Genomic DNA, 144,179 nt, shown 5'->3' with positions numbered 1-144,179 from the left:
ATGATATTGTATGGGTGTAGAGTTCTTTGAATTTATTCTTTTGGGGGTTTACTGAGCCTTTGGAATCTGTGAGTTTATGTCTTTTGCCAAATTTGGGGATTTTTTACCCATCTATATCTTCAAGTATCTTTCTGCATAACTCTTTTTCTCTTCTCCTTTTGGAACTCCAGTGACACAAATTTAGACCTTTTGGTATTTGCTCATTTTCAAAAAATCTTTTTCTTAAATCTCTATTGTTCAGATTGGATAAATTTTACTGGTCTATCTTCACGTTCATTTAGTGATCCCATCCCATAAATTTTTAATTTCAGTTATTGTATTTTTTCATTTCCAAATTTTCTTTTGCTTTTTTTTATATCTTCTATTTCTTCTCTGAAATTTTCTGTTTTTTTAGTTGTTTCAAGTGTTTTCACATTTACTTATTAGAGGATGTGTGTGTGTATATATATGTATACATTTTTTTTTTTTTTTTGAGGCAGGATCTCCCTCTGTCACCTGGGCTAGAGTACAGTGGCATCATCATAGCTCACTGCAACCTCAAACTCCTGGGCTCAAGCGATCCTCCTACCTCAGGCTCCTGAGTAGCTGGGACTACAGGCATATGCCACCAAACCTGGCTAATTTTTCTATTTTTAGTAGAAACACCATCTCACTCTTGCTCAGGCTGGTCTTGAATTCCTGGCCTCAAACAATCCTCCAGCCTTGGCCTCCCAAAGTTCTAGGATTATAGGCATGAGCCACCATGCTTGGCTGGAGAATGGTTTTAATAGCTGTAGACTCTGTCTAATTTCAATATCTGTGTTCATGGATGTTGATAGCTTTTTTCTTGAGAGAAAATATTTTTCTGGTTCTTTATATTTTGAATAATTATAGATTTGATGCTGGACATTTTGAATATTGTGTTGTGGGACTCTGGGTTTTGTTAAATCCTATGGGGAATTTTTGTTTGTTTTAGCAGGACATTGACAAGTTTTGGATTAGGTTGCAAGTTCCTACTCTGCTTTCTGTTGGCTGTGATTCCAGTTCAGTTTTCAAACCTTTGTAGTGCTACTTGGATCTGTCCTGTGTATGTGACACCCAGTGGCCAATTGGAGACTTGGGCAGTGATCCACTTTGTAGATCCTTGGTTCTTCTGATTGGAGAGACAGATTTCCCTCCCTTGGAGTTTTAAGCATTTGCCCAGCTATTGCTGCTTCTGTGCCACTGTGGGATTGCCTGGGGGCTGGGTCAAGAGAGGATTTCCCCTACTACCTCTGACCCATAGGAGACCCTTTTCCTGCTCCTCAGACAAGAGAGAGAGGGCTTCTCTGGGAACATTTCTGTCTGTATCTGGAACGTATTGCTTGGCTTCAGGTTGCCTTTGAGTCTAGGCTAGGAGAAACAAGACTAAAAAAGGGGAAACTCACCCCCATTTCAGTGGTTCTCAGAGATCTGTTTGCCTTCCCTAACCTACTTCTACCATTTTTTTTCAAAGTCCTCAGACAGTTGCTCTATACATTCACTCCAAGGTTTTTAATAGTTGCATTCAGTGGGAGAGACAGGGTGGGAGAGGCTTTCTCCATCTTAATTGAAACACAGAGAGTGCTCCTTTGCTCTTAAACACTTCAATGTTTACTTTCTAAGATGAAGGACTTTCTCTTACATGACGACATCACAGCAATCAAAATCAGGAAACTTAACATTTTTATAATAATATTATATAACCAATAGTCCATTTGATCAATTGTCCCCATAATTTCCTTTATAGGTATTCTTTTCCATGGTCATGATCTAACCAAGAATCATGAATTGCATTTAGTTGTCATGTCTCTTTAGTCTCCTTTAATTTGGTACAGTTCCTTAGCCTGTCTTTGTCTTTTATGACCTTGGCATTTTAAAGAGTACAGGCTAGTTATTTTCTAGAATATCCTTCAATTTGTGTTTGTCTAATGTTTCCTAATAATTAGATTCAGTTTATGTATTTTGGGCAGAAATGCCACACATGAGATGTGTTCTTCTTAGGGTAGTACAACAGGAGGTGCATGATGTCTGTTTGTCCCATTACAGGGGATTTTATCTTTGATCACTTGGTTAAAGTGTTGCTTAACAGTTTTCTCTACTATAGAGTTACTATTTTTGTGAGTTTCTTAAGGGCTGGAGTTTGAATATGATTGCAATGTTATGAAGAAAACTCTAGACTAGTGCTGTCCAATAGAACTCACTGTGATGATGGAATGAGGGATGTTCAATTCTGCACTGTCCAATATGGCAGCCATTGCCACATGTGCTATTGAACATGTGAAATAAGGCTAGTGTGGCTAAGGAAATTTAAGGAGTACAATTTGAATTTGAAAACATCCAGAGAGCACCCAATACTAGCATTTCCTAAAGAGTGTTTTCATACTCTGGTTTCCCGAAATGCTCTGAGAAAAAAAGGGATTCAGGATCAAATAAGTTAGGGATCATTCTATACAGCATACATTTAGAAACACAGTACTGTGTGCTGCCATCTTGGGATCTACACGTCTTTGTTTTTCATTTGGTCTAGTCCAGTGTAGGTGAAATTGTCAGCCAATTGCTCTGTGAGTCCCCAAACAGCCCCTTAGTTTATTTGTGTAAATGACTTACTGAAAAGCAGAGCCAAGACTGGCAACGGTGGGATTTACACCTAGGCTGGCCACCCGACTCCAAAAGCTGATATATTTCTGGAACATCAGAAATGATAATGGAGAAAATGTTATTGAAGTTTGGATGCCTCATGAGAGTTTTGTCTAAGATTGACAAAGGTAAGAGTTCTTCAAAAACATATTACTTTAGTATATGGATGCCTTTTTACCAATGCAAAACCAGAAAATGTTTAGCATTCACAGAATGTGGTCATCTCGGTCTTTCTAAAGGAATTAATATTAATGATCCTTTCAACTCACAGCATAGCTATATGAGGATGTGATTCTTTCTATTTAAATAGAAAATTTCCTGGAACACAGTAGTAGGTTAATACCTTACTCAAAGTCACTCGGATCAAATATTCTCATACAAATGTGCTGTCATAAGAGGATCTAAGTGCCTCTCAAAATCACACATAATCAGTTACTAAAGGGACTATAGGATGGTTAAAAAGTAGGAAGGAAGGAGGTTTGGAGGGGAGAGAAAGGAGAACAATTTACAAAGACAAAGAAATCTTCAAGCCAGAGATTAGAGCCAGCAATTGGCTCGTTTGAATTAGAGGGGCGTGAGCTATGTCAGTTGCCTTCCTTCTTTTACTGCAGCTGCAGTTCCTCTGGGAAGCTCTTTGCTGAGCCAGGGTTAGAGAAATTTTATTCCTGTAACTGTAGCTGTTGTTTTGACTGGCTTGCTCCAGCAGTGGAGAGCTGCAGTTTGAAGAATTCTCAAGCAAGGGAACTTTATCTGGTTGATGAGTTCAGAATTCAAATACAATTTTGAAAGCGATATCTGAGTCATTATTGTTGTCTGAAGGTATAACTCTTATAGGCAGATGGGTTTAAAAGCAGAAGAGTTTTGGAGAATGATTTCATCCTCCATAAAAGCAAATTTTACTTTCTTTTAAGGTACCAGTAGAAGTTATGACCCAGAAATGCCCCAATAAGACCTTACAGATGGCTATTTTCATGTGCTGTTTGGCATATGTTCAGGAAAACTACAGGGGAAAAATGGCTTTGAAATTCTTGTACTTTAAGACGTATGGGGCAATACCTTGTAAAGATTCATTCTATTGCCAAAAACAACATTCAGTTACCAACTGGAAGTGTAAAAGTTCATATTTTTGTGAAAATCTTACCAATGGGTTTAACAGGCTTGCTTAATTGTTTCAGTTTTTTCCATTCCTCAGTGCCTGCTTAGTCTGCCACTAGAGGGCATTGTTGGCAGTGACATCAAGAGAAAGCGAAATTAAGCATTTTGCCAAAAACTTTTTTGAGATCTTTTTCAGTTTTCATTTCAGCCAGCAAATAAAAATGTACATTTAAAAGCTACTTTATTTACTGTTTTATTCTTATATTTTATGCATCCCAAATACTTAGCTTCTAGACTTTTTTTAGTGTATTAATTTAATAAAAGATAAATCACTATAAAATTTGGGTTAAATCTAGAATGTGTCCATTTTTTTTCCTGCAATGTTATATAATTTTGCACATCCTCTTTCGGAATGTTATTGAGCACCTGGAGACTCATTATTTTTTATTTCCCAAATAGTGAAACAATCCTATTTTTCAAATCATATCTTTCCTGATATTTGTCAAAGGATCTCAAGATGGCAAGGGACCTTCAGTTTATCTAGTTCAACTATTTCTAGTAGGTCGAATCTCTTCTACCCACTGATGAAGAACTGTCTAAACTTAAAAATGGTAAGAGAAGCTCTTTCCATTTTGGAACAACTGCATTATTTCTTGGGAAGTTCTTCATGTGAAGGGAAAAGTTTGCCTCTTTGGAAATGTGTTGTATTAGACAAGATATTTTTGTTGCAAATAACAGAAACCAAATCAGGCTTGCTTATGAAAAAAAAATTGGGGGGAGGGAGGATTGTTAGGAAACAAAGATGTCTCATGGGCTGTGGCTAACTGGAATGCAGAGATCTGCTAGGATTTGGTCTCTGTCTCTTGCATTTGCTTCTCTCTATGTAAATACTTCATTCATTCCTCTCTGCACATCAGTATTTTCTGCTTCTTGCATCCCGATGGCACAATATGCCATTTGAATGACTCAAAATGACAAAGGCCTTTTGTTACCTAGCTAGAGTGGCTGTGCCAGCATTCCGTGAAGCTGTCAGCCTTTGGATGGTGCAGTCTGTGGTATGACTGTTGGCTCCCATGGTCAGGGGTCCACTCCTGTACTGCCTGCACAGTGAAGTAGGTCTCCTGGTTGGATGCTTTGCTGTATGGGTTTCCAGGCCTGTGGATGACATAAGTCCCTGACAGTGGTGCTGTCTAAGGATGTGCAGGCAGGAAACACAAACACAAACCTGGACTAGGTATCTGTCCCTGTGAGGACGAATGGTTGGCTGGCCTTTCCAGGGTGGAAAATTTCCAGGTTGTCAACTTGCTACTAAGTGGCTGGTTGATTTCCTGGAGGAACAATGCCATATTGGAAGTTAAATGGTGGTCTCTGCTGGATGTTCATAGGCAACAGTAGCTAGGTTGGTCTTGGTAAGTGGGTTCCATGCTGTTGGGCTCACACATAGCCTCCATTTCTGCCATCATGTCCACTCTGTTCATGTGTCCATCATGCTTTCTCTGGTGACTCATGACAGAGACTGGCTAATGTCAAGGGGCAGGGTCATTTTGTCTACTTGGTTGTTCAGTGCTTATTTTATGGTAGATGGTTTCTTATGGTTATCCACATGTAATACACAAGTCTTCATATATTCACTCATTTGTCTATCCACGTGTCTTTTCCTCAGACTCCTTGTTTCTGATCTTCCAGTCCTTTTCCTTTCAGCTCCCTGACAAGGCTATTGGCCACTTCCTAGGAATTTATATATATTCTCATCGTGGGTCGTTTCTCCTACCCAAAATGGATGACCAGTTGTACTGTTCCCAGCTCTACCACTGGAAAGGTTTCCTTTCCACTGTTTTTCCCTGAATGTGGTTGTAATGAAGCCACTGTCTATTTTTTTGACTTGCATCCATGTACTGAGCCAATCCATCCATAAACCAAGCTTAGACTTTTTCCTTTTCTTTCATCTGGTCATACAGGACCCCTCCTTGCCCATTCCCCTATATCCTACCCCAAAATGTCCACAGGTGCAAGGGTGGGGGGCACTGGTACCACCAGGCTTGGGGAAATTGGATCCTGGTTCCCTACTCATGAAGCTTACTCATGCCTTCTGTTCCCACTCAGGTTCAGTCCCAGATATCATCACTGTCTTACAATGGGCTACTACTGGGTCCATGTGGCTTTTTGGTTTAATGGATCCTACAGAACCCAGTGCATAATAGATATTTCAGATGGTCACTTAGTGCCCTTTGAGCAATTATTCCATCTCTTCTAGGATCCTAACACACCAAAAATAAGAGCTGTTTTTCAAAGGGAATATAATTCTCTGCTGCTGATGGTATGGCTTTGCTCTGGAATCTTAGGGGCCTGAGTTGTGATTCTTTCACTAGAGCTTGCCCAAAGCTCCTTACTGCATCTTTCCCCACCATATGCCACCTGAAACACCATGGGGGTCTGTTGGATCATATGGACCAAGTGACAGGGCTGACTGCACTGTGGTCTGGTCCTGCTTTGACACATTTTCCTACTCAGGGCCCCACTCAAAGCTGGAAGCTTTCCATGTTACCTGACAAATGGGCTGTAGAAATATTACCAGGAATGAGATATATTACCTCCAGAGCTCACAGAAGCTGACAAGGGGTTTCCCTTCCTTCTTTGTGGTAGGAGATGGAGATGCAAAATACAGCAATTTGTCTCCTACTTTGGAGGAGATAACCCTACACACTGCTGACCTACTGGACCCCCCTCGATTGTACTGAAGTAGCTAGTCATGAATCTGCATAGGTTCTATCTCCCACCTCTTGGAATGCATGTCTGTGATAATACGAAATATATATTTGGTTTTGTTCCTGGTTCCTGACACAGAGCTTCTAAAAGACTTGGAATTCCCTGAGTGATAGGGGTAATGGAAGCATCTTTTGTTATTCACAATAAATACCTTTCAACTATATCTGAGTTTACACAATAAGGTGACTCTTGGTGGGCTCCTAAACAGCTTCAGGATGGGGGCTGGTTGCCAGAGGAACCAACCATGTAATTAGAGGTTTCAGTTCCACCTCCAAACTCCAGGGAGGAGAGAGAAGGTAGAGATTGAGTCTAATCACCTGTGACCAATGATTTAATCAATCATGCCTATGTGATGGAGCCTCCCTAAAACCCCGAAATGATGGAGTTCGGAGAGCTTCTGGGCTGGTGAACACATCAAAGTGCTGGGAGGGTGGCACCCCCAGAAAGGGCGTGGAAGCTCTACAGCCCTCCTCCCAAACCTTTCCCTCTGCATCTCTTCCATCCGGCTGTTCCTTAATTGTATCCTTTATAGTAAAGCACTAAGAGTAAGTGAACTGTTTTCCTAAGTTCTGTGAGCTGTTGTAGCAAATTACCAAACCTGAAGTGGGGGCTATGGGAACCCCAATTTGTAGCCAAATCAGACAGAAGTGTGGGTAACCTGGGGACCCAATACTTGTGACTGGAGTCTGAACTAAGGGCAGCCTTGTGGGACTGAGTCCCTAAACCTGTGAAGCCTGATGCTAACTCCAAGTAGTTTGTGCCAGAATTGAATTGAATTTTTGCACACCCAGCTGGTGTTGGAGATTTGGAGAAAACACAAAACAGTAATTTATAGCATGCGGCGATTAATGCTTAGGAGGACATATTATTTTAAAAAAAGTGAAGAGCGATTACCATAGAGTCAGGATAGCAGTTACTGTTAGAGGAAGAGAGGGCATTGTGTCCGGGAAGGCGCACCTGACGAGTTGCTGGCATGCCGGCACCGTGTTGCTCCTGTATTCAGGTGGTCATTACATGGGTGTCCATTTTATAATAGTTCTTAAATTGCTATTTATGTTTCATGACTTTTTTCTCTATATGTTATATTTCTCAATTGTAAAGAAAAAGGAACAAAACAACACAAACAAAAAGCAACCAGGAAAACCATAGAGAGATTGGAAAAATCATCTAATTCTCTCTGAGAAGTCATGGAAGTAGTCTGTGTTCTCTGAGACAGGCCTCCAGGCTGAACACAGAGGCAGAAGTGAATTGAAAGTCGGGAGAGTAATCACTGAAAAGAAAGCATCTGCTGCAGCCTAAGAGAAGTGATTTGTTCGTTATTCGTTCATTCATCCAATAAACCTTCATTGAGTTTTTGCTGTGTGCAAGGCCCTGGTCTAGGCACAGGGAGGAAAGAGATGAGTGAACTATGATGTCTCCTCTGGGAGTGTTTCCCAGACAGTGGAAGGGGAGGATGGGGCTAGAGATGCTAACATTCATCTAAATAAATGTGTACAGTAAGATGTTGTGGATGCCATGACAAATGTTTTCATAGACTAGAGTGGGGCAAATGAGTAACGGTTCAGTGAACGATAACAAACACTCTAGTTTTGTTTTGTTTTTTAAATCAGAAAGCAATATTATACAGGAAATGAAGAGTTCAGAAAAGTCTTTGCAAGTTAAAAGGATCAAGATATCTTCATAGGGAAAGGGCTATCACTATCTAAAACCTGTTTCCTATTATTCCTTGAACGCTCAAACAGTGAAAGCAGTTAGGGTTTGAAATTCCAGAAAATAGAGAAACTTTGTTTACATGTACAGTTCAGTATAGTGTGGAAGGTTCTGTGTCAAAGAAGGCATAGTCTTCTGTTTACAGGTGATGGGCACACTTACAACTTTGACTCAACTGGTACAGAAGCAATTTATGTAACTAAAATGTTTGTACCCTGGTAATATTCTGAAATTAAAAAAAAAAAAACAAGTACCAAGAGGAACTAATATTTAATTACTTATGCTCCACAAGAAAAGTCTGGATTAAATTTGATAAACTGAGAATGATAGCTTATGAAAGTGACATTTAGTCTTACTGCAATGCTCTCACAATATAACTTAAATTTGAGAGCTGAATTTGAGAGCTGGGAAGCACTGGGTATGATATACTTCAACTTTCCAGGAAGATTAAGTGATTTCCCAACGTCCTACAGCTAGTGAGTGATAAGACAGTAGAGAATCTACATCTCTGAATTATGGATTTGTTGTTCTTCCCACTGAATCCTGAAGCCATTCTGCTTTTTTGTGCCCGTTAGCATTGGGCCAGCAGACACAGTAACCTCATTTACCTGGCAATCAGGAACGATACAGGATTCGCCTATTTAAAAGAGAGGGAAGCTTATTTAATTAGCAACTGGCTTTGCTTCATAGAAGAGATAGTCTGCACCCTCTAGTAAGAAGAAAGTTTCTGTTCTGGTGGGGGGTCTCTGGATTATTCCTTGCTGGATTCAGTTACACAGGACGAAAAGCCAGTGGAGCATCCAATTTATTTTTTAACCCTAGCTAAGAGAAAATGTTAACTGAAGAAAAAGAACTGCATGTCTGACCTTTACAAAATAAGGGTGTTGCAGATAATTCCACCCCTTTCTGTGCCAGCCCCAGGTTTCCTGACTGCTGGGCAGCAGGAACTTCCTGATTCTCTGGACCAAATCTACAGCTAAACACTGAAAGCTAGCGGTCCTCCACCCCCTGTGATTTTTGCTCCCAACACTTTTAATGGTTTTGAAAGCATCTAATTCTATGTACTAATTCTTTTCTGTTTGAAATATTATATGAAGAGCAGTTTCTACCTTTCTGATTGAGCTCTGATTGATTAAAAATGTTGTAAATAGAGTGTCTATGTCTTAAGTTGAAATGGTAGGACTAGTTTATATCTCTGAAGGTAAAGAAAATAGGAAGATACAAAGTAAGTTATAGGACAAAAAAAGGAATCACATTTTTACTTAAAAACGAAAAAAGTACAGCGAAGCTGTAACTGTCAACAGTTTGTTTTGTCTTTTTGTAACGTTAAAGATATATCTAAGTCTACTTTACCCTTTACCACTCCCTATACTGTCTCTCATTCCCGTCTCCCCTCCCCAGAGTAACCACTATATTGAGTTCATATTTTACATATGAATATATAGCAATATTTTATGTCTTAAAAATAGAATCACAAGCACATATTCTCCATCTTGCATTTTCCCTTCAATATCACATTTTTGATCCATGTTAATATATGTAGATCTAGTTTTACTTCAACAGCTTCATTGTGTCTCCTGACGATCATTCCACATTGTATTAATATGTTCCCCTATTGATGGGCAGTTAGATTGTTTCCAGTTTTTGTGCTATCATTAAAACAACAATATAATAAGCTCCTGTTGTTTTTAATGCTCCTCGAGGCTTGAATCTTAGGGAAACTAAGATAACACATACATTTTTAAAAATGTCTTCTTACTCTTGTTTTTCTCCTATAAGACATGTGTTTAACAATTACATGGTCATATACTCTAAAAACTGAGAAAAGTGTTTTATATGATCAAACAAAAGAGATGGTTTAGATGAATAGGCTTTTCTCAAAATGCTCCATTCCTTTTGTCTCTATGAAGTCATGGAGCCAGAAAGGAATCATCAGTGTTAATTACTTGTGGATCTTTGGCTTTTAAATTGCATAACTGAACATTTGCTTTTATGGTATCTTCTCAGGCCCACATCAAAAAGTAGCAGTGGGAAACTCTTTGCTTAATTTGGACTTTGTTCATCTATACTTTTTTGTTTATGCTCAATGTTAATTTCTCGTTCCCTGACAAATTCCCTGGCAGTACAGAAGTTGATGTTGGGGCATAGTATCTAACAAGTGTGACAGTTATCCTTTGTGACTGTTCGGGGTAGTCCTTAACAAGAGTATTTGGTGGCTCACTTGATGGCATGTTTCGTGGAGAAAGATAAGCTTTTGTAGAGATATAATTCCAATAGGGCTGAAAATGAGTCATAGTAGTTGATGAGTTTATGGTGGTGATGAGTCACAGGAACCAAAATATTTTGCACAGTGCTTGGCAGATGACCAAATGCTCTGGCTTGAACTACCGAGATATGACATTTTGGAAAATGGGAAGAAAATTGTCATATCTGACTATCTCCTCATGGAAGGTGTTTGTCAGCTGCCTAGAGGAATATTTTCATTTTTGCACATACTGCTCCCTAGATGCAGAACACCCACTCTAATGCCACCACCTCTGATTGGCAAATTCTTATTACTCAAGACCCATCTCAGACTTGAAGCATTTCCTGAGGCACAATTGCTCACTCCCATCACTGAGGCCCTTGGCTGCAGGTTTCTCCTGTTATTAAACCATCTATCATGTGGTGCTGCAATTTACCTGTTCCTGTATGTATGTTCTTCCCCATATCTGGGGCAGAGACCCTGTCTTTGTCATCCTTATTAGCACATGATGCATGGTAGGGCTCAATTCGTTTTTTTTTTTTTTTTTTTTTGAGACAGAGTCTCATTCTATTGCCCAGGCTAGAGTGCCATGGCGTCAGCCTAGCTCACTGCAACCTCAGACTCCTGGGCTCAAGTGATCCTCCTGCCTCAGCCTCTTGAGTACCTGGGACTATAGGCATGTGCCACCATGGCTACCTAATTTTTTCTATATATATTTTTAGCTGTCCAAATCATTTCTTTCTATTTTTAGTAGAGACAGGGTCTCGCTCTTGCTCAGGCTGGCCTTGAACTCCTGACCTCGAGCGATCCACCCGCCTCGGCCTCCCAGAGTGCTAGGATTACAGGTGTGAGCCACTGCTCCTGGCCTCATTCTGAGTTCTAATTCCAGTCTTTGGCAATGGCTGCCTGGAGCACTGTGCTCAGAAGGATTCTGAGACTGTATCTGAGAACTTAGAGGGGGAAAGGGTGATGATATATGAACAATGTTTTCCTTGTTTGAAAGAGAAAAGTGATTGCATATTTCCTATCTTTGCCTTATGGTTTTAGTTATCCTAGAACTATTTCAGTTAAAAAAAATCACTAAAAAATTCTATACGGAGAATAGGGTTTATTTATTTATTATTTTTGCAGGAAGGAGATGAGGGGGCAGAGGTTTAGACTATTCCAGCCTTTGAAATCACACTTTTGGTCTACGATTGTGGTCCTCAACTCTCAGGCCACAGACTGGTTCCGTGGCCTGTTAGGGACTGGGCTGCAGAGCTCCACCACTCTCCCCCTACCCTCTGCCCCAGGTGAAAAATTGTCTTCCATGAAACTTAGGAACCAGGGGGCTAGGTGAGTGGCAGGCAAGCGAGCAAAGCTTCATCTGTATTTACAGCCACTCTCCATCCCTCATATCACTGTTTAAGCTCTGCCTCCCCCTGACACCACTTCCCTCAACCCCCCACCCCCACTTTCACCCCTATCTATGGAAAAGTTGTCTTCCATGAAATCGGTCCCTGGTGCCAAAAAGGTTGGGGACCGCTGGTCTATGACCTTCCACCATGCTACCTCTGTCAGTGCAAATGATTCCATATGCATTCCAGAACCTCTATTTTCATAACTGTTAAATAAGAGAGCTTATTTCATTCTGTCCTGAATAGATATAAAGGCAAAGAACAATGCAAAACACAAAGGATTTAGAGACATGGACACATGTGCTTGCATTTTTGGCTCTATCAAATCAACTACATGTTCTTGAGGAGTAGTTACTTGACCTTTCTCATCAGTAAAATGAGAAAAATAATTCTTTTTTAACAGAAAGTCTGTTCGGTTTTACCAGAAAGTAATGTTCTCCATTATGTTCATAATAGCACCAGTTCTCAAGTTGTTCAAGGCAAAAACTTAGGGGTTATCATATAAATTTACTTTCATTTTAGATAACTTCAATTGCCATGTCTTTATGTTCACTAATCTTTTCTTTGGCAGTATCTAATCTGCTCTTAATTTCATGCATGCAAGGAAAGAGTTAATATAGCAGGCTTCATCTTACTACCTTTAGAAGGACCTATTTGTGGGAGCTAGCCCTTGACTGCTCTCTGGGAACTTGGATTTGGAATGTTCCCTATATTGATAAGGATGATTTGCCCACGTAAGACACTGAACCCTGATGTTCCAGCTTACCTAGATTATTTGTGCAAATGATGTAATTTATGGTGAATACCTGCTTTATTCTTCGGAGTCTGGAATTTTGGTAGTTGTGGTTTGTCACGCAGGCAGAGAGTACCAAAATGATCTGCCCTCAATGAAAATCCTGGACTTTGAGTCTTAAGCAGGCTCATCTGGGAAAAAACATTGCATTTTTTGAAGGAAGGAGTATGTTCTGTGTGGCCACCCCACCCGTCTCCAGCCCCAGAGGGAGAACTTTGGAAGCCTGTGCCTAAATTCTTCCAGACTTCACCTGATGTGTCTTTTCCCCTTGATGGGCCTGTTGTGTATCCTTCTGCTTTGATAAAACATACCTGTGACTACCCTGCCTCTGAGCCCTGTGGGCTTTTCTAGTGAGTTCTGAATTTGTGGGTGGTCATGAGATATCCAACACACCACCCATCATATTTTTAATATCCAGAGATTAATTTGGCTCTTTTTTTTATATCATCCATGTCTTCTCTTAACAAGCATAACCTTTTCTCTACTTTCTTGAGCATATGGAATATATTTATTATAATTGTTTTAACGTCCATGTCTACTAATTCTATTCTGTGTGTCATTTCTGGTACTGTTTCTCTGGAATAATTTATTTTACTCCTCATTAGAGGTTATATTTTCCTGCCTTTTGGCATACTTAGTAATTTTTGATTGGGTGCCAGACATGGTGAGTTTTACCTTGTTGCGTATTGGAGATTTTAATATTCCTTTAAATATTCTTGAGCCTTTTTTCTGGTTTGCAGTTAAGTTTCTTGGAAATAGTTTGATCCTTTTGAGGCTTGCTTTGAAACCCAGTTAGATGCAACCAGACCAGCCTTTGGGCGCAGTACGGAGTGGGTCCCGTTCTGTGTTCTCCACCTAACGCTCTGTGCATTACGAGGTTTTTCCACTCTGGCTGCTGGGAACACAAATTACTCCCAGCCCTGTGTGAGACCCAGGGATTATCCTGCCTGTTTCTCTCAGGTGGTCCTTTCTTTGGCTTTGGGCATTAAGACTCAAGAGGAACTCGGGGAATCTCCAGAAACTTCTTTCTGTGCCGCTCCTCCCTCTCCGTGCAGCTCTCTGCTCTCTGGTGCTCTGCCCTGCGACTGTCTAGCTGCGTTGACCCCCCCAAATTCTCAACTCCGTCTCCTCCAATCAGGAAGACTGCCAGGCTTTGTTCACGTTCTCCTTCTCTGTGTGCAGATCTGGAAATGAGGCAGTGAGTGGGGACGCCCACGGGGCTGACCTCATCTGCTCCCCTTCTCTAAGGGAGTCCTCCACTTCTGTGCTCCACTGCCTGTTGGCCAAGGTCTGAAAGCTACTGTCTTATGCATTTTGTTCATTTGTTTTTAGTTGTTTAAGGTGGGAGGGTAAACGCAGTCCTGCTGCTTCATCCTGGTCACAAGGGGATGTCCACACTTCCACACTATTCCCTGAATCATTAAGGGCCTTGACTTCTCATTGCTGGGATCAGTGCCTGGCACATAGCAGATAGTCTATTGTCAACAAACACTGTCTGTTGAATAACTGAATAAATTAATAGCCGGTTACTATAAAGTTAAAGGTACAATATTATTTTTCATTTGCCAGACTAGATACTTATTATTAAAGCTTAAAAAAATATTGTATTTAGTTCTGCGCAGGCCTGGATTAAAATTCCTGCCCTGTCACTTAGCAACTGTCTGACTCTACCACCTTTTTCCTTCTGAGGATAACCCGTACCTCGTAAGGCAGGCATGAGAATCAAATGAGAGATGGTGTATATAGAGCACACAGTAAATTCTCAGTGAAATGGGAGCTCTTGCTGCTGTTCTTGGTGGGTGAAATAGGGACCATTGGGTTGATATGGGATTTTTACAATTCATGTATTATACTTTCTTATATAATCCTAGCAATACATTTTCCCTCAAATAATTATCCAGGCTTATTATAAAGCAAATGAAAGTCCATGGAATATTCTGGAAGAAGAAAAAACCAGGCTAATATTTGAGTATTTGGAGACATGAAAGCAGAGCTTTGCTTGCGTGGAGGGATCTTGAAAACCACACTCTATTTCTGGCTTTGAAGAGGAACATCTGGGCTTGCATGATAGACTTGTCTCTCAAGTTTTTTTTACGTGTTCCTTCTCATCTAGGTGCATATGCCAAGAGTTGTTTTTCACACACTCCCCTTTGTACCCGCCTTTTGTGGTGTAAGGCCTAAAATTAATATTATGTGCTGTCTTGACATCTGGTAAAACTGGGATGGCCTGGAGTGGCCTAACTGCAAATTCCCCTCCCCACTCTGCTCTCGTGGAGAAAGTCCCCCCAGTCAAACAACCTTTCTCACTGAGGGGGCCAGGTGCAGTTCCTGCTTATCCCTGAGTAGCAGATTTCAGTTCCCTGCCAGCCCACGAAATTATTCAAACCAGCCCAGTGCATCCTCCTGTGGGAACAGGGGCACCCCCACCCTCTGATACCACAAAGCCTGCCCCCCCACAGTCTCGTTCACTCTCTCTCCCTCACCCTCAGTTGTGCAGGAGGCCATTCAAACCCATCTGTATCTCCCACTTGCACCGCCTCTCCTCACCTTTCAGCTCTAGTAGGGAAATGTCAAGGCATTCACTCCAATGAACGGAAAGTTTAGGTTAAAGGGTGTGAGGGGGAGGAAAGGGTAGCGAGAAAGAGGGCACTTAAAAGTGTGCTTACTAATGCTTTGAAAACTCTGAGAGTTTGAAGGCAGGTTCCCATAAGAAATTGGGAGGGGGAATAAGAAGTGAAGCCCAGATTCTCCTGCTCTGGCTCCCCACACACTGGGAGAGGATAACACAGAGTGTGGCAGACATGATGTTCATCCTCTTCCTTCTCTCCTTCTCTTCATCCTCACCCTTCATGGGGGAGTCTTTAAACCCCATTATTCAACCACATTATGCTGTGAGTGGTGGTCAGTATTAGGAGGACGAAAGTTTGCTTGTCTAATAACGTCTTTGGTCAAGGATCCTACTAAGGATGTTGGAATCTACTGTCACATCCCAAAGCAGAACCAGGAGCAATAGTCTGATTGGCTTGGAGAGGTGGTGGGTGGAAAGGATGGAGCCAGAGTCTTTGGGTGAAAAGAGAGCGAGAAAAGAAAGAAGTTATCAGGAAAGCATCTGTCCTGTTAGAACTGACATATTTAGGGACATAATTTCTACCAGACATTTAAATAATAATAATAATATAATTAAATTTTAAAAAAGAAATATATGATGTGGTTTCTGTCTATAGCTTATTCCCCCAGAAAATTCCTAGTTTTGGACACATTTAATTGAATAAGTTAATTTTAGTTAAAAGGAGAATTTTAGATGAATCTGGGAATTTTTCATAGGCAGCTGAATTTACAATCTTCCTGTTAGCTAGTAACAAGTATAGTTGTTTTAGCCGGTAAAGATCGCTTTTTATGTTGACTGAGTAGAATGGTCTTTCCTAAGAGAGCAAGACAGAGAATTCTACTAATAGTTCATTGAACAGTTTGGGAACAGCACAAATAATACACCTGCCTCTATGCTAAGCACTTGCTTACGTGTATGATACCATCTGATCCCCGTAACAGCCCCACAAGGCAGGTGCTATCACTGGTTGTGTGACTTCCAGCAAGCTACTTAACCTCTCTGAACCCCATCTAGAAAATGGGTAGAGTCACAATACCTAGCTCATCGAGGTTCTTGTGAAAATGAAGTGACAGAATGTAAAGCACTTAGCCTAATTCTTAGTATACATTAATTGCTAAAAATATTAGCCATTAAAAAGTTATGCTATTATTTTGTTCCTAACTATTTATGGGAAGTGTTTACAGATTGTGGATGTTAAAAATATTTGAAAATTTAAAAGCACTCTAAACATTAAACATGCCATCACTGGGCCATCAGTTGAGTGCAAGCTTGGATCAGTACCTGTCACAGCTAGAACACCTCTCAGACCACACAGGTGTGTTTGTGTCTTCTGACCCAAGGCACACTGTGGGCAGTGGCTAAGATGTGGAGTGTGGAGCCAGACTGCCTGTGTTCTAATCCCAGTCTTGCCAATTTAGTAATGTGTAACCTCAGGCATTCAGAGAACCTCCCTGTGCCTTAGTTTCCTCACCTGTAAAATGGGGAGGGCAAGAGCACCTACCTCAGAAGATGGTTACGAGGATGACAGGAGACAGGGCATGTAAAGTGTGCCTTGCATGTGGCGAGCACTTATAAATGGTAGTTATGACACCTCAATGAACAGCATTTGAGTGGATCCTAATACAAAATACAAATTAAGGTGTGAGACCGGGAGTTCTCACCCCTGTCACCTGGAAAACTCCGATAAGAATGAGTTTGGGTGCTTAAATAGCTATTATAAATGATATGTATTGAGTACTGTTTGCAAGGCTTTGTGCTAAGCACTTTACCTGTTTTAACTTATTTGATCTTAATAATAATGCTGTATGATAGGCACTATTGTTCTTCCCATTTTACAGGTAAGGAAACTGAGGTGCAGAGAGGTCAAGCACCCATTGCTCCAAGCAGTAGGCAGGACTCATTAGGGCCAGAGGAACATGGCTTGGGGGACGCAGCTCATTCAACCACAGGGTTCACGTGCTCAGCGCTGGGCTGCAGACCAGGGGCAGCAGCTTGGTCTGGAAGCCGGGAGGGGCACGCTGCGCCTTTGAAAATTCACTTACTTGTTATCAGAGGGGTCCAGATGTGTGGGCGTGGTGAGAGCCTGCAGGGGACATTCATTATCCTTTCACTGTGAAGCCACTGCCCCAAGAGGCCACCTTACCGACCCTATTAGCAAAGGAGATCCCAGAAGGTTTTCCCAAACCTTGAGTCCCTGGCATTAGGGTGAACTTGTAAAAGCAAGGAGAGAGGGTTGGAGAAAGCTTTCTCAGTACAACACTGAGATGGGTCAGAGATGGCTTGTGTATGTCCAAAAACATCCATGCTACCGCCTGTCTGAAAACCCCTCTATTTTCAGAATTCCTCGTTACAAAAAAGGATTCAGGGACCATGTTAAACTGTCTTCAGGTAACACTATTACCAGCAAATCCCGCGGAGTAGCTGCTTTATGTGTATTTGTTGAAAAGATCAAATTTAATGTCATCCAGCTGAGGGTGAGAAAGGGAAAAAGAACAGGAAGCCGAATGGGGTGTGTGGTGGTGGGGTGGGGAGAGGGGTGGCAATGGGACCGGTCGGGGGTCTGAGAGGGAAATTGGCTGTGCACCAAAGACAATCCTGCCTGCTTCCAATTTCTCTCCAGCAGGCCTTGGAGATGCCATGCAGGGGGACCTCATGTGACTCTTGGCATGCACGTTGTGTAACGCTGACCCTTGGGAGAGCGCATACCGGAGTGAACACGCTTTGCTTTCTGTTCGGCAGCTGCCGTATTGCAGTTGAAGTACCCATCAGTCAAGTCGACGTTAAGTGGCTTCTTATATAAATACTTGCAGAATTCTGACTCTGCAAGGGTCTCTGAAAAGCATTCTATTCCTTAGAAGTTCTTTGAAGTTTTCTTTTGGCTCCATCAACTGTGTACAGATATGTCCGGAGATGGAAATTGTTCCTGTGTGAATTAGCTTCACCAGCACAACGTTAGGATGAAAGATAATGCTCAGAATTCACTGTGGAGCGGCCCCGGGAGGATCATCACTAGGTAACATGCTTGGGAAATTTCTTTTGCTGTCTATGATTGTCCTCATTTAGAATAGAAACTTTAAGAAGTGTTTTTCTTGATTTTAAAATTTTCTTGACAAAATTAGAAGGATATGGATAAATGAATATGAAAATCACTTGTAATTACAATACTGGGATAATTTCCACTAACAATTTGTGTTCAGAATTTTTCCACATCTTTGTCTTTGTTTCTCGTGATCAACCAATTGATTATGGCCACAATAATATTTTGAGATATTAACCAATTTTTATTGCAAATTTATGGAAGTATATACAGACAGAAAAGTGCACCAATTACAAGTATACTAAATGTGTTTTTATAAGCTGAACACACCTGTGTGCCTAACACTCAGCTCAGAAAACAAAACATTATCAGCACCAGTGTGTATCTGTTCTGAATGTACTTGTACCTTGAGGCCCTTTCTTCACCTCAAACATCTAAGATTTTCCGTCTTCATGCCTTGGGAAAAGGAGGTCCCAGCAGATGTAGAGAAAAAGAGCTTCTCTTTTTGACAGAGATCCAAGAATAAGACAAGATATTTGGAAGAACATGAATCGGTTTGAGCCGATTTTTTCCAAATGTAAGCCTCAGTAAAGGATTCTCGGATAGGGGTAGAGGAGAGAGAAAGTCAGCACATGGCGCTCAGTCATTGGCGAGTCTCCCGGAAGGGGCGTTGGTCCTGGCCTACATCCAGAAACTCTGTAAGAGAAACTGTGGATTTGAATTGTGATCCACGTGGAAATACTTCCAGACTCAGTAGCTTCCCGCTTTCAATGTAGTGCAGGCCCGAGCCCTGGTTCAGCTCAGCCAGAGTAGCCTGCGTGTTCCGTTTCTCAGCGTAGCTGTCCATGTCCTCATGCGCACGGCTCAGACATGCGGGTGATTCTGCTGCAGGTGGTCCTGGGTCCTCACTCTCAGAAACATGGGTGTAGATTTTTGCCCGTGCCATGATCGTGGTTCTCAAACTTATCTGTGTCTCAGAATTTCCTGAAGATCTTATTAAATATCCAGATTCCCAGGACCCACTACTGGATTTAATCAGGCCTGGTAATTTGAATGTTGACCAACTCTCCAAGTGATTATCATGCATCCATTCTGGCATCTCTCAGAAGGTGACATATGGAAATTGCTCTTCCTGTGGCCTATCAACTACATCATTCTATGGGGACAAAGCTTCAGTGCAGTGCTGTCCAGGTGACCCAGCAGAGCCCAGTTAGAAGCTCCTGATGGCAGGGGAGAAGCTCAGACGGTCAGGCTCAGTGCCTGCCTCCCATTCAACCAGACCAGCCCCTTCTACCTAATTGTACTTGCATAAAGGATTTCAAGGTCAAAAAAGTGTGTGAACCACTCTCTATGGCACAATATCAACCACTCGCAACTACACCTTTTGCTCTGTCATCTATTTAATCAGCAGAGGAATTTATGTGAGTATAAGGGAAGCCCAGAGAAGAGCTTTGCATGCTAAAGTTCTCTCTTTGTCCCCCGAAGAAGGGAGTGGTGCAGCTGTGACACTGTGGGTCTGTTCTTTCTAGCACCGTGGCAGCATCTGCAGGCCTCCTGCAGCTCCCGAGAGATGCTGTCATGGATTAGATTATGTCCTTTTGATGAGAAGTTCCCCATAGCCTGGCTACGGGAGGCTTTTAGAGCTCTGTTCTCAATTATTCAAAGCATACCAAGGGTGCAGAGAATATTTACAATTTTTAAAAGCCTGTAAAAGCTACAGTTATAATAGACTAATTTTTTTTTTACCCCTCTAGAGGAGTTAATCTAAAATGAGAGCTCCAAGTGTAATAACCCATTAGGATAATGTATAAGCCATTGATCAGTCACATTTGGAATATGTGCTGCTAAAGCCAGCATCTGCCTCCACTAGTGTCTGGGCATGTCTTCTCGCTGCTGGCGAGGATGAAAGTCAAGGCTCCGTGTATGCTGATGGTAACAAATGGGAAAAAATGGAAAAAGAAGAAATAGGATGGAGCAAAACCCAGAATTTGAGACCTCCAAAACAATCCTCTAAATCTGATACTGAAGGAGAAGTTAGAGAGGGTACAAAAGAAACTTGCAGGGACTAGGTGATATTCACTCAAAATATGGAACTGTCGAAGAGAAACAAAGGATAGAGAAGAGGTTATCATTCTGTCACTCAAAGTCCTGCACTGGCTGCAGGGTAAGATTGTATCTTAGTCCGTTTCATGCTGCTATCACAGGATACCTGAGACTGGCTAATTTATGAAATTTATTGTCTCACAGTTCTGGAGGCTGGAGAGTCCAATATCAAGGCTCTGGCATCTGGCGAGGGCCCTCTTGCTGCATCATCACATGGTAGAAGGCAGGAGTACAAGAGGGTGAGAGTGCAAGAGAGTGAACCCATTCCCAAAAGCCTTTTTTATAATGGCACTAATCTGTTCATAAGAGCAGAGCCCTCATGACTAAACACTTCCCATTGGGCCCTACTTCCCACCTTTGTTGCATTGGAGATTAAGTTTCCAACACATGAATTCTAGGGGACACATTTAGACTGTAGCAGATGGGGAATGTTCTAACCACTCAACTGGATTCAGGAAGCAAGGATAGGAAAATCAGAATAGAGTGGTGTTTTCATTTTTTAAATTTGATTTTATCAAAGTAAACATCTTGTTGAAGTATATCTTACATACATACCAAGTACAAAATCATAAATGAACAGCTAGGTGAATTTTTACAAAGCAAGCACAAGATGAGGAAATAGAACATTAATGGTTCCTTAGAATCCCAGTCTTGCCTTCTCCTAATCACTGCTTCCCAGGAACGCAACTGCCGTTCTAACTACTAACACCAGAAATCAGTTCTGCCTACTTTTGAAATGTACATAATAAATGGACCCAAACAGTATGCACTTTCTTAAAAAACATCTGGCTTCTTTTGTGCTACACTGTCTTTGTCTTATCTATGTATTTGTATATAGCTGTTCATTTTTATTACTGTATAGTGTTCCATCATATGAACTTACCACCGACACTCTAGTCTGTTGTCAGACTATTTAGGTTATTTCTATTTCTTTGCTATTACAAATAGTGCTGCTATGAACTTGTTTGTGTGCTTTTAAAACAATTTTTATCTTTTATATTATTGTAAAAAGAATTCAACTGTTTTTATTGAAGAAGAAAGTGTTGAACGTATGGCAAAACATTTTCTTGGAACTGAAAGTGACACTTCAGCAGTATCATTTTCCTTTTCTATAACAATAAAATATTATTGGCATATGTATTATCAATAGTCCCCATCACGGTCTTCTTTTTTACATTTTGAATAGTTGGAGAAACCCACAAACACATGATTAGAGGACTGAGAAAGTATTAAACATCAAAAAATTATATTTATAGATGGGTCGCATTCAATTGAGATGACAAATTTATAATGTAGTTTTCTGCATTTCATTAAAGCCTATAATCTGAGTGATTTTTTCATGATAGGAAATCCTTAAAACAATTCATAATATATTATAACCCTATCTTTAAGATTCATTCAGAACTGTTGTTTCCCCATGAATGTGTTCTGATCATGGTCTTTATACTAACATGGTTTAGCATAACTTTACATTAAAATAGCATGAATGACTGTTAACTCACTGCTGCTTTCTACCCATATTCTAACTTGCAAGTTATCCCTTTGTATCAGTTAGGATCAAGTTCAGCTCCACATTATAAATGACAATATAAAACAAAACAAAATAAAAGTGGTTTAAACATGATAGAAGAATATGTCTCATAAGCAGTCTAGGGATCTAATATGATATCTTTAAGACAATATCAGAGATACAAGCTTTTATCTTTCTTATCTGTCATCCTAAACACATGGCTTCTATTGCTATAGTCACTCTATGATTCAATATGATTGCTAGTGATCCAACTGATGGTATGTTCATGTTACAAGCCAGAAGCAGGAGGAGAGGAAGAAAAACACGCGCCACCTTGGTCTAGAAAGATTTCCTGAAAGCCACATGAACTTCCATTTACACCTCACTGGCCAGAATTTCACTGAGAAACATGGCCACCCCATGCAAATTGGGGCTATATTAAGGAGGAGGGGGAAAAAGATGTTGGGGTAGAGGCAGTGTCCTAGTCTGTTTTGTTTTGCTATAAAGGAATAACTGAGACTGGATAATTTATAAAGAAAAGAGATTTACTTGGCTTGTGGTTCTGCAAGCTGTATGAGAAGCATGGCGCCAGCATCTGCTTCTGGTGAGGGCCTCAGGCTGCTTCCACTCATGGTGGAAGGTGAAGGGGAGCTGGCGTGTGCAGAGATCACATGGTGAGAGAGCAAGCAAGGTGGGGAGAGTTGCCAGGCTCTTTTTAACAACCAGCTCTCTCTGGAACTAACAGAAGCAGAACTCACTCACCCCCAGGGAGGGCATTAATCTATTCATGAGGGACCTTCCCCCCCATGACCCAAACGTCTCCCATCAGGCCCCACCTCCAACACTGGGGATCAAGTTTCAACATGAGGTTTGGAGGGGACAAATATCCAAACCATAGCAGGTAGGCATTAAAAGTGTTTGCCACACTTTTCAAGATCCTAGACAATTTTGCTGAGGGGTGGCAGGCCAATGCTACGTAGCAATGTCATAGATACCAGAGAAGGGCACCGAGGACTATAGAGATGAAATCATGTTTGAGAAATGCCAGGTGTTAGCCAGCCTGACTTGGCTGAAGGAACTCCGGATTACTCCCATGGGAGCACCGTACATAGCAGCATGCTTTTTCAAAATGCAAGATAAGTGAAGGGAAATAAATCGTTTACTTTTGTCAAGACCATGAAGACACAATGTGTTTTTGTTTGTAAGTTGGTTTTGTTTTTGCCAGTGAGAAAAAGACAGACAATAGAACCTCCTCTGGAGACTTTTCATTTATTAAAAAAAAATATGTATCTGGCTAAGTTGGTGTTAAATGTGGTCCTTCCTCAAGGGAGGAGAATGAATGAGATTACATTTTAATGGATTTTTAAAACTAGTAGGAGAACATAAATCTAAGTTTAAATAGCTTTTACTGGATTTTGAAAATATTTATCAAATGACTATTCTTTGACTATTGGCATTATAGAGTGTTCTCACATTTTAAAAACTTCTAAAAAATTTCAAAACATCTAAATTTATTTGAAATATAGTTCTCACTGTATGTACATCCAGAAAACAATTTCTGAATATTCTCTTTAAAATGGCTGGGGGACTCTATAACTATTTGTTCCTTAAATAATTTGGTGGATTTGTAATAATAATTATAGAAACAACAAAAATAATGAACAATGGTAAAGTTATTTTAGTTTGATATTCTCATTTAAATAATATGGGCATGTAGGACAACAACAATTGAACAATCAGGGAACAATATTACTCACTCCACCTTTGTGGTTAACCATGGATCTCATCGTGGAATCAAAGTCTTCACTGAATATTTCATGAAAACCACAGTTATGAGGAAAGAGATCTACCAGTCAATGTAAATGGTTAAATAATTGCACATGCTCTTCTTTTGTGATGTCTATACCCAAAATAACTTTGTTTACTAAAAAGAAAAATCTAAGGCAAACAATTTTATCCATTTAATACTAACCATCCACTTGTTTTTCGTGGGGGTTTGGAAGGCAAGAGTGGCAGAAATCTTTATGTTATCAAGCATCTACAATGTACCAGTTTTATACAGCAACACAAATGTTTGGATCCTTGTAGAGCAAGCCTTGGGGACTTGACTTCTCTTCTTGCTTTTCTAGTAATTGGTTGAGAGTGGACTAGATTAATAATAATTATAACAAAATGAGACTGATCTATTATTGAGCTCCATGTGTCAAACAGTATGCTGAATTCTTTACATTCTCGTGTCAATTAATTTAATCCATTCCATAGCTCTGTGAGGTAGGCGTGTTTACTGTCTCCATTTTACAGATAAGGAAATCAAAGAATAAAGAGGTTGAAAACCGACCCAAGTTTGCATGGATGCTTGGGTTGAACTGGTAGAATCGAGGTCTCTAGACTAAATGATTTCTAAGGTTTCCCCCAGTTTTGATTTCCTTGGATTCTATACTTTATTTATGTGGATATTAAAACCATGAATAATGGAATATAGTCCTCAATGTTCACGTTGTTGGACTGGTTCAGAGAAATGAAATTTTTTTAAAAAAATCTCCCAGGGTTTCCAGGGCTACCTTAATAAGCAGCTGCGAAGAACCTACTTCCATGGCCAGACACACCCGGGGCCATCATCATCACACCAAGTCCCTCTGTCACCCTCCCTGGACCTTGCAGAGCCAATGGATGGGCTTCAGGGGCTCCATCAACTTCTTGAAATCAGAGGAAAAATTTGAATGTAGCTGATATGAATATTTTTCCAAAGGGACACCCATAGCTTTCACATGAAGAAACATTACATTATTTTTTTTCTAGAAGCTTATCAGTGAAAAGAAAGTGAGATGGTAAAGATATCCTGAAGGAAAAGTGAGGCTAACAGAAAGTTTATTTCAACATATAAAGGAACTGGGAGCATCTTTGACCTCAGCAACAGGAGGCAACAGAGGGAAAAACTGAAGAAATAAGAGGAAAAGAATCAGTAGGGCATTGTTCTAGTGAAGATCGGGAGGGATAAAATTGGTGGTGGGAAGTAGCAAGGGGCAACTCTTCCCCCTGAGAGAAGAGGGGGGGATGGGGAAGACAGAGGATAACAAGTTGGAAGGAAGAAAAGTTGAGAGGTAAGTTACTGGTTAAAAGTTAGAGTTTAGGGATGAGATTAGAGTCAGGAGAAAAGCAGATGAGGTTCTGGAAAGCTGTCTTGAGGGATGTGACCAGTACGGAGGCCCAGCTGGGATGGAAGAACATAGATTTGTCATGAAACGAGTGAATATAGCCATGAGATTTTTCCTGATCATTCTGAGCAGCCTCAGATTAGAAAAAATAGCTCCTGTCTAGACTTATTCACACCTCCTCCTACATACATGGCTGCCATGCATGGTGGCATTGTTTGCGCAGTGCTCAACTTGAGGGTGGGCACTCCTATTGTAGACATAGTGCATTTGTATTTTACCATGATTTTCTGGCAGATGGCAGTAAAGCATCTTGTCCTTACAAAGTCAGTATGCTGCAACTTTCCAACAGATGAAAGGAAAGTATCTTGAAGAGGGGGAGCCTTTATCGAATTTGCAGAAAGGTGTTGTATGGTCTAGCAGCAGCCCTAGGTGCAGAGGGGTGGTAGGATGTGAAAAGGCTTTCCAATCTTATGCTGCTGTCAAAAAATTTAGTCCTCGGTCTGCTGAACGGACCTGTGCTTTTCTGCCTTAGCTGATGCAGAATTGTTCTACTTTGTGCTGCCCTTTCCAAACAGCGAGGATCCTTGAAAACCTAGCTTCATTCTCCCTTCATCCTCAAATAATTCCCTGAATTCAATGCCTGATTTTTTTTCTCTGCTGAAGTCTGTCAGCACCTTGTCTGCTTGTCACCAGGCATTAACCTGTGTTACTGTATTTTCAGATGCATGTGTCTGTGTAGTCTCTAAATGATTTGAAATGCACAGGTAACAGCAGAGTTAGGCAAGCCAACTGAGGAGCTATTGGGGGTCAACCATGAGCTAAAAAACCCCTATCTCACTTGCAGGTCTGTCTACCTTGCTACCCAGAGATCCAGTGCCTGTGATGTTCAAGAATCCTTAGGATCAAAGTAATTTATGCCACGAGGCTCCACAAGACCTGCTTGACAGCTCGCCTCTCTGATGAGATATTCCTCTCCTCTCTCCCCATACTCACTGGTTCCAGCCATTCCTCTTTCCTGCTCCTCCCACCACTGGGTCTCCGTGCTTGCCACTCCTACTGCTGAACTCTTCCCTGCGTGTCCCCTGTGCTAGTTCCCTCACCTTCTTCAGGATTGGCGGGCATGTCACCTTCTCAGTGACACCCTGTCCATCCTGTTTAAATCTCAGTAACCCTCCTCCAGCAGTCCCTTGTCATCCTTCCATTGTACTTTCCAGTATCCTTTGAACATGCTGTATTAGTGTGCTTATTTTATTTTAGTCAGTCTCCCAACACTAAAATACAAGCTTCATGAAGGCAGGATTTTTAACTGTTTCCTGCCCCTGGCCTGGGTTGAAGATCTCCCTAGCATTGAGAACGGTCCCTGTGACACGGCAGGTGCATCATTCTGTATTGCATTTACTGTTTGCAAATAGCTTCATATATTGCTCTTCTGTTATAGATCATGTGTTCAATGACCAAAGTATTTCTAGACCAAAATTTGATACATATGGTCTGACATTTTTAAGTCCCTTCCAGATTTCTGTGCAGCCTGGATGTAGAGGTTGGATACTAATGCTGCAATTACTTGGAGAACTTTCGATGATTCAAAGACAATAGAATAGGGATTTGAAATCAGGTTGGCTCTGAAAAATCTCAAACTTATCCCTACTAAATTGTGCCTGGATAGACAATAAGCTAAATCCCAATAGAAATTCTTTAAATCCCTAAAGGGGGTATCCCATGTGATAGCTGTGACAGTAGAGAGATTGCAGAGCAGTTGGATTTTTCAAGACTTCTTTCAAATCAAAATTTAACTGCCCAGTTTACTTAATAAGTTAGGTCAGTGGGTACATCCTTAGGCGACCAACATATAGTAACATCTTGTATGTTCATTCACATATATATGAAAGAAGACTGAAAATAAAATTTTCTGGGTTTCTATTTAAAGACCCTGAGCAAAGCAATAGTGTTTTATGAAACCCAAGTCTCTTCAGCAGTACTTTCCCTTGTGGTAATGGAAAATAGCTGATTGTACATGATTAGATAGAAATGAAATAATCTGGAAGATAGTTCAGAATAAATATGAGAATAAAATGGAGGCAAAAACCAAAGAAGTGATTCCTCATGCTCCATTTTAAACTTCAGGCTATAAAATTGTTGCCCTCAGCATGTACATATTTGACAGTTACGAGGTAAAGTGATTAATTGGATGAGTTTGATTAGAATCAATAACAGGTGACACGTTGAGACCAAATAATGTAACACTGCCTGTTGACTGCAGGACCACGTTAGCTTCCTCAGTCTCCATCAGCTTTACTTTTACATTTCCCAGTAATTATATTTTTTACACCTGGCAGAGATAATCTTAAAGTTCTAAGGTAGTCAGTCTACTTTCATGAGGAAAAAAAAAAAAAGCAAGCCTGGGATTGACCACAAATCTAACTGCCACAATACGGGAGTGTTAATACCTATCTGTTGACCCATGATGCTTTTTGACAATGATTTGGGAGTGTCTCTTTTCCTTTTGAACAAAATCAGTTAAAGTCTGGATGGATCCTTTGCTAATGTTCCCAAGTAATAAAATTCCAGCATGAGAGAGAAGCGGCTCTCACTAAAACCAAGAAAGGGGAAATAAAGTGGTACCTACCACATTGTGAATTTTTCCAGAGAAGCCTCTCTCGTGTCTCCAGAGTGAGCACAGGATGCTCCCAGACTCCTGTCGTCTTCCCAGTGCCTGGCTGGCTGCCTGGGTTTGTGTCCTGCCCCCTCACTCAATGAGTCACGGGTTGAGGAAACAGCTGTTCACAATTAAATTAATTATCATTTGTCAACAGAATTCTGAGGCCCAGAGATTCTGTGTTCACGGAAAAGAATGCTGCCTGGCCACAGTGCACTTCAGAATGTGTGTTCCCTACTTCACTCATCCAGTTTGGTAAAGTCTCTTCAGAACGTGTTCCCTACATCACCCATCTAGTTTGGTAAAGTATCTTTAAGTTAAGGTTTTCAAAGCAGTGACAAGATCTCTGTAAAACTACTGCCACACAATTCACTAATCCTTTCCTCCTAACTCTAGGGCAGTGGTTCCCAACTTTTTTGCACCAAGGACTGGTTTCATGGAAGACAATTTTTCCATGGATTGGGGGAGGGAGAGGCATGGTCTCAGGATAATTCAAGCACATTACATTTATTGTGCAGTCAAACCTCTCTGCTATTGATAATCTGTATTTGCAGCCGCTCCCCAGCGCTAGCATCACCGCCTCAGCTCCACCTCAGATCATTAGGCATTACATTCTCATGAGGAGTGTGCAACCTAGATCCCTCACATGTGCAGTTTACAGTAGCTTTCGTGCTCCTGTGAGAATCTGATACTGCAGCTGATCTGCCAGGAGGCAGAGCTGGGGAGCAGCTGTAAACACAGATGAAGCTTCACTACTCGCCTCCTGCTGTGAGTCTGGGGGTGGGGTGGGGTGGGGACTTGGGAACTCTAGGTCTAGGGTATTTATTTGCTCATCCTTTGTTTGAGACTTTGTTTTCCCCTTGGATTTTGACATACCACTTAAAACGGAAGGACAGGCAGCAGAGAATTAAATGGGTACAAGAAACATCTGTGTGGGCCTTTCAGAATGAATAGTTAATGACTAAAGCTCAATAAAGTTCCTTGGGCAGTAACCGCACAAAATTTATGAATGAGAATTCTAACCATTTCACTCCTGGGTTAAAACACTTCTTTGCTGATATAAATAATCTGCAGAGCTAAATATGACTTAGAGGACCGAGAGCTTTGACTTGCTGACTGATCCTTATGGTTGTGTCTACACAGGCAAAGTGCAGCCAAAAATCAATTAACCTCCAACTTGCCAGATAAATGAGAAACAAAGTGTGTTTAAGTTACCTGGATAGTTATTTTTGGGTTTCTCTTCTGGAAATTAAAAAAAAAATTGGGGGAGTTGAAAATGGAAGAGACATACTTAAAAAATATTCATACTTTGTCTAATTAGAGTTCTCAATTGAAGTTAAATTCTTTCTAAATTATTTTTTACTTTTAAAATAAAAATGTTCATGTAGACAAATAATTTGAATGAGTATGTTTCTTGAAGCATTGTTTACAATAAGAAACATTTGGGAAATAATTTAAATATCCCATAGATGAATGGGTAAATAACTTATGAGAAAAAAAAAAAGAGAGATTCTACCCAATGGCCATTTTACATAGTTATTCTATGACTATAATGAAATAACAAAAGAAAACCCAATGATATTGAAAAACAAAAAGGAGAATAAGGATTTAGGATATGAAGATGGTATGTACTGACTTCAAGTATGTTTGTGTGTATAGCTTCCAAAATCTTTATGATGTGGCTATAAATTTATTGGTTTAATTAAAATAATACATTAGAAAGATTTATTTTGATGCCAAAGAAAGACTGTGAAAACTTAAATGATAAAATCATAAAGGAAACTAGAAAGTTCAGTTTCTTTTTAATCTGGGTTTCAATAAAAACCGGTTTAGCAAATATCCTTTTGAGCTTCCTGCTCTCTCACCCCCCAATTTGTTCAGCATTTGAAGATGTTGGATAAGCCTATAATGTGTAACGTATTCTTCTGTAACACTACCCCTTACTTTTCTCTAATCCCTCCTTTTTAAAAAGTTAGAAAGAAATAAGCAAGCAAACAAACCTACAGCTGGCAAAGAAACACTGGATAATGACAGATATCCATAGTGGGCTTTTTGCTAGTTGCAAAAGAACTAGTAAAAACTCCACTTGGCAAGCTCAAAGAGGGTTTACTTAATAAAATTTTCCTAATGTTAAGTGATGTTTAAATAATACCTCCTTCGAGGACATCATTTCTGAAAGCCTTGGCAATTACAAATCTGAACAAAACATATATTCTTAAATTGCCAATGACCAAAAGTAACAAATCTATTATCTAGGTGGAATGGATCAATTAAAAAAAAATTAGATGTGAAGCACTTACATTTAAGGTATGAAAAAAGGAAACCTTATTTCATGGAAGTGTGGAAGGGAACTAGAAACATGAATATCACTTTTTAAATTTTTGCAAATAGTTTGAAAACTAAAGCCTTTCCTTTCTCTTTATTTTTGCACCACAAAACTATTTTGCTTTTCTTCTGGGGATGTAAGGTTAGCAACATCTCTTAATGCTGAGCCAACAGTCCTAGTTGAACAAAGACCTTAATCAACAAGCATTTGTGTAGGTTCTGTGAACGTAGTAATTCTAGATTAGTGCTTCTCTAAATTTGATGTGCACACTAACCACCCACAGAATTAAAATGTGGGCTCTAATTCAGTAGGTCTGGTGGGGGGTTTTCCAAGATGATAGATTTCTCTCGAGCTCCCAGCTAATGCAATGCAACTGCTACAGGGACTAATCTTTGACTAGCATTACTCCAGGGTACCAAATGCAAAGTGGCATGCCTTTATGAAAGTGAAATAGACTAGGCAATTGACCCAGGTGAACCTCGATGGAGCAGCCGCAGATGCACCCAAGCTGACTGCTAGTGTTGGGGGCCCAGTGATGCCTGAAGATAAAATGAGAACTCGTTAAATATCTAGTTCAGGGACTCATTACATGCTCAATCATTGTTTTTTTCCTCTTCTCTCTATAAAATAATTACCAGATGAAACTATTAGGGGACATGACCAAATAACGTTTGAGCATTTTACATTGGTAAAATCAAATGCTGTTTAGAGAATGGTGCAATGGGTATAATGCAATGTGCAGAAGACATTGCTTTATATCCGAAATCTTTGTTCCTTTTAGAAGAAGACTTACTTTAACCAAAAAAGCTAGAAAGATAAACTTTCCACAAGAGAAGTAACAGGAAAATCTCCAGTGGTGGGGCGGGGAGTGAGTGGAGGTGGGATGGGACTATGAAGCTAGGGAAATGAGACTAAGAAGGAAGGTTGATGGAACAACATGCCTCTAGGGGGAGAAAGTCTTTGAGAAGTTTCTAGAGATGGTGATGGCCAAACGACTCCAAACAGAGAGGTTGAAGGGTGGTGCCAGTTGATGGGGCCGTGCTGTGGGGAAAGAACAGCATGGACAGAAGGCAACACAAGAATGGGCCATGGGGAATCAGCAGGAGGTCATTAGTGACCAGGGAGACTTATCTCCCTGAACCATCAACAATCTCAGGAGCTATTGGAAGAGGATAACAAGTTTCCCATTGTAGGGGGTGCAGTGCTGGGTTTGGGGAGGTTACAAGCCAATTTTTTGTTAGAATTTTAAAAGAATGAGGTAACTCTACCAAGCTGGAGTCCTTGGGACCATTTAAGGAGTTGATAACGTATATAAAAATAAGGTGCTAATTGAGGTAGTAATTATGGAAATAGATACGGAAAGGAGAAATGTGACCAGAAATCAAGACTGAATATACTTTAGAGTTAACTTTGGGTTTCAAACCATAGGTAAGAGTTACCGTGGGATCTTGAACAGTAACGTGAGCTAAGTGGGGCAGATCTGCATTTTGGCAAAACTGATAGGACAAGTTTAGAAAAGCTTATCAGTCAATCTTATTAACACATTTCTCAAAAGTTTTAAGATTAGAATATCTCCCCATCCTCCATCAAGTTTCTACCTGAAAATTTTATAGCATAGGCTTAGTGTAATAATTCAAGCCAACTTTTCAATTTAGGTTCTTATCTCTAGTCTTTCCCCTTCACAGGATACCCTCTTTACTTCCTGAGACAGCTCCTTGCACATGGCAAATTTCCCTATAGCATATTTTCATAATGGGGATTGGACAATATGTCATTTATTAATTAGGGAACATGAGTTACATTGTGCAGATTGATGTTGACTTAACACCGAATTTCTAGGAGAAAAAAGAACCTGTCATACAAACCATGGCTGCCTTGAGTATTTTATGCTTGTTCATTCTAATAGATGATAAAGGTGAGAAGAATTTTAAGACGCTTATGCTGATAGCAACAACAGACATTTACCCTGAGGCCAAAGCTAGATGTAATCACTGTATTTGATCAATGATTTTTAGACTTTATAACTATACATGTGCAGAAATGCCCTAGTCCATATTTTTTTTTTACTAAAAAGTTTTTTTTAATTAAAGCAAGTCATAAAAAGCAAGATTAGAAAAGTTGAGGTTTCTTAGGAAAAAACCCACCATGTTATAGTGGGACAAATTCTATCTTCATCTGTCACTATCCTATGCACTGCCAGATTCCAAACGAGAATATGGAATGACTATTTCTCTTCTACAACTTATGGGAGCAAGTTCTGTAACTTACGGGAACACTTGGCCCCAGAACACAAAGCTCATGATTTGACTCAATCTACCTTTTTACTCTCATCTCCTTGTTGCTTCTCTTTTTCCATATTCTCAGTGTACCAATATAAATGACCATTTCTCAAAACCGTCCAGTGCATTCCATGTATTTGCTGTAGATCCTGATCAGCCTTCCTTTTCTCTATCTGCCTGAAGCATCTTACCTCTCTCTTAAAATCAGCTCCTTGGCACCTATCTGCAACTCTTATTCTCTGAAGAGCCCACAGGATTTTGTATTATATTTAGCTTTATTATAGTGCTTCTATGATTCTTTAAACATTTGGAATCAAGTATGTTTCCCATTGGTCTATGACTTCCATAAAGGCATGAGCCATGTATTATTTTCATTCCAGTGCTTAGTATATAATAGATGCTCAAAAAATATCTGGTGATTAAAATGCATAACGGGGAAAAATAAGCTTGCAAAATAAAAACTGAATGAACCACTATAAGCCCTTCACCATATATCTTCACTAATCCAGATGGATTTTGTGATTCAAGGAAGAGGAAAAGATGTTGAGGGGTCCTAGAAAGGTGGTGAAAGAAATTAAGAGTTAATTTGCAATCTCTAGAGCTAAATGTTGCTGCAGAGAAATATTTTAAACATGTTTTCCTTGTTTCAATTAAACTTACAATATAACCTAAATAAAGATAAAGAGGCCATAGTTTCCTTCCTGTTTTGTTGTGATTCTTGAAACATCAGGATTCAGTGGGTCCATCAACTGAACTTGGGGATATGTTTTATTTTTCAAGATTGAAAAGACATTCCCAGTTGAGTTTAAAAAGACTGGACCAAGGTGAAAAGCAGTGTGTATCTGCTTGCTGATTTACACATAGTGGTGGTTTTAAAATGGCACAACATTTTTTGACAAGCTTTCTATTGAGAGGTGAGGTCTGTGTTCTGTCTCCTTAAAACTAGGCTCTGTAACTTCTTGACTGATAGAACATGGCAGAGAGACATGGTCAGTTTCTGCACCCAGACCCTAAGAAGTGGCAGCTTCCACTTCCTGTTTCTTTGGACACTCGCTCTCAGAACCTTGGCACCATGTGCGAGGAAGCCCAGGCTGCCTTACGAGAGGGCAGTGTGGGCATGAACATGCGATCAGGAACGGGTCTGCCTGACACGTGAACAAGAATCATCTCGGAGGGGGATTCCTTCCCCACCCGACCGATCCCTGCACCCCTTGTGGTCCCTACAACTGCCTTCAGCATAGTGGGAAGTATAAGACATGAACTTCAAAAACATTTCCTGTGTGTAGTTATGCTCATGGTTACTATTTTCCTCCTATCTGAACTCAAATCACTCATTGACTAATATAAACATACAATGTGCTATGCAGATAGAAGGTAGACAAAAGGTTTATTACTGATCTTTGCAATCTGTTGATAGTAAGGCAAAATTTGGCCACCTGGTAATCATATTGACCTCTTCTTTAGAAAAGCCTTTTCCCCTCTTTTTCAGGACCACAATATAGACACATACATAACATAACCTACATAGAACAGTTAATACTGTTCTCAAACAATTCCAGAAGTCATACATTTTTTTCATGTTCTCATAAAATTTAAACAACAGGCTAGTAATCTCATGGCATTCAACATACAGAAACTATCTTTAACCTAAGAAAAGTAAAACATTAGGAAACACTTCAAAAATAAAACTAAATTTCTACTTGTATCTAGTTTATTTTTATAATATATTCCAAATAACAGGAATATGAATATATCTACATAGATATAGTTTAAGTCAGCACTTTCATAAATATAGATAATTGAGTGGAAACCATTTATATTGTCTAAGCACAAAGTCATGTTGGCTCACCCCAGCTTTATTAAGGTAGAACTGACAAAAATCATGTGTTCTTACAGCGTACAACATATTTTGAGATATGATTACAATGATGATGAGATCAAGCTAATTAACATATTCATTTTCTCACATACTTACCATTTTTTTGAAGTGAGAACATACAAGATCTACTCTTTTATCAATTTTCAAATATACAATGCATTATTAACTGTCACCATGCTGTAAAATAGATCTCTCGAACTTATTCATCCTGTTTAAGTGAAAACTTTGTATCCTTTTACCATCTCCTGTAAAGTTGTATTGTTGCTACAAATTTAAAACTTACTCAGATGGTTAAACTAATGTCTCCTCTACTTAGACCTGGGAGAAAAAGCCAAGAACAGCAGGAGTTTACCCCCTGCATGAACTCTAAGCCCTGATAGTGATCTGAAAATTTGGATTTCTCTTCAAAGCTCATAGGCAATTAATCAAAAACACTATCATCAGAACAGTGTTTATCCTTTCATAATTTCTTTTACGATTTCCTGCCGAAATCATAAAGTGTGTGTGTGTGCATGTGCGTGTGTGCATATGGGGAGGCCGTTAAAATGTTTACCTATCTCGGTAATATTTGGCAAAGTTTTGGATTACCTTTTCATTGTAATTCATCCCTAACGTGAACATTACTTAACAAGGTCCATTCAAATGTTACTGAAACAAGCCTCACAATTCCTGTAAGGTATTTAAAAATGGTGCTGGCAATAACTTCAGAGGGCAATAATGAAGTGGCAAATTTCTGGCACCATAAGATAAAGCCCACTGCTATCTAAGGCTGCTGAGACCTAAAAAGTCAATCTTCTAACTTGCATTCATAGAAACTTAGGAAAATAAAATGCTGCAAACACTCAATCTTTCTTGATCATCCCTGAATAGTCCTGCCTGAGCATCAGCATTTAGGCAGCTGATGATTCATACAAGCAGGGATGAGTCATCTTCCCCCACTGATGCCACAGTAGAGAGACTGACAGTCCTTGAGCAGGAAGATGAGACATTGTGCTGGAATGCTCCGTGGTGATGTGACTGACAAGGAATCTACGAATCCCAGAACTGAGCATTAATTTCTCTCTTTCTTATAAGGGCAAAAGGTTATACACTTTCTAAGAGGACGCTTCACAAAAGTAAGCAATACTTAAATGTACCATGTTTTTGACCATCCATGCAGGAAATAGTTGTGTGGAAGAGCTCAGAGAAGATATTTTATTGATGAAGCATCAATGAATCAGAGATATATGTATATGAAATTTTCCTGAAACTACACCATCTTCAAATATAAGGAAAACTCTTTGAGTTGAAATATGTTTTGGATCTAGGAAACGTCTGCTCATATGAGAGAAATAATTGAAAACACCTGAACCTTACATACCATTTGTTTCGTGTGTTTCTATTGCAAAACTTTGAGGGGAAGAGATTGGGAGGGAAGTCTGTTAGGGGTGAGATTGCTTGTTGGCCACAGTCAAGAGCCCTTTGGTTGTATGTTTATACTCCCAATGTGAACATGACAATCATCACAAATGGCAACAGATGGAAGAAATTTTAAACCATGAAATAAGTTAACTTTTATTGTACACTCAAATTCCTTACTAGTCGCCTCAAAACATCATGACTACACAGTTTCTGCAGTAACCATGACAAAGACAGAACAGCCTCCCACAGTTTAGCCAACACACGGTAATACTTAATGGTGCAAAGTGGCATGAAGTGTTAAGGACAGTTTTCTGAAAACGTACAAGTCTACTCCTGAGTGTCCGAAGAATGGAGAAATAATGTGATCCGTGTGGTGCAGGAACTAGAAAGCATTTATGTTGCATCATAACCAAAAATACTTGAGAAATTATTTTGTCAAGCAATGGATGTCTTCTCAGATGCTTTAGACTGGAGTACGATCTTTTTTTCCACCGTGGAAATGCCAGTCAGATTTTAATAGAGGTATTTCTTAAACCATTTAGATGATTTTAAAATGTACAATTCAGTGGCATTAAGTACATTTACAATGTTGTGCAACCACTACCATCATCTATTTCCAGAACTTTTTTCATCATCCTAAATAGAGACTCTGTACACATAAAATAATTTCCCATTCTCCCCTCCGCAGCCCAGCCCCTGGTAAACTCTATCATATTTCCCATTTCTGTGAATTTTCATACTGAGATCAGTGAAATCATATAATAAATATTTGTCCTTTTGTGTCTGCTTATTTCATTTAGCAAAATGTTTTCCAGGTTTATCCATCTTGTAGCATGTATCAGAACCTCGTTCTTTTTGGCTGAATAATATTCCATTGCATTATACACCACATTTTTAAAAATTGATTCATGTGTTGATGGACACTTGGGCTGTTTCCATCCTTTGGCTGTTGTGAATAATGCTGTATTGAACACTGGTGGACAAGCATATGTTTTAATTCATTGGCATATTTTTTTTAAATTAGGTATTTTTAGCTCTTGGTGTTTGGATATAATAAATCAACAAAATTCAATGAGTTTCTATTCATGGTCACCATTGATACAATTTTGGGATGTTTTACTCTTTATTTTTTTAAAGCAGCTATTGGGGAAAAATCCTCACACTCCAAGACACTATGCCCTCCATCTTCCTGTATATGATACATATATATATTTAAATTAAATTAAATTAAATAGGGCTACCAGGTATAGGCAGGATATCTTCTCAGAATCTGAAGCAATCATACTTACTACAAATAGGGTCAACATTAATAATCAGAATATTCCATTTTTTCAACTTCTATGCTGTTGATAGGTGTGGATAAAATAGCTATAGAATAAAGAGTAATGGTTAAAAAAGGTAGTTCCATCACATTACTTAATTAAAACATTTTTGTTCCTTTGGCATTTCTTGTCCATGGAATTTTGTACATAGTATCATAAGCTGAAAGGTGAAACTATTTTGGCTGAATTTGAGATAAGCATAGGCAGGTTTAAAAACTCCCAACTAAATTTCACCCAATATTTCCTTAGGAAGCTGAATTAACCTGCACTTCAAGGAGACTCCAGAGAATCAAACCCCAAGGTTTATAATTCCTGACACATCTGCGTTTGGAAGATGCACCTGCAGAAAGAGCAGAAGTTGTAGACCTCATAGCTGGGTAGGGTATAAAAGACTGAAATAACATAGGCACTTCATGTGACCAAAATAAAGACTATGCTGGTTTTGCTTTTAACCAATATTTTCCTTCTTTACTGCTTAGAAAACAAATACTTTAAACTTGTCTACTAGCTCTCCTTCTTCAAGAAGTGGTTACAGTAAAGTCCCAAAGAATTATCTTTTCTATAAGCAACCATTTCCTTGCTTCCTGATGGCTTCCTCTCCTGTGTGATGAAGGCTGGCTGTGACATGCCGGGCATCCTTGTGTTCTCTAGACTTGGATATTATTGTCCTGAACAAAAAAAAATAAATGGCAATGCACGGTGAAATGTAATTTCGACTGGAAATATGCTGTAATTGTTATAGCAATATAAGTAGAGATGTTCAGAGTCTTTTCACTCATGTTAATCTTAAATTAAAACCTGGAATCAGCAGGTCTTGATCATACTCATGGATGCAGGACAACAAGAGCAGGGAGAAAATTATCCCTCAACTTTTGCCAAGGAGAAAGGATTATTCATTTTTTTTTTTTTTTCCTGCTAACTCAACTCTGTAACATGCACTTGTTTAGGTTACCGTTTTCATGGTGATGTATGATATGTAGGGCTCTTTGACTTCTAAGCAACTTAGCTATCTCAGTAGCTAGTCATGGATACTTCTAGCCTTGAATCTGAGGATCAAAATGATTCTGAGGCAACTAGTTTACTGACCCATTTCTAAATGTTCACACCCTTCATTTCCTTCTTGGTGGTACTTGAGTAATACCTAGTTATCTTTTCCTTTAAATATCTAAGATGGGCCCCAGACTTAAAGGAAACCAGGTACCATACTTAAAATGTAATAGAAAAAAAGAAATCTTCATTTCCCTCTATGCAACTGGCTTGAGTCTTCTGTAGAAGTCTTAGCAGGAGGCCTCACAGCCTGAGATGTTTGTGTTCTATGGAAGTGGAACTGGCTACATTAGCTCAGGCATTTGATTTTCTTTAACACATTAACTGCCATATGAGTTGTATTTAACTCATGCTAGTTTTGAGCCCGGGGCCTTGTGAAGCATATGTAACTCACACGTCTCTTCACCTTGGGAGCCACGAGAACTATTTTTCAAGTTGCATATAACTCACTCACAGAAAACAATAAAAAATAACACATTTTTCATTAAATTAGAAAGGATCATTTTGTTTTTGAAGTTTTTATTCTATTTTTGTAATAAAACACCATAGTCCCAAGAGAAAAAAATTTTTTTTCTAGTGTGGCAGTCAGTGTGTTAAATTATGGAATGTCTTTGACCCGCATGGTGAGGAGCCTAGATGGCAGATCTTTTTATTCTTCCATGCAACTGAACCATGACATCATGAAAGTGAAGCTGAGAAGATGAGAACATGGTAGCTAACAAATTTTGAAGGAAGCAGGTTGTAGAAAACAAATATTTATGAAAGTTTGAAGAATCCGGGAAGTTGATAGATCACTTTGAAGGCTGAGAGGAGACATTATTAGTACAAAGATTAAAGGAATACACCATAAAGTATAGTTGGAAAACACTGACATCAGAAATTTTAACTACTAGACTTTCAAAACTCCTTCAAGCAAGGTTAAAGAGTATTAAAAAATTGTCCTTCTTTCTGGGTTGTTAAAGATTAACTCCTCACTCAAAAGAACTGGCCCCAGGAGAAACTGTTATGAAAACTTCCTGTCAGGGGCCTATGGAAGGATCCTTGGAGAGCTGGAAGGACATCCCACGTTTAGACTGTCCAGTCTGGACCATGCAGAACAGTAAGAGACATGAGAACATAGCTCGGTTCATGGAAAGATTCCATCACCCGTACTTTATTAGGAGTTCCTGACACAATACATGGGAGTGCCTCCTCTGTATAAGAACTTTTCCTGGTCATGAATTTAATATCCTGCATTTGCAATTTTGGTGCTTTCTGTAGGTCCTAAGCAACTACATACTCTTGAGGACAGCACTGGTGACATGTCACAAGACCTATTCTTCCCCTGCTCCTTCTTCCCTTTTGATTCTCTGTCCTAGAATCCTCAGTGTCTCCCAGCAAGGCTAAGAGTTCAGATGGCAGGTGACAGACACATTAGGAAAATTACCTGGCCTTTCCGGAGTTCTCTAACTTGGGGAAAGTTCTGTTTTTGCAGCATTCTGTGGCACTGCCCACATACACTTTCTGTTAGTCACACAACAGAACTCCCACACTTTCTTTGCAAAGTACTAAGGAGAGCATTTGAGAGCTTGACTCTGAGTACACGGCATGCTTTTAATCAGTTGTTGCATAGAAATGGACTAGCAGTCAAAGACTCCTGAGATTGAACTTTAATTTGTGTGTATCTCAATAATTGCCATTCTGTTAAATTAGCAATTTTGGAAGTAGGACCTGGAACTTGTTTTGGAGTACGGAGCAGCTGCAAGGTTCTCATGGTAGCCTACTGTCATGAATGAAAATGTTTCTTCCAGTCCTACTTCTAAACGTATGGTGTTTACTTCTTCCAGAAAACTTGGAGGTGGGATAATAAGAAGAGAAAGACAATCTTAAAACTTAGTTGGCAGGGTGGTGTGGAAGATCACCTTGGCTTTCGGCTGAGATTCTAGTCTTAGCCACTTACTACCTAAACGACTTTGGGTAAGTCATTTAATCTCTCTGAAAGTTTCTTCAGTCATAAACTAGAGACAGTATCAGCCCTGCCCACTTGAGAGGCTCAAACGAGATAACTTGAAAGCTGTGAAATGCTATACAAGTCACCAAGGACTAGCCGTGAATAGCAGTAAGAACCAAACCAACAGTGGCAGTGGCTTCATCTCTGAACAATTTTCTAGGAACTGACAAGCCAGACTCAGGAGCCACAGATAAGTCATTCACTGACAGATAGTTAAAATGAGTAAGTAAAATTTTGCTCCCAGTGAAGGCTTCATAAATATCCTGGGCACATAGATGGTCAGTCCTAAAGACACCACCAGATGGTGGTGGAGGCTCTGGGAAGACGGAAGTAAGGCCTCTTAGGAGGCCTAGAACTTTTCACAACAGGGTAAGTAAAAAAAAAAAAAAAACAAACAAACATCAAAGCTACCACAGAGTATTCTATAGAGAGAATCAATGAACAAATCTTTGACACTCTAATTAAGCAAACTAATAAATGAGGAAGTCTGACAAAAGCTAAAAACTGCTGCCAAAATTACGTTATTCAATATTCAATGAGATAATTCAGCACATTTTTTCCAACCAAAACAAACAAACAAATTCTTGTTTTTGTATATAATACAATGTCCCCTTTCCAACTCATACGCAGATTCAGTAGAATGCTCTTCTGGCTACAGAGAGCGAAGGGTAATTGCATTGTAGAAGTGCTGGTTGCTAACGCCTGTGCAGATTGCAAATCTAACTCTTTGCATTTCAACTGCAACTACTAGAGGTTATAGCAAGTGGAGGAAACGGATCCCCATGTAGACAGAACTCAGATCTCTGGGAGCAAGGACTGTATCAGTGGGAGCCAAGGCTGGACTCTCCGGCTCTTTGTGCTTAAAGCACCTTGGGCTTAGTTCTTGCTTTAAGGTTATTTACTGGTTAATTTTGGTAACTCATGTCTTCAGACTTCAGTTTCTTTTGCTCTCAAGTGAAATGGTTGGAAATAAGTCCCTTTACAGTCTCAATGTCCTATAAGAAGTGTCTGAGAAGCTTCAAATAGGGAGATTGTGGCTATCACATTTTTAGGAAGTTGGAAGTAAAGGATGGGATGCTATAGCAATGGGGACAGTGGGCTTGTCAAAGAGTAGATGACTTGCAGAAAAATAGAAGGTGATTAGGGAAAATCTAGGGAGAGACAAGCTGAAAGAAATTGGACAGCTGAGCAATCAGAGAAACCTGAAAGGTGGTGCACACATGAGGGTAGCGGGAGGGACCCTGAGAGGCCAGCCAGCTGTGTGGAGTAGTCAGATTATTAACAAGTCATTTCTGCCTGCAGAGTCCAGAATACTAAGTTAGTGTTGGGGTGGCTTTAATTTTAATTTAAACCAAGGAATCAACAGAAAGCCTAGTCAGAAAAAAGAGCAAGAAAACATATAGCTAGATCATCATGGACTAGGGCAGCAAAAGATGTGAACCAGGGAAGGACCCGGACTCAGAGGAATCCATGACTGAAAAGTCACCTCGTCATCAGCTTTTTAGGGAAGAGTTCAAGCTCAACCACTTAAAAAAACAGAAAACCGCCTTTGTTGAGATATTCTTCAATTACTTAGATGTTGATGTCATCAAGAGAAAGATGAGGCAAAGTAGGAAGTAACTGGTTAAATGATACAAGGTTATTTAGCAAATGAACAGCCGAGCAGAGTTTCTCTTCTTCCTTTTAGTGCCATTTAAAAAACACACAACTACAGAGCATCTGCAGCCTCTTCAGCCGAATAATTTCTCTTATACAATTAATAATCTGTTGCTCATAGGAATGGAAATGTACTGGTGTAGTTGCAGAGATGTTTTTTGAGTATTTGAAGTAACCCTGAAGTTCAATGGCTCATTACTTATGCAACAGCAAGGGTGGGGTGAGGATATGGGGCAAAAAGTAAAGATGTGACATTTCCTAATTTCCCATTTTTAGAGAGTTCATCATTCAACAGAAAGACAAAAACGGATGGCCTAAACAGCATAACTGTTTAATGAAAAATTAGTGACTACAGGATATATAATAATCCATGTTCTGATGGTTCTTAAAGATATTTCTGCAAATTATTTTAGTCTTATTATTTTTCTGCAGAGAAAGCAAATTTGCAATATTATTACCTACCTTTAGAGGTTGAGTGACTGCATCTTGCTTTTGTAACTCAGATGTCTTCTTTTTCTTGGTCCCTGAAAATTAAAAAAAAAAAAAATTGGGAGGTGTGGGTAGGGAAGGACAAGAGTTCCGTCCAATATTCCAAGCATTGATTTTTCACATTAAAAGAGATCCTGGAATAAGCTAAGAAGAAAAGGATTTTCTTTTGTTTGAAGAAAAGGTATTATTGATTAATACCTACAGCTGAAAGGTATTATTTGATTAAGTCCAAGTTTTCAATGAGTCATTGCAAAAGGAAGCATACATTTCAAGGCATAATTAATCAAAATTTTGAGAGGAAAAAATCCATTTGGAAGATATATTTTTTAAAAATAGAGGTCTCTAGAGTAATTGTACCGGCCTGTAAAATTCCTCCAATGCTTTCTACACTTTACGGCAATTGCCGTAAAGCAAAGTAGCCAGGGAGCGGGGTTCGGGCTGCGGCTGCATTAGGGGGTGCACGGGGGAGTACGTATGTGGGCAGAAGGGGATGCCTGCCGCGTTGGTCCACGCCACACTGGTGACGAATGAGGTGACAGACATAGTGGCCTTCCTCACTCTCAAATTCTTAAGTAGGGGTTGAAAGTCACTTTGTTTAAATATAATATGATTTCCACATACGAAACTAGTGTATCAAACTGAAATAGTGCTGAATTGAGTGATCCCAAGTGCAAAGGACTTCTAGGCCAGAGATAAGATGTTGTTTTTATTCCTATAAAATAAGAGACAAAAAAGTAAAATAATATTCTAGGCACAGGTAACGATGAACTCCTCTGGGAAAAAACAAAACAAAACAAAACCAAGAAAAGCTCCTAAGTCGTACCTAACCCTTTCTTTGTCTATGCAGGCTCAGAAGAATTATCAAGTTAAATTGCTAGTATTTGATTACAAAGAAACAATATCCAGATGCTGGATGTGAAAATGTGATCTGCAAGGAAGATTAACAAAAATGCAGGATGTTTTTGGTTAACAATAGTGATTTTCTTAGCCACTGATTGGTTTCTGAATCTAGAGAATCAATAATGACTGTATAAACTTTCTGAACAGTAAGTTATGGACCTGGAATATAGATACGCGCCTAAGATATTTTCCTTAGCAAAGGCAGTGGCTTAGATATAGGAAGAATCTAGCTCGTCACTTCTCATCTTCTGGAGCAGTTTGTTGGCATGAAACAGATCTTGTAAATATTTTATGGATGTCCCTGATGGTTTTGAATTGCACCCTGAAAGCTTGTTTCTCAAGAAAAAAAATACTGTATTTTAGAGCTAAAAACATTTATAGAAAATTCCCATCTATAAGTTCTTGAAATTTAATGACAGGACTATCACTAGTAGTATCTGTTTCAGTTTCACTGGGTGATGGCAATTTTTTGGGTTATTTGAGCCTGAAACATTTGGCACCTACTAACTTTAATCTGAATACTCTGACTTCCTAAAAGCTTATTTTTTGCTTATGTGAAGAAATGGACATACATTTACATAATTGAGGTTATAATCTTTCATAACTAAAGGGCAATTTAAAACACTAGTTTTGCAATGTTGAAAGGTTTTGAAATGAAAGAGCCAGGCATAATGTTACCTAATTATTCTGTTATGAGGACTAACACCTTGCAATTAATTCATTATTTGGCAATTTAAAAAACTTCTATTTCAGCTGTAAGAAGAGAGATGTAAATTGTTCTCACTTGCCTATTCTTTTAAAAAAAAAAGTCCTGCAGATATATGGTGACACTACAATCTAAATTTTCTGAAAGTAAGCAACAGAAGAGAAATATAATTATCCTTGAATATAGGATGTAATGTAATTTTCCTTTATACAAAACTTCCTATTTTTTGATACTATTATTTGATAAAACAATGTGCATAGTACCTCTTGGCATTTTGCAGTGTTCCTTCAAGTTATTATTTTTTACTCAGTCTGATTGTAAGTGGTCCAAGTACAGCAATTAGCCTTTTCTATTCCACAGGATAGTCAGATCTGTTTTTTTATTTAAAAATTTCTGTATATTGATTCATAAAATTTTGAGTTATATTATTAACTAATATTGCCATATATACATATATATTTATATACATATATATAATATTGACCAATACCCTACTCAGTCATAGAAATGTGATGTTAGGCATTCCAAATTCTTAATCTGATAAATTTAAACCATGCGATACAGTCAAACATCAATAAAGAGAACAGATACTAATCTGAAGAATACATAAAGAAAATTTATCTGTATTGGAAGCAATTTCTTTCTTTCTTTACATTTTTTATTTTAATTTTTAATTTTATTCATTTATTTATGTTTTGAGACAGGGTCTTGCTCTGTTGCCTGGGCTAGAGTGCAGTGGCGTCCTCATAGCTCACTGCGACCTCAAACTCCTGGGCTCAAGGGATCCTCCTGCCTTGCCCTCCCAAAGTGTTAGATTACAGGAGTGAGTCACTGCACCTGGCCTGGAAGCAATTTCTTATGGGAAAGAAATACTTTGATCCCAAGACAGATAAGGCAGATCTATTTAACTGTAATGAGTAATTGCCCATAGTCTAGCTTCAGTAAAATTTCATGAATGTGATCTTAATATAGAGCTCACATTAATGAGATTTTAAATGTTTCATTTCTGCATAGGGTTATCTATTTTCTAGTTTCATTTATTTTCTAACAATTTGGTTTTCATAGTGTGGCTTTGTAACCCTCAGAAACAAGGAGACTTTATTATTACTATAATAATATCTGCATGGAAGACAGTAGCAGGTATGGAGTCCACAATTAAAATGAACCCCACTGCAGTGTACAAGGTAGATCACAGATGATAGGCAAAGCACATAAAACAGGGTGCAAATAAAGTGCATTAAACAGTGAACATATCCACAATACTAGTTTAAGACAGTGTTTGCAAAATGCTACCTTCAGACTAGTTTCTGTCATTTAACCTTAGTTACAGAAGACTGACAAAATTGTCCACAATCTGTAAACTAATCTCAGCAAGAAGGAAGCACTAGGTCCAGGATGAATAATGGCAACAAAATGCAAACCTATTTGCTTTGTTAAGAGGCCTTTGTCCTTTGTTGGAGGGACTCCTTCATGGACTCAGACCCAAGGCCTTGCATTTGTGCTCTAATGGCTCCTGATGCATATTACATTCTATCAAAAAGGTCTGTTTTATTTTATTTTTTCCAAATTTTTCTTGTGAAAAATTTCAAACATACAGAAAATATCAATGAATAATACAACCAAACCTGTATATTTATCACCCAGATTCAATCATTATTTTGCCATATTTACATTATCTGTATCTGTCATATATGCTTACATCACCAAACCAACCACCAGAAAGTAAGTAAAGATTTCAGTATGAATCTCCTAAGAACAACCAATATAACTACAACACAATTAACACACCTAAGAAAAGACCAATGACTCAACATCTAATATTCATTCTGTATTCAAATTTGCCTGTCTTAAAAATGTGCGTTCTAGCTGTGATTTTTGTTTTCTTTTTAACCAGTAGCCTATTAAGTGAAACTAAATCTTAAATGGTAGCAATGCTGTGTGGGCCATCTGGCTCAGACACAATGATCCAACTTAACAATGGCTTAAGCAAGATTATGTCTCTTGCACTTAACAGTCTGGAGATGCGCCAATACAGAGCACTTAGGGTGGCTCTTCCATCGTCAAAACACGGCTTCATCTTAGAGTTGAAATATGGCAGCTCCAGCCCCTGCTATCATGCCACAGAGAAGACACAGGGAGCACAGACTCCAAGAGCATAATCCAGATGTTGCATAAATGATTTTTGTTCACATTCCATTGTACAGAATGTTGACGCATAATCCCACTAGCTGCAGCAGAGGCTGGAAAAAACAAGCTTTGTTCTTGGCATCCATGTATTTAGATTTCCCCAGACCTGTGAATCTTGTGTCTAAAGAAACAATGGTTTAGGGGCTGCAATTAGCCATCTCTGCCACGAGGTATTCCTGGAAGTGACTGAGTTATGACATACCATATTAAAATTAATGCCTAACACATTGTAATATAATGATAGGCTTACACTTATTTATGGTAAGACTATTTTTTCCTATACTAAATAAGCTTCATGTTATTAATATTCATTTTGCATTTTTTTAGATTTTCTTTCTCCTTCCTTGGCAGAGTAGAAACTGTCAGTGCTCTTTACGGTAACCAGGCTTTCTTCCCTTTCTAATTTTTCTTTTTTTTCATTAAGCTTTTTAAAAATAAGCTTTTAAGTATAACATACATGTAGAAAAGTTCACAAACCATGATTGCATAGCATGATGAAAACACTAACACATACTTGTAAACACCACTCAGATCAAGAAATGGAACATTGTCAGTATTCTGGAAGCACTTTTTTATACTCTCCAAGTATTACTACTTTCTTCTCCCAGAGGTAACTCTAGTACTATTATCATCTTTGACACCGTGGTTCAATTTTGTATGTTTTGGAATGTGATGTACATGGAATCATCCAATATATAATCCTTTTTGTCTGAAAGTTTTTGCTCAATATGAGATTCACTGATATTATTGCATGTGGCAATAGTTCCTTCATTTTCATTGCTTATGGGATTATATGAACATATCATAATTTATTTAGTCATTGTATTATTGATAAACAATTAGATTGCTTCTAATTTTTGGCTATTGCAAGAACAGTTGCTGTGACCATTATTGTACATGTCTTTTGGTATACATATGTATATATTTGTTAGGCATATATAGTTCCTGGGAATAGAATTGCTGAGTTATGGGGTAATGAGCTACGTGCACATTTCATAGTGTTGCATAGAAGTCATTATATAGAGAATTCTTGTCTTGAGGGTCATGACAAGTATTTAAAAACAAAATAGAAGAGACTATAGTAAGAAATATCAGAATGTACTTCACTTAGAAAAATAAATGTTGTCTTTTGAAACTTTTGCTTCAGTTACATACATACATATAAATATTCATCAAATAATGATATAAAACATAATTCTTCCTGTGGTTTTGGTAAAAAATATTTGAAAGCCACCATTCCTACTACTTTTGGTTGCTTAACTATTTTGTCTCTCACCCTAGAAGAAAACTGCCTTAATTATTTTTGTGTCTCTGGTGTCTAGCCCTGTGATTCATTGTAGGTACTCAGTAATTGTTGAATAAATTGTCTATGATAGAAAATACTTTGCACACTCCCATTACTTCATTTTCTGACTCAGTCATACAGGATGTGGTTGACTCTCACCCACAAGCACCAGCCACTGTCTCAGAGATTAAACTGGGCATGCCAATACAATTCACACTGTTAAGAAGACCACAGGGATAGGGAAAGAGAAAGGATTTCAAAGACCTCCTCCTCCCTCATCAAAGAGAGACAGGGAATCTGCCCACTCACATAGCTCACCATAGCTATAGCCTACAAACAACTAGCCACTGAGAAAACCACCACACCAAGGATATCTATAAACAAGGCATCCATCCAGAACCTAGATCGCCATCAAAGCACCCACAAGCAAAGCCAGAGGTTCTTACCCAACATATGCTACAAACACACCTGTATGAGTGAGGGGAGGAGAATAAGCCCTATCTAAACAAAAGAAAATCCAAAAATAAGAAGCAACAGCTGCTCTAGTTGAGAAGGAATCAGCGTAAGAACTCTGGAAGTATGAAGAATCAGAGCAAAAGGTCACCCTCAAAAGGGAACACCAGCTCTCTAGCAATGGATACCAAACAAAAACAGAATACTGAAATGACAAATAAAGAATTCCAAATAAATAAAAAAGAGAAGTCACCTTTAGCATAAGGCCATTTATGTAATTAAAAATATATAAATTATACTATATATATTTTATGGATCCATAGATATGTAATTAAAGTATACAAATGAGGACTGGAATGATTTATTCTAATATCAAATCAGAACTGAAAAGACAATCACAGAGAACTTCAAATTTATGAATTTTTTTTGTAATGCAAAGCAATATGACAAAATATTAACATGAAGTAATTCAGAATGATTAATATATGGATGCTTTTTACATTATATTTTCTGTATTTTAATGTGCTTTTTAAGACAAACTGTGCTTGGTATAAATTAGGCATATAGTGTGTAGATGTTTCTTTAAAATTATCTATTAGTTAGTCTCTAAACTCCATTATAGCACATTTGAGAAACAAAGCTAAAAACAAGGCAACTATTTCCAGACAGAAGACAGTTTTCTTTCTATCTAAGATTCTTTCTTCTGTAACTCAGCAAACTAGCCTATTTAATGTTGTAGGGTAAAAGGGGCAGGATTGAAGGACCTACAAGTAAAATTAATGAATTATTGTTTTATCTGATTTTCTTTGCCAGCTATTGAGTGTGTGCTAATGATAGTAAATAGTCTGGTAGTAGGCAAATTAAAAAGATATTAGATAATTAACAAACCATGTAACTTTCCTTGAAGAATCACTTTACATGTTCTTTCAAGGAAATGAACTGGTGATTCACAATTGTTTCATCCAATCAATCATCAACCAAGCACTTATAAAATCTGTCTCTTTGTGGCCATATTTTGCCATAGAAATTAAAGAATGGTTCTTACAATTCTGGTGTATATCTGTTCATGTTGAAAATTTAATGAATAGAAAATTAAAAAGTTATATAATGATGAGCAGAAGCCCTAAAGGTATCTAAGCAACAATCTTTCTTAATTGCTATTACAAAACATGCACATAAAGTGACATGTTTTGTGTGGAATAGAGAATGTCATTGAATAACCAAGGTGAGTAGCCACGACTATAGAAATGTGCCTTAAAAATATTTGAAACCAAATATCCTAGGAAAATAAGTTGTTCAGGATGAATAAAATAGTGAAGGTTATCATTAATTGGAGAAAAGCATAAATTAATATACTTCTTGAGAACCTCAAATTTATCATAAAATACTAAAGATCAAAGTACAAAAATTATATGTATACATGTATACATCTATATCTACATCTATTTCTCACAGAATTTATTGCTGAAAGGGCCCTTGAAATTCCAGACCCAAATCTTACTTTCCAGATGAAGAAACTCAGGCATAGATATATGTGGTATGTAGTTTTATGAAAATGTAAAATATTCAGTAATTTATAAAATTTCTATCATTCCACTTCTAAAAGACACTATTTTTGGAGTGCTGTTTCCCCAGAATATGCTAGCATACCAAGACAGTGGTTTTCATGCTGCTTTAATCCTGTGATTCTGCAGGGGTGTCTTAAAGATTGCAGACAAGGAGGGAAGGAATAAGAAGAATTTGGGATAACTGTTAGAGTGTGTTTGGAAAAGACGGATATTTTCTAGCACAGTATGACTAGTAAGATCAATTTTTCCTGCCTGATGAAAAAACAAAATGTACGTTTCAAGAATTTCAAGAATCATATATACTCCTGCTGGACACACTGTTCTTTTGATTCATTCAACAGATATTTATTAAGAACTAACTGTGGAAGACACTGTGCTAGAGCAAATATAAGTGAATAGTTTATAGTACTTGCTTAAAGAGCCATCTATTCTTGAGAATATGAATTTTTTTTTAACACTTAGCAAATTTTATCAGTTAGCCAATCCCTTTCACTAGTTAACACACACACACACACACACACACACACACACACACACACACACACACTCACACTCCTTACTCCCCACTGGAACAAGTATCCTTTTGACCTACCTGGGGCTGGATCCGGCCTGGTTGACTGAGACCTGGGCTGGCGACTCAACCTGCTTCCTGCAGTGCCTGTACTGTACGGTTCAATCAGGGGACTGTAGGGATGTGCAGGGGCGAAGGGACTCTGGCACCAAGGGCTGCGATTGGGGAAAAGGGTTGGTGGAATTTCCTTTTCTCTGTAAAAGAAAAAAAAAGGATCAAATTGAACTCAAAAGACATTTTATGTGGTGGCATTAGTACTGAAGGCACCATTAAAGTGAAAGCTTGTTTCAGGAACAAGAGAATATAGCTTTTCCAGACCTTGCGGGCAGAACTTTTATTATAACTTCAGAAGCATTTGCCTACAAACAAGTAACATCTTCTGCACCTCTGTAGACAGCGAGCTCTTGATCCAAGATGAGATATCTAGATGATGCACTCCTCCCTCCACCTTAGCACTGCTGCAAACTTGGGGATAACTTCCCTTCTTCACCCCTCTGCAGAAGCCTTGCCTCCAATAGCAGTGCCAGTGAAAAGTGAAATGGCCACAGAGGTCTCAGTATTACCTAGTCACAATTGGCAGCCTTCATTGTCCCATAAGTATATGCCTACTCACTCTATGTGTTTATGCTTTTCATGTGGGTCCTATTCCAAATAGTAGTTTCTAAAAATCACTGATATATTTATTTGTCATCTGGTCATTCCCACGTGCTCAGTTACTAATTGTGAGAAGGACTCAATAAAAAACCAAACAAACAAAACAACCGTTACCTCTTAATAAAAACTTGATCTGATTGCAGCTGACATTTTGAGGTATCTTTCTTAGGCTGATCTTCTGTTTCCATAGTTACTGTAGTTGTAGATGCTGCCCACTGAAACATGTGCTTTCGGAATTTTGGGCTTACTATTGAAGATCTGTCAAACTCAATGTCAGTCTCTAATTTCTCCCACGCTTGCTTCCAGTGAATAAGAGTGTACCAGGCAACAGCCTAATGAAAATAATTCATTAATATCAATTGTGTATATTGAAGGTTTACAACATAATGTTATGGGATACGTATAGACAGTAAAGTGGTAACTATAGTGCAGCAAATTCAGAGAGCTATCATCTCACATAATCATTTTTTTGTGACAAGAGCAGCTAAGAGATACTTATTTAATAAAAATTCTAAGTGCAATACAATTTTATTAGTCCTCATGTTGTACATTAGATCTCTAGATTTATTCATCTTATGTATCTGCTATTTTATATCTTTTGACCTATATCTGCCTGTTTTCTCCCCTGCTCCCTATAATAGCAGTTTTATTCTCTATCTCTGTATATTGACTTTTTTTAAAGATTCCACTTAGAAGTGAGATCATGTAAATTTTCTTTTTTTTCCAATTTATTTATTTTCTTTTTTTAAACTTCAAAATATTATGGGGGTACAAACATTTTGGTTACATATATTGCCTTCGCATCACCCAAGCTAGAGCTACAAGCGTGCCCATCCCCCAGACAGTGCACTCCAAACCCATGAGTTATGAACTTACCTATCTCCTACACCCTCCTCCCACCTGCCCAGCACCTGATGAATATTACTTCCATGTGAGCACCTGAGTGTTGATAAGTTAATACCAATTTGGTGGTGAGTACATGTGGTACTTGTTTTTTCATTCTTGTGATACTTTACTTCAAAGAATGTGTTGTAGCTCCACCCAGGATAATATAAGAGGTGCCAGTTCACCATTTTTTTATGGTTGAGTAGTATTCCATGGTATACATATACCACATTTTATTAATCCACTCATGGATTGATTGACACTTGGGTTGTTTCCACATCTTTGCAATTGTCAATTGTGCTGCCATAAACATGTGAGTGCAGATGTCTTTATTATAAAATGTCTTTTTTTCCTTTGGGTAGATGCCTAGTAGTGGGATTGCGGGATCAAATGGTATTTCTATTTTTAGTTCTTTGAGATATCTCCAAATTGCTTTCCACAGAGGTTGTACTAATTTGCAGTCTCACCAGCAGTGTAAGACTGTTCCTATCTCTCCACAACCACACCAGCATTTGTTGTTTTGGGACTTTTTGATGAAAGTCATTCTCACTGGAGTTAAGTGATATCTCATTGTGGTTTTGATTTGCATTTCCCTGATGATTAGAGATGCTGAGCACTTTTTTATATGTTTCCTGGCCATTATTCTGTTTTCTTTTGCAAAGTTTCTGTTCATGTCCTTTGCCCACTTTTTAATGGGGCTGTTTGATTTTTTTGTTGTTAATTTTCTTAAGTTCTATATAGATTCTCGTTATCAGCCCTTTATTGGATGTGTAGCATACAAATATTTTCTCCCATTCTGTAGGTTGTCTATGTGCTCTAATGATAGTTTCCTTGGCTGTGCAGAAGCTTTTTAATTTGATCAGGTCCCCGCTGTTTTGGGGGTCTTCTTCATAAATTCTTTGTTTAGGCTGATGTCTGTAGGAGTTTTCCCAACATTTTCTTCTAGAATTCTTAAGGTTTCATGTCTTAGGTTTAAGAGATCATGTAATATTTTCTTTCTGTGTCTTGCCTATTTCACTTAGCATAATGTCCTCCATATCCATCCATGTTGTGGTAAATGGCAGGATCTCCTTCTTTTTAAGGCTGAAAAATATTCCACTGTATACATGTATCACATTTTTATCCATTCATCTGTTGATGGACAATTAGATTATTTCCATATCTTGGCTGTTGTGAATAATGCCACAATGAACATGGGAGTGCAGAATCTTTACAAGGTAGTGATTTCATCTCCTTTGGGTATATACCCAAAAGAGGGATTTCTGGGTCATATGGTAGTTCTACTTTTAATTTCTTTAGGAACCTCCAGCTTTCCATAATGGCTATACCAGTCTACATTCCCACCAACAGTGTACTAGGGTTTCCCTTTCTCCATAACCTTGTCAACATTTGTAATCTCTTGTCTTTTTGATAACAGTCATCCTACTGGGTATGAGGTGATATCTCATAGCGGTTTTAATTTGCATTTTTTTGGTACTTAGTGATGTTGAACACCTTTTCAAATACCTGTTGGCCATTTTTATGTATTCTTTGGAGAAATGTCTGTTCAGGTCCTTTGCCCATTTTTAACCAGATTATTTTTCTGCTATTGAGTTGTAAGTGCTCTTTATAAATTTTGGATATTAACCCCTTACCAGATATGTGGTTTGCAAATATTTTTTCCAAGTCTGCAGGCTGCCGTTTCATTTTGTTAACTGTTTCCTTTGTTGTGCAGAAACTTTCAAATTTGATTTAGTCTCATTTATGTATTTTTGCTTTTGTAGCTGCAGCTTTTGGTGTGATAGCCAAAAATCATTGCCGTGGTCAATATCAATGTAATTTTCTCCTACATTCTCTCCTAGGAGTTTTACGTGCACTTTTATCCATTTTGAGTTGATTTTTGTGTATGGTATAAGATAAGATACAAAAGAATTTGGCCGGGCGCGGTGGCTCAGGCCGGGCGCAGTGGCTCACGCCTGTAATCCTAGCCCTTTGGGAGGCCGAGGCGGGTGGATCGCTTGAGGTCAGGAGTTCGAGACCAGCCTGAGCAAGAGCGAGACCCCGTCTCTACTAAAAATAGAAAGAAATTATCCGGACAACTAAAAATGTATATATAGAAAACATTAGCCTGGCATGGTGGCTCATGCCTGTAGTCCCAGCTACTCGGGAGGCTGAGGCAGTAGGATCGCTTCAGCCCAGGAGTTTGAGGTTGCTGTGAGCTAGGCTGACGCCATGGCACTCACTCTAGCCCGGGCAACAAAGTGAGACTCTGTCTCAAAAATAAATAAATAAATAAATAAATAAATAAATAAATAAATAAAATAAAATAAAAAGATACAAAAGAATTTAAAAATAAACTGTATAATGTCACTTTTCTACTGTCTGTGGAGTAGTGAACAACATGATAAACATATAGTAAGACATCCTGGCCCTAGCTTCTAGTTCTAAATACTATAAGCTGCATAACCTCAGACAGGTTAGTCACTTACTATATTGGACTGTGTTTTCATATGTAAAATGGGGAGGGTGGTAGTGAGGAATTGCTCTTACAAGGGTGTTGTAAAATTCAGTTGAGCTATTGACTTTCATAACTATAAAGAATTATGCAAAAAGTAGTTGTAATATTAATAAGTTAAAATTTTAAACATTTAAGACACTATACTTATATTCACATATATCAGTATCTTATTTGGGATGGGGAAATGGGCAGTAGAACTAGAGAGATGGAGAAGAAAACATGTTCTCTAGGCTAGACCCCTAGGTGGGAGTATTAAAGAGACCCATGAGCACTAAACCTGGAGTTCAATTTCCTGAATGTGGCAAGTGCACAACACGTATGCACAAAAATCATTTAGGAAACTTCTGCATCGGGACTAACAGTTATATTTGTATTCAATATGAGAAAATTAAGCACCAAAGTGTGTCCTAACATTCTACTTGTTCTTGTGATATGTTTTTAGTTTATAAAATTAGAGATTTGGGCTTAATCCTGTAACCACTGAAAAACCCTCTGCTTGGCTTGACAAATTAAACAGACACAAAGACAACATAAGGCAAGTTCAGCCAGGCTAAGCCACAACAGAAAAAGAGAAAGATGAAATATTTTTTTTAAGTTCATTTTCATGGATGACAGCAAGAAAGTCCCACTTTTACTGTAGATCATCAGTTAAGGATCCTCGTTTTTCAGTAGCTCAGACACAGTCATTTATATCAAAGATATGTCGTGATCTTTTTTTCAATGTGATTGTTTTTAATGAGATAGTATGCCTTTCCTAGATAAGAGCAGTATTTTATTTTTTCCTGTATCATAGGAACTTAAAAATATTAGATGATGATGGTGATAATGGGATATAATTTAACCTCAGCTCTAGGATGTTGGCCAGAAGAACTTTGTAAACTATTTTTAGTACAATAGACAAATTCTTAGTTAAAAGATGTGGTTTTATTTTAGTTCTGTCATTTTACTGATCATGTGACTCTGAGTAAGTCATTTAACTTTCCAAGCCCCATTTTCCTCCATTGTAAAATACTTAAACATCACTGGGAAGCAAATGAGATAATACATATATAACAAATAAAAAGTTATTCTAGTTGAATTAAATAATGCTTATACTTTACCAAAGGTGGAATATCTCTACTCCAATGGGATATGACTAGAAAAAGAAAACTTGAGCTGAAGTCTGAAGAGCAGATAGGATTTAATAGGTAAAAAAGGAGGAAAGAGATTCTATGGAGAGACAAGAGCATGTGCAAAGGCCCCGTGGCTTAAAGGAGCAGTCAAGTACTGGAAAGCAAAAGTAGTAAAAGAAGGCCAATGTGGTTAGAGCAGAGAGCCCAGAGAACAATCGAGAGAGGTGAGTTAGGGAGGTGGAAAGGGGCAAGATCACCGTGGTTCAGGTCATCTGGGTAAACTTCCTCTCACCTACAGACTCAGAACAAGTATTTCTTCCTCTCAACGCTTTTCCTGACACTCTCTTTTACAGAGTTGATATTTCTGACCTGGGCTGCCATGCTCTGTGCACATATTTCTATTATTGCTTCACTGTATTGCAATTATTTATTATTATATATCAATTTCTACTAGAAGACTCTGAGTTTTCGGAGGACAGGAACTATGCAATACTTATTTCTTTCTTCCAGCACCTAGTACCATGCCTGACAGATACTAAATATATGTAAATATTTTCCAGATGAATCAATCAATCTAGTTTGGTCATTCATTAGCAAACACAATTATTTGTGCTTACATCACCCCACATAAATGGTCTGATCTTATATACGCAAAATAGTTCAAACCACTGGGTAAAAGGAATAGTTTAAGTACAAAGCCTAATTCAGGTGCAAGGAATGATAATTTACTAAAATGTACATTCCAGGAGCTCAGAGACCTGGTATGTCTGGTCCAACTCTCTGTGCCTGGAGTCGCATACATACAAAGTCCAAACCACAAACCCATTTACAGAGTGGATAACTATGGTGAAAGTTCTGAGATGACAATGCCTTAATCCTAATGTGTATTTTGCTAATAATTTTCTTAGGAGTGAATAACTTAGATTGCATAACTAACTGTATCTTCCTCATCAGTGAAAATTATCAGAAGTATTATAAAATTCAGTTTGAGTCCACAAAGGACTCTGAAGCTGAATGAGTGAAGGCTGCTTAGTTATATCTGAGTGTTCTCTCCATCAATGACAACTGTTCCCACAGAATTCAAAAGAGAAAGTCAATCTAAGCATCAGGTATGATGTAGCAAGAAAGAAACTCAAACATAGATTCTGATCAACTTACTTTGTGGGTCAGTAGTTATATAACATGGTAATTTAGACTAAGGAAAAAAGACAAGTATTTTATAAAGACCTAAAGAATAGTTTTTAAAAAGGAATAATTTTTTATTTGTTATAAAAATAGATCCCTTTAAATCTTACTGGTGTGTCCATGGGCATATATTTATGCTAATATTATACTGAAGAAAAGGTAGAGCAAATATATAAAAGTGTCAAATACTGTGAATGAATTACACAAAGCTATTACTAATACACTTAATTTTATAGTGAATAAGGTGTAGTCATTTCAAATTAAGACTTGTAAGCTCTTCCATTAAAATATTGGTCCCTTGAGAGCAGATACTGTGTCTTAATCTGTTATATTCCCAGTACTTAGTACAGCTGTAAGAACAGAGAAAAATCTCAATAAGTATTTGAGAAATGAGTAAATGAATAGAAGAGGTCTGTATGTAGTACTGTCTTTATCCCACTCTTCACGCAAAACATCACACATAAAATCCACCCTTGACTCTGAAATTTGAAGTAGCCTCTTAGAAATATGGGATATCAAAAATCATTTTTGCCCAATTGTAAGTAGCTCTTGGGCACTTTGACACTGGGAAGAGAGTGTTATTGATTTGCACCTGCTGTGGCACAGCATTTAGTGATGATTCCATCCAGGCTTTTAGGGATGGAAAATAATTGAGTGAGCCAAGAGGATGAGGGCTCTCCATTTCATTGAAAACTATAGTTAAGAACCAGACACTAACTTGACCGTTAGGTTTGCACAGGATCGTTGTACAATCTGGACTTGTTATAAACTTGTTTTGTTCCTTCCAAAGGAAATCTGATGGTGGCTGGTGCTTTGCTTCAGAGGCTGCTGCCCACACCTGAAAGAAAATAGTTTGTTCATGACAAATGCCATTGGAGTTCAACACAATTTTGCAAACGTCATAGGGTTATTGCAACATAATCTTTCTGAACAGATGAGGTTTTGCAATACCATGACTGTATACTATATAATGCCAGGCTGTGTAACACCAAGCAGCTCCTGTACAGGTTTAAAGGAAAGCACGAGAAAGAGCAGGAGCCCGCCAGCCTCAATTGTCTGTTCTCTAAGCAAATCTCTTCATCTTTTAAGGATTATGTTTGCTTAGTTTTAGGAATTTCATTTGAACAGTCAAATCATTAAAAAAAGGGATTGCATACAACACTGAAGAAAGCTGTGGAAATTTAACTATGGGTATTAATTTATATCCAAATGATGGACAAAGTGGCACAATTAGCCAACAACAACAAAAAATCACATCTTATGTACAGTTTGGGTGATGGTAAGACCAGTGCTGAGCCACAGGCTGATGGTGTAAATGGGTTTTTTCTCCACGATTCTAGTTTCTGTTATTTAAATCTTATACTCACTGTTACTGTGGCATTGGCCTGCATTACAATATTTGGAAGGAATCGGTACAAAGAAACTCTCTGTCCATTCACATTTTGCTGGAGAAAATGATCTCCAATGGTGAGTTCTTTGTCAAGGGAAGAGTTAACGAGCTTCACGAACAAACCCTTGATGTTCACTTCAGCTATTTTAATGTCTCCAAGAGAACTGGAAAACAAAACACAAAGATTATAAGGTGTCTTCTGATAGGAGTGTCTTTGGCTGACTCTGAGAACGGAATAATAAATATGCTTTGGAAGCTGCTCCTAAACTGTATTTTCTATTGGACAAGTTCTACACAGAAATAGTGTATTTTGTAACCTAAGCTAAATGGCTTGATCTCTTAGTTCTGTTTCTTGATCTGTGCAATGAAACTACCTATTTCACATAAAATAATTAAAGAAAACCTAAAAAGTATGTTAGGTGTCAAGGTATAAATACCATAGAAAGGTGTGATTATAACTATTTAAATTTCCTACTGTTCAACATAAAATCATTGCGACATGAAACTCTCAAATGTAGATCAAGAGATAAGTTAAAACATTTCTGAAAATACGGCTCAGAAGATGAATAGCAATTATGTGATTAAAAGAATTTTGAAAAGTGAAAACATTATTATATACACATAAGATGGTATTTTTTTTTACTTTTGGAATTGTGTTGAGAGCTTGGAATGTTCCAAGGATCAAGCTCATCATTTATATATCAGCATTTTTCAGAGTATTAAGTCATAACCTATTAGTAGATCATGAAATCACTTTGGTGGGTTAGGATCAGCATCTTAAAAGTAAAATATATCTCTGTCAATAATAATAACCAATACTACTCATGTGCCAGGCACTTAAAAAGGAGTACATATCTACACCTCTTTCTCTCTATCTCTATTTTTGTATATATCTTTATAAATCCCTCCACAATTTCTTATCCACAGTTTCAAAATCCAAAAAGCTCTGAAAAGCCAAAAAAAAAAAAAATTTTTAAAACATATTTGAAGCAAAACCTGGCTCCAAACAGAAGTGAGGTTTATAATCTCCCTTAGTGGTTTGTGTGAATATTTGTATGTTTTCCTACAGAAAAATTAATGTTTGATTTTTGATACTTCTCTAAGTCCTGATGGGGTGTTATATAATATGTGTTCTAGGTGCCATGTTACTTTCCTAAAATTCACCAAATTCTGAGTTTGGAAATATATGAGTCACCAAAGATTCTGGTGAAGTCAACTTGTAGTAACTCTTTTAATCCTCACAAAGACATACATATTTTTCATTGAAATATTTCTAGCTATTTCTTATTGAAGGTCACAGTCAAAAAAATGTGAGGAACGCTATATTATCTCATTTAAAATTCTCACACCAACCCAGTGAGACAGGTACTATTTTAAGTCCCATTTTATATGATAGGGAAACTGAGGTTTAGAGAGATTAACCCCCATCGTCTCTGGGGGACACTGTAACAGCATGCTAACCAGTTTCTCCAGTCTTATCCCCTTGTCAACATTCTCCACTTTGCTTCCAGAGCAATCTCTGTACAATCAAAACCTGAGGTTGCCACTTCCCTGATGGACATCTTTCAATGTCTTACCATTTCCTTCCAGAGAAAACACAAACTTCATCAGGCTCTATGTAATCCACCAGCCTCCTTACTCTCTTTTTCCCTACTTCTCGTCTCATCCTTAAACTGCCACCATAAAGAATTCCTTGCAAGAGCATAACTGATGCTGCTGCATGCTTCCCCCACTGCCTACACACCTGCTACTCCCTCTTCTCTTCCTCGTATCCTTACTAATACTTCACATTTTCAGACTTCTTGATTTTTTTCCACTGTCGTGGGTACAAAATGGAATCTCATTGCTATTTTAATTTGTTTGTCCCTGATTATAGTGCAGTAGAATAAACCACTTATTGGCCACTGTTTTCCTCTTCGATGAATTGGCTGTTCATATCAATTTGGTCATTTTTCTATAGGCTTGTTTTGTATTTTTATAGTTGATTTATAGTATTTATAGTATAGTATTTAAATATATGCACATATTTTCTGCAAGAAGAGGCTTTTGTTAAAAAAAATTTCAGTCTCTTATGGTACAGTTTAAACTTCTAAAATTTTTACTGTGATAAATATATTAACATTTTTCTTTCCAGTTTTTGCTTCATATGTCCTACATAAGAACTCTTTTCCTACTCTTATCTCACATTTTCTTCTGAATATTTCAAGAATTTGCTTTTTATAGCTTTAATTTGTACATATAGGATATATATGTATTGTACATATATGGTATATACGTGTGAGTGTATTTCATAAGGAACTAATTTTCCTAGCTACGTTTATTAAATTGTCCCTCATCTTTCTGCCGATTTGTAATGTCACCTCTGTCATGGAGCAAGTTTCTGACTATTATAAGGCTTTCTGTCTGTTCTATTGATCTGGCTTTCCATCCTATGTCTATACCAAATGGTTTTAATTTATATTGATTTATATTAAGTCTTGATTTTGGTTGGACAAGTCCTCTGTCATTTCCTTTCTCAATATTGTGTTAACTGTTTTGGACTTTGACCCTTCGTGGTAGGCAGAATAGCTGCCCAAAGATATCCATCCCAAATCCCTGGCTCCTGTGACTATGTTATATTCCATGGCAAAAAGGACTCTGCAGGTATAATTAAAGTTATGGATCTTAAGATAGGGAGACTATTTATTCAAGTGGGCCCAATCTAATCAAACGAGCCCTTAAAATTGGCGAATTTACTCCAGCTGGAAGCAGAAGAGAGCTGCAGCAGAAAGGAAGTCAGGGTCCAAGCATGAGAAGGATTTGATGCACTGTTGCTGGCTCTGAGATGTGGAAGCCCATGTGCAAAGACTGTGGAGAGGATTTTCAAAGCTAGGGGTGACTCCATACTGACAGTCACTGAGGACATGGGGCCCTCAGTCCTACAACCACAAGGAACTGAATTTCCTCAACAACCTCAAAAAGCCTGGAAACAGATTTCCCCCAGAGCCTCCAGATAAGAACCCAGCTGTCTAACACCTTGATTTTGACATTGTGAGACTCTAAAAGTTAGCTGAGCCAAGCCAGACTTAATGACCTACAGAACTGTGTGTTAACAAATGCATGCTATTAACATTATTTTAAGTCACCAAGTTGGTGATAATTTGTTATGGCAGCAACAGAAAACTAATACTTCTTATGATTTAAGAATCAGTTTGTCAGAAATGTTGCCCAGTTGGCCTGCAGTTTCAGTCCTAATGTCTTCACTGGAGATTTAGTCCAGTGTTTCTGTTTTCTATTTTTCTGTTGATAACCCAACTGCCAGCCAATTTCTTCCTTGTTTCTTTGAAGGTAAGTGCCCTTTTTCTCTGGTTGACTCGAAGATTTTCTTCATTTTCCGTTTTAGAAGTTTTTCTGCAATGTACCTAGGCTTGTTGGTTTGTTTTTGTCTTTTGTCCTGATGGGAGTTGGTAGTGCTTCCTGAAATTTTGGAGTGATCTCTGTCATTAATTTGGGAAAATTCTCCGCTGTATTTCTACCCATACTGTTCTACCTCAATCTTTCCTCTCTTTCAGTGAATTTAATCACAAATAGATTTTTACAAAAATCTTGCCATATTTGTCCCTTATGCTCGTTTGTAATGTCCTTGCTTTCTGTAATTCAGTCTTGGTGTTTTCTTCTGAGAATATTCCAGTTCAGTAATTCTCTCTCCTGCTATATCAGAGGTACTGTTAAACCTACCTACTGAGATAGTAATTTCTGTTATTGGATTTTTTTATTTCTAGAACTTGCTTTTGATTCTTTTACTTTTAATTAGGTCTATGCTAAAATTTTTATCTTGTCATTTAATTCTTTGAATATTGTAGTCATCGTCCCCATTTGAAATAAATTCCTGTAGATAACCACTATATCTGGATCTCCTAGGCCTTTTTCTGGTGTCCATGTTCAATCTTGATTTTTGGTCAACTTTTATCTTTTGTACACCTTGTTGGTTTTGACTTAGTCCCCACTATTATAGATTAAAAATTACAGAGATAATTTAAAGCTCTGCATAATCTTTTCTCACTCCAGAGAGAATTTACTTTTGCCACTGACAGGCATCTATGTCGAGAACAAATCACTTTAATTAAATCAGGGTGTGAAAATAATTTGACGCTAGGCTGGTCTGTTTTGAATACAGCCTTACTCTTGGGTGTACCCTTTGAAGGTCCAGCTGAAAGCCTGGGGTACTCATCAGTGTCCCTTCTTTGTGATAGATCTGGCATGCCAATTTTTATTCACCCCATCATATTATCCTGCCAAATCTCTGGTTAACTCATCAGCCTCTTAGCTGATGCTTTCAAATTGGCAGCTGTTTTGAGGATAAAAGTGGCTCCAAATGTCAGGCTGTCATTCTGGGTTTCCTCTCCCAGAAGAGGAATTATGACAATAAAGGGTGTAAGCATCTATGAAATCTCTTGATATACACTCCCAAATTCTTTTCAAAACAGCAGCGTCACTTCATACTCCCACTGCATTATAGGAGAATGCTCGTTTTATAGAAGTTCACTTTTATGTAACAATTTCTTCTTTACTTTTTCTGTGTTATCATCACAGTTCTTATTAAATTGTGGATGTAACATTTTACTCCTATTTGACATCCCTGGAATTTCTTTATGTCATCCTCATCTTACTGTTAACTAAATTCTCTCTGGATGTTTTTATTTTTTGACAGAATACCCTTTTGTTTTTCAGACTTGCTTTTTCTGCCCAGGGAGATGAGCACTAATGTGATTTTTGTTTTTAAATAGGTAAAACCCTGGAATAGCTAAGCTATCCCCTTTGTTATCACACAGATAATTGAATATTTACAGTTGCTTTCTAAAAATCTTTTATTATTCAAATGAACTGTTTATTCATATATCTTAAGTTTTTATTTTATGCTCATAAGTAAAATAAATTTCCTTGTCTGAAAGGAAAGAAAACCTATTGTCCCTATCAGGGCACTTTATTTGCCTTATTTTTGTGTAAGACACAAAGCTACAGAAAAATACGTTACACAATACATGGAAATTCACAGACCCAGGCTGTTAATCTGCTATCACACAGCCTTTGGTAATTATCTTCTTCTCTTCCCTGCAAGGCTTCCCATTTATCTTTAGTAGGAAAGTAACTTGAGACCTCTGCTTATAATTTGTGGGGCTGAGAGTGGAAAGTGATGTCCCAATCGTCCTGTCAGTAGCCTTTGCACAGACTTGATTTGTAAAGAGATTGAAGGGACCCATGGCTATGTCACTTTTTTAAAAAGAATTACTTTCCATTATTTAAGCACTGATTTATCTAGTTGTTGGGTTCTCCTTAATAGCTTCATTGTATTTATCTGCTTTTAGGTTTCTGCTACTCTGCAATTTGCTAAAATTATCTTTAGAGTTTCAGTTCTGCCAACTTGTATCTACCAAACTTTCTCTATACAGGTTGGCATCTGTGTTAACAGTCGTGGGAGGTATGCGTTGGTGAGGGGGTGTAGCATTTAGGACTCTTTAAATTTTTAAAGGAAAAACTTGGAAGGACTCAGGGAACTTGATTAATTTTATTGGAACTATAAGAGAAGAGCCTTCACACCTAAAAGTGTTGATGATAGATCATTAATGTAATGGAGAGGTGAATTTGTACATCATTACCACTAGGTTCTAAATCATCCAAGGGAAGAATAAATGGGGTGTAGTCTGAATCACAGTCATTTGGGAATATGAATAGATTTGCAACCTCATAAATTATTTTGAGCCAGAACTATTCATGTGGTTATTATTATCTTGGTGAGGCCATCTGAGTCCAGAGTTTATTATTAATACCATTTTGACTCTAGACTTGAGGAATGCTGAATTGCCTGGAGGTAGAAATGGTAGATGGGTAGGAAGGTAACCTTCTTAATATAGTTTGATCACTCCTGAGGCATCTAGAACTAAACTTGAAGCCAAGATAAGGTCTTGGATACAGGGAGAGAGATCATGAATAACTAGTGAAAATTTTAATAATGTATCTACCTTGTTTCTTGTTTGCCTACAAACCCTTTTTTCCTTCTGCTGGCAGATATTAAACTGATCTCTAGAGATGGTAGGTGGTAGTAGGAAAGAAACAACAGCATTTTTTTTTTTTTTCTTGAGACAGGGTCTTGCTCTGTTGCCTAGGCTAGAGTGCAGTGGCATCATCCTTGTTCACTCAAACTCCTGGGCTCAAGCAATCCTCCTGCCTCAGCCTCCCGAGTAGCTGGGACTACAGATTTGCACCACCACATCCAGCTAATTTTTCTTTTCTTTTTGCGGGGAGTGGGGGCAACAATGAGGTCTCACTCTTGCTCAGGCTGGTCTTGAACTCCTGGGCTCAAGTGATCCTCCCTCCTCGGCCTCCCAAACTGCTAGGATTACAGGCGTGAGCCACTGAGCCCAGTAGAAACAACAACTTTGATTGAAAACAACCAAATTGAGAATTAGCTTGTGTTTCCAGTCAAGGTGGAGCAACAGAAAATGGATTTAGCATCCCACCTGAAACAACTAAAATTTTGGGAAAATATATAAAACAATGTTTTTGAAGATATTGGATATAGGTCAGGGAAGAATAGTGATTCCCGAGGCAGGGAACAAATGCAGTGAACCTTAACATTTCCCCAGATTATTTCTTGAGAGAATTTCCAGGCTGTATCACAGAGTCTGCATCCTCTCTGACTTGAGGAAATAAAGCTGAGAGCCTAGAAAGACCAAGAGGGCTGGAAGTTGCAAGCAGAATACCAGACAGGAGACTGCTGCACAAAGAGAGAGCTCCGGAGGTTTTTAGAGGGTCTCCTTTGAGTATTTGGCAGAAGAGTGATCAGTGTGTTCGTTTTAGTAAACTCCACAAGACTGCAGAAAAAGACCATTTGAAAGGATTAGAAGGAACAGCACTTAGAGCTCCCACAGGGTAAGGAAGAATGTCTGTTTCCAACAACCAGACTGAAAAGCCTCATGATTCATGGGGCATTGCATAGAATACTCAGGAGATTCTTGCCTCAGTCATGAATAATTAGCCCTAGACTAGATATTGCCCTGCTCCCACCTAACAAATTTTAAAAGCAAGTCCCCAAAGGCTCCGAGTATTTCCAAATAACTTAAGTGTGTCCCAGAACAAAACTCAAGAATATTTATAGGAACACAAAAATATTCCAGCTCCCAAACAAGGTAAAATTCAAAATTACTGGCATCTAAAAAAAGTTACCAGGCATGCAAATAAGTTGGAAAATACAACCCTTAATAAGGAGAAAAACCAATAAATCAAAACTGTCATAGAATTGACATAGATGTTAGAAATAGCAGAAAAGGGAAAAAATCCTTGTGACTGTATTTGTATGTTCAAAATGCTAGAGAAAAAATTGAACATGTCATATAGAGACATGGCTGAGATTAAAAATATATACATGGCTGAGATTTAAAAATTAAAAGCTACATGGCTGAAATTAAAAAGACATGGGATGGGATTAACAGAAAAGTAGTCATTATAGATGAAATGATCAGTGAACTTGAAGACATAATAATAGATACTATCCAAAAAGAAACACAAAAAGAAAAAAACTAAAAAAGAAAAAAATAACAGAGCATTAGTGAAATGTGGTATAACTTCATTGGAGTCCCTTGAAAGGAGAAAAAAGGGGAGAACAAAAAAATATTTCAAGAAATAATGGCCAAAATATTCCCAATTTTTTTTTAAATTCGATCTATAAATCTGCAAATCAAAGAAGCTCAACAACCCTAAGCATAGTAAATCTGAAGAAAGTTATACCAAGGCACATCATAATCAAATGTCTCAAAAGAAATGATAATGAGAACATCTTAAAAGCTGCATGAGGGGGAAAACAAGAGACATATTTGTGTAGAGGAGCAAATTTAATAATGACAGCAAATTTATTAAAAACAATGTAGACAACAAAACAGTGGAGCAAGATCTTTAAAGTACTGAAGAAACAAGGATAACAAGAACAAATAGAAAACAAATAAAATAGTAGACTTAACCTAATCATATTAATAATCACTTTAAGTGTAAATGGTTTAAATACCCCAATGAAAAGACAGAGATTGTCAGATTGGCTAAAAGAGCAAGTCCCAACTATATGCTACCTACAAAACATGCACTCTAAGTATAAAGACACAAATAGTTTAAAAGTAAAAGAATGGAAAAAGATATACCATGCAAGCACCAGTAAAGTAAAGCTGAGTGGCTGTATTAATATCACACAAAATAGATTTCAGAGCAAAGAATATTATCAAGGATAAAGAAAGTCATTTCCTAATGATATAAGGATCAATTCATCAAAAGACCGTAACATTCCTATGCATTTCTGCATCTAATAACAAAGTTTCAAAATACATGATCAAAACTGATTGATCTGAAAGGGAGAAATCAACAAACCCACAATTGTAGTAGATTTTAATGCCCCTCTCTCAATAATTTCTACAAGTAGACAAAAAAACAGCAAAATGACAGTAAACGTAACACTATCAACCAACATGATTTGGTTGACATCTATGAAACACTGCACTCAACAACAGCAGATACGCATTTTTTTCTAGTGTACTCAGAACATTTACTGGGATAGTCAATATCCTAGTTACAAAACAAGTATCAGTACATTTAAAAGGCTTCAAGTCATACGAAGTATGTTCTTTGACCACAGTGGAATTTAATTAAAAATCAATAACAAGAAGATATCTGGAAAATCATTGGAACTGAAAAATATGCAAAACACTTGGAAACTAAATGACATACTTCCCAATTACCCAAGGATCAAAAAGAAAATGAAAATGGAAAGTGGAAGGTATTTTGAATGGAACAAAAATGAAAATACAACATAACATTTGCAGGATGCCACTAAGGTGTACTTAGGGGAAAATTTATAACACTAAACAACTGTGTTAGAAGAGAAAAAGATGTCAAATAAATGATCTCAACTTCTACCTTAAGAACTTAAAAAAAGAAAAACAAATGAAACCAAAACAGACATAAGAAAAGGAATATAGATCAGAATGGAAGTCAGAAAATAACCAAAAAATAAGGGAAATCAATAAAACCAAACACTAGTTCTCTGAGAAGCTCAATAAAACTACTATCAGGAAAAAAATAAGAGAGAAGATACAAATGACCACATCAGGAATGAGAAAGTTGACATCAGTAAAGATTCTACAGATACTAAAAGGATAATAAGGGAATATTATGAATAACATTATGCCACTAAATTTGTAACTTAGATAAAATGGACAAATTTCTTGAAAGACACAAACTACCAAAGTTTACACAAGAAGAAATAGACAACGGGACTAGCCTGATATCTATTTAAAAGTAGAATTTGTAGTTTAAAATCTTTCCCACAATGAAACTCCAGGCCCAGATGGCTTCACTCATAAATTCCATAAAACATATAAGAAAAAAATATTATTACTTCCACTCTTTTAGAAAATGAAAGAGGAGAGAATATATTGCATTTTATTCCATGAGGTGAGCATTGCCCTGACACTAAAGCAAAGATATTACAGGAAAACTACAGACAAATGTCCTTCACAAACAGATGCAAAAGTTTGAAACAAAATTTTAACAAATTGTATTCAATGATATATTAAAAGGATAAACATTATGCCCAAATGAGGTTTATTCTAAGAGTGCAGGGTTGCTTTAACATTAAAAAAGAAAAAAATATGATCATCTCAATAGATGCATTAAAAAACATTTGACAAAATCCAACATCCATGCATAATATGCATTACTGCAGATGAAATGTTCTGAATCTCAATTCTGTCCCTCCATTGCTTGAAACTTTCCCATTGATTCACGCTGCCCAAAGTGAAGTCTAAATTCTTCAACCTGATGTTCAGAGCTCACTGTGCTCTGTTCCCCACCTTGTCTCCTACAACCCTGTTACTCCTCTTCATGCACTGCTCAATGTAGCCACACTGTATGATTCTTTGTACTTGATCTTAGCTTTTCTTCTTCCTTTGTTTTGTTTATACCGCTGCTTTGCTCTAGAGCATAAACAAAGAATCCCAAAATCATCATGGGATTTAAAAAAAAAACAACATATAGATGCTCTATTCTACCACTAGGGATTCTGACTCAGTCTAAGGTGAGGTCGGGGGACATTAGCAGCTCTCCAGGTGATCCAATTGGGTAGGTAGAGTTGAAAACCAATGATCTAGAATGTTCATACAGACTCCAAATTTGCATCTCCAATACTTACCTATCCTTCAAAGCCTAGTTAAAATGATAGCTCCTTTACAAAATCTTCTCAGATCATCCCCCGCTGGAAGCAAGCTCTCTCCTCCAAGTGCCTTGGTATCTTATTTGCCTCTCTCTTCATCCTCACCCATCGGTATTATTCCCTTACTTGAGTGTAAGTTCTTAAAATCATATTCATAAGTCTATTTTTAAAATTTTAATGTTGTTTTTATTATTACATAATAGATACACATACTGTGGAGGTACATTTCATAATTTAATACATTTATATAATTTGTAAAGATCAAAATCAGTATAATTGAGATATCCATCACCTTAAATATTTGTCTTCTCTTTATACTAGAAACATTTGAATTATTCTCTTCTAGCTATTTTGAAATATACAATAGGTTACTATGAACTATAGTCACCCTGCTGATCTATCAAAAATTAGATCTAATTTATTCTCTCAAAATGTATATAGTGCCCATTAATTAACCTCCTTTCATTCCCCACTTTCCACTATCCTGTGTGGCCTCTGGCAACCACCAGTCTACTCTCTATCTTCATGAAATCCATGTTTTTAGCTCCCACATGAATGAGAACATGTTGTATGTTTTCTCTGTTTTGCTTTTTTCATATAACATAATGACTTCCAGTTCCTTCCATGTTGCTGCAAATGACAGGATTTCATTATTTTTTATGGCTGAATAATATTCTATTATGTATATATACCACATTTTCTTTATCCATTCATCTTTTGATGGGTACTTAGGTTGATTCCATAGTTTGGCTACTGTAAATAGTGCTGCAATTAACATGAGGATGAAAATATCTCTAAGACATATAAATTTCCTTTCTTTTGGATATACTTGCAGTATCCATTTTTAGTTTTTTGAGGAACCTCCATATATTAATAGTTTTCCATTGCTACTGTACTATTAATAATTTACATTCCCACCAATAGTACATGAGGGTTCCCCTTTCTCCATATTCTTGTCAGCATCTGTTACTGCCTGTCTTTTGACACAAGCCATTTTAACTGGGGTGAGACGATATTGCATTGTGGTTTTGATTTGCATTTCTCTGCAGATTAGTGATGTTGAACGTTTTTTCATATACCTGTTGGCCGTTTGTATGTCTTCTTTTGAGAACTGTCTGATCTTTTGCCCATTTTTAATTGTATTATTATTACTGCTACTGAGTTGTTTGAACTCATTGTATATTCCGGTTATTAATCCCTTGTCAGGCTGATAGTTTGCAAATATTTTCTTCCCTTCTGTAGGCTGTCTCTTCACTTTGTTGATTGTTTCCTTTGCTATGAAGAAGCTTTTCATCTTGATGTAATCACATTTGTTCATTTTTGCTTTGGTTGCCTGTGCTTTTGAGGTCTGACACAAAATATCTTTGCCCAGACCAATATCCTGAAGCATTTCCCCAGTGTTTTCTTCTAGTAGTTTCATAGTTTCAGATCTTAGATTTAAATGTTTAATCTATTTTCATTTGATTTTTGTATATAGTGAGAGATGGGAGTCTGGCATCATTCTTCTGCATGTGATTATCCAGTTTTCTAAGCAACACTTATTGAAGACGCTGTCCTTTCCTCATTGTATGTTCTTGGCACTTTTGTTAAAAATGAGTTGGCTATAAATGTGTGGACTTATATCTTCTATTTTGTTCTCTATATTTGCTCCATTAGTCTATGTGTCTGTTTTTGTGCCAGTACTGTGCTGATTTGATTACTATGGCTTTGTAGTATATTTTGAAGTCAGGAGGTGTGATGCCTTCAGCTTTGTTCTTTTTGCTCAGGATTGCTTTGGATATTTGAGGTCTTGAGTTCCCATATGAATTTTAGGATTGTTTTTTTCTATTTCTGTGAAGAATGTAATGAGTATTTTGATAGGGATTTCACTGAATTTGTAAATTGCTCTGTGTAGAATTGTCATTTTGACAATATTAATTCTTCCAGTCCATAGGCTTGGAACATCTTTCCATCTTTTTTTTTGTCCTCTTCAATTTCTTTCATCAGTGTTTTATAGTTTGTCTTGTACAGATCTTATACATTTTTAGTTAAATTGATTCCTGGGTATTTTATATTCTTTGTAGCTATTATAAATGTGTTTGCTTTCTTGATTTTTCTTTCAGATTGTTCACTGTTGGCATATATACATGCTACTGATTTTTGTAGTTGATTTTGTATCCTGAAACTTTATTGAATTTGTTTATCAGTTCTAATAGTTTTTTTGTAGAATCTTTAGGTTTTTCTAAGATCATGTTTTCTGTGAACAAGACTCACTGGAAATTTTCCTTTCCAATTTGGATGTCCTTTATTTCTTTCTCTTGCCTAATTGCTCTGGCCAGGACTCCCAGTACTATGTTGAGTAAAAGTGATGAAAATGGGCATCCTTGTTTTGTTGCAGATCTTAGAAGAAAGGCTTTCAATTTTTCCCCATTCAGTATAATGTTGGCTATGGGTTTGTTTTATATGGACTTTGTTATTTTGAGGTATGTTCCTACTCAGTTTGTTGAAGGTTTTTATCATAAAGAGATGTTGAATTTTATCAAATGCTATTTCAGCATCTATTGAAATGATCGTACAGTTTTTGTTCTTGGTTCTATTAATGTGACATTATCATGTTTATTGATTTGTTACGTTGAACGATCATTGCATCCCTGGCTTGAATCTTCCTTTTTCATGGTCAAGTGAGAATGACTGGAAAGCCTAGAGAAATGGATAAATTTGTGGACACATACAATCTACAAAGATTGAATCATAAAGAAATAGAAAACCTCAACAAACCAATAATGAGTAACAAGACTGAAGCCATAACAAAAAGTTTCCAATTAAAGAAAAGCCCAAGACCTGATAGCTTCACTGCTGAATTTAATGTGTTGTTGACATTGGTTTGTTAGTATTGTGTTGAGGATTTCTGCATCTATGTTCATCAGTGATGTTGGCATGTAGTTTTCTTTTTGCGTTTTGTCTTTGTTTGGTTTTAGTATCAGGGTAATGCTCGCCCTTAGAATGAGTTTGCAAGTATTCCTTCCTCTTCAATCTTTTTGAAGAGCTTGAGAAGAATTGATATTAGTTCTTCCTTAAATGTTTGGTAGAATTCAGCAGTGAAGCCATCCAGTCTTGGGCTTTTCTCTGCTGGGAGCCTTTTATTACAGCTTCAATTTCATTACTCATTACTGGTTAGCTGAGGTTTTCTCTTTCTTCATGATTAAATCTTGGTAGGTTATATGTGTCTGGGAATTGATACATTTATTCTAGGTTTTCCAATTTGTTGACATATAATTGTTGATAATATTAATGATTCTTCTTCACTAGTCCTGCTAAAGGTTTTGTTTATTTTTTCAAAAAACCCAACTTTTTGTTTCATTGATCTACTGTATTTTTTTTAGTTTCAATTTCATTTATTTCTGCTCTGATCTTTATTATTTATTTCCTTCTACTAGTTTTGACTTTGGCTTTTTATTGTTTTTCTAGTTCCTTGAGTGCACAATTAGGTTGTTTATTTGAAGTCTTTCTATTTTTTTGCTGACATAGACATTTATTGATATAAAGTATTGCTTTTCATGTATCCCATAGATTTTGGTAGGTTATATTTCCATTTTGATTTGTTTCAAAAAAATTTTAAATTTTCTTCTTAATTTTTTTATTGACCCATTGGTCATGCAGGAGCACGTTAGTTAATTTCCATGTGTTTTTTTCTGAGGTTCCTCTTGCTATTGATTTCTAGTTTTATTTCATCATGTTCAGAAAAAGACACTTGATATGATTTCTACTTTTTTTATTTTGTTGAGACTTGTTTTTTGTTTTATAAACTAAGATATGGTCTATTCAGGAGACTAGTCCATGGACTGATGAAAAGAATGTGTATTTTGCAGCAGTTGGGTGACATGTTCTGTAAATGTCAGCTATGCCTATTTGGTCAAGTGTGTAGTTTAACTCTGATATTTCTTTGTTGATTTCCTGTCTGGATGATCTGTTCATTACAGAAAGTGAGGTGTTGAAATCCCCTACTATTATTGTACTGCAGTCTGTCTCTCCCGTTAGCTCTATTAATGTTTGCTTTACATACTCAGGAGCTCCAGTGTTGAGTGCATAGATACTTAATTGTTATATCTTCTTGCTGAATTGACCCCTTTAGCATTATATAGTGACCTTGTCTCTTTTTATAGTCTTTGATTTGTAGTCTATTTTATCTGATATAAATGTAGCTACTTCTGCTCCTGATATATTGGTCCTACCCAACAGAAGATATTAAATAGTTCAAATAGACTGTGTACCTGGATGTAGAATGGCCAACTTCTTCAAGAATCATAGAAAAGTGTTTGTAAGTTTTCTCAGTGTAGCTTGAGTGTTCAGTAAGTTTCTTTGGATTACCAAACAAAGAAAGGAAATAATCCTCTCCTTCCCCAATCACAGGTGACTCAGGACCAGCGCTCAACAGAGCATGTTTCTTTGAACCCAATAAGCAGCTGACTTCTTTAGAAGAAACTAAAGAAGGAAGCAACCAAGAGAATAGTAAATAAAAGAACATTAATAGAACGTAAAGCCATTATCTTTAATCCCTGCTTCTACAAAACTATATATATTCTTTATACATTTTACTGTCATTGTCAAACACTATGAGAATAGTTAGAAACTTTAAACAAATGTCTATCAAATAACCAGTAAGTGGATATTTTTAGTGACATCTCAATTCCTAGAGATTATTTCAGTTATCTTAAACTATCAATTATATCATCAACATAATGACTATTTAAATGATTGTTTAGTTGTACTAGAAGCATCATCAGTTTTTGAGTAGGTAAAACATTTGAGTTTGTCAAATTTGAATATGTTATACATAAATAAAGCTTTATTCTATTTCACATTTTCTATACTCCCCAAATTACAATCCATAAATTAAAGTCTCAAATGAGTCCTTTCTTACCAATAGTTAGTACTTTTGCCAGGTGAAGACTTAAAACTTCCTCTAATCAACTAAAATACTTTACTAGAAAGATAAAGTAATGGTTAATCATATTCTAGTCTCCTCTTAGAAATTTTTTTCTTTTGAAATTCTCACTACTAGGATTCAAATACAACACAGTTTTCATTATTTTTCACAGAAAGACCCATTCTGGATGAATCTAATAATGTGTCTACAGAGAAAGAGTTACACTAAAAAGAGGCAACATGGCAAAGTGGAAAGAGCAAAGTGTCTTGGATTTAGACAGACCTGCAATTGTATTCCAGCTCTGCCATTCGCTAAGACAAGTGATCTAAACTTTCCAAGTTTTAATTTTCCTGAACATAAAATAAGAACAATAATACTCCTTTGTATAAGAAGATAAGAGGATTGAAGATAATGTGGGTAAGCGTAAGCGTCCAGCATAATGTTCAGCATTTAGCTGGTACTCAATAAATGATAGCTATTACTACAGTACAAGAGTTCTGATTAATATGATCCTGGGTCCGAAATTCTCAAAGGATTAAGACAATCTAGAGTTTGCTTTAGATTCTTATATATTCCACAAAACCAAAACAAGGTGAAAGATATAAACAAATAAAATCATAGTTCTTCAAGAAGATTCCTTAAAGTATTTTGTTGAGAAGAAATATTTGGAATTAAATTAGTTCATTCCCAGTTAAGATGAATATTTACTTAATCCTTAAATTCCTTTGGGGAAGAATAATATACAGCATTCTTCTCAACAGCTCATCCTGAAGAATAAAAGCCTTTTCTTCCAAAAGGAAAGAAGGCATGTTAATTTTGGTCCCAATTACTATTTCCTCTAGAACAACAGATGGCAGTGTAACAAGTTTCAGTGGACCTAGACATCGATCTACAGAAGCAGAATCTACAATAACTGAGGGAGAAGACTACATCCCAATTCAGTTCCCATCTTGCAAAGGGAAGCCACTCTATTTTGGGTTTTTTCCCCATTACTAGGGGCTTTTGTAGTTTAACCCAAGTACAGAACATATGCTATGATGATTTAATGCCAAATGATGGAAAATCTTCCCTCCCTAGATCTAAAATGTGTATTTGCGTTTTTAAGCACATGGGTTTTGATCATTGCTAAAGGTCAGTGTAAACTTTGGAGACTTCTTTGTAAATTTTATCTTAGTCATATAAACAAGAAACACAGGAAGTATAACTATCATGGCAATAGAACAAAACCCCATATAACACTGTACCAAAGCCTTAGGAAAATACCAGAAACAAAATGAAATATAGACAAGAGGAAGCCAGGCTGTAAATATCCACAGAATGGTAGAGGAATATGGAGACATCACATAGTCATGGCAGTGTTTGTGCTACCAGTTTTGAAACTTGTTGGTTGACTGGCAATTCAAATAAAGACCCCCAAATCTAGCCTATTCTAAAAGAAGGTGATTACATGTATGTTTAGATTCACAATTAATTTTCATTGAGTATTTATTAAGGTGATTTTCATAAACATTGCATTTAATCATTAGGATACCCCTATGAAGTTGATATTTTAATCCCCATTTTGCAGTGGTGGAAAATGAGACCCAGAGACAATAAATATTTTACTCCATGCCTCACATTGTAAAAGGGTAGAAAAACAGTAGGTCATGTATTTATAAAGACAATAGTGTTTTCAGTAAACCAAGAAAACAAACCCTCAGATATCTCCAAACATGGCAAGAAACAAACACCCTACAGTGTAAGTACTGCTGAGCACATTGTTAAGAACAGTCAAAACTTTACTTCTTCGTACCATAGTATTGTTTTCATTTTCCTCTCCTTCAAGTTCTCTTTATTGTTTTTCCCTTTTTTCTCTATTGTTTTATTATCTACTTTATATTTCCTCTCTCTCTTATCTGTCTATGCTTTACTTGAGCCATAAGTCTCCTAAATGCACAAAATACACAAGATGTTGCTCAATCTTTCCGATAGCATTCAGAGGAAGGGCAGTTAATGCTATACATTGGAATTTTTAATTCTCTAGCAATTCTGAAGCATGTTAGCAGTCCACCTACCAACCATCAGGATAACTCAAGACATCTTAATTATGGGGGTGATATATTTGGGCACATGCATTTATGTTGCCTGACTTTGACTCTAGTTCTAAAATTAATGATGACCACAGTTAAGTTACTCTATATGACATTAAGAAATTAGCATTATTGGGGACAAATAATAAAACATCATTCTGGCTGAGAGGCATATAAGGAATCTATTGAAATATATGCTTTAAAAATATTCTAAAAATATTTGATACATATTTTGCTTACCCAAGCTGCTACCGCTCACTGTGGTACCTTTAGAAGTCAATGGTCCAATTGTTGATACCGTTACTCCACTAATCTGAGATGGATAGTAATTGAGAGGCCTTTCATTGGATGATGACTGTGAAAATGTCAGAGTTGTAGAGTCTGAACTTGTCTTTGGAAAGAAATGCACTGAAGATCGTTGTATCACTAGGGGAACTCCAGGTTTGTCTCCACTTCTGTGTACAAAAATAAAGTAAGAAAGTCAAAACAGCTATGAATACAAGAAGCATGGGCTATCATTATTACCTAGAGTTCTGCTTTTGATAGGTACTATGCATCTAACACAAACACAATAATATATTTCTCATTCTAATAATATAAATAAAATGCCATAGTGTCAATTTACTACATGCTTTTCTCTTTTTTTCTATTTAAAAATTAATAAATTTTCATTGCAGATGATTTTTGAAAATGTGTAAAAGTTAAAAAAAGAAAATAATCATTATAATGTCATGAACCAGAGACTTCACCATCTCCTTCCAGGTTTTTCAATGTATTTTTCACTCAAAGTTGAGACTTTATAAATAATAATTTATACCTCATTTTTATCACTTATTATATCATATTTCCTATTTCCATTAACATAAAAAACATTACTATATTAGGTCATTAAATATGAAATGTCTGATTTCAAATAAAAAATATAGTTTATTATATCTCAAACAAGAAGCAGTACAATTAATCAAAGTATGTGCCTAAACGATCCACACAGTTTTGCCATCTCAACAGTAGCTTGCTTATACCAGCAGCAAAGAAGCCTGAAAAGCAAGGGCGATGAAGTCATGAAAGGTGTTTTCCACAGCTTGTTGAGAATTGAATATTTTTCCTTGCAAGAAGTGGTCCAAAGCCTGGAAGAAGTGTTAGTCGGTGCAAGGTCTGGTGAATACAGTGAATGACAGAGAGTTTCCAAGTCCAGCTGCTGTAGTTTGAGCAGCATCATTTGTGAGACATGTGGTCATGCATTGTCTTGCAAGAGGATTAGCCCGTCTCTATTGACCGATCTCAGCTGCTTAATCACAAGCATCCTCATCATTTCATCCAGTTGGTTGCAGTAGACATCTGCTGTAATCGATTGATCAGGTTTCACAAAGATATAGGGACCACCAAACAGACACCATTAGCTTTTTTTGGTGAATATTCAGTTTTGGACTGTGTTTTGGCACTTCATCTTTAGTCCAACCATTGTGCAGAACACTTGCAATTGTCAAAAAGAATTCATTTTTCATCACACATAACAATATGGTATAGAAATGGTTTGCCTTCATGTCGTGACAGCAAACAAAGGCAAGCTTCAAGACTTTCGAGATGATTTCTCTTCTGTCGCTTGTTTAATTCATGCAGTGCCCATCTATCCAGCTTCTTTACCTTGCACATTTGTTTCCAATAGTCCAATATTATTGGAATAGTAACGTCAAACCTTGCTGCTAATTCATGTGTAGGTTGAGATGGATTCACTTCCACTACAGTTGTCAGCTCATCATTATCCACCTTGGTCTCAGGTCACCCACGTGGCTCATTTTCAAGATTAAAAATCACCAGAATGGAACTTTTCAAACCATCGATATACTGTGCTTTCATTAGCCACATCCTTCCCAAACACTTCGCTGATATTTTGAGCTGTCTGTGTTGCATTGGTTCCATGGCAGAACTCACATTAAAAAATAACACGAATTTTTGACTTATCCATGGTTTCACAAAAATTGCTCTAAAAAATATAACAGATAATCACAAGCCAAACCATGAGTTTGAAAGAATGAGGATGTACCTTCACGATAAACATAAAACAAGAAGTGTCAAAGTAAAATGTCAGAGATATCAACTGTCAAACTTAGTACTTAAGGAAATTGATATTTCATACTTAATAACCTGTTTAATATGTCATTGTTTCCTATACCTTTTTCCTTTAATTCCTATTGCTGCTTAACTAATTTTTCTATATTAATAAACATTCTATAGTTAATGTTTGCCTTCATATAAACTCTGTGTGTGTGTGTGTGTATTTGTGTGTTGGAGGGAATGGCAGAAAAGAGGGAGAAGAAAGAAAATTTTCTGGTGCCATTATTATAAGTTAATCTTACTGTGAACAAAGATTTTCCATTCTTTTTTATAAATATAAAAGCATTTAGTGCACAATCATTTGAATAAGGTCCCTATACTACAGTACAATTATTTTACAAGTTAAACAATACTCTTGTGATATGGATCATAAGAAGGCTTATGACACTCCATTTTATGAGTCACATTGAGACTCTTCCCAGTGACCTCAAAGCAAATCTTGTGTGTGTGCACCTGTGTGTGTGCATATGTGCGTGTGCATGGAGGCGTGTCTGTGTGTGTGTGTGTTTAATGCTTAAATTGTGAACAAAGTACTGGAGACCAAAACCCTTTATCTCTCTGAAACACTGGACAAATAACCAGTTCAACCATGCCCTTTCTGGGGGCCACATATCTATCCACCATAAGCAGGAGCTAAGTATTTTACTTGCATGGATTATCTCCATTTTGATCTGTTTTCCAGAGCTCTTATAAAGTCATTTTATCCAGTCTCTAGTTTTTGTTGTTGTTGTTGTTGTTTTTAAGTCTCCATGGGAGAATGAAGGTCCGGAGCTTCCCAGTCCACCATCTTGCTGATGTGACCTTTGATGTCTTTGTTTATCAAGAGGTATTACCAATCATTTTGTTCTACAATTTGAAAGTTCCCTTGTTAAAAATCTTGTATCTGGAGAGATTTGTAATCCAAAGCCACCTGCTCTGAATGTATGTCTCAGAAGGCACAGACATCTCAGGCAAATTTTTAAAATAATTAAATGGCATTGGCTTTGAAAATGTTGTTACTGGAAAATGGCATTATCGCTGGCCCAGTGCTCAGTTAGCTTGCACACTTGCCATTCTGCTGACACCCAAGCACTTAATGTCAGAAAACCTCTAACCCATGAAGATATGCCCTTGGGTCTAACTGTGGAGGTAGTGAGGAGACCATAGAGGTATTAATAAATCATCAAACTACAAATATTTCATCTTTGTTCAATCCAAGACAGGATTATATGACACGCTGTCTCCCTGACACTAACTACAACAAGCAAGGACAGTACTTTTCTCTTTTCACATTCCTTACATCTGGGTTTCATTACAGACTGGCTACATCTTTTCAGCATGTTCATTTTACAAGCTCCCAATTTTTTTCCTCCAGTAAGACAATAACATTTCCAACTAAATTTAATTCCACAAAAGATTCCCAATAAGACTTTGCAAATGTTGCAGTCAGAGAAATCTGGCCCAGGGCCATAGGATGTTCTTATTTTTGTAGCTGAGTAAGGAATTTCTGATGACCGCACATGTCTTTGAAAGAGCTGAAACATTTCAGGAACAAACTCATGTGATATAGCCCACCCTCTGAACTCTCCATTTGCCTACCTATTCAACTCCTTTTGGAGAGATTTTTCTTGATGTTTAGTTAATTTTCCCTTTAGCATAAGGAATTTTGGTATTTTGCTCCCTCTGTAATTGATTAGCACTAAACCAGGGGCAGTTACCAAAGCTCAGTTCCAGCGTTTCAGTGTTACTTTGGGAGGTACTTCATTGGTAATACCAATGACAATCATTTATCAGAGGACCTTTAAGGACAAATATTTAAAAGATGGATTTGCTCAAAACCACAATGAGATATCACTTATCTCCAGTGAGAATGGCCTTTATCAAAAAGTCCCAAAACAATACATGTTGGCGTGGATGCGGAGAGACAGGAACACTCATACACTGCTGGTGGGACTGCAAACTAGTGCAACCCCTGTGGAAAGCAATATGGAGATACCTTAAACAGATTCAAGTAGACCTACCATTCAATCCAGCAATCCCATTATTGGGCATATACCCAAAAGAACAAAAGACATTCTATAAAAAAGACATCTGCACCCAAATGTTTATAGCAGCACAATTCACAATCACAAAGATGTGGAAACAACGCAAATGCCCACCAATACATGATTGGATTAGTAAAATGTGGTATATGTATACCATGGAGTATTACTCAGCTATAAGAAATAACAGTGATATAGAATCTCTTATGTTCTCCTAGATAGAGTTGGAACCCATTCTACTAAGTGAAGTATCCCAAGAATGGAAAAATAAGCACCACATGTACTCACCAGCAAATTGGTTTCCCTGATCATCACCTAAGTGCACATTTGGGAATAACACCAATTGGGTGTCAGGCAGATGTGGGGTGGGGAGGCGATGGGCATATACCTACATAATGAGTGCGATGTGCACTGTCTGGGGAATGGACACGCTTGAAGCTCTGACTCGAGGGGGTGGGGGTGGCATGGGCAATATACATAACCTAAACTTTTGTACTCCCATAATATGCTGAAATAAAAAAAAACATAAAAAAAGATGGATTTGGAATGAATAGCAAACTAGGTCCAAAGTAACAATAGCTTTAAATTACGTATACTCAATGCTATAAATATCTACTTTTTAAAAAACGTTGGAAAACCAATGCTAATGCTTTAGTTGATAGAATGATGTAGTAGTAGCAGTAAAAATAGGGAGTTGTAATTTTATAAAACATCCCCATCCCCCACAGACATTTCCAAAACCAAAATTCTGGTAATTTTTTGTCCCTAGGTCAGCAAAGTAGTTCTGAAGAATTTATCTACAAATTTCCTTACCATGTTAAATGGGAACTTTAGACTCTTAACTAGGTCTTATATGATGGAGATCTGTCTAGATGAACTTTTATATTATGCAAGGACTAGAATCTTATAAAATAGTGTCTGGGGAAATAGTTGTAAGCTATAGTTCATTATTTTTATTAAATTTGTGGAAAGTATTTCTAGTTCTATTTCATAAGATGGTTTGAAACAAAAGAGTTGGTCAAGCACTCCATCGTTATCCCTCTAAAACTCAGACCCTCATCCTCATTTCCTCCTACTGTGTGTTCTTACTGCTCTTGTTTCTCCACTTCATCTTCCTGTTTGTGGACTTCACTCTGCCGGGCCTTTGAAGCTTCCTGAATGTCTTGTGTGTCTTTCATCTTGGCTACATAAGAAGTCTCTTTTCTTTCCTAGGAAACAGATCATGACATCAGGCAGTGAATACAGCTGACATTCAAGGCAGATTTTCTTTTTAAAGTGACCTCACCTGTTAATCCAACTACCTTCAGGCACCTGCCAGCTCTAATTTCTTTACCAAGCTGCTGCCAGAACCAGAATTCTCTTGTAAATATGTAAGTAACAACATAGCCAATACTGATACTGGCTAAGGATATTAGACAAAGCACAGTGAAGGTGTGTAGCAGTCACTGGAAGCAGCTCAAGAGACAGGACAGTAACCTAACCTGGCAAAGAGACCTTTGTGACTACAGCTTTCACATCTGGCCAACCTTGCCCCTTAGAACTATGAGGTAATGTCTCCATAGTTACAAAGTTCCAGTCTCTGAACAATTACCATGTCGATACTGCACCTGCTTTGCGGTTTGCAGACATTAAATAATACAACCTGCTTTTAGGAGAGCCACATCTCCTACCAGACAGACTTTGCCACCAAAATGTTTGATATCTTACTCTGAATTTCTAAATGTCAAAGCCAGTAGGTAAATATCAGGGGAATTAATCGCAGATCCATCCTTCCATCCTTCCATCCTTCCTTCCTTCCTTCCTTCCTTCCTTCCTTCCTTCCTTCCTTCCTTCCTTCCTTCCTCCCTCCCTCCCTCCCTTCCTTCCTTCGACAAATGCTTTGAAAACATGGAAACAGTTAGGCAGCAGGAATAGAAACCATAAAATTTTAACGCATAAAGGATTCTATCAGTAGAAATAGTAAAATCAAAGCCAGGAAACTTAAATTCTTCTCCTACTTATGCCAGCAGCATGATTTAGAAAAAAATCACTTAATTCAGTTTCTACTCTATATGAAAGACCCACACTAAATGTTTCATGATAATGATGGTATGAGAACAAAAACTGTCAAAGCTGAGAGTAAATGATTCTACAGAGTAATAAGATATATGAATGTTGATGACTACTGGATGAGTTCATTCAACAAATATTTAAGGAGCATCTACTATGTACCAGGAACTGGCTAGGTACTACGAATAAACAATTCCTGCTTTAAGCAATAATAATAAAATATCTTCTCATCTAGATTTGAAAATTCTTTCAAATGATGAACAGTATTTAAATACAAAGACAATTAATAAAGTAACTTTTAATACATCCAAAGAAAAAGACAAGAAGTGTATCACCCAATAAGGCAAGTATAAATCACAATTCCTTATCAGCCTTATGGGCCAATTATGAAAATATACCATCAGGAGATTTACAAATATATACTTATGTTTAGAAAAGAATTAAAAATGGATTTATCATTCCATGCCACTATCCCAGTGTCCCTACCTGTACCAGTCTGGATGGTTTCCCAGCTGTTAAAAATTTCTCAACTTGAACTGCATATATTAGTATGAAGTCATTATGACCTCATTTGTTTTAGCAGAGAGCCTATTCATATTTTCCAAAATAGTTTAGAGAAATAAAATTCTGTCAGCTGAGAAAAAATTTTGAAGGCTTTAAATTTGTGAATGTTTCAATATTCATTCCCCATACAGGATATTTTTCTTATTTCCTTTCCCAAAATTATTGCATATATGCAATGAAAACCAATTTCCTCTTTTGCTGCTGCTCAAACTAATTTAGCGGTTTACAGCAGGGGACAAAGTGAACCATAGGGGACATTTTGTAAGTATGAGAGGACATTGATAAAGATTTGGGGGAGTGCTAACATCATTTAGCAGACAGGAGCCAGAGGTGCTAGACGTTCTGCAATGTGGAAGATAATCCAATCCTACCTGACAAAGAATTTTCCCACATGCCACGTGACTTTTCAGACATATCTGCAGGTGGAATATAGATTATAATTATCTGAGCCTAAAGCCTAGCTCCATGTTTCATATGACTACAAAATATTTTTGCAGTTTTAATAAATTACCAAATTTTCCAGGAGGTAACTATTGTTTAAATTGAGGGAAGATTGTATACTGATTTGTTCAGACCTTTTCCAAGAGTTGTTTATCAGTTTGGAAGAAGATCACATCATCAATGGCAATACTACTTAGTAGTATTCATGTGGTTGATATAACTTACCTGACATAGGTAATAAAAGTAGCAATAATACCAACAACAGCAGCAAAATCAACCTGAATCTGACAAATTCTCTACCTCGCATGTAATACAGAGGACAGAAGAGCACTTTAGTTAATAGAGTAAGAGATTTAAAAGACACTTTTTAGGGGTGATATGGTATTACGATTGTATTTTTTTAAGAGTCCTTATCTTATAGAGATAAGTACTAAAACATTTATAGATAAAATAGTGTGTCATCTGAATTTGCTTCAAATCAATACAGAGGGTAGGGAGCAGATGAGGATGTATTAATAGATGAAAAAGATGGGCCATGATTTGTAATTGTTGAAGCTGGGTGAGAAATATATGGAGAGTCATTATACATGATGACTATTTTTTGCCATAAATGTTTGAAATTCTCCATAGTAAAAAGACTAAAACAGAAGGATCAGTTGGGATGCATGGACTTCAGACAGTGATTGCATCATCATCATCAGGCTGTCTCCAGCCCAGGAAGGACAGAGTCAGGGAAGAGTTGAAGGGGAGCAGCAGACACCCTGCTTGGAGGTGCGGCCTTCTTTACACAGGGTCTTGCCCCATAGCTCTAGAAGATGGGAGTCTCCCCATTTTCCAAATGAGGAAGTGGAAGTTCAGAGAGATGAAATACCTCTCTCTAGGTTATAGGGCCAGTAAATGGCTGAACCAGGACTTAGTCTCATCCATCTGTAACAGAGACAATTTCACTATACTCACTGTTTCTGTTTAATTCCTGTCCAATATCTTCCTAACTCCTTCCGTGGTCATTGCCAAACACTCATCCACTCCTGAACCAGCTTTATCCTGTTCTTTCTTTTCTCTAGTCTCAAATCACTCTCCCCTTGGCCTCCTGGCCCTCTGTCATTTCTCATTGGCCTTACCCACTGGGGGGAAAATATCAGAATTTTCCATGGGGAATTGAAGCCCCATAAAAGTTGACATATCACAATAGGGTGATGAAAACTGAGTTTCATGTTGTGAGCTTTCTACTTTGGTTAAAAAAACAGTAAAAGTGATAAAGTTCCATATTCTGCAATTTAAAAAACAGGCAAAATATTACATAGACACAATTTTTAAAAATCTGAAGAATACAAAGAACTGGCTTTATACATTCTAGTCCTCTGTCTCTGCATATGGGGAACATTTGCACAGCAAGGGATTTTATTAAATTGGTAATACAAATAAAATGTCTTGTGTGACTGAAGGCTGTATATACAAAGAGAATTTTCGTCTCTTCTCAGGCCATGAGTAATATGCAGTTAAATGATATTCAGTTTAGGATTACAGCTTAAAACATTATGACATGCTCTATTATTTAAGATTCAAAGAGTTTGGAATACAAGTGTAGCACTACAATTTCAGATTTGTACCCACATAAAACTAGTATAAATTCGTATTATAAAACATCCTGCTAGTCTAAAAATGTACCAGGGCAATTCATTTCCTTCACACAGATCCACATGTAAATAACACAGCCTCAAACCCAGATGCTATTATTTTACCTTGAAGTCAGGGTCACATGAAGGTCTTACTGGAGGTGTTCTAAGGGTGGCTAATGGACCATATATGGGGAGATTCAAGTTTCAGATAGTTCATTCAAAGTAATCTTCATAGGCCTTCCAAATCACAACATTATGTTGCAAAAGAACAATAAGATCTTAGATCTGCATTCATGATGCACAGTGTCAAACACTGGTTTGAATCTTCAGACATATCAATTTCAGCAATAATTCATAAATAACTGCATAGTTACTTGACACTTAGGTTATGTGTATTTTAGGCTTTGCCTTTATCCATGAATCTCTTCTATTCATACTCTTTAGAGGAACATAGTCAGGATTTTCTAAGTCAAGATACCTCAGACTTGTTCAGGGAACAGAGATTCATAGCATTTGATTTTATTTGGAGAATACCAAGTTCTCTGTAGGATATTAAAAAAAAATACAAATCAATAAATTTTTATTTCACCTATACACTATTATATATATTTTTACTAGCAAAAAGAAATCTACCTCATATTATTTGTATGCCATATGAACTCATAACCACCAGTCCACATGTCTTAAAATAAAATAAAACAACCAACAAACTGTTAAACCAAGAGCATATGGTTGATTTTCAGTTTTCCTATTGATATGAATCTGCTATTTCATTTTCTTATGTTATACACTGGCAACCTCTAGCAGAAAAGTTGTCTGGAGCCAAAGACTTGTGAAAAATTATAGGAGAACAACTTGAATTGAAAAAATTCTATCCATTAACTTTTTTTCCTTCTGGATAAAGTCATTATTCAATATAACAGCTCTGTGTAGTAGACTCTCTATAGCTCAGGGAACACTAGCGCCCCATAGGCACACTGGTTAAAATATATGAAAATTTTAACCTATGTGAGGAGCTCTGGGTTAAAGGAGTAAGAAGGAGTTATTAGTAATAGAAGCCTGAGCATGAGCCCTACCAATCCTTCAGACACAAACACAAAACTGTATGGAGCCCAACCAAGCCCAGTGTGCAAACATACCCAGGCAGGCAGGGGCCTCAACCCTGCCTTCTCTTCCTCCCTAGTAATTGCGCAAATAACAAATTTGATCAGTGGTAGCTACTGTTAGTATTATTCATTATTTATGTATTTATTTATTTTGAGACAGAGTCTCACTCTGTTGCCAGGGCTAGAGTGCCGTGGCATCACCTAGCTCACAGCAACCTCAAACTCCTGGGCTCAAGTAATCCTGCCTCAGCCTCCCGGGTAGCTGGGACTACAGGCACGTGCCACCATGCCCGGCTAATTTTTTCTCTCTATATTATTTTTAGCTGTCCATATAATTTCTTACCATTTTTAGTAGAGACGGGGTCTCGCTCTTGCTCAGGCTGGTCTCGAACTCTTGAGCTCAAACAATCTGCCTGCCTCGCCCTCCCAGAGTGCTAGGATTACAGGTGTGAGCCACCGTGCCCGGCGTATTATTCATTATTGATAATAGCAATAGTGGCAAAAATTGATTACTTATTCTTGAGAAATTCCATGAAACTATTTGCTGAATGAAGTCATTTTAATTATTATCCTGACAATTTGAAGTGTAAACAAATTTAAGTTGGCAAATAGAAATGTTTCCCTCCATGTGCAAATGAGAGAATAGAAAAATTTGGGATGATTCTAGGGATACTAAAGATACTGAGGTTTGAGTTCTGTCTTTTGTAAGAGAAGGACCCCTCTAGCCTTCATGAAGGAACAGGAAAGAGACCACTGGGGTGGATAATATAGTGTCTGAAATGACATTGTGTTGTTGGTTTGAAACCTAGTATATAAGAAAAAGGTAAAAACCAGGCATCTGAGATGGAATGAGAAAATTCATGCAGTGTTAGGAAACTGAACTCTCTAAAAGACCTTTGGCTGGATAAGGATTAGTCTGCTGCAGAAGAAAGACAAGCTAGACATTTTTATTTGCTAGAAATTTTCTTTAGCTGGTCTATTATTCTTAGTTTTGTTGTTACTGTTCTGTGTTCACTTTTCTGAGTAAATGCGTTTACAATTCAGAGTCAGCCATGCTTGATAGGGAATAAATATTATTATACTACTACATTTGTAGTAGTAGTATAACAGCTATCATTTATCATGTTTCCTATTTGTGTTAAGTACTCTACATATATTATCTCATTTCATCCTTATAATGATGTATTATTATCCATCTTTCACAAATGAGGAAATTGATGCCTATAGCAGTCAGGTAATTGCCCAGGGTCACACTGGAGCTCAGGTCTGTCTGACATCAGCGGCTGTATTCTCAACCATTACATTATCCCATTCCCTGCAAAATATGAACACCACCATTTACAAGGCAATTGGACAGATACTCTATAACACATAAACATGTCAGACATGTTCCTTGCTCTTCTAGAATTTATCCTTTAGAAGAAATGAAAGTATCCATGAATATAAAAAAATAAATAAATATAATGCATGACAGAACGTGATAAGAATCAAAGGAATAATTTGGCAATAGCTGGAATAACTCAGGGAAGCAGTTACTTTGGCTGTGCCGTTAGGAAAGACCATGGAAAAAGTGACTTATGGGTGGAACTCAAAAGTTAGGATTTCAAAAGGCAGAGAACAGGAAGGAAGGCATTTAACAACTTATGCCTTCATGCATACATTCACTCAACAAATACACATATTAAGTGTCTGCAGTGGCTAGGCGGGGTTATATGTACTTTCCTGGCATGCATCAAAATGCAGGGGCAGGAAGTACAAGTAGAGACGGCATAGGCATAGTAATTGGCCGAGGCAGCAAGAGGGCGTGGGTGGGCAGTGGGAAGCAGAGCCGGAGAGACAGGTAAGACCAGACAGACTATGGAGAGCCTTGAACATAGGCCCAGGAGTTGAATGCGTTCCTAGTGTGCATGATGTAACCATTTATTTGTTCCTAATGGATTAATAATTTAGATGAATTACAGGATACTGAAAGAAACTGTTGCTATCCTAGTCCGTTCTCCTGTGGGTGGCTCTAGAAGTAACCTCTTTAAAAGATTCTCTGGTTACTAGCACACTAATAGTATAAGCAATAACTTGCACACTATGAGGAACGTCCTCTTTATTAGTTCAGTTAGAGTAAAATTCATTCTGCTGTTGTTGTTAGGAATAGATATAATTAAATACTGAGCAACATTACCAAATCATTTTTAAAAGTGTGCCCAGGGCCAACTTCACGGGCCTGTGACCTGAGCAACCACATGGGGGCCCATGCACAGTAGGGCTCCATGCTTCACTTAATGATCTGCTGGTGTTGTCTTAAAATTCCTAATTATTTTTTAACAAGGTGCCCCACAAATGATATAACTAGTTCTGAGTAGACCAGTTTTCAAATTGTCCCCTTAGGATAGGAGACAAATTATCTCAGCAAATGGAAATGAAAAATAAATTTAGTTATTTAGGAAATTAAGGTGACACTGCTAAAAACAAAAGATTTGAAAGATTTGTAATGTCATATTTATGTGAAATGACTTTTAGCTCCAGTCACCAAGGGAATTGCTATAAAGATAAGAAAGGTGGTGATGGCATGAATGAGCCCAGGGCCCCGTTAGGCTTTGGAGCCAGACACTTTTGAGTGCAAACCAGGGCTCCTCCATTGATCTGCTATAGGAGCTTACGTAAAATAACTTGCCTAGGTTTCAATTTCCTCTCCTGTAAAATGGGGAAAACAAGAGTACTGTTATAGGAATTTGACATAAACTATACACCTAGGGACTGAAAAACCTGTGTGTATTATTCATATCATCCATTTTATTGACCTTAATGCTAAAAAAATTTCTTCCCTTCTCTTATATATTCAGAGTATTGGGACTTAATTTTATTTAGTGCAAATGGCAACATGGCATTTATTTATGAGTCTGTATAAAGATTTGATGGAATACATTTTTATAATCTTTCCAAAGTATAAATTAAAATCCTGTTCGGGTACTTAGATGTGTACACAAATTCCTGACTTTCATAGTATCACTAGTCTAATGAAGTACAAACATAGATGATCCCAATTAGCAAGCAATCCAAACGTGCGACGTTGAATCATGCACGATTACACTGGGGAGAAGGAATGAAAAAGGGAGAGAGTTGAGAGTATTAACAAAAATACCATGTGGCATGAAATATTAATAGAAGCAGTAAGATAGCAGAAAATTAGAGGTTGAAAACTTGCAACAAAAATGTGAAAATCAAAAAAGAAAACCTCTCACTCTGAGCTACTGTGCTAGCATATTTCCTTCCTTCTTTCCTTTCTTCCTTCCTCCCTCCCTCCCTCCCTCTCTCTCTCTTTAGGGGGAAAATGGGCTGTGCTATTTTCATTTCCATACTGCTCACTCACATTTACTGCTGTGATATGTTTTCTTCCCTCATGGATAGATCACACCTGCTCTCAGGGGTCACAGTGACTGACCTCCCAGTAGATCCATTTAATGGCTTTAATCCTCAGTCTCCTTTCCTGAGCACTGACATGATTGATCACTCTTCTATCTGCACGCTCTCCTGTTTGTGTGTTATCACTCTCTCTTGTACTTCCCTTCCAAATTCTCTCCCAACTCCCCTTCCTCCTTTTTATCTGCAAGTTCAGAGGATCCCCTTGTATCAGTCCTGACCTTTCCTGTGTGTGTTGGTTTTTGCTTTTCCAATTAACTTCATCAATCTCACTCTTTTTCCTATCTTAAACCATTACATCTTTTTGGCTCTAAAATCTCTAGCTTATATTTTCCTCCTAAAGTCTAGTCTAGCAATTCCAATTGCCTACTGTATGTCCCCAGTGTTTCCAATGCTTCTCAGCTGTCTCTAACTATTAGGGGCCTCCCTAAAGGAAATAAAGCCCAGCCCGCTCCTAGAATTAATGAGAATTCAGGCTGATAGGCAATATTAGCTTGTGAAAAAAGAAGGTCTAGAAATAATGTAATCTTTTGACTTCCCCATGGCTGAGATCTGAGTGCTTCGAAATGAACAGAGCTCTAAATTGGCCGATAGCATAACATGTCAGTGAAAGACTGAAAAAACTGCAAAGTCCCACCCAGAAGGCTGTTTGGCTGGTCCTTCCGCCTGGGACTGTGATGCCCATTTTTTTCTGCCAGTTCACCGGGGGTGGAATGGAGAGTATCCTTGTTAAATGTCAACTTTGTTCCCTAGGAAATGGGCAACTCGTAATGGCACAGAACTGGCTTCTTAGCCTAAATCAATCCTTTTCCTTGTTGCTTGATTTTGCTTTTTACTTCTATTATCAGGCCCTGAAAGGTCTTTCCTGATGGCAATTAGTTTCCACCTTCCACATGAGTCTCTGTGTTCCGTGCTGTGACAATCCCCTTTGGTACATCATGGGACCTGACTGAACTGGACATGAGTTTGCCCCACCCTGGTCCGGACGTGATTTAAGACTATTTATCCCTCTAGGGAGACTCTGTCCTTGATGTTCACAACTTTTTGAAACTTTTTGAGCTGTATTGATTACAGCTCAAATCCTGCTTGGCTCTTCCCTAAGCCCTTTCTCAGCTGGCACAGCCAGTGTCAGTGCAACAGAGCAGTCGCCTCACCTCCCACAGATATGGAGGGTGAAATTGACAGTGGGGAATATGGAACAGAGAGAAGGGCCTGGAAAAAATGGCACAAGTGTTTTCTATCTCTTTAAAACCTCACCCACTGTTTTTGAAAACTACAACCTGCATCCCTGTCTTAGGTCAGTGGTTGGGAGGGGCGAGGAATTCCTTTTATTCTTCACGCTATAGGCGATGGCTCAGGGGAACTGTCCATGGGGGCAGAGGTCCAGGAGGTCCGGGTGGGCCTCCCAGGTGGGTGGAGGTCACGAGATTGTCTTCACTGAGATTGTCTTTGCCGAAATTGTCTTTGCCAGAGATGGAACAGATCAGAATATAGCCTAAAGCTGAGAACCCACCCTTTAAAAGCTCTGTATTTCTACTTACAATTTGGAAAATTGGTACATTAAGATGAGAGTCTGCCATTTTCCTCATTTGCTGGCAAATAAATAAATCTCTCTTTCCTTCTCCTCAAACCACTTGTCCTCATTCTTCTGATGCAGACTTGGGGACAAGTGCAGAGCATCCAGTAACATCCAGGCATTTATAATTAAGCTCTTTAGGAGAGAACTCTATGTTCCATATTCCCTTGTGTTTACTTTTTCTTCTCCTGTTATCACTTTCTCCCAGGCACCCAATACCTAAATCACTTCTTCATCTTTGACAAATCTTTCTCCTTTGTGACTTTATTTATTTATTTATTTATTTATTTTTGGGACAGAGTCTCACTCTGTTGCCTGGGCTACAGTGTCATGGTGTCAGCCTAGCTCACAGCAACCTCAAACTCCTGGGCTCAGGTGATCCTTCTGCCTCAGCCTCCCGAGTAGCTGGGACTACAGGCATGCACCACCATGCCCGGCTAATTTTTTCTATGTATTTTTAGTTGTCCAGCTTATTGATTTCTATTTGTAGTAGAGACAGGGTCTCGCTCTTGCTGAGGCTGGTCTCGAACTCCTGAGCTTAAACGACCCACCTGCCTTGGCCTCCCAGAGTGCTAGGATTACAGGCGTGAGCCGCCGTGCCTGGCCTCCTTTGTTACTTTAAAATAAACCATTTGCTGGGTTATTTTATTCTACCTCCATAACTCCCATCTGTTCCTCCACTACCTAGCTCAAACAAAGTATTCAGTTTTGTTTATCTTGTGACTTGCCTTGACCCATGCAATACTTTAACCAAAATAATCTAGGTAGTGTCTTTGTATGTGCCCCCTGCTTCCCCACATTCGTGCCTTTGTTCTGACTATTCTCACTGAGGAGCAACATTCTTCCCTGCACTGCTTCTGACTCTAAAGATCTATTCATTTCTCAAAGCCAGTTTTCTCATCTGTAAAATGGAATTAGTACCTATTTCATAGAGAATTAAATAAATCTAACTAAGGCACTTTAAATGGTAGCTATACTATTATTTTATGGTTCATATTAGTATCATTAGCACTGATCTCCTTAAATAAAGCGTTTTCTGATTCTCTCCAAACTAGAAATGATCCCTTTCCCTCCTGAATATCCATGGGGCACACTTTCCATTCTTTCCCCTGGCATCATCACTTTCTATACTACAAGACAGTTATTTAATATTTTTGAAAATACCTTATCTAATTATATTAGATAAGCTCCCTGGGGTCAGGGACCATTCCTTGAGCATCTTTGTTCCCTCTGCAGTGCACAGAATAGATACCTTATAAGTATTTGCAATAGGAAGGAACAAAATCACCACAGTGGTAATTATAGTTTTATTACAGCTTTGCTCACAAATTGCACCTTGTTGAAATTACAAATTAACAAATCCCATTATACCTACAAATTACACAGTGAATCATTCGTCTGGAGAGTGATTACCTGGCTCTTTGAGAGGTGTTGGCAGGCTCTAAATGACAGGCAAAGACCTGAAGAAGGCGGTGCTGCTGCTCAGAAGTAAGAAACCTGGAAGACTTTTGTCCCTGGGGAAACTTTTCAATTCCAATATCAAATTTCTCCCTTTTTTGGGCTGCAAGAAGCATCACTATGTTATCAACTACCAAGAAAAAAGCCCCCAATAAGGATTCTAATAGGGAGCTCTGGCATAGAGCTGGGACCCCGAAGGGACAACTTGTATTTCTCAACCTTTGAACTGGGAGGAGGGAGGAAAGAAAAATCTCCCCTAAGATTTTGAACTACAAGCCATTACTCACATAGGCATGAGGTCTGAATACATGCTACCAACGTGATCAAAAACCTCAGGAAGAGAATTTCATCTGAAGTGGTCTCAGGTTGGTAGTGGCCCTAGTTAACTGTTGGAAATAAATGCTTCTATAAGAAATTCAACCCAGGACAACAGCAATGCCATAAGATACCATCCAATTTCAGAGGCGTTACATTGTAGGAAAATGTCATCTTAGAATTAATGCTGTATGTTGTTTCCATTAAGGACAGAGAAGGTCTGCAAATAACTCAATGGGGAAGATAGAAAATAAAAATAAACCTCTCCTTTGACATTTTGACCAGGCCAATTGCCTCTCTTCCAGTGACTGGTTAGGTAATAAACCTAACCGTATTTTTTGAGTTCAGAAAAGAGATTCTGAGTCGGTGGGGCAGTTCAGGGTCTGTGCTGGTCCCATTGCCCTGTCCTGTCCAGCCTGTGGAAGGAGAGGATGTGGGCTTGGAGGTAGTGGTGAGAACCAATTTATCTAATCCTGCGGGACTGACTCCTACCTGCCAGTGTCTTGACTTCACCCGCAGAGGGGCTTCTTGCTGTGTTCGCCTGCCTGGTTGTCCACATGCTTAGCCATCCTCCTTTCTCCCATCACACAGAGCACAACAGGAAGCAGCTCATTCATCTAATGGGGCACATGTGTGCATGCATGGGCACATGCATGCACACACATTCACACACACACACACACACACACACACACACGCTTTGGGAAGATTGGCCAATCACTTTTATATTATTATGAATAAAACAAAATCCCTGAAATGTGGTGGTGCCCTAAATAGGAGTTTAAGTGGCACCAGAGAACAGGAGGAAAGGTGAGCTGGGCAGATGGAAAGGGCAGGTTTGAGTGAAATACCGCAGTGGTGGTCTTTGGGCGAGCAGAGCTAGTGTGGGGGCTGCAGGTTCCGGAAGGCTGGGAAAACAGTGGCATTGGGAGGTGAGAATGCGCAAAAATAAGTTACCCAACATTATAGCTTTTTGCCTAGGGAACCTGGTAGGGGCAGGTAACAAAATAAAAATAGAATATGCTTTCAATGTGACTTGAAATACTGATCACACACTATATTACATATGTTTGTGAATCAGTTTAATGCCAAACCATGTAAATGAGGGAGCTGTTTAATACTGTACTGCTCATTGATATGAAGATTCATTACCACTTAGTGTACACTAGTGCAGATTCAGACTACAAACCAATACCTGGCAATTCCCCAATTGCCATTTGCCAAGTCAGCGCTGGAGCTTTATGTGCAGTCTGTTACTATGTAACAGCGTGCAATCTTGGAATTCACTAAAGCAAAATAATGAAAACAGTCTTCAAAGACCTGTAATCAGGGATATCTGCAAATCAAGCTCACCTGTAAAGCAATCAAAATCTAACCTTGGCCTTATCAGCCCAGTGAAATACAAATAAGCCAAATTTAATTTTTGAATACATTTTGATATTTATAAAATATGATATTTAGTCTATAAATTGACTCAAACCATAAAACTAAATTAAACTGATCTAATTCAGGAAGATCTATTGGCATTTCCATTCCGTTCTCGGGCAAATGATCCTTACGGTCTCACTGGTCAGTGGGAAGGACGTTGGCTTTTTCTCTGAGAGAGAAGGAAAGTCTTGAGCCAAGGAGCCCTAATCAAAGAGTGCTGGGATCTGACTTCTGTTTTAAGAGAACCACTTTGACTTCTGTATTGAAAACAGACTGGAGGAAAACAAGAAGCAGAGAGATCAGAGAGGAGGAGAACACTGCCATCACCCAGGGAGAGCCTGCAGTACTGTGCGCCAGAGTGGTGGCCATGGAAGTGATGAGACAGGGTCAGATTCGGGAAACAGTCTGGAGCAAAGCCGGCAGAATTTGCTGGGAGATTAGATACAAGGTGTAAGAGGAAAAGAGGACACAAGGTGACTCCAGGGATTTAGGCCTGAGCAACTATAGGAATTGAGCTGCCAATTTATACATATTAATCTATATTTTTTCTTACTGAATATTTTATATATATCTAAATATATGTGATGTATATGATGAATGTATATGAATACATATGATGTATGCATCATAGTCATTATTTACCCCTTTTAAGAGTGCAATTGAAACTACCAGACCTTAACTGTGAGAGAGGCTAACTGCTTACCCAAGGTTACCTTGCTAGGAAGGGACAAGCTAAGCCTTGAGATTTACTCAGTGTAATCACTGAACCTGTCCTCTTTAAGCTGTAGCACATTGGCTCTCACACACATCTCGAGTTTGGGGTCAGCAAAAATCCTACATGATGCTTTAAAATTTGAGTATTCACTTCTAATTCATATATTTTACCTATTCGAGGACATTCTATACACCTAATCAGGTATGCAGTGTTTGGAGTGTCAACTTGAGTCCAGAACCCCATGTCCCACGTCTTGGAAACGTGACTAAATGTAATACTTTTGGCATAGAGTAAAGAAACTTGCATTTTAACTTCTGGTTGTCATCTGTGAAGAAAAATTAATTAAAAAACACAACCAAAAGGGTTGAAGATTATTTGGAGATTTAAGGAACATAAAATTCTGGCTTCAAGGTTGATGATATCATCATAGTATTATTTGCATTTTTTTTTGCCACCTGGAAAATGTATATTTTCATTGTAGACTAGGATCTAATACTTATTCAGTAAGAATATTTTTCTTTGGCCCAAAATGCAAATTTGGTGCTAGATATGAGTTCTAAAATATTACACTTATATTAAATTTCCAAACTTTTTTGTATCAAAAGAAATACTAGTTGAAGCACTTTCCAACTACAATAGATTATACCTGCTAAAAACATTGCTGGTTCTCATTTAAGTTGCTGATTTTTTAAAAAGAGTCTGACCTTGAGGACAGCTGCCAGCTGGCATAGAGCACAACGGAGATGTGAAGAGGACTTGAGCCAAAATAAACACCTGAGTCTCACGAGTGTGTCCTGTGGAGTGGACCCCTTCATGTCTCTGTAAGGCATTCAGGGTCTTGGATCCAAACATTCTTTCCAAATGGCTAACCCTCAGCAAACTCCTTGCTCTTCCAGATTCATTGGCATTTTACAAAACCTGGCAGCATCCTTGGGTCCTGCGTGTTAGGACTTGCAAAATACTATGAATCTGGGCTGCAACCTTCAGCTGAATTTGGATGTAGGAAATTAGCAATTACAAAGTGTTCTTTCTGCCAAAAATCACATGCTGCCACCATTACTTTACTTTGTGATGAAACAGGTCATTTTAATCCTTTGTAGTAGGTGGAATGGTGTGCACTTGACCAACCAAAAGGGAAAATACTTCTTAACTCAAGGGAGATATTTTCAGTTACCACATGCAGGCTTATGTACATAATAGGAAAAGTAATCCTTGTCCTCCCAAGTAAAACCTTTTAAAGTAATTTTGAAATGCAATTGGCAAAACCCCTTTTATTTTAATATGATACTTTATAAATTCACTAAAGTTTAACACCACCAGACCACACTAAACTAGGTTTCCAACAGCTAAGAGAAAAGAGATGTGAAACAATTAGACAGGAAATTGTGTTTACTTGCATTTTAAGATGTTGCATCAATTATATTTTTTCATTGGCAATGTATGTCTGGCTGGGTGACACAAGGTTATTCATTTTCATGCTGTTGATTAGAATGAGTGATTGGTCTGATCTGAAAATCAAATAATTCTATAGCTGGATGAGACTTTAAACATTAGTTCAACTTTCTTATTTTCCAGATGAAGAAACAAAGTCCTAGAGAACAAACTTACTTGCCCTCAGTCATTTGTCCAGTTGGTGACAGTTAATTCTAGAATTTAATTTTTCCATCTCACGGTCTTGAATAGAAGAAAAAGGCCCAGTACACTATGTCATGTAGATATTTGTATTTCCCCTTCTGCTTGTAAGTAAAATCCAAACATTTGGGGGAAGTGCCAGGGAAATGGCAGTGTCAAAGGCAAGCAGACTTTATATAGTAAAAGTACTATTTTTTTTTAATTTTTTATCCTTCCATCTGTATTATGATGGTAAAAGTTCCCCATGGTGATACCTCTATCTACTTAGCCACTCAAGCCAAAAACCAAAAGCTATCACCCCATCTGCTAGACCATCAACTCTTATCCACTCCTTCTTCTCAAACAGCTCTCAAATCTTGCCTTCACTCTCCATCCTCACTGACACTGCCTTAATGCACTCCAACAGTGCGGTAGTCTTTCTATTGATCTCCCTTGTTTCCACTGTCTTATTTCTCAGTAGCAAAAGCTGCCAGTTGTCCTCCATTTTCATTTTTTCACTTCCCAGCTTACCTTGCAGCTGGACTTGACCATGTGACTAAGTGCTGGCCAATGGGAGGGCAGGTAGAAGAGTCATGTGGCAGTTTCTGGGAACCTTCTTAGAAAGACAGTTGGTGGGCACACTTTGGCCTCTTTTACTTTGTCCCTACTTAACCTTGCTGTCTGGAATGTGGATACTGCCATCCTAGACATTAGATTGGGGCTGCACATGACAGTGACAATATAGGAAGAAGCTGAGTGACACCAGGGAGTCTCTGCTCTGGACCAGCCTTGTAAAGTGGTGTTACTTTGGATTACTGTCGATCAAACCAAACCTAATACTTATCATACACCTGACAACCTAAATTCCACAACATACTGAAGGTTATATTCCTAAAATGCAGATTTAGTCATGTCCCCATGCTTAAATGGCTCCCTATCGCTTATAAAGTTCAAACTCCTTATACAGTGCACCCTTTACGATCTGACCTCAGACTTTCTCTGTGGCCTCATCTCTTTTCACACTTCCCTATTATTGCCCTATATCTGTGTTAATTGTCTGTATGTATGTCTTCTTTCCTGGACTATGAATCCATTGAAGAAGAAATCACTCATTTTTTTTCTTCTTCCTTCTTTTTTTATAGTTGGGGGAAGAAATATTGCCTAGGCCCCCAATAATTATTTGTTGAATTGAATTAAAGTGAATTGAACTCAGAGGGTGTTTAGGAAAGAGGTCCAGAGAATAAGAAAACTAGGTGAATACTAGTAAATTTTTAAAAATTAGTTTATCTATATATAATTGGCAACATCCTTGGATCCTAACTATTAGTGTTTCCCAAGCACTATGGTCTTGGGCAGCAAATTTGACTATTTATAACTTATCTGGCTATTTCATACTATGTTTCCATGAAGCCAGAAGACTGGAAGTTCTTCTAAGGTTCATATTTATACTGATATTAAGGATAAATAAAATAAAAGACCTAGCCATGCCTCAGAGGTAGTAGATGTGATGTGTGGGTGTATAAAAGTTAATTAATGACTACACTAAACATAACATGTTCAGAAATAAGGTAGCAATAAAACAAAAATAAATTTGCTACCATAGCAACCAGCAATTTAATCAAATCTCCTGACTCATCTGGAATTAACATAGAGAGATTTGTAAATTGGGGTAAAATAGGAGATATAAGTGTATTTAGATGAGTATTATTTTGTTTTAAGTTTATTTAAATTTTAAATCAGGTAATCCAATGTAAATTTGAGTTATAAACCAAGCTGTAGAGCTAAAGTAAGATGGATTACAAATTCTGGACATTTCAAGATGAGGTAGGATAGCATGCTGAGTCTCACAAGTATGATGTTGATCTAAAATAGTAAAAACCAAAAGTATACACATAGACTAAAGCTCAATGTAGACCACATTAAACTATATTGTTTAGGGATGCATAGATAGATGGTAAAACTATCAAAGAAACCAAGGAAATAACTGCCAAAAAAGTGAAAGTAATGGTTCCTTCTGGAGCAAAGCTAGGGTTGAAATAGAGAGAGACATGGGGTCTCTGGGGTCCTGGAAATGTTTGTTTCTTGACGTGGGCTGTACTTACACAGATACTTCCTTAAAATTATTGATTAAATTGTACATAGATATTTTACGGATTTTTGTTTGTCTATTATTATTTCACAATTAAAAAGGGAGAAAGGCCTATACATTAATAAGTAAAAGTCAAACACCCCAATAATAAAATGGGAAAAAAATCAGAACTGAATGGTGATTAAATATTAAAAATATGCTCAACATTATTACCAACCAGGGAAATACAAATTAAAACCACAATGATTAACGCAAAACTTGATGCAGGTAAAAAAAAAAAAATCATAATAAGGATAAAAAAACCTACAATGAGATACTATTTAAAAGCCACCAAATGTGCTTAAAAAGTGTAACAATTTCTAGTCTTAACGAGGCTGTGGAGGAACAGAAACTCTTTTATGCTGCTAAAAACCAAATTAGAAAACAACTAGGGATTATCTAGCAGAGCTGAAGACATGTGTACACTATCACCCAGCAATTACTGTCCAATGTATGTGTGCAGTGATGTTCACAGCAACATCATTCATTATGGCAAAGTTCTGGCAACAACCTAAATGTACATCAATAGGAGAAAGAATAAAACTTTCATATACAACAGTTAGAAATAAATTAACCAGAGCTACACACATCTACATGAATGAATCTCATAAACATGTTAAGGAAGACAAGTCATTGAAAAAAATATAGGATGTCTTTTTCATAAAATTAAAAACTTATGAAATTATGTTCACATATATTTATGTACATGTTATGCACATATGCACATATTTATACATAAATTATAAAATCTCAAAGACAAACAAGAAGCCAATAAACACAAAATTCACCCACATTACTGAAAAGAGTTGGTACATCTGTGGTGATTAAAATCCCAGAGAAGATTCAAGTCTACTGTAAAACAGAGCAAATGCCTTTGGAACACAAGATACAAGTTTATAAAAAAAGAAAATCAATACTTAATCATCAGTCTTCGTGCTCCATGCTTGCTGAAAACCAAATTAAATCTCTTCTTTTTTAATATTTTATTTATTTACTTACTTTTTATTGGTATATAATAGTTATACATATTTTGGGGGTATATGTGATATTTTGATACCTGTACACAATGTATAATGATCACATCAGGGTAACTGGTATATCTATCACCTCAAACAAACATTTATCATTTCTTTGTGTTGGGGAACATTATAAATCTTCCATTCTAGCTATTTTGAAATATATAGTATATTATTGTTAACTATAACTTTTTTACTTTATTTTATTTTATTTTCAAAGATGGGGTCTAACTGTTGCCCAAGCTGGAGTGCGGTGACTTCACCATAACTCCCTACAGCCTCAAACTCCTGGGCTCAAGTGATCCCCCTGCCTCAGCCTTCCAAGTTGCTGGGACTACAGGCATGAGCCTCGATGTCCAGCTCCAACTATAACTTTTCTAAATGGTCTGTTAACATCTTACTGCCTACTCTATAATGTTAGAAAGTATATTTTAGGTAATAATGTCAGAAGATTTGATTATTTCTAACCATGCTCCTTTTATATCTAAAAATGCATCTTAATTAAATAATGATACCAGAAAAAGGGGTACTGACTGGGCCATAATTTACTATCATTTAGCTTTTTCATAAATCTATCAGAAAAGTATGAAATCAAACCTGCAACTGGGCAGTATGACTCTGGTTGTAATTTGTTAATCCTAAATTTTTCTTTCTTTAGGGCATGCATCCAACTAGAAAAGAAAAAAAAAAATACCCTCAACCTTCCTGCTGACTGTTCTTGACACCATACTGATTTTTTTCTGTTTAGGTAGAGAAGGGAAGGAACATTTTAGAAAAGAAGGGCATGGTAGCAGAAAACCCAAGATGTGCCTAGAGGGAAATCATTAATTTTTCTTAATTCCCAAGTTGACTATGTGTTCAAGGAGTCACAGGACTGCCTCTTCTTGGCTACTCTACAACTGCCTTAGACGTGCACGAAAGAGCTTTCCTTTGGGTTTTTTTCTAAAGGGTTTTTAATTGCTGACAGTCAAAAGATCGAGCAGATTATTTCCTAAGAAGTACCAAGAGTAAAAGACTCTTACTTCCGACTTGATCAAACTGCCTGTTAGGCTTCTATACATTCACGATTTTCTGGAGGATACAGTCATGCATTTCAATTCAGAATATGGCTTTTAGTCCCTGCTAATTACAGTCACTCAAGAACTGAATGCAGATGGAAAGAAGGGAATAAAAACATCAGTTGAAACAAAGAATACAGACTTATGTTTCAATATGAATTGCTCTGATTTTTTTTCGTATTTATCTGACCCATTCTAACAGCCCTTCCTCTGAATTTGGGACAATGCAAGTTTCTATAAATTCACACTAAGAAACATCTGGGCTCTTGGCAGCAATCTGCCAAACAGAAACATGCGCCAGCGGAAATGTTCTGTAGTACTATAAAGTGCAGAAAGAAATGGTAGAGGTGAGTGAGTGGTAAAACTTTCTGATACATCGCAGTAAGACGTGCCCCCTCTTAAGTCTTGCCAGAGTTCTTTGTTTACCTTTTTGATGTTCTTAATTATCAGTCTTTAACTTTGTGTAGCACTGATTTAGTGTCAGTTAATTTCATAAAAATATAACCAGATGTACAATTCTTTTAATATTCAAAATTCTATCAGGAACATGTGTGTTGAATGTCTCAATAGGCATGTTGCAAAAGTGTTTGGAAAATAAAATTATCTACCTTTTAAAATCAAATTTTAAACACTTTCTCACAAAACCAGTTTGACATTGGCATATCTTACTCTTTGTACTCATAGTCTGTACGGGGAAAAGGAGGTCTATTGCATATTAATAAGTTCTAAATAAGTTCTAGAACCAGATTAATAAATCTTTTTTAAATTGGAAGGCTCCTTGGAGGTAATTCCGTGTAGTCTTTTCATTCTAAAGAAAAAAAAAATTTGTTGAATGAATAAAGAAAGGAATGCCATTATAACAGTGAAACAGAGCAGGGACCCCTCTGAGGGGCCTGCCGGGCCTCCCAAGCCTGGCAGTAAGGGAAGATCTTGAGTCCCTTGAAGGGAAGTCCTGGGCACCTGGCTAGCCTTGAAAAGTGAATGGGCAACTGATGAGAACAGCGGCCCACCAGGCAAGCCAGAGTCATGAGATGTTTGGGTTCTCTATTGAAACTAAAAGATGGCATCTTAACTTATGTTCTTGAGTTGTTTTGTAGAAACCTCCATGGATAGAAAGTGCAGATATGGGGGAACTGAAGAACAGAACTCCGACTGCCATTCTTTGTCCTAAATTTCCCCCTGAAGGGCCTGGAGAGAGTAACACCCATCTTAACTTTCCGCTAATCCAAGAATCTCTGAATCCACCCATGACCCATAGCCATCACCCCCTTTACCTTTTTGGCCAGGCCAATGTATAACCTCCATGTACCGATTTCCAATTTTGCTTGCCTGAAATGTACTCCTGCCTTTAAAAACCCCGGCCTGTAAGCCATCAGGGAGTGTGGGTCTTAAGCTGCTCATTCTCCTTGCATGGCGCCATGCAATCAAATGTCTCTTCAACACTTGGCTTCAGTGTCTCGCTTTGCTGCACCAGGGGAGCGGACCCCGGTTTGGCTTGTTAACATGAGGTCCAATAGGGGACCTAACAATGTGAAGGTAATTCCTGCCTTTATGAAGATGACATTCTAGTAGGTAAGAGAAGAAATATACACAAATAACCAACCAGAGCCAGAACAATAAGTGACTTAAAATAGATAAATGAAGTCCTGAGGTTTTGGATTAGAAGAACAACCCAGCTATTTGTGGTGGTGTCTGGGGTGAGGAAGAGGGAAATTTTCCTCACAAAGTGACATATGATTTGATGATTTGGCCACTGAAAAATGAGATAAAATTTTGACAGGAGAAACTGCATGTCAAAGAAATTGCAGATGTCAGGAATAGCATGGACATGTATGAAAATTGAGAGGCAAAGCTGGAAAAATGGGTTGGCCTTGTGTGCCAGGCTAAGAAAGAGCTACACAAACAAGCAAGCGAACGACAAGGACTGCGTGACCAAAAAGAACTATATTCTTGAATCCACCCTATCACATTCCCAAAAAGCCATCTCATTTAAATGACGACCTCTGGTAACAGAATCTGCTGCCTCTTGAGAGTGCCTGTCCCAACTTTGTTCAGTTCTATTTTTTCCTTATATTGACCTAAAATTGTTTTTATTGTAGCTTTCCCCTCTTTGTTTAAATTCTACCTTTTATGGCCACATGGAACAAAAGAATTCCTCTACCAGTTTTTCAAATAATGAAGTTGGCTTTTAAAATTTTTTTAAATCATTATTCCTATGACCACAATCTCTTTTTCTTTAAGCACTCGGTGTATGGCATGGCCATGGATCTTTCCCCATTCTCATCACCATACTCCGATTGCACTGAGAGTTTCCTAAATCCCCCTTTACTTGAAACACTCCCACTGGACACAATTCTGATGACATTAATGCACAGTGAAGCAGTGTTCTATTCTAGACATCAGAGTATAACTGATAAAGTTTAAGGCCACCTTCATCTGGATTTGGTTTAATGGGCAATGCAGGGCCACTGAAGGTTTTTGAGCAAAGCCTTTCAGCTGGCAGTGGATTAAGGATGGACTGAAGAAGAGAAGAATGCATGTGAGGAGGTTATTGAGAAACTAGGATAATGGTCCAGGATAAAGGCAATGAGAGGCTGAACTAAAGTGGTGATGGTGCAAATGGAAGGGAAGGGGACGCCAGGGGCAGAGAAGGAGACACGATAGGGTTTGGTGTCTCACTAGATGGAAGAGAAGCCACAGAACCTTCCAAGGGTATCAGTTTGGACTGGGAAAATGGTGGTCTCATTGATCAGATATGAGGCAGTCTCCAGGCACAACTGACTTCAGGAGAAGATGTTGGGTTGGTTGGGTTGGGTTTAGACAGAAGGACAGAAGTTTGACATAATAGCAGAGGCACAGCCTGAAGGAAAATTGGGAAGACATTTGCCTTTACCAGTCGCAAAGGTGGGGATGTGAGATGCTCAAAGTAATGTCTTCAAGGAGAGAAGAGGCCCCTGGGTAGCACCTGCTTTTAGAGGCTTGTAGGAGTCAGAAGAAGCAGAGGAGGAGTGGAGAGACCCAGCTTAAGGCAGAGCAGGGATTCAAGGGAGGGACACAGTTTTATCATCAAAGGCCAGGGAAGGAGAACAAACACTGAGGCCAGAGCTATTGTGTTGGGTGATTAAGAAGACATAGCATTAAAGGGCAATTTTAGTGGAGTATCAGGGACAGAAATCATACACTTAGGTGTTAGGGTATGATTAGGTCATAAGAAAGCGGAGACCATGAAGACAGATGAATTTAAAAAGTCACTGCAAGTCAAGGCAAGGAGAGGAGTAACAGGGCACAAAGGAAGTTGTTGGATGTTTTGATGGTTGTGGAAGGGGTTATGTTGTTTTCTTTAGGATGGGAAGACCTAGACAAAGGCTGCAAGGAGCATAGTGAAGAGGAGGGACTAGGATGAAGGAAATATGTTCATACTGCAGCCCTTGACTATAAACTTCCATTTTAGAATATTTACAGTATCTCATCTTAAAGGACAAAAACCTAAAGAAAATACTCCCAAAATATAATTGAGAAATAAAGAGCTTCCCTTTCTCTTTCTCTCTCTCCCCCTTTCTGTCTTTCACACACACATACATACACATACACACTTGCATACACACACATACACACATGCACACAGCCATGAGTACTGCTGAAATATTTCTTTGATTTTATTTCTCCAAGCAAGTGGTCTTGGAAAATGAGCCTGATCCCACTTCCTTGGGGAGCAAGAACTTGCATTCAAAAGTTAGATTAGAATGGGCCTTATTTTATGCCAATCTGATTTAAATGGTTCTTTATACATTTGGATTTCCTTTGCTCAACATTTCTGATTCCTAAAATTTCCTCTTTAGTTGCTTTCTCTTTATAATATGTGGTGGAACTTAAGGGTAAACTTCTATTAGTAGGAGTATTTTCTCCCTGAAACAGCAAAATTGTAATCCAGGGATAGAGAGTGCTTATTAAGCTTGTTTTACCATGTTAGGCATTAACATAATTGTACCTATTCAAAGGTTTTAGTGTATGTTCAGTGAGGTAGAGCTTTTCTTTCCACTGCCAACTGCAGAAATAAGAAAAATACCGTGGCATGAGATGGAAAGATAGTAAAATTAGAATTTTTCACAGTAACTCAAATGCTTCTTGTTAAAACAAATGAATAAACAGCCTGAAAAAAGTACATCATTTCCTATAATTAACCAGCTCTGTTTGAGTCTCTGAGGTCCCTAACACATACACACACACACACACACACACACACACACACACACACACTTTGTCAGCGGCACTGAACAACTCTTCATAGCTTGGAATACACTGTGGATTTCACATTTCAGGGCTTTGGACAGTCTCTGTTCCTTTTCCCATAATTCTTTCTTCTTGGTATCTGCCTGACAAACTCCTACTGCTACTCAAGACTTAGCTCAAGCAATTCTGTGCCTAGAAAACCTTTGCTGAGTCACTCAGGTAAAATAAACTAATCATACCTTATATATTTCTTCGTTATCATTATCTACTTGTTATATGCCCAGTGCCTTGCATGGTGTCTGCCACACATAGGACTGCCATATGTTTTTTGGCTCAATAAATGAAGCTCTGATAAAACTATCTAGGTGCAGAAAAACAAAAAAGGAAGCCTAGGGCTGGAATGAATTTTTATATTGGAAAAAATGTAGTCTCCTACATGTGTAATTTAAAGAATACCATGTGTGGTAGGCTGAAAATGGCCTCAAAGATATCTGGGTGCTAATTTCTGGGACCTTTGAATGTTACCTAATATGGCAAAAGTGACTTTACAGGTGTGATGGAAATAAATATCTTGAGATAAGGTGATTATCCCAGATTACCTGGGAGGGCCCAACGATGGAGTCACAGAGCTCAGTGAAGGAGGCAGAAGGAGGTTTGCAGAAGAGGAGGAAGGCAAGGGGGTGACAGAAGCTGTCAGGGAAGGCGCGCTGTAATGAGGGGCTGTGAGCCCAGGAATGAGAACAGCCTCCAGAAGCAAATCAAAGGCAGGGAGATGGATTCTCTCCTGAAGGCTCTGGAGGAAATGCAGCCCTGAAGACACCTTGATTTCAACCTAGTGAGACTCGTTTTGGACTCCTGACCTCCAGAACTGCAAGAGAATGAATGAGTGTTGTTTTAAGCCACAAAGCTGGTGGTAACTTGTTATAGCAGCGTAGGAAGCCAATACACCATGGACGTTTCTCCTAGACTTCAAAGCACTTTTACAACTGCTTCTGACATCATGATTTGGGTAGAAATGAAATCAGGATTAGCTTAGGAGCCAAAAGACCTGTGTCAGTTTTGGCTCTTCCATGTTTTAGCCACACAGTTTAGTCAGGACCACTGGACCTGACTTTCCTGAGGTTAAAATAATTCCTGCCCAATCTACATCTAGAAGTTGTTATGAGCAATCATATGGCAAAAAACACACAAAAGCATTATGTAAATGGTAACAGAAATGTGAACTATTATGATCACTACTTACTCCTTTGGACCTGAAAATTGAAGGCATCTGGCAAAACGTATATGAGCCTCATTTGATAACTAACTTTGTAGTTCAGTGTTCTGAATAGCTCCTGGCCCATAAAACCTTGTGCATATTTGTCAAGGGAATAAAAATGAATGAAAGCATGAATGAATGAAATTAACTTATAGAAAAAAATATTCATTATCAGTAGAATCCTGCTGGCAATGGGTCATCTGAAAAGGAAATCTGGGGAAGTGACACAGCACTTGGAAAAGTCGAGGGCACAGGGTACCTCCTATGATGGGGGTGGTGGCTACCACAGTGGAGGATGTAGGAGGCGTGTGTTGAGTGAGAAATGGGACCACAGCAGATTCCTAAATGGAGCTGACTTCTGAGGAGTGACTAAAGGAGAAGCAGAAAGAGCAACCAGAGGGACAGGAGGAAAAGCAGAGAGGAGTATCATGGACAAAGGAAGAGAAAGTTTCCAAAAGGTAGGAGGGAATGATTATCAATGTCACATGCTGTCAGTGGGTGAAAAAGAGGTAGTGTCCAAAAAAAGTGTCAATTGGATTTATTGAGGTAAGTCATTACCGAGGTTGAAGTGGGGGATTGTAAGAGGCATCTGAGCATTTCCTAATTCTCTTCTGGCCTCAGAAGCTGCCTTTTCTGGCTCAATTTCTGACTTCCCTTGCTCTTGCTGCTACCAGCCGTGATGAATTCTCCAGCTCAGTCTGTGGTACTGAGCACAGACTGTCCCTATGCTGTGCACACACACATTTCCTTGATAAATTCACTTCATTCCAAATCCTCAGCTATGAGGTCTCTGGGTGATACCTTTATTTTTTAATTTAATTTAAATTAATTTAATTTTTTTTGAGACAGAGTCTCACTGTGTTGCCCTGGCTAGAATGCAGTGGCATTATTGTAGCTCACTGCAGCCTCCAACTTCTGGGCTCAAGCAATCCTCCTGCCTTAGCCTCCCCAGTAGCTGGGACTACAGGCATGTGCCACCATGCTCAGCTAATTTTTCTATTTTTAGTAGAGATGGGGTCTTGAACTCCTGAGCTCAAGCAATCCTTCTGCCTTGGCCTCCCAGACTGCTAAGATTACAGGTGTGAGCCACTGCACCCGGCCTGGGTGACATCTTTAATGCTGACCTCCAGCCCAGCACATCTGGAAAAGATACACTTTTCCAGATATGCTTTTCCAGATATCCTGCAGGGTAGGCAACCAGGAACCGGGGCCAAGACTAGAGTTGAATCTACCTTTAATGATACTATCATGTCCAGTAAACTTGGTGCCCCTTCCCTTTAGGATGTTTTCCTTCCAAAGGTAATTTTCAGAAACCTAGAAGAGAATAGGGTACCAGAGGTTAAGTGCAGAGTAGCAATTGCAGAATCTAGCACCATGGGAGACAGAATCAGACTGGAAAGTATGCTTGGTAAGAGGAAAAGTGGCTGTGTTAGATTGCTAGGACTGCCAAAACAAAGTGCCACAGCCTAGACAGTTTAAACAACAGAAATTTATTTTCTCACAGATCTGGAGGTTAGAAGTCAAGACCAAAGTGTTGGCAGGGTTGGTTTGTTTCCTCTGAGGCCTCTCTCCTTGTCCCGTGCATGGCTATCTTCTCCCTGTCTTCACGTTGTCTTCCCTCTGTTGGTGTCTGGGTCCTAATCTCCTCTTCTTACAAGAACATCCACCATATTGGATTAGGGCCCACCCTAACGACTTCATTTTAAATTAACTGCTGCTGTACAGACCGTGTCTCCCAATGCTGTCACATTCTAAGGAACTGGGGGATAGGACTCCAACATATGAATTTGAGGGAACACAATTCAGCCCATAATAGTGGCCAAAGACAGAGTGAGGCTTAGTTCAAAGGGAGAAACTTAGGCAGCAAAACAAACTCCTTGCTCACCAGATGAGAGATGGGTATGCAAAAGTTGGGCAGAGGTCATTGCGGGTCATATACTGACCACAAGCCAGCAATGTGCACAGTAAGACACACAAGCACAATTTGGAAGTGAAGTAATTCAGCAGTTACTCTCTGAAATACCACTTCCAGTTTTGAACTCCAAGCCAAAAAGGGGTGTGAGGATCTTGGACAAGATTTAGAAGAGAACCATATATTAAACAGAACCATATACTTTTAACCATTAGAAAGGAAAGATTCTGAGAATTTCTCTGCCCAAGAATGAGGAGGCTGAGGATTTATCAATGCTCTTTGGTTCAAAAAATGTTAGTTAGAAGAGAATGACCAATCCATAAATTAGAGAGTGAAAGGAAAGAAATTTAGATTTGTCATATTTTTTTTCTTAGTGTTAGTAATTTAGTTATCCTGAGAAAGTATTTCTTAATAATGTATGTTATTAAAAACTGGAGTTTACTGAGGTGGATTTTAAAAATAAGATAAATTATTTTTTATCTCAGGTGATTTTAGCATGATTTTGCCTAAAGTTTTATGAGCATGCAGAATATAATCATTTATTCAAGAAATATTTATTAAATACCTACCATGTACCAGGCACCATTCTAGACCCAGCAGTGAACCAACAAAGTTCCTGTCCTCTTCTAGTAGGGGAGTTTACTTCTAGAAGGGTACAGAGACTATACACATGCACCCACACACGCATGCATGCACACACACACACACACTGAGATAATATAAGGTCTATGAAGTAAGTAAATAAAGCAGGATAAGAGAAAGAGAGTAAACACGACTGACACTATTTTATACAGGGTGGTCAGGGACGGGTCTCTAAAAAAGAAATATTTAAACAAAGACTTGGATAAATCAATAATAATAGCCAATATTTCTTTAGCCAGACATTGTGCTAAGCTCTGTGTCTTTAATCCTTACAATAATTTATTTTACAACTACTCAACAATGACAAGAAATTAACTATTGATACATGCAACAACCTGGTGACTCTCCAGAGAATTATGCTGAGTGAAAAAAGCCAGTCCCTAAAGGTTGCATACTAGATTATTCCACTTACATAACATTCCTGAAAGGACAGAGTGATAGAAATGGGGACAAGATTTGTGTTTGCCAGAGGTTGAGGAGGGCGCAGGGGTGGAAAGAAGTGGACATGGTTATACACGCAACTTGAGGGATCCTGGTGCTGATGCAAACGTTCCGTGTCTTGACCGTGTCAATGTCAATATGCCCGTTGCAATAGTGTACTCTTGTACTGTAGTTTTTGTAAGATGTTACCATTGGGGGAAACTGAGTAAAGGGTGTAGGGCTGCGGTCCCCAACCCCTGGGCCATAGATTGGTACCAGTCCATGGCTGGTTAGGAACCTGGCCACACAGCAGGAGGTGAGTGGCGAGTGGGTGAGTGAAGCTCCACCTACATTTACAGCCGCTCCCCATCACTCGCATCACCACCTGAGCTCCGCCTCCTGGCAGATCAGTGGCAGCATTAGATTCTCATAGGAGCATGAACCCTGTTATAAACTGCACATGTGAGGGATCTAGGTTGCACGCTCCTTATGAGAACCTAATGCCTCAAGATCTGAGGTGGAGCTGAGGTGGTGATGCTACCGTTGGAGAGCAACTGCAAATACAGATTATCATTAGCAGAGAGGTTCGACTGCACAATGAATGTAATGCACTTGCATCATTCCAAAACCACCTGCCCCACTCCCACCCCCGGCTGCAGTCCATGGAAAAATTGTCTTCCATGAAACTGGTCCCTGGTGCCAAAAAGGTTCGGGACCACTGGTCAAGGAGATCTCTCTGAATTATTTCTTACAATTGCATATGAATTTATAATTATTTCAAAATTAAAAGGCCACATATGTTACGATTTCATTTATATAACATTCTGGAAAAGGCAAAACTATAAGGACAGAAAACAGATCTCTGTCTTCCAGGAGCTGGGAGTAGGGTTGACCTGTAGTGACTACAAAGGGGCACAAGGAAATATTTTGGAGTGACAGAAATGTTCTATATTTTGAGCATTGTAGTAGTTACGTGACTATGTGATTATCAGAACTCAGAATTGTACACTAAAAAGTATAAATTATACTATATATAAATTATACCTCAATATAGCTGTTTTAAAATTAAATACTGATTTATTTTACAAAGGAGGAAACTGAGGTTCAGAGAGGTTAAATAACTTCCTCAATAACTTGCATGGCTAGTAAGATGCATAGCTCTGGCTGAGTCTTGCTTTTCTCCTAGCTGCTATTAATATTTATTTAATTATTAAATTTAATTACATTAATTATAATATTTAATGTTAATATTAAAATCAAGACCCAGATGGGCACAGAATTTTTATTTATTCATTTTTAATGGGTAGTGCCCAGGTAATTGGGGAATTTCACAGAACTTCAGTGTCCCTGTGCAGTCTTGAGTACCACCTGTCTCTTGGTTCTGAGGTGCCACTAACACCAGACACTTCATTGACATCAGTCAAGCCTACAAGGCAGGTGTCTACTGAGTAGACAAGAAGGGAATGTGATTTCTTGGACAAGTGGAGGGGCTGGGCTTTATTAGAATGGACAGCTTATCCACGGTAACAGAGGGAAGGAAGGTATACTGACACAGACGCGGGCGATGGGAGTTTGTAGAAGATCTCATCTGACAGCTTCTACCACACTAGAGAGTGAAAATGGGGAAGAGGTCATTAAAAGTAAAACTTCCTGAACATGATACAATAATCTTCTTTATTACAAAACTTCATCATGTTTAACAGAAAACTACCATGAAGGGATAGACAAGAAAGTATGTCAACTGCAATGGCAAGTGATAAATAGGTAAACAATGTCATTCTCGATTGAGGGTGTGTGAGGCCAGAGAAGGGAGTGGTTTATTCTTCCTGAGTGAGGCAAAGGTTTTACAGAGCAGGTGAAATTTGAAGCAGTGCTTGAAAGATACGATGGTAATGGACAGGCACTGTTCTATGTATTTAATCTTCCAGACAGTCCTGGAGAGGTAGGTGTCATTGTTGTCCCAATTGTGCAGGTAAGAGATAGACGTACAAGCTCACACAGCGAGGTGTGCAGCACTGACAAACTTACCACGTCTGCCCCCAGAGCCTGCTCTCTCAATTACTTCCCCAACCTTTACTTTTTCAGACTATTAACACAATTTTAAAACTGCCTTAATAGCTTCCTATTTATGTGTCAAATAACTGCAGGATTTAGATGGACATTTTGATTGATCTCAATCAAGCCCACGAATGAGAGTCACCAGGGGAGCTTTTAGAAAATTCCAAGTCCCAGGCTGTCCCCTCAGGGATTCTGATTTAATTGGTCTTGATTGGAACTCAGGCAGCAGTGTTTTTAGAATCATTCCCCAGGTGATTCTACTGTGCAGCTGTGGTGAGAACCACTCGGGTGAAATAGAAGAATTCTCGGGGACAGATAAAAGAATTCGATACTTGCAATACCACTGGTGATACTTGCAATGCCACTGCTTTGGATTAAGATTTTTCTCCCTTAAAATGTAAATTGCTCTTTGCATTGGAGCAACACGTTAAGTCTCTACAAAGATCTTAGTAGGAGTGATTTTATCAATTCTCCTTTCTCCTGGTGACGGACCTTTGGAAGGAGCCAGAATTAGCGTACCTAGGCCTCCAAGAGAAAGGTAAAATAGGAATCAGAAAAGCCAAGATAGAACAGAAAGCCAAGAATTTGCTCCATACTTGGTAAAATAATTTGACATCAATTTATTTATCAATGTAATTTATTAATTGACTCTAAGACCAATCCAACTGCTAAAATGATCTAATGCTAAGCCTAAATAAATTTCAAGATCATAATTTGTCTAGTAAAGGACAAAAATGGCTAGGCTATAAGTTTCAGGAAGGCAGGATTCTATCTTGCCATATCCATGGTACCTAGCATAGCATTTAAAATCTAGTAGTCATTCACTGAATTTCATTGAATGAGTGAAATTCATCAACCAATTTCATCAATGTGAAATGATTTGCCCTAGAGTAGGAAATAGGTTTGGTGATTGGTCTTTGCCATACCATTGTAAGAGCATTCTGTAATATGCTTTATTTACCCATTCTCCCATTCAATGACATTTAGATTGTTTCCAATTTCTTTGCTATTAAAAACAATGCTGTGAAGGACACCTTTATATGTGTTTGCCTGTGCACTTGTTCAGGAGTTTCTCTAGAGTATATCCATAAAAGTAGAATTGCTGCATCAGGGATATGTGCTCTTCAACCACATATATATTTTCTATATATGCATATATTGCAAACTGGCTTTCCAACTTTATACTCCAAGTAAAATGCAAAAAGTAAAACCAAAGGAAAAGATTATCGATTTGACTTAAAAGTGTAATAAAAGTTCTTCTATATGACAAAAGATACAACAAACAAAGCTAAAACACATTGTAGCCCTTTTCACTTCTTTCCAGGGCATGTAAAATACACGCTAAACAAACTCAAAGTTCTAAGTTTGCCTTTTGAAGCCAGTTCACAAGATGGCTGAGAAACCTGGGCCCCCTTTTCTTGTCTGCATTTGCCTTGTGAAGTTGTTTAAGAGAATATTCCCATCTCCAGATGGTTCCTCGGGGCAGCCTGGCTGGTGGGAGGCAGGCTGCGATCCAGGAAAGAATGAGCTAAGGCTGCAGGTGCTGGTTCTGCCATTCTCCCAAAGCCAATTCCCAGCCCGTGCTGGGCGGGGTGGCGGGCGGGGCACCGCTGCCTCTCTTTCCCACTTGTCTCCCAGGGATGGACTAGTTTTGGGAAAATGGATGGTCAGACTACCCTGGGCATAACTAATGCAAAAGAATTCTCACCAAGACTAATCATAGATAGATTTGCCAGTTCCTCCTTTTCTGAGACATTGGTTGTAATATTTTTGTCCTACATATAAATTCTGGCTTTAATCAAATAACTCAGACTAGAAGTACCTACCCCTTCTTAGGGAATCCTTTGAACTCTACCTCTCCAAAAGCCCTCACTGTGTAAATACTCAGGAGATGTGCAATGTATACATATGTGACCATGTGTATTTTATGATTTAGGCTTTCTTCTAACTCTGCTTTAAATTCAGGCATACTATGCTGAGAGAAGAAAAAAAAAAGCTTAATTACTGCCATAGTTCTTTTTAAGTTACAACAGAGCTGCTCTTCCAGAGGAAACTATATTTTCCCACAGGTGATTTGTTTTAGATGGAATAGCAACACCCCATACACAGGGCATTTCAACAAAAAAGCACCTTTTTTATATGTTAATGAAACATCAACATTTTCTCAGTCTAATTCCATTTAATTCCATGTTCTCACTTCTAATTTTTACAGTTAGCAAGATAAATTTTACCATTTATGAAAGTACAAAATATGCTTTTAAAATTACAATTATTTTAAATATATAATTTTAAAATTATAAAACAAATTTGTTTTCTTTTTTGTCGTTTCTCTGAAGGATAGGAAAAGTGGTAAAATGTCCCTTTTCACTGTAAATAAACGCTTCTCTTTCTTCAACAAGATAGGAGCAAATTTGCTGGCTTTTTCTGCTATAGCAAAACAAAAACTCTGTTGCCATTATTCTGTGACTCTTCCATTTGTCTGTGCTCCAGGTACACACTGGTTTCTCAGAGAGCAAGGCATTCAGTTTTACTTTTCTCTGAACTGATTTCCTTTCCTTATATTGAACTTAAAAGTACTAAACTCAGCACTGCAGCGTCAGGTACTAGCTCAACTCAGTTCTCTCCTAAAACCTCATGTGGATTGTGTTCAATTCTATACCCACCACTGTTTAGCTTCTATGTCCTGATTTGCTCTAGTAATGGTCGATATTTATGAATTCTTGCCACACGTCAAGTGCTTTATGTGCGCTATATGGTCACCATATCACAACTCTCACCAACACTATGCAGCAGGTATGTTACCCCAGCTTTATGGATGGAGAGAAACCGAAGCAGCAAAGGCTCAAGTAACTCGTTTAGGATGGTTGGTTAAGTGGCAGGAAGGAGATTCAAGCCCAGGTGAGCTGACATCAGACTGGGCTCCTGACTACTGTCCTGTGCTGCCTCTCTCGTCTGCTCCCTTCATCTCTGTTCACTGCCGGTTGACTGTCCCAAGAACAGCTTTTTCCTGGTTTGCTCACTGGAGTATTCCAAGGGCCTAGAACAGTGCCTGGCATGTAGTTAACATATGTTAACTACATGTATTAACATATTAGTATATTTTGGGGGGGTTAAAACTTTCTTTTAATTTTTTTACTTTAAAATATTTGACAAGTAAGGATTGTATATACTCCAGGTGCACAGCGTATTAATTTGATATATGTATACGCTGTGTAATGACCACCACAAATTAATGAACACATCCATCACCACCCACGCTGTACTTCAGATTCCAGAAATGATTCATCTTATATCCGAAAGTTTGTACCCATCCACCAACATCTCCCCATGTTTGTTGAATGAATACTTCCTTTTGCCTATTTTTTCTTTCACGTATTCATTTGTTTGTTCAATAAACCAATGTTTATTGAGCCCCTAAAGCCAGGCCTTATCCCACACACTCAAGATACAATATTGAACAAAACAAAGTCCCTCCCCTTGAGAGGGTTACATTCTTGAGGGAGGGGACAGACTAGTAACTATGGTCAGCAAAGTTTGGGAAGGAGGGTGGGCCATGGAGAAGACTTTAGCTTTCATGCCGAGTGAGAGGGGAAGCTAGCAGAGGCTTCTGGGCAGAGGACTGATGTGATTTCCTTCCACAGTGAGAGGACCCCCTCGCTGCTGTGGGAGGGGACACATGGAAGCAGATAGACCAGTCAGGGTTATCACAATTATCTGGGCCAAAAGTGATGGTGGGCTGGACCAAGGCAGCAGCAGTGGGGATGATGAGCAATACTTAAACTCTAAATATCTTCCAAAGGTAGTATGATTTGCTGATGGAGCGACCATAGGATACGAAAGAAAGAGAGGAAGAGCCCTAAGGTTTGGGGCATTAGAAGGGGTCACTCCTGGGGAAGGCTGCAGAGGAGTAGGCTTGGGACTGGAAGGGGGTCAAGAGTTTGGGTTTTGAATATCTCCTCACCACCTAGGACTGCCTTGTATGATGAAAACACTCAATAATGATTCTGTAAGACAGCAACTCAGGGGCCTGAAAATCCAAACACCATCAGGGCACATAAGCAGGTAACCTAACTTATGACTTAGCCAAGTGTAAAACCACAAAGCAGTGGTGGGGTCATGAATTGCAGAGTTCATGCATGACCCACAGGCACTGGCATAAAGCGAAAAGTTGTGCTGGCCAGTGTTGCGCTTGACCTTGAGTTTGTGGCCCCTGCAAAATCATATCAGAATCGTTGGCTTCCATCCACATTATCCTTAGTTAATACTTACACACACGTTCTGCCTTCTGCTAACATGGGCATGTAGCTGAATTTTCTAGGGCAGAAACTGCATGCCCTGCCTTATTCATCATTGTATTATTTGTACAACAAATATTTATTAAGCCTTTACTCTGTACCAGTCACAGCTCTACAGAAGACATGACAGCAAATGTATAGTGTCAAATAACACTTAAGGTTATATTAATCCCTCACATATTCATGTATGACCCCTCTGAATCTCAACTATGAAAACAAACAACAAAACACAAAGGCACCAAAAGGATTCTGACAAGTTAAAATAGATGTTTGAAGTTTGAGGACCATGCACTAAAATTTACATGCTGAATTCATAGAGAATTTTTTTTCAGAAGCCCCTCTCTTATTTTACACATAATTTTAACAAACCTAAACACTTGTTTTTCTATCCCCAACAAATAAAAATAAATTGGCAGAAGAGAGGGCAGGGGAAGAGCTCTAATAGAGGCGGGCACATTGGGAAGGGTGAGACGTACTAAAGAAATGCCTTTTCACTGCTGGAGGGGGAAAAATTACACACATGCAGAAGTAAACACAAGAATCATTTCTAATGTGGCAATGTGAGGAGACTTCACGACTACCTGTATGGGCAAGAAGCCTCAATAAACCTGAAGGCCTCACTATTTTAAAGCACAATACAATCAGGGCTGGTTGTCTAGTAAGGTTTACATTAAACTCATAAACAGCTTAAAAAGGAGGGAAAGCATGTAACCCATTCAAAAGAGTTCCCTAAAAATAACGAATGTGTGCATTGAAAAGAATTTTGTGCAGGTATTTGGACAATCCACCAAAGTGAAATGCCTCATTCTCCAGTAATATTCTCCAATCCTGTCCTCTAGCCTGTGTGCCACATCCATGGCCAACAGATGGTAAAAACACACCCTGAGACATGCTTCCCTGTTTGCAGAAACTTCCGCAGACCCTCTCACATCACTCACCCCCTTCCTCCCTCCCATCTGCATTCCAAGGTCTAGCCAGCTTCTGACCCAGCTGCTGTGGCCCGCCCTTTGCAGCCTGTGCTCACGTGTTGCACTTGTTGCAGAATTCAGCTTCCCTGGGTCTGACTTGGTGCTCCAGGGGTGGTGCTGCATGTGTGCACACCAGGTACCCACCCTTTCCCCCGGGGCTTGCGCACCTCACAGCCCAACCCAGCTTTGGCCCAGACTTGGCTTGGACCTGGACTGGACCCACCAGAGCTCCTCAGGACTGTTCTGATACTCAGCATGCACTGAAAACACCTTTCACATATGAAAAGGACACAAGCATTACGCTGTCAATAGGGATGCAATATGAGTTGTTCCTAAGTGGTTTTCTTTTCAGAAGTGGTGAACTCAGAATCATAAATCTGATCCTTGAAAGTATCCTTAAAGTTTGCCATCAGTCTGAATCTGAATATTGTCTACAAAGCTACCAAATTCTCCTGATTTTCATTAGTCTCTCTTATTTGCAGAAACATTCATTTATGAAACAGATAACTAGCAAGATGTACTCAGTCCAAAGCTGTGATACAGATCAAAGCTAAAGGGTTAATATAAGGATTAAACCAAAGACCTTAGCTGTTTAAAGTAGAAGAAGAGCTCACCAGCCACAGCTAGAGAGCCTGACAGTGTGGAGCTAAGTGAATAGTCCAAACCCGCCCATCTTCTTTTAGAGAATTTTAGAGAAAAGAAGGTATCCCTTCTCAGTTAGAGGACTTTCAGGAATCATTTCCTATTATTTGAATAAGTAAAATCACTAAAGTAGGCATATTTAAATAGCATATAAGGCTTTGGTAAGTTTTACAAGTTTCTAATGTTAATTTTTGTACAAAGTAAAGTGATATTGAGCTACCTTTATTTGCATTATTTAGTTTTGTATTCTTTAGCTTAAAATTAATAACATTTAACCATATGACCTGGGTGTTAAAATACATCCAGACCACAAAATCACCTCTCCAAACAAGTTACCATGTCCTCTGTCTAAGGTCAAATATGGCAAGCATAGTGGTGTCCACAAATTATCCCTGCAATGGAAATTCTATTATTCTCAGTTGCTATATGGAAAAACTGAGTATGCATCAAAAGTAATAACATTACAATAATCACAATAGATCTAAGATCATTGGACACACATATCTACACACACATAAACACATATACCAAACCCACACATCCACAGCAGAGTGTTAGTGGGCATACCTCTGCAGCTAGGTCCTTTTCATTCACTTACTCCCCATTTTTTCCCATCAACTGAAGATGAAGGTAGTATGATGAGCTCTGTTTGAGTAATAATATGGCTCTGATTCCACAGCAATTCTTCAAATCTCCCTCAACCAACAGCTTTCAAAACTGCCTGGTCCTAAGTTTCAACTTTATTTTTCAGGCTCCTGAACTATAACGTCTTTCCACCTCAACTCACTAGCACAGAGTGGTAAAATGATCTGACTTAAGTAACAATAAAGAACAGAATGAGCTCTGAAAGCCAGCAGCTGGAATTCTGGTTCGAGTGTCACCGTGTATACCCCTGCAGCTGGGGACGCCCCCAGGCCTCTGTTTCAGTATCTATAATGTCAGGGTAGTCATTGAACAATCCCTGTGAAATGGGTCTTACGCTTTCACAGTCTGGTCTGCCATCTCTGGAGGGTTCTAGAACCTTCCATGCCTCATCCAGTTGAGCCTCCAGCTTGATTGCCTTCAGGTCCAGCTTAGCCTATTAAGCCTGTTCTTTTCAGACTCCCCTGTTTACTACTTACCTTTCTGTCTTCATCTAAGTAGTGGACTTCCTTTGTCCAAAAGCCTTCTCTAACCTGGGGGCTGCCATAGCCCTGCCTGCCTGGCTGTCCCTCAGCCTCATCACCGCCAAGACGGGCCCAGGTAGTGGCCAGAGGGACTCACAGAGCCTGGGGCAGCACCTCTGCCTCCCTCCAGTGGTGGCCTCCAGCAGCCTGGGCTGTGCCCAGCTCTTGTTTGCTAAAATCACAGTTCTAAAAAGTCTTAAAATTAATGATTCAGGCCTCTTCACAAATTGGTTATTTCTCTTATGATTTTCCATAAATTTGCCCTCCTTTAGTGAATGGCAAAGAAAGTAGGGTTATACTCATCTCTTCTTCCCTCTTAGGGTACTTTTTCATCTGAAAGTATATGACAGATACTTTTGAATCTCTCTAAACTGCAAAAAAAAAAAAAAAAAAAAAAAGAAGTGCCAGAAAAATGGTTATTCAATTAGCCTTTCAAATTTCTAAGCAAGCAATATCAAATCTCTTTTTAACAGATTAAATGAAGGGGGCTCCTGACACACTGTCTCTAGAGCTGGGTGCTGGTTACACAGCTATGTTAAGTTGATAAAAATTAATAGACCTGAATATTCATGGTATCTCTACCTTTTGTATGTATATTATACTTCAATAAATATTTTCTTAAAAGTTAAGTGAACAGACCATGATTTGAAAATGTTGCCTATCGATATTTTTCCCTTATGTAAACAATAGGTATAAATTTTCATTTCCATAAGAGTAGGAATTGTTATGACAACTTTGTGAAATGTATTACATACAATATGACTAATATACCTAGTGATTCTGCAGGCTGAATTTCCTAACAGCACTAAGTGAACCCTAAAAAGTTTTGTCCTTTCCTGAAAAGGCAATACATATAATATTTAAAGAATAGAATACAATGGAGATTGGAAACCTTGTTCTATAATTTTTTTTTAGCATATGTTACACTCCACTACTTTTCCAGATTTATTTCTGAGCTGGGGAGTTCTAGGTAACTGATAGAATTTTTAGGAGAAAAAGCACAAAAGATCACTCCCACTCAACCCGAAACCTCAAAAACATATTTTCAATGAGCTTGAATATTACTCGAGAATACATCAAATAATGGTTTTTCTTGATTAAAGAGATTTGCTTTATGATTCTTTTAAAGGGGGCTTTTAAATACAGTCATTGGAGAAAATGTTTGATGTACTCTTGCACTGTTTTTATAGAAGAGTAGTAAATCAATAAGTCTAGCAAAGGACATTCTACAATAAAAAGGCTCTATTCCGCAGAACCCAGTTCTGTGCCCAGAAAACATCTCCATGCTACCTTTTTGTCCTCTCTCTGAGCTGATAGTACAAAGGGAATTTTACACGCTAACAAGGTGGTCAGATCAAATTTATTTGGTGGTATAACCTATCCTTTTCAAGGGCCAGATTCTTTCTCTGTAACTACTGCTTATAGCTGATAATTGCTTTTTGTTCAACTTCTCATTAGTGATAATGATGTACCTGTGAAAGGCATCCATGGAGACAGGTTTGTTCTTTTGTTTCTTTTTTCTCTTTCTTTGTCTCTCTCCCTCCCTCCCTCCCTTCCTTCCTTCCTTCCTTCCTTTCTTCCTTTCTGGCTTTGAAAAAATGTAAGCACAAACATTGTTAAAAGGAACAGTTCCAACTGTCATGAGGACTTTTTTCCCCCCAAGTACTGTATGCAATCATTAATCAGTTCTTTTCATGGGTCATTTTATGTCACAAGAGAAACGTTTAACATGCCCTAACTGTTCTCCAGGAGCTGGGGGTGGGGGGATGGGGGGGATAAACAAACCGAGAGAAAAGCACTGGAGAGAATTACACTTTATAAACTTGAATCAGTGAAAAGAGACCCTCACACCTCACACATAGTACATTCAACTAAATTTTCCGGATTCCTTCTGAAATTGTTGGTGATTTCTCTCATTTGTATCACTAAGAGACACATTATCCATAAATCATCTAAATGTGCATATGTTTATTCCACAGTACATATGGTAATAACTACATTTTCTTGTATATATTCATGAACATGAATTAAATTAACTTTGAGGAAAATATCTTGCTCGTAGCCAGTCCTTTTCTTTAAAAGGCAAGGGAGGTTATAAAAGGTAAAATTTGAATACAATGATTGAGTTGCATATATTATTTTAAGTTGACTTCACATAGTTTTGATAAAAACCAATTTTGTACTTTCATAATTCACCATTTTAAAATCTATGTCTATGGCTTAGAATCCATACATAATACACTCTTTATCCTTGTTTGACCATTCAAACTTTATGTTCCAAAACAGGAGTTCAGAGCCCTTATTCTAGCTCTCCCTAGCTATATGATCTTTGGTATGCTTGTAACCAATCCAAATGAGTTTCTTCATCTACAAAGACTGAAGCTCCTTGTAAACATTAAAATTGTAGATTCTAATGATCACTCCCCCCAAGATATTTACATACTAATCCCTGAAACCTGCCAATGGGTAAACTGCAGATGTGATCAAGTTAAAAATCTTGAAATGAGGAGATTATCCAGGTGGGCCCAACATAATCACAAGGGTCCTTACAAGAGGGACACAGGAGGAGTGGGAGTCAGAGAGAAGGCCACGTGACAACGAGAGCAAAGATTTGAGTTCTGTGGCCCCAAGCTAAGATATGCCAGCAGCCTCTAGAAGCTGGAAGAAGCAACAGATGGGTTTCCCCTCAAGTCTCCAGAAGGAACGAGTCCTGCCAATACCTTGACTTTAGCCTAGTGAAACAAATTCCAGACACCTGGACTCCAGAACTGTAGGAGAATAAATGTGGATTGGTTTAAGCCATCGGATTTGTGGTAACTTGTTATAGCAGCCATAGGAAACTAATTCACCATATCAGGAGAAGCATTCCCAGTGGTGGTAAGAGGAGCTCTATGGAGCCTCTTTCTGGTGAAACAACTACATGTAATGAAATTTATAAAAACAACTACCACTTAAAGTCTCTGGAAATTATCCTAAGAACATGAAGAAGATGGAAAAATATTTATTTAAGAAAATCTACTAACTCTTATTAAAAACAGCGACTCTGGCATTTGAGCCATAACCTGCTGTCCACCTCCCATTTCAGTATGATAGAAGCTCTAATCTGAGTGAGTGTGTCCAAGAATGTGCAATTCTTTCTTTTTCTAGCCCATAGGAGGGTTATGGTTTCCCCCAGGGTAGGGCAAGTTTACCAATATTTCTTATCCTTTCTCACCTCCTCATTCCAAAATCTCTACTCTAAGCAAGCATAATCAAGAGGTCTGGGGCTCCCTTCCTTCACCAAACCCCCCACTGGGAAGGTGGGAGTTTTATCTCAGGCATGACAAGTCAAGACCACTGGGTCCTAATCAGCCTCACTCCAAGCTGCTATTAGGATGGAAGTTCCATACCAAGAAACAAGCGATCCAAAAAGACCAGAAGCTACCACCCCCACCAAGTGCCCTGCTCACAGACCATGGCGTCACTGCTAGAGAAATGGGATGCTGTCTCTCCCCCAGGTCAATATTAGAGGTCAGGACACATTCAATGATTCAGTAAATGCAATGTGCCAAGCACTGTTGTAGTATTGGAAATAGAGCACAAGATATGAATGAATATTCCTTCAAGAATAAGTTTCTCAACATTCTTACATTCTAGTGGGTGATACAGAAAACAAACATATAAAAATGGAAATTCTAGATTGTGAAGAGTTATACGGCAAGTCATGACAGAAATATAAATATTATAATTTACATTATTGTTTATAATTATAATGGAATGAGCGGGGGAAGCTCATTCCATTATAACAGATGACAGTTGACTTGAGTCCTACATGACAAGAAGAGGCACACCATTTTTTTGCTCCAGAGAACTGGAGCAAAGGCATTGTAAACAAAGGGACCAGCAAGACCAAAGATACTGACACCTTGGTGTGTTTGAAAAATAGAGAGGAGGCCAGTGTGGTGAGTAAGCAAAAAAAGAAGGGCATGAGATGAAAAAAGTCTTTATAGACAATAGAACATGGGGAAGATAGGGAAGAAATAGGATCCGACTTACATATTCCTTTTTAATAGCAAGAAAAATTTCCCTGGAAGTTCTACAGCAAATGTTCCTTTCAATTCAGTGGCCAGAATTGTGTTACATGGTACTGGCACAAGGACAGAGATACAGACCTTTGGAACAGGGCTGAGAACCCAGATATAAAATCATCTTCATATTGTCTTCTAATCTTTGACAAAGCAGACAAAAATATACATTGGGGAAAAGAATCTCTATTCAATAAATCGTGCTGGGAAAACTGGATAACCACATGCAGAAGATTGAAACTGGGTCCCCACCTCTCACCTCTCACAAAAATCAACTCACGATGCATAACAGACTTAAACCTATGGCACATTTCAATTTTTGAACCAATCACTGACAATAAGACTTGAACTATCATGATGGGGCCATGACTAATCAAGTGTCACTTGGATGATCAATTATCCCTGAAGACCAAGGCTCCATGGTAATTGCACAAAATTGAAGTTCTAATGGCAAAGAAGAAGGGAGGAGTGGCTTTTGGATATGCTTTTCGATATGGAAAGTGCCATAGAAAATCAGTGTTTGTTATCCAAGTGGAAGTAGCAGGTACTCAGTTGATTACGCTAGCATGGAATTCAGGGAAAGGGTTTTGGATGGATGGCAAATGAAGTCTTCTGCACATGGGTGACATTTAAGGTCATGGACTGGACAAGATTACTTGGAAAGACTGCAAACAGATTTAGAAGACAGTTCAGTATTATGATCTGGCATATCCCAGTATTTTGAGATTAGATAAAGGAGGAGAAATAAAGAAAGGATTGGCCAGAGCTAAGTGTAGAAGAGTGTTTATCTTAAAAGCCAAGAGAGAAAAGATTTCCAAGAAGGTATTGGACAATTGGGTCAGATGTCACTGAGAGGAAGGTGAGTACCGTGGAAACAGAAGTGCCATAGGATCTAGCAATCATGAGATTGCAGTGGCCCTGACAGACCAGATCCAGTAAAATTATGCAGAAGCCTAACAGAGTCACCAAAAGAGTGAATGAAAGCTGAGTAAGTATTTCCAGGTTTGCTGTGAAAGAAAACAGAGAAATATAGTGGAGGGCATCATGATAGTCAAGGGAAGTGTTTTGGTTTTTGACACCTGGGATATTGTCTGTATGTTGTATTTGTTTGAATGTTTGTTGTATGTTTGTGTTTGTATTTGTATTTGTTTGTATTTGTTGTTGAATTTGTTTGTATGTTGCCTGCAATGACCCAATGTATAGAAAACCACTGATTCCGTAGAACAGAGGGGGTTTAACTATGAGAACAAAAATCCTCAGAAAGGTGAGGGTGGGTAGGATCTGAGAGTGAGAGGAAAGAGTCACCTCTGCTAGAAGCAGACACATTTATTTCATTTCAAAAAAAGGGAATGCAGAGAGAACATGGGCACAGAGACTGAGGTGTGTAGACTTAATGAGATCAAGGTGTTCCTGTCTGATGGTTTAGATTTTTTTCAATGAAGTGTGAGCCTAAGTTGTCAGCTAAGAATGGAGAGGGAGAGAGTGTGGGAGGTTTAGGGCAAGAAGAAATACAAAATAGATATTTCAAACAAAGACTCAAAAGGGAACTTTATTGGGGAAAGGTAGTAAGACCCTTTGGCAGTACTGAGGGCATATTTGAGGCTTGAGATCACAAATTTAAAGTTCAACCAGGCAAGCAGTTGTGATCTAATCTCCAATAGATGCAGGAATAGTGAAAATGGCTAGCTGGACTCATGAAGAGCTGGAGTCTAGCCAGGTAGGCACAGGGAGGGTGGGGCCAGACAACTGAGTATGTTTCCAATTAAATAATTTTAATAATAGGTCATGAATTGTAAGCTGGGTGAAAAGAGAAGCAAAGTTAGGAGAGTAGTGAAAACTGTGAAAGAGTGACAGCATCCATGGACTAGAGGTTTCAATAAAATTAAGGAATGATTGCAGTGGAGGTGCTAGCATAAGGGAGCTGCAAGGATAGGTGGTCGTGATTATTAGAACAAGTTCCCACTTTTAAGGGCTCAGACATTATTATCTTGCATTTCCTGCAGTCTGTTCAAAAAGATCAAAGTAACTGCTGAGCCCAGATTGCTAATAGAGAGCACAATTATGTGTGCCTAAGAAGCAGCCGTGTGATTAGGCAATTGGTAAAGTGCTAATTCAACAATGACATGGTAAAATGGGCCACAGAACATTAGATCTTAACAATAGGGCAAGATCACAGCATAAAGAAAAGGGCTTGGGCTTGGAGTCAGAGCAACCTGCTTCAATCCCTGCCTGTGACATGTAGAAGCACTATGTATTTGGACTATTTCTCAACCACTCTGCAACTTGGATTATCCGTTTAAACTAGGATATGTTTCCTCCCTCCCAGGGTTGTTATGCACATTAAGAAAGATAATATATGTAAAGTGCCTTAAATAATAGGTTCTCAGTTAATATTAATCACTGTGGAAAAAAAAAAAAGGAGCCATGCCCCTTCTGGCAGTTTTGGAGTCACTCTGGGAAGCTTTTAGTGGGAGTGTTGAAGGGAGAAGGGCAAAGAAAGAATTTTCCTTACAGAGCCCTCATGGGTGAGGGTGAATCCTGGGTTGGTTATTGCATTATATCTAATAATTCTGACGATAGGTTTGAAGGTCTGATTGTAGGCAAATGACATTTTAGAGGTCAAGAATAAAATCACAATTCTTGGATTAATATTTTTTAATTAATGGTGAACCCCAAACTAGGAGAAATGGCAGCGTTCAAGATGGGGTAGGGTGGCAGATCCACCCCCTGCCCAGCAAGAACAGGCTGGTTGTTCATAGACAGCATATGGCAGTTAGAGTTCAGTGTTTCTAAGCGGGGTCCAAAACCATCCTGGTCTTTATCTCCCACTCAGCTTCCTCTGATCTCTCCTGGCCCTTTCCAGGTACTCTGGCCTTTCTCCTGCTCCTGATTTGTCATTTCATTGTTCTATCTTCCCAGATATACCTTGATTGATAGCATCTAATCTTCCTTTTAAATGGCCTTCTGGTTTCCTGCTGATGGACTGCTAGTACCCAATCTAGCTCCAGGATCCTTTTTTTCTCTTGTGATTTTCTCAAAGCCCCTTAAAGGGACAGCTGAGTCCGGAGGGGTGATGTCTGCCATTCATGTGTATTCACCCAAAATCCCTGGCTTTCAATACTCCCTGGCTTTGATTATTACAGAAGGAAAAGTAGCCTGAAAATATGCAGAGAAGAAGCATTAACCAACCACATTTCAGAAAGAGGGCATCAGTAATTGAATAGGTGATCAAAACAAAATTCCAGTATAGTAAGTTGCAAATGTTTTCAAATATGTCTTGTTAGCCTTGGAAAATCCCTAAAAGGTAGGCAAGGATCTATTGGAGCTCAGAAAGGTTAAATGAAAACTAGCTTTTTTCCAGCAGTGTTGCTTTCAGAGCATTTGCATTTTAATCTTTCAACTTTATAATTCAAATAATATGAAAATTTCTCTATGACATGGATCTATTAAATATGAGAGGTGGTTGATATACCTTGTCTAAGACTCATCAACTAAGAAAAGCAGAATTAAAGTGACATACTTTTAAAATGACTTTGCCAGTATTCTGGAATGAGAATAATTTGGATTTTCTCCCTGTAACTTCTCAAATCTTTCCAGTGTCATTTTCAAAAATGTTTCAATAGGTTTTTGATGCCTTTATATGTAACAGATCATTTGACTATTTCATAATGTTGTTATCTACAATAATAAATATTTTCTTACAAAATTTCTACAATCTAGAACAAACTAGTTTTAAAAGTAGTTACAAGTAAAAAAAAAGTATAGTTAAATCTGTGACAGAGAATTGTGCAATTTTATTCACTCTTTCATTTCTAGCATGTTGCCTAGTTTCTAGCACTCACCAGTTGAATGAATGAATAAATATATCAATTAATTAATTAATCATCCAAGTTCTCAGAATCATATATAAAAAGCATTTATTATTTTAAAATGAATTTATTTCTATTTAAAGTCTTGAAAATGGGTAAAAACTGTTTCTAGTTGACCAAAATGGTTCCTCTTGACTTTTAAGAGTTTGATAAAAATAGTCAATTTCACAGAAAATGTCAGACAATTTTGAAAGTTGATAAAAGTAGAGACTTTAGAATAAATTATTTAAAAAACGTTTTCTTTCTTTCTTTCTTTTCTTTCTTCTTGCCTGCTATATTACTATATTACTATTATTATTTCCAGAGGATTATTTATTCAAGACAGAGAATGTAGTTTTTAAAAATATAAAGTTTTTTTTCATTATAAAAGTAATGCATATTTATTCAAGGAAATTTGGAAAACACATGCCAAAAGAAACAATAAAAATCACCTAAAACTCCATTTCAATTTACACCTTTGTGTATCTTTCATGTCTATTCTATACATGCATGTTCATTTCTATAATCAAGAGATCATGCTACATATACCACCTAAACATTCTTTTTTCACTTCACAATAAGCTGTGCAATATTTTGCTCAGAAATAGCATCTTCATTCATGCCATTTTCGTTACACCAGAAATTTCATTTCTACATTTATGAAAAAATACTGTTCGCATGTATCAGTGGTAAAGACAAATCTGACCATTTTCCAAAGTGCTAGGTGTTAGTCTAGAAAGGAAACAAAATAAGGCAGTTAATTGCCCACTGAGGAAAATCCAGTATTCATTTCTTACTTAGTATGGTGGGTCTGGACTCTGGAAACGCCAGTGCTTCCTGCTATTGCTGGCTGTCGCATATTGTTTCCTAGTCGTCTTCTGTTACAAGCAGACCTGAAAATCTGGCACACAGAGCCATGGTAACAACGCAGTCAGCCAGGTTTCCTTAGCTACATGTTAGCGACAGGACTGGACACTGCCCGGAAGTGCCTGAAACTGACTCAGCCAGAGCCTTTGAAACACACAGCAGGAGGCGGGAATGTGCTCCTTCCTCACCCAGAGGGGCAGTCACCTTAAAAGGAAGTCTGACTAGGAACTTCCTGATCTCATGCCTGACAGCGATCTAACAAGCTTTTATAGGTTTTGAAGAATCTCGTCTGCTTGGCAATTCAGTTGTAATTATAGAGAAAAGTTATCTATTTTTCCAGTTTTACCTTATATGAATTAGCCTACAAGCAAAAGACTTTTGAGGATTATTTTCCTAAGTGAACTCTTTTTACATTCCATATTAGGTAATGAATGCAGTGGTCATTGTGATCTCATGTGTGTGTGCTATGAGAGTTATTCTTTGTCTTTCTGCAGTATATGCTACATTTACTGATGTCTTATTTCATTTGACAAATATATATGAGGCACTGTGCTAAGTGCTGGGGAATCTTCGAAGAGGCTCAGTAATCTCTCTCAAGAATGGCATTGCCCAATATTATAGGCATTAGCCACATGTGACTATTTAATTTTGTAAATTAATTAAAATTAAATAAAATTAAAACTTTACTTTCTCAGTCACACCAGGCACGTGCCAACTGCTTGATAACCTCATGTAACCAGTGGCTACTACATTAGACAGCACAAATATAGAACATTTCTGTCATTGCATAAAGTTCCACTAGACAGTGTTGGTGGAGACACTAAGAGAATATCAAGCCTGCTAATAAATTATGTTTCTGAATCTATAAAATTGGATGTGTTCTTAAAAACATTTTGATGACTCTCCCTTGGGGTGGTTTTATAATTATACGAAAATTCTGTAAGGAAGCTTAAGGAGATAAGCTTCAGGAAGAGAGTAAAAACTACTACATGCTCATTGTTTAGGCAGGTCTCCAAAGGTTCCCAAACTTTTTATAGTTGTGCAACATTATAGGAAACGTTTTTGACTGATCACCGCCAATATAAGCATTTGCATTTAAAAACTAATGAATATGTGCTGTCAGCTAATATTGCAAAGCACAGTAGATACTTAGGGCCCATTAATGATAAATGATATAAACCCATATTTCAAATAATCTTCTTGATAATTTTGAATCTTAAAGGCCAACTACTTGTCATATCTAATTAAGTCATCATTGTTTTAATTTCACAATGTAACTGAAAAAAAGCTTTTCTCTAGAAGTGTCTGTTCCGCAATTTTCTTGTTCCTCTTGTGTTTGCAAATTATATTCTATCCACCATTTCTTTGCAGGCTTGTTTTTAAGCCACTTGTCCATTTCCAAGGGGTAAGCTTAGTTAATACTCGATAATCTGATTTGTAAGTCCAATTACATGAGCATACATCAGGAGCAATAATTAACAATAGGCCTTCCTCAAGGAACCAGAGGGTTCATACGTCAACCATGAACTCCTACTCTTCCCTTCAGCTGTCTCACACTTAACTATCCTAATATGGCCCAAATGAGGGTTTCATTGTCAGCACACATAGTAAATATAAGGAAATTTTATTTTCTCTCTTTCTTTTTGATAAATAAAAATATAATTTCTGGTTCTAACATCTTCCCTCATCTCAGTGGATCACCTACTGGTATATAAAACTCTGCTTTGGAGACCACTCATTTAGACTACAGTGCAGTGTTGTCAATCCTGTCTTGTCATGCATATATGGTCTTCTATTGGGATCAGCTTTATCTAAAATTATGTTTATTTTAACATAATTTACCCTCCAAAAAATTTACCTCAGCTTACAAAACTTTATATGACATCCAAAGATTTTAAACATAAAAAGAAAGCATGTCTCCAATCCTGTATACTTGGGCTACAAATTTGGTCATTAGTTTCCTAGAAACCAGTGTAAATCGGGGAGTATGAATCCCAATAGAATGATCTCTATCTTACGTAAGGACAGATGTACGGTTAGAAAAGTTTAAACAATTTTCTCAAGTTGTTCTAGCTAGTTAGTGGCAGACCACAATGTGAATTCAGTTCTACCTAATCCCAAAGCTAATTTTCTTTCTCTTTTTTTAAATTTTTAGAATAAGGTAAAGTATAAACAAAGAAAGTTTTAAAATGGGGCTAACACTACTTACCACATAAATTCTTATGAGCACTAAATTAGATGGCATATTAGTTCACTAGGGCCACTGTAGCAAAGCACCACAAACTGGGTAGCAGAACACAACAGCTCACAGTTGGGAAGGTAGATGTCTAAAATCAATGAGTCAGTAGGGCTAGTTCCTTTTGAGGGCTTCCAGGGAGAATCTGCTCTGTGCTCTCTCTCTTCTGGCTTCTTACCAGAAGCTGGCAATCCTTGGTGTTTGGGGTTTATAGATGCGTCCCTCCAATTTCTACCTCTGTCTTCTCACTGTGTTCTCCTTGTGCCTCTGTGTCTCTTCTCTTCTTGTAAGGACCCAAGTCATCTTGTATTAACCCCTCCCCATTCTGGTATGACCTCATCTCAACTAATTATATCTGTAACAGCTTTATTTCCAAATAAGTTCACATTCTCAGGTTCTGGGGGTTACGACTTCAACATATCTTTTTGGGGAGACACAATTCAACCAAAAACATGATGTATATAAAATACCTTTCACCATGCCTGGCACATGGTGGGTTTTCAATACCTGTGAGTCTCCTTTGCCCTCCACTAGATTAAACTTCTTAAGAGTAATGACTTTGTCTTATTCTTCTTTGGAGTCCCAATATCTTGCACACACATAATAGCTATTTATTGATGTTTTTTAAATAAATGATGACCCAAAAGCTTGGAGAGATGGCGCTGTTCAAGATGGTGTAGGGTGGCAGACCTACCCCCTGCCCATCAAAGGCAGCATATGGTGATTAAAGTTCCCTGTTTCTAAGTGGGCTCTGACACTGTCCTGGTCTTTGCCTCCCTCTCAGCTCCCTCTGATCTCTCCTGGCCCTCTCCGGGTACTCTGGTCTCTCTCCTGCCCCTGATTTGTCATTTCATTGTTCTGTCTTCCCACATTTACCTTGGTTTATAGCATCTCATCTCCCTTTTAAATGACCTAGTCCCAGGACCTTTTTTTTTTCTCTTGTGATTTTCTCAAAATCCCTTTGACAAGGACTGAGTTTGGAGGGGTGATGCCTGCTATTCATGCGTATTAAACCAAAGTCCCTGGTTTTTCAATACTCTCTGGCTTTGATTATTACAGGAAGAAAAAGTAGCCTGAAAATATACAGCAAGAAAACATGACTTTTCAGAGACAGAAATCACCATAAGTCCTCTACTTACTTATAATTTTTATGCTATAAAACACTGTATAGTATAATACAGACTGATATTTGTGAAAAGTTAGAATCAAAGATTAGTCTATATTCAATCCCACCACTTTTGTTGTTTTCAGTCATAAGCATCCACAAAAGCAAGGTTAAACAAGTACAGTAAAAAATGTCTTAAAATGAATAGGTAAGTGCAGTTTGTATTATAAGTAGCAAAACTCACAATCCTCCTCAGCATTGCTGGATTTCTACATCTATTTCTACATCTACATCTATGTGGCTATATTTACATAAAAATAGAGAGCACTTGCAAATGATTAGATTAAGTAGGTGAAGTTTGCCATCATAAATTTCATATATCACACTTGCTTCACAAATTTCTTTTCTACCAGTGGAACTAATTAAATCTTTAATTTGTAAAATTTCAAATGAAGAGAATTATTGAGTTACTCATTTTCATTTAAAAGAAATATGACAACAAATACCAAATTCAGTTAGAAAGGAATGCTCTATGGATTTATAAATACAGAAAATCAATTAATTAGAATAATGCTTTTCCAAGTTATGTCTGTTTTCTTTTGTATTATATTGCTATGAACTGGATAAAATAACTTTTTAACTCTTTACAAATCTATTCAAAAATGTATCTATGTCTCCTCTTTTCCATGTAATCAAGTCTCTCATAAACTAGGTTCTTGTCCTAGTTTGGTTATCAATTTGCAGGGAAAAACAAACCTCAGCAAGTCACTTGATCTCTCTTGGGCCTTTCTTTGCTTCCCTGTCTAATAAGAGAAATGGAATATATTATTTTTTAGGTGCCTTCCAGCTCTTTCTTCATTCTCAGATTCTATGAATACAGAAGTAGATTTAAAGTACATTATGCATCTTTTTACAGAAAACTATTTTTGAAAAGGTTACACATTTTTAATTGGCCAAAAAAATCAAGTCTGTATTCAGAAATAAAAGAAAATCCAATCCACAAACATCCCTCTGCATATAATAATTACAGCAGAGACATATGCCAGTCGTGGCCCCCGATGAGGTTCTGCACGGTGCCTTTGTAAATCACACACTGATTTCTCAACTAAATGAGGTCCTTCAAGTTATGCTGTGATTTTCAATATTATGAGAGCAAAGGGCATATTCAGTGAATTTCCATGGTTGATTCTGCACAAGTCATTCTGCATATACAGCAAGCTGAATCTATTTAAAGACAAAAATTCATTCACCAAAGTCACCTTCACAAATTTTAGCAAATGTGTAAGTTTAAGCAATGCTTACAGTATACTAGATTGATTAGAGTTAAAACAAACACCTTGAAATTGCACTTAATTTTGAACTAAATGTGAATTTACAAGGCAACTCTGGGACTGAGCACACCCTTTCCATGCTGATTGCATCAGGAGTCTCAGACAAAGCAGCAAAGGGGGTCATTAGATCCTAAAGGAGCAATTAGGTAAAAGTGCTGTAATCTACCAAATGTATAATGTATGAGGCCTCCACAAGGGTTTCAGTTATGCAAAACAGGTCAAAATAATAACAGATGTTTCTTAAAGAGACACACAATTCAGTACTCTTTCTCTATCTACATCTAAGGTTCCCCTTCCTATAGGATGTTATTTTGGGCAATTTAGAAATTATATCTTGCTTCAAAAATACAATTTTTTAGTGCCAATGGAAATATAAGATTATATAATTTTAAAATTCTCTGGCCTGGATATCTTTTATCTTCCCATAGGGCAGGCTTTTCAGTGCAATAGTGCTAACATATTTAACCCCTTGTACATGTGAAAGCACTCCTATCATCTGATGGGCATGGAGGATACTTATTTACTGCTTATCCCACCAAGCCAGAAGGACAGCATTCCAGACTCTGAGAATTTCCTTCTAGAGAGACTTAAAAGTCTCTGCAAGCTATTAAGATTTAAGGAGATGACATGCAGTGAGAAAATTAGCGGTGAAAACACATCACTCATTTTAATACATTGGGTTTTTTTTTTTTGAGACAGAGTCTCATTCTGTTGCCCAGACTAGTGGCGTCAGCCTAGCTCACAGCAACCTCAAACTCCTGGGCTTAAGCGATCCTCCTGCTTCAGCCTCCCGAGTAGCTGGGACTACAGGCAGGTGCCATCATGCCCGGCTAATTTTTTCTATATCTTTTTAGTTGTCCATATAATTTCTTTCTATGTTTTTTAGTAGAGACGGGATCTCACTCTTGCTCAGGCTGGTCTTGAACTCCTGACCTCAACAGATCCACCTGCCTCGGTCTCCCAGAGTGCTAAGATTACAGGCATGAGCCACTGTGCCCGGGCAATACATTGGTTTTGAAAAGAAGATCATCAGAACTTAAAAAACAATGGGAGAAGTTATTCTCCCAAACAGGATGTATAGATTCCCATCAAAGGCAGAAAACAAGGAACCTGGGGAGAGAGAGAGACTGCCCATGCTAATGAGAGGGCAGATGTGTGTGTGAGGAATCCAGTTTGGGAAAGTTGAGAGCAATAAGGAGATGGACTCCCCTGCCTTCCAGAGAGAAGGAAAGGGGAGAAATAAGGAATAGGAAACTGGTATCTGTTGACTCAGCAAAGTACTTTACATAAATTTTATCACTTAGTCATTACAAGCACCCGAGATAGACGCTAGTCCTCATTTTACAGATGCCTTTAAATGATTTATTTATTTTATGCCTAGATAAACAATTTGTTTATTAATATACCACTCTGCTAATACGTGACAGATACAGTCTTTTGGGTCCCGGGCCCATGTTTCATCCCATTTCACTATACTGCCTCCCAGATAAAAGGCTGAGGAGTTGCTGTAGGGATGCTGTAGGGACAGAAAAAAGAAATGAGAGATGAGGTTGACAGTGGCCTCCTTTTATTCCAGCATGAAGAGGACGTGGAGCTGAAGGCTTAAGAACAGAAATTTTCATCTGTGATACGCAAATTATTCTCGAATGCTGTTTTACTTTAATCTGGCTTTTACTCAATAGATGTGGCTGAATAAAACTTTAGAACTCAAACTCTGCTGGCTTAAATATGCTTTGTCTTTATGTCTGCATAATTTTCAATTAGTAACGTTCTTAACACCATTGCTCTTGTCCCTCCATCTCTCTGTCAGTAGGTAAGAAACGCACAAGAAAGCTTCTATACAAAAGAACACAGCTGATTGTTTTTCATAAATAATTCCATGTTAAAGCCATTAACTTTCATGCAATTCGCTTGTCTTAGTTCAGTTCATTTTCATTGGGTTTTCGTAGAGAGACCAACTTGTAACAAGCCACTCTACAATTTGGCAAATCAAATCAAATCACTGGCAACAAACATTTATTGAGCACTGACATCCTTCTTGCAGCTTGGCCAGATTTACTTGGTTATGTGAAGATGATGGAGTGTATCAGACACTGAATCGTACATAAGTAGTCATCGGAAAGTTTTAGCTGGGAAAGCCAGTACCCGGGACCAGCCAGGTGGGAGAGGTCTGTCTGCCAAGGACTACAGCAAGCAAGAGCTACCATGGGCTCTGGGCAACCGGTCAAGGTAGCAGCACCAGCAAGCAGGAAAGAAGGAACCGTCCTCTTACCCTACACACAGATGCAGTGAAGGCATGCCGGGACCTCAGCAGTAAATGCCAGCAGGCAGGAAGAGGAAATGAGAACTCTGGCTATGAAAACTGACCTGGCTCTGGCTCTGGCTCTGGTCTCCCAGAAAGAAAGTAGCCAATAAATCACCTAAATGCACAGTCACAAGTGGGTGTGGCCAAATCCAGTCTGAGTCTAACTTCCATAGATACCCGAGGGCAAACGCACCAAAGCAGTGAGCAGCAGGACTCCAGGCAGCGCGGGCTCTTGAGGTCAAGTGCACAGCGGTGTCCTGGTGCAAGGCATCAGTCCATGTAAAGACTGTAGACAAAGCAACAGGGCTCAGCAAGAGCCACAGGGCTAAGAAAAAGCCAGGGAGGGCAGCAGGGCCTGGGTAGCCAGTTGAGCTGAGATATAATTCTATTAGTCTGCTTGTGCTGCTATGACAATGCCACAGAACTGAGTGGCTTAAACAAAATGTGTTTTCTCAAAGTTCTAGAGGCAGAAGTCCAAGATCGGCGTGCCAGCAGGGCTGGTTTCTTGTGAGGCCTCTCTTCCTGGTTTGCAGATGTCACCTTCTCTCTGTGTGCTCACAGGGCCTTTCCTCTGTGTGTGCACAGTCCTGGTATGTCCTCCTCTCCTTCTAGGGACAGCAGTCCTATAGGATTAGGGCCCCATCCTTATGGTCTCATTTAATCTTAATTACCTCTTTAAGGCCCTGTCTCCAAATACAGTCACAGTGGGGGTTAGGGTCTCAGCATTTGAACTGGTTGTTAGGGGGAGGGCCGAGATTCAGTCCCTAACACAGGAAGGACTTCAGGGAACTGATGTGTCCAACACAAGTCCAAGGCATAAGCACAATTATATAGAAGGGTCCAGCCAGTATAGCACAACACAGGGTAGGGATTATTCCCAGATTTCTGGATCTCTCATCTGGATCTGCAAGACTAATTCCAAACTTCACCTGCTGAGGTTGGGGTGGGGAATGTAGGAGAGGGGAAGGCTGCTCAGCTTCTCTCTGTCCTGGTTTGATTGGCACAGGCCAGACTGAACCTTAAGGGGAAATGCTTCCATGAGTACAAAGGAGGGGGCTGAGGAATCTGGGAGTGGACAGAGGGCAAACAGCTTCTGCCCAGCTTCCTGCTCCCTGGGAGGTGTGGCTCAGTGAAGACACACCTGCAGGCAAATCCTGACCAGGACTGGGGCACTCAAAGGGTTGCTGGGGCCCGGGAGTGCTCAGGGGCCTAAGCAGGTGTGGGAATGGTCATGCCAGGTCAGTGGGTGTGGCACCTGGGGCTGAGGTCACTTTTCATGCTGACCCTACACAGCCTGGGGTCACAGAACCAAATTAAGAGGGGAACACTGGAGATCCTAGGTCACTGGCCAGGTGTGACCCCTGAAGAACATGCTCAACAGGATCATCCTGTGTTCTCATTCCAGCCCTTTCTGGGGGCTTGCTGAACACTGGCTAGCACATCTCTCTGTCTGATTGTTGCTTATGGAGCTCTAGAAGCTACTTCCAAATGCATATGTTTTATCCACACCAAGAGCTTTTTTGGTAAGCAATAAGCATGCTTTTAGATTAAACACTTTCTGAGTGCCTGCAGAATTATAGAACTGCGTGCAGCTCATTCATCTTCAGTGTGCTCTCAATGAAAAGGTCTTGACCCGCTCACTCCCATACATTCAGTCAATAATACTTGCAAAACTATAAACCTCCTCCCCACACAGAATAGGCTTCTGGGGAGAATTTTTGCATTAACCATTTTTGCCAGTATGACAACTAAAAAATGTCTGGATGGGTTTTACCAAAGCAAATGCCTATTTCCAGAAATCTCTTTGCTTTTATTTGCCATGCAGCCCCAAGACTCTCTGGATTTGGAAGGAAACCCAGGCTGGCCTGTACAGCAGTTTCCCAGGGAACCTCCCAGTGTGCTGGGAAATCTCCAAGGTAAATTGCCCAAGGAGTTCCTCAGGGCTGGGAGGGCCAGGGTGTTCGTGGAGGATTTCAAATCCCTTCCTGTGTTGGGAGAAGCTCCTGACACACACACACACACACACACACACACACACACACACACACACACACACACACACACACAGGTTTTTGTTCAAATGTGAGGCCAAAATGATTTATATCTAATCAAATAGAATCACAGGCAAGGATGTAAGAAAACAACTTAAGAAATGATGCAGAATGTCAAGATGACCCAACCACAGTAACACAAATGGGTAAAGTGTTGAAGACAGACAAGCATTTCAAAAATGAAGGTAGAAACTTGGTCTTTTGAAGATTGAGTGGCAGCCAAGGGAAATCAATAGCTGAGCCTTCCACCTTCCTGGATTGTGGAAGGTTAATAAATCAAAAAGAAAGGCAAATGAGCCCCTGTCTAGGTTAGGCTGGAAATCAAGGAAAACAAAGAGAATTTACAAGAGGCAGATCAACGCCGTAAACCCGTAGTAAGCACTGGGCAATGCTGAGATGGTGTGAATTATAACTTACACACGTTCTCCATAGTGCAGTTAGAACTGCAAAGACCCTCTGTGTCCTTTTAAAAATAGTCTGTACATTTCAAAGTAAATTAATTAATGTATAAAGAAAGAAGGAAGAATATGTTAGCTCTGCAATTTAAAAAAAAAAAATTCTGTTTCCAAATCTAAAAAAAATTATATTCAGGCTTGTTAGCTTATTAACATTTTGACTTCAATTTTTCTGGACTTGGAATGTGACTAGAAAAAGCCTTTCAGAGGGGATGTGTCATAAAATCCCTTGAGCACATCTGAGCTCTGCCACTAGTTAACTGACTAATGGGATCTTCCAAAGGGCTGCTGCCTGCCTGCCTCGGTACAGGCGTCCCGTCAGGAAAAACAACTGAAACAAAGTGTTGCACCACCAAGGACTCCTGCTGATGCTATGGTGTGCCCATTGCTGGTATTCTCTAAATTGGAAGGGACCAAAAATGCTACAGTGTAAAGAGAATTAATGCAGATGTGTGAGGGATTGGGCCTGGAAGAGAGATCTGAGCACAGGGCTAGAGCCTGACAAGGTCACGGCTGAATAGTCTTTTTTCTAGTGTTTTGTCAGAACTTCCACAGGTCTCGCTTTGTTGACTGTTCAGCTTGATGAGGTTCTCAAGGGCGCTTGGCACAACAGAGTTGAGCTCCAACTGGGGTAGATTAGCCCAGGGGCAAAAGGGCTATAACCCGGACAGTCTGAAGATTAACAAGCGCTTAAAACAAAACTAAAAGAAAAACCAAAACAACAACAAGAACTTTTAGAGGAGGGACAGAGCAGCTTGCAACCTTTAAAAAGATATCCATTATACGTGGTCTAGAGTCTGTATGTCCCATGACATCTGTGTGAACACCTGCCCCGCTTTACTCACCCCTGGCTATTGTTGTCAAAACCAACATTGCAACGATGCTCCATACAGTATTTATAAAGCATCTTAGAATCATTTGCAGAATGTGATCTTCAATGCAGGTAACGAAAGCCAACAGTTCAATTATAATCCACGCTGAATGTTGATAATCAAAAAGCAGCAAGCGTGCTCTACTGCAGTCACTGAAGTTGCTTCTGGCAACATGAAAATAGAAAGCCAACATGTTGTCCAGCACAGTTGCCAAGTCAGTGCCAGGCTTTTTACGAGGCCATAAAGAATAAATGCAGCTGAGAAGAACACAAGAATTGCCACACTGGGTGGTCCAGGGTTCAGGCAACTCAGTCACTTTTGCCAGCACAGCCATGGCAGGGAGGGAGGACTTGGTCATCCTTCCTAACTGCAGGGCCCTTCCCAATTCTCTTAATCCCATGGCAGGACCTCTGTTTTGGAGGGTCCTTAGCAGAATATCCACTGCAAACCTTCAAGCTTCTCTTAGCTGTTGGAATGGCTCTGCCATTCACAAATACATAAATGGATTCTTCTCAAATCCATTTCTATTTCCTTTCATTACTACCTCCTGAGTAGGAACTTGCTGTGAGAAATTATAAGCCAGAGAGTGAAGTTTTTAAGCCGCCTTTGCTCTGTAAGAAATATTCCATTAAAATATTCCAAAGGCATTTTTAGCGTAATAAAGCATATTTGGAAAACTTTAGGAAATGTACTCAAAACAGGTACAAAATAGTTAAGTCCTGAAAAAAATTGAAGGTCCCAAATTGGAGGCTTCCGTTAGCTTGATTAAGGGCTTCTGATATTTTCAGCTCTGGAACTGGACCAATGTTTCCCTTTTCCCAGTATTAATCCCAGTATCTGGCAAGTGGAAGGTTCCCATCCTGTCCATATTTTTTTAAAAAAATGAATTATTTAGTATATTCACATGAAATCTAGGTCTATCATGCCTAGACATAGATTATGGGTAAGTTAAAATGTTATAATTGAAGATTTAAATTTTTCAGTATTTCCTGGTTCTTTCAAAAAATTTTCTATGACTATGTTAATAGGCTTTACTTTTTTTCATAGCAGCTATTACTGTCTGACATTATGTATGGGTTTATCTATTTAATTTTGGCCTGTCTCCCTCACAAAAATGTGAGTTAATGAAGGCATTAATTTTTTCAGTTCAAACGCTGTGCCTCCTTGTGCCTGAGCAGGGCCTGGTATATAGCAAGTACTCAATAAACACTTGTTAAATAGTGTGTGAATGAATTTTCATCCACATATTATTCACCATCCCAGCATCTCCCACTTGAGAAATAAACACCAGAGAGAGGGCAACAAGGCCAACTGAAGGACATCAGAGTCCGGTGAGGCCAACCAAGAGGTCTCTGCCCAGCCACTAGCAGGTCACAGTTGGCAAACTCTGAGCCCCAAGGTCTAACTCATTTTCTTAGTGTCCTCTGGCCTATGCTCCTCTGGCAATGTTGTTCTCATTACTGCCCCTGTATTCCCAACCATTGGAGAGCTTAACGACATAGATTCTTTAAAAAAAATTTTAATAAAAAAAAAATAAATTGTTCTTCTGTTGCATTCTGTTCAGTAATCAGCCCAGCCAGGCCAGAGAAACTCCAGTGTTCATACTGACAATCTGTTGCCATGGTAACAATAGCAAGCTTGACGTCTGAGGGAAGACAAGAAACCAGTTTTTTCAGTTAATCTACTGAGGGAAATGGCTTCTTGTTTATCATATCTGTATTTTCTCATGCAGGAAAAAAAAGACTGTCTAACCCTTAAAATGCTTAGCAGCCAATCATTATGATTGCCTTGGTGTTTAATTTTCCCACAAAGTCTTATTTTAGAGAAGATACTTTTCATCAGTAATTGGAAGACAGCATCACCTTTTTTTTTATAGCTCCTTAAAAAAGAGATGTAATCAGTTTTATTCCCATTTTACAGATGGGCAAAGGCAAGTCTTACATTATGGTTGATCTATCTCAATCCAAAATGAAAATGACAACTCAAATGATCAGAATTGTAGTCAAAGTGGATTCAGTTACAATCCAAAGTGATTTTTAAAGCTCTGCATATGTGATCCTTTTCTCTTTCCATTTGGTTTGACTTTCCATTGACTCCATAAATCAGGGAGACTCAGCACAGATGCCTATTAGCAAGATGAATAACAAATGAACAGGGTGGAAGTGATTGAAGAGAGGGTGAACATTCATAAATATCTGGACAAACTGTATTCTTTTTAACTAAATGCTATTTTGGAAAACTATACACGAAGCTTTTTTTTTCAGCAGGGGGTTCTAAAACATATTTCATACTCTAACATTCAGGCAGATTCTAATAATCAGTGATGCTTTTCAATATATGTATGAAGTACTTTGTGACACAAAATAATAATAAAATTAATGTTTTAATGAAAAAACTTGAATAACAGTGGCCTTTATAATCACAAAATGAATAACATTGGCCTTTATCTCCATAAATATTTATGATTTTCTCTTTTTACGGTTTAGTCTACCTTTCCTGATATATTTTACACTTTTGAGCATATGGGCCATGCATGCCATCTTCATTTGTACCTGATAATGCTTATTAATTGATCACTTTATCTAATAGATATTGAAAGGAATCATGGTGTTTTATTTTCTTTGAAAAAGAATGTTTGATAAATTATTATGGATATTAATATATCATTAAATTGATAACTTATTATTTCTACTCTAAAAATAATGCACATTTATTTTAGAAAACTAATAATAAAAAATAAAATAAAAATGTATTCTTTTACCACCCAGAAATAACTTACACTAATAAGATTTAGTAAGTTTAATTTATTTCTTTTTTCTCAGTGCATATAAAATATGCTTTTTTAAAAAAAAAATCAAAACCACAAATACCATATTGCTTTGCATCCACCTTCTTTCATTTAACAAAAGTTAATCATTTTCCATTTTCATATAGCAGGCACAATATAAAAACAAGGAATGAAAATAGAACACCATATATTTTAAATTAAAATTTAATCACAAATATGTGCAATGTTCTTTCTAAAATGTGTTTTTAAAACCACTCAGCTATTACTAAACTCTGATGCAATAAACAGAATTGTTGGAACCTCTGCTCTTAAGTACAAAAAGAAAATGATCTTCAGGTCTTGGTGAACCTTTCTAGGGTTCTGTTGCCCTATCCTTTCTACTTCAGTTGTGGCTGGTCCTTTTGTCAAGGGGGCTCCTGCTTAAGGAAATGGCACAAAGTGGCTCCTCTCACCCCCTCATTTCTTTTCAGCAATTTACATATGCAGCTATCTATTGTACCCCAAATACAACGGTGTCTCCAAGCTTCCTTGAGCCCTTCTTTTCAACCTATCCCAGGTCAGAGGCCCAATCAGAATCACCACCCGCAACACCAATAGGTTGGCTCTGGCTCATATCACTGTGGCCTTTCCTTCACTGTATTAGTTCTCAGGAGTCATTTTATTTTGTGCTTTTTTTTTGTTATTTGTGGTGGTGGTTTATTTGTTTGCTTTATTTTGAAAGCAAAAATTTTAACATCCTTTAAAGTAATGAAATAATTGCATCATTCCTTATGAGCTATGAAAAAAACACCTTCAGTTTGCTGAAGAAGGTAATATTTTATTGTATTACTTTATTTTATTTTATTTTATTTTATTTTATTTTATTTATTTTAAGACAGGGTCTTATTCTGTTGCCTGGGCTACAGTGCATGAGAAAAACTGCATCATCACTCAAAGAGATTTTAGAATTTGTTTTGTGCCCCAGATTAAAGAGCTACAATTTTAATGCCCCAATGTAAAAGTTAGATGATAGTTAAAACATTGTTTTAAATGTTTTTTTTAAAGAACTCCACAGAATTGCATTGTATATAACTAAATTCCTTTAAATCTGTCAGTTTGTAAATATTAGAAAGGGTTATATTGGCTCCTTATGGCTTTTGAGGGTTTGCATTTTCTCTGGAGTGTTAGTTGCAGATACAGAAAGAAGGATTATATAATATAATATATCAAATGGGAATGAAAAAGGCAATGTGGCCTCATATTTCAGCATCTGGACTTTCTGATCAGTTAGATATGGATATAAGATTCAGCTTTGCCACTGACTAATTGGCACCTTGGATAAGCTACCAGCTCTCTTTAAGCCTTAGTTTTCTCATCGGTAAATAGGAAAGCTATTATGAGAATTAAATGAGATAATGTACAAGCAGTGTTTAACACAATCTCTTGCATGTGTTGCACACTCAATAAATGATATGTTATGATTATCATTAAACACAAGAGACACAGAGAGCACAATGGAAGCAGTATTCTCAAAGCCGATTCATGCTTCACAGGAGCTTCATAGAATGTGCTTCCCAACTTACGCCAGTTGACAGCCCAGCCAGACTTCTGGTGTCATCACTGGGAAGCCATCCTTGAACCTTAAGACTGGGTCAAGGGAGCCTCATCCTTAGGACCAAAGCCACCTATATATTTCTATCTTAGCATTTTACTTGAAATTATATCTTTCTGTGTCTATCTCCCAAATTAATCTACTTCTTTTGGACAGGGGCCACAGTCTTCTTATTCCCAACATTTTGTGCCTGACACATAGTAGGTGCTTCAGTGAGAGTTTATAGAAAGGACTCTGCCCTCTCCTGCAAGCCCTACATACCAATTAAGAACTAAATTCTTCCATTTCTACTTCCTTAGCATCTTTCTCATCTACTTCCTTCCTCTTCATGCCCACTATTGGAGCTTCAGTTCAGGTTTTTATCATTTTTGCTTGTACTCTAGTTAACAGCATCCTACCCAGTCTCCTTATCTTGGTTTCTCCAATTCTTCCTCCCCAAAACCATCAAATTGATCTTTCCAAAATCTAATCTGATAACATCACTTTGAGAACTGAGACCACCTGCATCCACATAGCTTCTCTGTCAGGACTAAGAACTGAGGCCACATATGTCAACATGACATTATTTTTTAAAGAAAATTCTTGCTCAAGAAGATTAGACCATAATAAACCAGTGATAAGCAACTCCACTGTTTGATTCAGAAACTTCATGAAGAACCATTTATTTGAATAACTGATTGCTCATTTGGGCAAACAGACTCTTCTCAGTAATTTAGGTTGCTCAAACAGGCAAATGGCTCAAATATTATTTACCTATCAAGACTCACTTTAAGAACTTTCTTCTCAGCTTCTGCCAATCCTAAACTATTTGTTGTGAACTTTACCTAATCAACATCAGAGACCTTCCTTGAAAGGATCTTGAGCCACTCAAGCCCCCTCCAACCCTAGAAATATGTGCTCTGACCTCCCTCTTCTGAGACACTTTGACAGCTGTGTTAATTTAGCACTTTCCTTGCCTTGGCAAGTTAATAAACTAAGCTTTGCTTGATCAATAGATTATTGGGGTTTGGGGGGAAGCTGGCAGTTGATTGACAACTCCCTTGCTAAAAATTCTTTACTGATGCTGCAGTTTCTAAACAAGATGGTCCTCAAACTTAATCGCCTACCAGCATCATCTGAAGAAATTTTTACAAATACAGATCCCTAGAAACCTCTCCACACTAGTCGAAATCACAGACAGCTGGGGTAGAGTGGAGGCACCAGCAATGTATATTATTTTTTAAAAATTCAATGACATTTAGAAATCCAACATCACAACCCAAAATGATAAAGTCCAAACTTTGCTCAAGACATAGGAAGCTTTTTGCGCTCTGTCTCCAGCCCACCCATTTGTCCCTGTCTCCTGCTGCATGCTTTATACTAGAGCTGTACAAACTACTGGCTTTGCCTTGGACAAGATATTTGATTTTACCACTGCATCTCACACGCATTCTAATTCCTTCATCTGGAGTGGTCTTCCCTATGTGTTCATTTCATGAATTTCTACTTATTCTTTAATATTTAACTCATGTCAACTTTCCCTTTCTTTTCCTATTGGAGAACTCTGAGTAGAATTAATAGCATCTTTTTCTGTGCTTCAAAAGTATTTTGACCATATATAGTTGTTAGGCCTTATTGCATAGCTGTGATATTTGTCAACATGCTTGTAATCCCTTCTTGACCACTGACCTGGAGAGACATAGAACCGTCTTATTTATCTTGGCTTACCTGATGCCCCTCAGAGTGCCTGACCTGTAAATGTTTGATGGATGAATAAGTTACTGAAATGTAAAATATCTTAGCTCAGGAATAACTGGCTTGATGAGCTGGGGAAAAGACTTTAGTATTTCAGCCTATTTCTTTAACTCTAGACAGAGAACATGAATTCATGGACAAGCCAAAGAATTTGATGTTTCAGTTAATGACTCTCGGTAATGACCCTCAATTTCTTTTAATTGCTGGGTTTACAATTCCCAAAGACGATCTGGGCAAGATGTGCCATTGGATTTTTTTTTTTTTCCTGCATATAGAGTAAAAGTGTGAAGAGGGAACTGAACATCTCGATGGGAAGTTATCACTGCCCCTATGGGGCAGAGAAGCTCAGAGAGGTAGACTTGCCAAGGCTTCCAGCTAGACAAAGTAAAGGAACCAGATCCAGACCCACAAATGATGCCCAGAATGATGGCTGAAATAAACTTGGTCTCACCTAAGCAGAGTTTCTCCCCTGAGATAAACCAAGGATTACAAAATCCTATCTTGTTTTTCCTCCTCCTTTAGTTCCCTACTTACTTGCTCTGAACCCATTTTACTGTGGTTTCCAAATCATCTTTCAGAGAGGGTTTCTTAAAGATTCATTTTGAAAGTTATTGACAATAACCAACTTGGGCTCCCTTCTTTTTAGAGGGAGGGAAGATTAGGTCTAAAATATGAAGGTGTGTTCTAAAGACAGAAAAAGAGAGAGAGAAAGAGAGGCTTTGCAAAAACAGTTTGGGCAGCATGATTTGTGATAGCTAAAAACTAGAAAGTAACCAAATTAGCAACAGAATAGAGAAACAAATTGTGAAATATCCAAATGATGGAATATTATAAAACAAGTGAACTAAAACTGCATGCAACAAAAGGAACTAAACTCATAGACATAGTATTAAGAGGAAGAAAACAGATTCCACTTACAAGATTTCAAATAATCCCTGGTGTTAGAAGACAGGATAATGGTTATTTGGGGGGCCACAAAATGACTGAAAAAGGGCATTGCAGTCTTCTGTGGTGTTAATAATGTTCTGGGTTTTGTCTATTTGTTTTTCTTCATTTGTTTAATACAGGGGATGGCCACCCAGGTATGTTTATTTTGTGACACTTCATTGAGCTGCCGCTTGTGATTTGTGCCCTTTTCTGTATGCGCATTAGCACACAGGCACACAGTTCCGGGTAACCAGTTGTGGTGATCAGTTTTGCTGCAGTAAAAACCAATCTTCCAAACCTCTGTAGTTTACAACACAAACATTCATCTCATTGTGGTAAGCAGAATTCTAACATGACCCCCTCGGTCTCCATTCCCTGGTGCGATGTGACTTCCTTGATTATGTTATATTACATGGCAAAGACAGTTTGCAGATATAATTAAGTTCACTAATCAGTGGATGTTAAAATGAGAGATTATCTGGGTGGACCTAATCTAAGAACATGAGCTCTTTAAAAGCAGAAAGTTTTCTCCAACTGATGGTCAGAGATTTGCAAGGAAGGGCTCAATGCACCATTGATGACTTGAAGGCAGAGGTGATCATGCTGAAAAGACCTGAGAACAGCCCGAGAAACTGAGAGTGACACTTGGTCAATAGCAGGCAAGAAAATGGGGACTTCAGTCCTACGACACGAAGGAAATAAAGTCTGCCAAAAACTAGTGAGCTCAGAAGAGAACTCTGAGGCCCAGATGAAAACGGCAGCTGAAACCTTGATTTCAGCCTAGCGAGACCCTTAGCAGTGTATCCAGCAGCACCATGCCCAGACCTGACCTATCGAGACTGCAAGATAATAAATTTGTAATTGTTTTAAGCTGCTAAGTTTGTGGTGATTTGCTATTCGGCAATAGAAAACTAATGCATACTTGTTCATGTGTTGGCAGCTTTGGGTTGACAGCTGCTGACACCCTGCTCAGCTCTGCTCCCCATGACTTCATATTCCAGAGCCCACGCTGAAGGAGCTGCCCTATTGGGAACATTCACACGGCAGAGGGGAAAGAGCAAGTGAGCTGACAAAAACCCC

General features: G+C 38.3%; 1 protein-coding gene across 3 annotated transcripts; it reads right to left on the bottom strand.

Annotated features, from left to right (window-relative positions):
• Positions 1 to 36,487: 36,487 nt before the first annotated feature.
• Positions 36,488 to 125,861, bottom strand: LMNTD1 (lamin tail domain containing 1). Of its 3 annotated transcripts, none has more exons than XM_045554178.1 (10): positions 125,635 to 125,699; positions 79,926 to 80,044; positions 74,941 to 75,155; positions 71,976 to 72,186; positions 57,472 to 57,658; positions 56,823 to 56,942; positions 50,540 to 50,757; positions 49,793 to 49,965; positions 42,075 to 42,136; positions 36,488 to 37,587 (listed from the first exon to the last, which is right to left on the bottom strand). In XM_045554178.1, the coding sequence occupies exons 2-10, from the start codon at positions 80,012 to 80,014 to the stop codon at positions 37,567 to 37,569; spliced, it is 1,296 nt and encodes a 431-aa protein (XP_045410134.1). In that variant the 5' UTR covers positions 80,015 to 80,044; positions 125,635 to 125,699; the 3' UTR covers positions 36,488 to 37,566. The 3 variants fall into 3 exon arrangements, with proteins under 3 accessions (XP_045410134.1, XP_045410135.1, XP_045410136.1); XM_045554179.1 differs by lacking the exon at positions 125,635 to 125,699 and adding an exon at positions 94,226 to 94,322; XM_045554180.1 differs by lacking the exon at positions 79,926 to 80,044 and having other exon boundaries at positions 125,635 to 125,861.
• Positions 125,862 to 144,179: the final 18,318 nt, after the last annotated feature.

This window comes from Lemur catta, chromosome 6 (assembly GCF_020740605.2).
Source record: "Lemur catta isolate mLemCat1 chromosome 6, mLemCat1.pri, whole genome shotgun sequence".
Classification (NCBI taxonomy): domain Eukaryota; kingdom Metazoa; phylum Chordata; class Mammalia; order Primates; family Lemuridae; genus Lemur; species Lemur catta.
Note: the sequence above shows the minus strand (reverse complement) of the source record. Positions and strands in the feature narration are given on the sequence as shown.

Bases quoted from the DNA above. Each gene is read 5' to 3' on its own strand.
- LMNTD1 (XM_045554178.1), bottom strand. From the start codon at position 80,014: ATGAAAGACACACAAGACATTCAGGAAGCTTCAAAGGCCCGGCAGAGT. The intron at 75,156-79,925 runs GTAAGAACACAC...TTTTGTACACAG, and splicing joins GAAGTGGAGAAACAAGAGCA to AAGTGGAGACAAACCTGGAG. The intron at 72,187-74,940 runs GTAAGCAAAATA...TTCCTTCTTTAG, and splicing joins AGTGAGCGGTAGCAGCTTGG to TTTCTTCTAAAGAAGTCAGC.